General features: G+C 38.3%; 1 protein-coding gene across 1 annotated transcript; it reads right to left on the reverse strand.

The window, feature by feature from the left end:
• Positions 1-54,000: 54,000 nt before the first annotated feature.
• On the reverse strand, positions 54,001-121,353 carry ABCA8 (ATP binding cassette subfamily A member 8). The gene is given in 38 exon segments (XM_087441890.1): positions 54,001-54,099; positions 54,227-54,282; positions 55,599-55,678; positions 57,394-57,534; positions 57,748-57,867; positions 58,815-58,909; positions 58,983-59,072; positions 59,491-59,646; positions 61,576-61,667; positions 62,350-62,468; positions 63,118-63,237; positions 64,376-64,467; positions 64,917-64,982; positions 66,191-66,260; positions 66,262-66,308; positions 67,966-68,079; positions 68,281-68,454; positions 72,432-72,541; positions 74,663-74,798; positions 75,341-75,474; positions 79,344-79,510; positions 80,893-81,091; positions 92,119-92,238; positions 95,613-95,764; positions 98,817-98,895; positions 101,397-101,535; positions 101,773-101,892; positions 102,349-102,524; positions 103,343-103,455; positions 104,216-104,248; positions 107,802-107,953; positions 108,941-109,126; positions 109,438-109,579; positions 111,194-111,420; positions 112,077-112,183; positions 116,603-116,767; positions 119,949-120,153; positions 121,258-121,353. Coding segments are annotated over 38 exon segments (4,689 nt in total).
• Positions 121,354-138,292: the final 16,939 nt, after the last annotated feature.

The raw sequence follows: 138,292 nt of genomic DNA on the forward strand, positions 1-138,292 counted from the left end.
AACACATTGATAAGGCAAAGTAACTACGTCCAAGGAGGGCAGAAATTAAGAAAATCTTCTTGGTTCTTAATGACCACAGATGTCTACTGGAAAGGAGAAATCATTGATGATATATTTGATTATTGCGAGAATTTGTTTCTTTAGCTTCCTTGGGCTGGAGTTGAGGGTTGTACATCAAGAAAGAATGAGACAGAATGAAAGCAGGGGGAGGGTGAGAAAAGACATAAAACTGTGAGAAGTGGAGGGTTTTCACAGTGAGAGTTGGGAATTCAAATTCTCATAAGACCAAGCTACTACCACCATCTCCGTTTCAGGCAAAGTATGGTGCCATTCCATTCCTGGAGGAGCACTCTGTTGCCCTCTATTGGATGCCTGCCCCATACTCAATGCCAACAAAGGGTTAGATTTTAAGTCTGAAGGAGAATACCTTGTTGAAAGGGAACTCTGGTGGTCTCAGGGCCTAGAGCCCAGGAACTGAGATAGAGCCTTCTGGAACTCTTGGATAGTCAAAGCTCTAGAGGAATGAAATGGCAAATTTACTTGGGGGAATCCTGTCCCAGAGCATCCTTTCAGCTTTCTCATGCTGGGGTTTTTTCAGGATCCTAAAGAGAAAAGCAAACAGTGCCTCCAAGTGCTGCAAACGACACAAGTCTAACTTCTCTGAGACTTTTCTCTTCACTTTAATCATAGCTGGATGAAGAAAAGTGACAGTAAGACAGCGAGGGTGTCTTCAGTTAAATGAGCACATTCACCCCTTAGATATTTGTAGTTGCACAAGTCCCTGAACAGGTGGGACTGGATCAGATTGGCAGGAACTTCTTTGGAAAAGTCCAAAAGTATCTTAAAAATATGCAACAGTATAAGACTTACTGAGTTACAGACTCTTCTTTATAAAGTCCAAGATAAGTTCTTTAAATTTTTCATCTTGGCCTTTTTACTTTTCCCCCTCAAATTTCTTACTTTGTCATGCTTCATGGTAGTGGTATTTTGTGATCAGAAATTGCCCGATCGTTTGGTTAGCACAGGCAGAAGTGACCATGGACACCACCTTGATTGCATAAAGATTTTTCCATAGCGGAGTGGAAAAGGATTGGGAAAATCAGGTCCAACATCCTTGGATGAAAATAAAGACCCCGTTTATGAAATAAAAAATGCAACTCCTCTCCAACCTTTATTGAAATGAACACTTCCCATCAGGTAACTCTCCCTCTTGTAGATGACAGTTCAGATTGAGCTTCTTGGTAGAAATGGGATGGGGTCTCTGCTCCCAACAGCCTATGACAAGACTCCACAGGGGTCATCAATGCTTTTAGTGCAATTGTGAGTGTGTAAGAAACTCAGAATGAGGAGAGTAGGTTTTCAGGTCACTGTGCTTAATCCGTTTTTGTTTAAAGTAGCAAAATAAAGGGAACCCAATCCTTGCAGAGGAATTCTTTGTGGTGATGAAGGTCAAGTGGAAGGGGAAGTGTGGCCAGTTTATGATTTACTGCTCTTGAGAGGCAAAGCAAATTGCATTTCTCCAGGGAGATTTGCTTAACCCTCAACAAGTTTCAGCCAGAGAAACCCATCTGCAAATCACCAGACAATGATTATGGTACACACTTCTCCCTCCCCCTCCCCCAAACCAGAAAACATGGTTTTCTGGTTTCATGACAGTTACCAAGAAATAAAAAGCAGTATATTTAGCATTGAAAACATACAAAGAGGTTCCTTATAAATTTAAAATTCTAGGAAAGGTAGCAAAAAGGAGAACATGATGAATTTCTTCTTTACTGTTCATGAGTGTTATGAACTCTTAACGCTGGAAAAGCCTTGAGAAGCCACCCCAGTCCGTGCATTCTCATTTTACAGAGAAGAAATAGAGATCCAATCCTTTTTGGAGGAGTGATATATAGAGCAAGAATTCTACAAGGTTTAGTGGAGACAGAATTTTACAATAGAAACCAGCTCTTCAGACACCACCTGGTTGATTCACCTCCTAAATGGTTTATGCAGAAGCTGATTGTTGTTGTTGTTGTTGTCGTCATAACTACAAGCCGTGCTGTCATTTCCTGGAACTCAGATAGTTATTATGGGCAGAGCTTAAGTGGAATGATATAGATGGGTCCTCAGCAACTCAAGGACTATTGGTTCAGTCTCTCCTCTCTGCTCTCAAGTCACTGAGTTGTTTTCACTGTCACCTAGCAACTGTGCACTGGTCCCTATTTTGAGACCCTCCTCTCCTGGTTCTGGAAAATCATCATCACCAACAACATAAACCTCACATACCTGCTTGTTTTATGAGCAAAGTGTCCTGTGATGTGTTTCCTAGGGCACTGCTTTTGAGATCTTGTTAGATATTCCTCTACATAAGTATTCCTTGGCCGATGAAGTTTGAATATTTTGATATTAAGCGAATTTAAATCTGTTAAAAATTTTCCTTTATTTCCAAATTTGTCAGATCCTTCGTAAGTTCAGGTACATTGTGAATCTCCTGGAAGGCAGATAAAACACAGAGTATTTTACCAACTTTTTGAGTACAGACATCCTTTTTGTCAAGCATCTTGAGGGACTGGTGTCCCAGGAACGTACTTTGAGAAATGCTGTATTACTTCAACCTGTAACTTAAGACCAAGTTCTTCTGGTAGCTGTCTATTCCAGAAGAAAACTACAAACTGAAGTTTTCATATAAAATTTTGTTAAACAGTAAATAGACATAGTCCAAGGATTCACCTTATGACAAATCAGGTACATATTTAAGCCTATGTACGAATATCTCTTCATATCGTGCTCCTTTTAAAAACATCTCTATTGATGTGTTTCACCGAGAATAATTCATTCATACTGCTATTTTCCTGCTATTTTTGGAAATATTTATGCTTTTCTAAAAAAGTCTTAGTCATGTTTGGAAGTGTGTGTTTGTATCAGCTCTCTGTGCTTAGAGCACACCACCAGACGTGATGTTTCAGCTATCTGAGAGACACCACTTTTCAGCATCAGCTGTAAGTGTGAATTACAAGTCCAACCTATTCCAGAGTCCAAAAGGGCTGGTGATTTTGTTCTGGTGAAAGCTGCCGGTCCCACGAGAGAATGGAGAATGTTCAAGCATCCTTCTCTCCTTCATTCACCCTTCTGTCAAGAGGGGCACTGAGCAGAGGCATGCCAGGGTTCCAGAGCTGGACTGAAGCTGCTAATGAGACAAGTCCAGGGACTGGAGCCCTTCACTGGTGCCTCGGGACTCAGAGTCTGGGGCTTGCCTTCTTCAGATTTGGGGCATCCCTGAAGCTTAAGTACTAAGTGGACGTGGGGATGTCTTTCTCTTGGATAAACCTGCCTTCTTTTTTCTCTGTTCCATCCTGGGAAGGCTGGAATGGATGATTCAATCTAGGTTTTTGAAGCTCCAGGAAGAAACTCTGTTATTTTGGGGGCTCTTTAACCTGGGTTCATTTTTCCTTGCCTCCTTCCACCCAGATATTGACTTAGATTAAGATGTGGGTCCAAGGAGGTCACTCAACTTTCTGTCATATGGGCTCAGGGCAAGGCACAAATGGAGTCCTGGTGGCTTATAGGTAGAAAGGGTTGCAAATTGGGGTTGGGCCTATGTCTCCCAAAGTGCATATGGATGGTCCCTTAGAGATCCTCGTGGTGGTAAATGAAGGGGTTTCTCTAGAACAGCTCCTTTGCAGGTGTCCTCTGTCAACCTTCGGTCATATAAATAGATTGGGGATTTCAGATCCTCGTTCTTCCCCCACCCCCAATCTCTCTTTATCAGAGTCACAAAAGTAGCTTTGAGTGTGTTCAGACAACTAAAAAATAAATGGCTTATACATCCCATGATGTTGGCAGCTCAGAGCATTTTAGAAGGGTCCAGATTTGATTTCCCTTTCCAGAGTGAACCTGCATCAGAGCATAATGAGTAACTGCTCTTTGGTAAGAACACGTGCTTCCAAATCAGTAAGCACTGAAATTGAAACTGTCCCATGGTTTAACTGGAATGCAGTTCAAGCTGTCACCTCCCAAGAGGCCGGGCTTAAATTCTGGGGAGACAGACGTTTCCTGTCTGGCTTCTCTGATGGCACAGACTCGGTGCCACACTAAAAGCAAGCAAGGACTCTGCCATGTTGGTTTTCACATTTGACCAGAAGATGGCACAATCTGAGAACCTATTTCTGCATCTCAGTAGAAACAAGGAGTTTCTGTTTTCCACACTGAGGTCAAAGATCCAAAGCAGAACTGGAAGAAGACCAAATCTTGTAAAAGACCATAATTCATATCCTAAAAAGTCTTGCAGTCCTTGGGTGTATTTGTTTGGGAGGGCTTGGGGAAAGAAAAAGCAAAAGAAATCTCCTATGTGTCGTCTGGGAATTTTAGACACAATTTTCCATGTTCTTTTAGAGAAAGGTGCAAAAACAAAGCACTTTTATGTCGCTGTAAATAACAAATTGGGGTCCGGATTGGGAGAAGTACTTTTCATTCTTTTTCTAGAAAGAAACAGCTTCATGATTCCAGTTCCATGACCTTTCTCGCTGTCCTGAGGGAATAGAAACTTCCTGATTTCTATAACTGGACCATTTGACAATTCTTATTCTCGTAGAATTTTAGAATTGGAAAGGATTTTTGAGAACATTTGGTCCATGCTTTAGCCAGCACAGGAATCGTTCTTATTAGTGGCTAGTAGAAACACCATCCATTTGCAAACCTCAGGAGGGTCAATAGTATATTCACACATCTTTCAGTTCATCCTCAGACCCCTAAGTGAGGTGGTTGTTTTAGTTGTGTTACTGCCATGACTGCTACTCCTAACACTGCTAATCTAGTACTTTATTCATTCACAAGCCACTCGTTTAATGAATATTCATTTATTTAATAGGTATTTACCCTTGGCTTCACATGCCAGGCACTGAGCAAAACAGGTTACATGCCTTACCTTACTGAACCCTACAACCAGCACCCGAGACAGGTACTGTTATCATCTCCCATTGCGTGAAGAAACTGACACTCAGAAAGATTCAGTAACTTGTCCGAAGAAACACAGCTAACAAGTGGTGGTGGTTGGGGCAGGGGGTTGCTTTGAATCAAGTGTGCCTAATCCAGCGTGCATACCCTGAACTACAGTGTTCTTGTGTCTCCCAAAGGGCTTATGGTGGCCCCTTAGGGATCTTGTCTTCTCACTCTGCCACCTGAGCATTTTCATTTGACCTTGATAGACACCTGTGCCTTACAGGGCACCTGGATCCCTCTTATGCTCTTCGGCTCCTCAGTCTAAGGTCTACTCCTTCTACATGATAACCCTTCAAATACTTGAATGCAATGAGCATCTCCTGGCAGTCATTCTGTTATTTTTTTTAAGTTAAACAGACCCAGTTTTCTAACTGTTCCTTAAAAGACATGGCTGGTGACCTCTCATTATGCTGTATGCTCTCTCTGTAAGCTACACATTTGTCATTGTTCCTCCTTAAAAATGGTGCCCAAAATGGTGTGACCAGGCTAGAAACAGTGGATGTGATTGTTTTGCTTGATCTGCAGGGTGTTCTGTCCAGAGTGAGAGGATATGGGGTCTGATCGTATTTCTACAACCAAACCAGCTCTCACTCGACCCTGTATAAACCACTTAACCCCGTTGAGATTCCGTTTCCTGATTTGTAGGCCTCTCCCTGTTGTAACCTTCTGAGACTGCTATAACTCATTCGTTGGACATCTGCCTTCCCCACTGGGCTATGTTCTGTGAGGACAGAGGCCAGGGTTGTTCTGTTCATCACTGAACCCTGAGAGCCTTGTGCAGTTCCTGGCAAATTGGTAAAATAATGAATCTACCACATGGGAATAATTATACCTCCTCTTCCTCCTTCACAAGATTGCTGTGCGAGGCAAATGAGGAAATCCGTGTGAAAGACTCTGACATGCTAAAATAATGTTGCTACCATTGCCAACAGACTTTGTTGCATATGTTTTTTTTCAAAGTCATACTGTTGATTTGCATGGAATACGAAACTCTCTAGGTATTTATTCATTAACTTATTCAGTTCTTCATTCGTTCTTTATTTTTTAAGAGTCTACTAGGTGCTCAGATAGCGTGCTTTAAAGTACTATTTATAAGCTCAGCAAATTCTTCTTATCTACTCAAGTTGCACTATTTTCCTTGTTCCTAATCCTGGCACTTTTTCTATTGTTCCGTCTACTTATATCACTTACATGTGTACAGTCTAAACCTATTACTTTTACTACAGCATGCAGTGAATTAGTTGGGTTTCTACTTGCGTTGGTTAGACATAAAATCCATGTGTATGTTTTTTGTTTGTTTGCTGGAAAAATCATATGGGTAGAATAGGCTATAGGGCCTGTTTCAAATACAGAAAAATGCTGACATGTTTTAATCTGTTTCTACTGATGGAAGAAGAAAAAGAAAGTACAGCTTAAAGTGATTTAATTACACCAGGGACAGTTTTATTGTGATTGAAAATAATCAGTCCCTGGAGTAGTTTGCCCATTTAAGGCTGAAAGGAGCCTAAAAAGCAAGGGCCTTAAGAAAAATTGATACTGGTGATGATGGTGTATTTTTCTTTTCCATTAGAAGTCTTTTAAAGTAGCTGAAATTCCTTTTTACTTTCTAATGTTTCCTACAAATCTGTTCCATGGAACTTTATCTAATTAGATTCTTCACAAAAGATTTGTCTATTATATGCCTTTCTGGGAGATTTATAATGTTGGCTCAAGGAGCCAATACAACTTTGTTTAACCCATTGTTTTCCAATCTTGACTTTAAAATTCTTTGATTATAGGACACCTGTTTATCATTTTGGGAAATGCAGGTGTGGAATGATTTTGGATAGTTCCAGCTCTAGAAGCCACTCAAACTCTAGTGGGTCTCTTCTTTCCAGATGTTCTTCTTCATTCTTAGACATATGCCATTTGCAAAACTCTCCAGCAAATATGAAAGAAGCTAAAAAAAAGTCTTTATACTTCCTGTAATTTGAGACGCAAATATTAGACGAGGCCTCAGAATTCTCTATTACAACAATAATTCATAAAGGTCAGTGTAAGCCCTGACCACACTCCAAAGTTTTTTAGTGCCTCAGACATCCAAAGCACATTTCATGGAGTTGTCTCCCAGCCATGGGGGTTCTGCCTTTTAAGTTTGGCCAGCATAGTCAAGGAAGTTACCTCTTTGGGGAAAGCCAGCTGAGCTGAGGGAAGCGTTCCTTCCATCCCAGACATTCTGTTTCAGCCCCTCTGCAGAAAGTGGGGCTAGGTGCTGTGACCACCTAAGCCCAAACCCTGGAGATCCCATCCTACCCAACCCTTGTGACATTTTTAACTAATGCACAGAGTCATCCCAAAGGAAAAGTGGTTTCCGTTCCAGTCTGCACCATCTTTGCTATGGAGAACTCCATTGTCCTACCTGCTTCCCCCTTGAAGGATCCCACCAGGCAAGATCTTGTGTTCCTTTGATCTGTCTTACAGGAAGAAGAGACTGCGGGAACAGTATGCCTTTGAAGCCTAAGTCCATTTTGGGGAATCTCTTAGTTTCCCTGGTCTTAACCTCTGCCCATGGTGTCATAGTCTCAGGGCCACAGACTCACTCCCTGACCCCTCCAAGACCAGAGCCCTGTTCTACCCGTCAGCTGTTAGGAAAGGTTTCCTTCTTCTTCAGCATTCACACATTGTTGGACTCAGGTCTCCCTGCTCCTAAGCCGTGGTCGAGGGCTCTATGCCAGCACCCCTCCTGGGCTAAGTATGACCTCACACTTCATGTTCTGCCTAAAAGAGAGGTATTTACTGTTGCTCTTTAATACTGAGTCCTTCAATAGCGAGCAGCCTGGTCCCTGAGTCCTCCCTAATCAACATCAGTTGTTTGATCGTGGTCTTGCCTTATCTTTTACTGTGGAGGATAGGGACATGCAATTGGAACCATGGAATAGGCTCGGGATTTGATGAGATAAAACATGGAGGGTGTTTTTTTTTGTGTGTGTGTGTGTGTGAGGAAGATCAGCCCTGAGCTAACATCCATGCTAATCCTCCTCTTTTTGCTGAGGAAGACCGGCTCTGAGCTAACATCTATTGCCAATCCTCCTCCTTTTTTTCCCCCCACATCCTTCTAGTTGCTGTGTGTGGGACGTGGCCTCAGCATGGCCGGAGATGCAGTGCGTCAGTGCGCACCCGGGATCCGAACCCGGGCCACCAGCAGCGGAGCGCGCGCACTTAACCGCTAAGCCACGGGGCCGGCCCAAACATGGAGGTTTTTACACAGACTCTGACATCAGACTGTTTGGTCCTGGTCCCACCTCTGAAGCTCAATGCTTAGTGACCTGTGGTAAGTTACCTAGGCTTTCCAAACTTTGGTGTCCTCATTATGAATAAAAAACAGCATTATGAGTAAAAAACCTATACAATAGGGTGATATATAGAAAAGGGTAATTGTGAAGAATAAATTAAATTCTACACTTAAAGGGTTTCGCACAATGCCTGGCACAAAATATATTCTCGATAAATAATAATAACAGAAAGGATGCATTGAAGAAAGATCATTTAGCACCTTAAACTCCAATGCCTTGGGTCTGAGCTCATGGCTCCCTGGAAACAAGTTTGTTATCAAGAGCATCAAGTGCCATCCTTCCATTAGGCCCGAGTTTCTCAACAGCGGCATATTGATATTTTGAGCTGGAGGATTCTTTGGCATGGGAGGCCATTCTGTTTGTGGTGTCACTGGCCTCTGTACACTAGATGCTAGCAGCCCATCTCTTACTCAAGTTGTGATAATCAAAAGTCTTTCCAGACATTGCCAAATGTCCCCCAGGGGACAAAAATTCTTTCCAGTTGGGAACTACTTCGTTAGACCAGGAACAGATTGTTGCAACACAGGCAGCTTGAACACATTATGGCATATTCTGCCGGTCATTTGCTTCTAGAGCAACACTGGTTTTTCATCCACTTTTTGTTTGTCCCTTAACTTCCACAATACTGAAAAACACTCCATCACATATCCACACAGGAACTGCATTATTAAGAAAACTAAATGTTTATTTAATAATAACAATAAAAGTAAATATGGAACGAGAAGTTTAAAAATATATGATATTGTGCGTTGATCCTAGAATTATAAAATATATGCAGTCATTTATAGAATACTGTATTTTTTAGAATTTTTGTTGTTTTGTTATTTATGTTGAAATCTTTTATATAATTTATCTTGGTATAAGGTATAAGGTGTGGACTAGCCTTACTTTTTTTCCAGATGGCTAAACTTTGCCCCAACACCATTTATTGAATAATCTATATTTTCTTCACTGATCTGAAATGGGTTCATATCCCATAAAAATTCGCCTGTTTTCCTGGTCTAGTTCTGGACTTTTTGGTCCATTCTGCTGATATCTATTTATAGACCATTTCAGTGGTAACCCCTGATTTGGAGATTTATTGAGCACTTACTGTTCTGTGTTTATTTTTTTGCAGTTAAAAAAAATTAAGATATAATTCATATAACATAAAATTCACCATTTTAAAGTAAACAGTTCAGTGGTTTTTGGTAAATTCACAATGTTGTGTAATCATCATCACTATCTAATTCTGAAACATTTCCATCACCCCCAAAGGAAACCCAGTACCTGTTAGCAGTCACTCTCATTTCTCCCCTCACCTCTTCTCCTACCAGCCCTGGCAATTACTAATCTACTTTCTGCCTCTATGGATTTGTCTGTTCTGAACATTTCATGTAAATGGAATCATATAATATGTAGCCTATGTGTTTGGAGTCTTTCACTTAACGTAATGTGTTCAAGAATCATCCATGTTATAGCATTTATCATAACTTCATTCCTTTTTATGACTGAATAATATTCCATTGTAGGGATATGCTACACTTGTTTATCCATTCATGGTTGATGGACATTTGGTTTGTTTGTACTTTGGGGCTATTATGAATAATGTTGTTATGAACATTCGTATACAGTTTTTGTTTGAAAATACGCTTCCAATTTTCTACTCCTAGAAGTGGAATTGCTGGGTCATTTGGTAGCTCTATGCCTAACATTTTGAGGAAAGACCAAATTGTTTTCCACAGCACTGAACCATTTTACATTCTGACTGGGAATGTATGAGGGTTCCAATGTCTCCACGTTGTCACCAACACTTGTTATTTTCTGTTTGCTTGTTTTTTCTGTTTTCTTTTTGATTGTAGACATTCTAGTAGGTGTAAGGTGATATCTCCTGTGGCTTTGATTTGCATTTCCCTAATGCCTAATAATGTTGAGCATCTGTTTATGTGCTTATTGGCCATTTGTATGTCTTGTTTAGAGAAATGTCTATTCAAATCTTTGCCTATTTTTAAATTGGGTTATTTATCTTTTTATTATTGAGTTGCAAGATTTTTTAAATATATATTTTGGGTACTAGACCCTTGCCATGTTTGATTTGCAAAGATTTTCTCCCATTCTGTGAATTATCCTTTTACTTTCTTGGTAGTGTCCTTGACACACAAAATTTTTGAATTTTGAAGTCCAACTTATTAATTTTTCCTTGTTTGCTGTGCTTTTGGTGTAATATCTAGGAAACCATTGCCTAATCCAAGGTCACTAAGATTTACACCTATGTTCCTTTTAAAGAGTTTATAGCTTTAGCTCTTACATTCAGGTTTTTGATCCATTTTGAGTTAATTTTTGTATATGGTGTGAAGAAGGGGTCCAATTTCATTCTTTTGCATGTGAATATCCTGGAATGTACACTTGCCTTGTACTTTTGTGTTGGGAAAAGGCCTAGTAAAATCTCTGCAATTACGCAATTTCCAAATCAGGAAACTGACTACTTAATTCCAGCTGCGAGTATGTGTAGCTAGAGCCATGATTTTGATGCCAACTGTGAGGGAACAGAGTCTCATTCTAATAAGCCCCGTGGGACTCTGAAATTATCATAATGGCTTTTCTATATAGAATTCTGAGGCTTCAGGTTATGTTCCAGTGAGGGGGCCATTGACCAAGATGGCGACATCTTTTAGACAGACAGAGATTTTGGCTGTCATGGCATTTGGTTAATGGAATTTGGCGTGCAGGGATCTTGCAACATTGAGTCCTGGGACTGAAGATGGACAATATGATGACAGGATCAGTTCATGGCCCAATTTCGGGGAGGACAGCAGGCCTTCTTCTAGACAGTGTCTCTCTCTTTTCCTGTTCTCCATAGGCTCTTAAAAGTATGAGACATACCAGACTCAGAAAAATGCTAAAAATTCCACCCTTTCCACAAAGGGGATTCAGAGATTAAAATGAGTGGCATTGAAAGTTTTTATTCCTACTTTGCAATGGATAAGCTGGTTTTTTCCACCCTTAATGAAAAGTCAGGCTTCGTAGAGCTTTCATGGGAATCCTTCATTTTTTGACCTATCTCGCCAATCTTAGATTCAATTAATATTAAGTATCCAAAGATTTAATTAGGATCAATATTTGTGACAACCTCCCCCCACTCTCCTGATAAAAAAATTGTGACTGGAGAACGGTTAAAATGGGAGGCTGTCTTGTCCCTGGGGTTCAGGCCAAAAGGTCCCACACAGATAGATCCTTTGAATAGGTTAGGGGGTTATTCTTGCTCTGAGTTGCTGCCTTTTGTATGAAATAAGCGTGAATTGTCCTGGCCCATGTGAGAGCCTGGAACGGAATTTTGGGTGACCCCTCAGGGTGATAGGAGTTGGGTTTCCATGTAATGAAGACTGTGCATCTGTGACCAAATGCCAGTCCTAAGGATGTAGCCTTCCTAGAGAAGGGACTGGTTGTTCCCTTGGCATGAATAAAGCACACGCTATGTCTGTGTGGCCTCATGTGCCAGTTTCCAGAGCACTGAGGGGACTTGAGCATACCACCGGAGGAGTCTCCAAGACGCCAATGGCCAGCGTTGTGTGACCATTCTGTGAGCACAATGGCTTTAAACACTGGGTGGAAAGGGTACAGCAGAGTAAGGAGCCAGGGATTTTTTTCACGTAAAGCAAAGGAAGCTTTGCTAAGACTTGTCCCTTTGGCACAGAAACTTTTTTGCACTCTATGTACCCTGATCACTTATTTGCCCATTGCAAGTAGTTTAAGGACAATAAACATCTGAGTGGAATTTATTCTGGTTACAGTTTTGAATTCGTGGTAGAAAACACAGAATTATAGCTTCAATAAACTCCTGCTGTGGAATAAGTATTCATTATCTTTATTCAAGGTACCATAAGACACCAGGTCCTGGTGTGCACACACAAATGCAGGAGGTCGCCCCTGCCATTTGACACCGAAAGCAGCAGGAATAACAGTTCTGTTCTTCTCCAACTGAGTATAAACATAATAGCAATTTGCGCTAAAATGTACATTTACATTTGTACATTTGTACCCCCACCCCTCCCCCAGCAGGTGAGGTTAGTAAAGAAACAAACGTGCTCTGAACGCTCTGAACGTGTAGCAGGTTATTTTAGAAATAGGACATTCATAGATGAAAATGCAAACACAGACCGATACTGTAGCTGAGATGAAGCGAATCTTCATTGTACCCATCAGCATCTTTCCCCTGGGGATACATGCAGTACCAAATCTCCTTTCCAACCTGTGTGAAAAACACAGCCCAAGATCTGTTCTTTGCTGATCAAATTAAATCTTGAATCCTGACTACCATTAATTTTTAATGCACAACTCAGAGGTAGTCGGGTTATCCTCATATAAGTTTTTTTTCTATGCTTTAGAATTTTATATTCTAGGCTAGAATTCACTGCTCTAAAGCCACATGGAGCTAGGTTTACAATCTGTCTGCCTTATTACATACAGCTTGAAATGCTTTCCCCTCTTGTTTTGTTCTATTTTTCTCCATCTAACTCAAATAGGTGTATTAAATTAAAGCAAAGCAAATTAAAAGCACCTGACAATTAAAAAAATGTATTTGAGGAAGTTGGCAAGCAGTAATGTCTGTGATGGTATGAACAATGATGTTTCCATAGTAAAAACTTTGTGTCCACGGATTGCCATGAATTGTTCTTCAAATTTTGGGCGATAATGATTATGGTGATGTTTTTGCTGACATTTATTGAGCACCAGCCAGGAGGCAAATACATGCTAATAGTAAGCTTTCTGGTTGTTGTCTCACTTAACCATTGTGATTCAATTATATGGGAAGTACTCTTATAGCCATATATTACACATGAGGAGACCAAGGCTGGACAGCTACAGGAACTTGACCCAAATTGTCCAGGGAGTAAATGACTGGGTTGGGTAGCCGGACATCAGGGCCTGACCTCTTAACCACTAATTCCTTAGGTGTTTCTCTTACTCTGTAGTTTATAAAATGCTCTCTTCTCTTATTATGCACTTTACGAAGGATGATGTTTGGCATTTTGTAAGCAAATATTGCTTACAGATATTGTAAGATTTATTGTAGAAACCACTTAAGTATTTACCATTCAAACAATTACAGAAAGGGAATCATTCCAATAAGCATTAACTGCCTTCTAGATGAGCTTCTGAAGGACTGTGGATAATGGCACAAGCCCATGCCAGCGTCCTCTGCGGCACATGGGTAAAGTACGTAGGTCCATGCCAACATTCAGTAGCTGCCTTTGCCCAGATGGCGGGATATCAAAGCTGGAGAATGTGAAAGCAGCGTTGGCTTGTTAATGTTTTCTGGAACTTAAAAGTCATCCAGTGGTGATCACCTTTGAGGGCATGTGTGGGCAGATGACACTAGGTTAAGCTTCGGCTCCATGTTCGGAAGTCTGTCTAGTATGTCTTCCTTCCTTCCCTCTATTTTTTTTAAAACCCATAGTGGAAAGATCCTAGACTTTGGAACCAGACAGCCCTCTATTCATCTCAAACTCAGACACTTGTGAGCTATCAACTTTCCTTCTTTGAGCCTTAGTTTTCTTATTTGCAAAACTTGGAATTACTCAACCACTTTACTAAGCCATCAAAGAATAGAATGGGACAGTTCCTGGTGCATTAATTGTATTTCTTACTTCTGCTTTTCCTAAAAAAGACTTTACTGATGAGAAATCTAAATATCAAACCCATTTAGTTCAAAAGAGGACCATTTAGTTAAACATTTACTGAGTGTCCACTGAGTGTCAGACAGTGGAGTTACAGAGAACCCAAGAGTCAATGAGAGGGACACAGAGACACAGAGTAGCTCAGACCATGTCCTCAGCATGTGAAGTGCAGTGGGAGCCCAGAGGACGGGGCAGAACCTGCCTGAGGGGTCAGGGATGCCTCTTCCAGTGTGAATCACGGAGAATGAGCTGGTGTTGGCAGGAGAATGGGAAGAGGATGAGGATAAGAGAGAAAAGGCAGCCAGGTGAAGGGGAACAGCATGAACAAACCCCAGAGGTGTGAAGCAGCATGTTGTATGTGGAAACTGTGGTGGCTGGAGATGAACATCATATTCACACTCCTACAGCACCGTGACAATGCTATCCCCCTAGCAAATCCGCCAGAAGATGATCATACAATACAGACAAATGAGTAGGCAGCACCCAAAGGTGGATCTTCAGCCAGAAGGGAGGGTGTGGAGAATGAAGACAGGCTTCATCAGAGAGAAATAAGCAGAATATATATGAAGTTGAATATTAGGTTTGACACATACAAGTTGCCGGCAGTGGGAACTGACACCAGGCCAAAGAGCACCCTCTTATGGTAGCCACGATGGTGCCCAGTAAATCAAGTTTCATCATCTCAAGTTGCATGTCTAGTCTTTAACGTAACGTTCCAACATGAGGATTAGCTCTTCTTGGAGCTAAAGTGTCAGCTGTTGAGGCCTGGAACTTGGCACAAGCAAATAGGTTTAAAGTGGACCCATAAAGATCCTAACTCCTGCCCCAAGGAGTCCAAAGACGTAGCAGAGCCAGCCCTACTACCTAGCCTCGTACTCCTAACGAGAGGGGGAAGGATCCTGTCATTGGCTTCTCCTTTTTCCCTCCCCTCATTAAAGCCAAGAATGGGAGAGGGTCGCCAAGAGAATCTTTAGTAAAGATGAGGGGTGGAGGGATGTCTGCGAGAAGGGAGTACTCGCATTCCATTCCCTAATTGGATTTCTGCTTAGACACTGTATTTGCTAATGTGTTCCCAGGGGAGACAAGAAATGGAGAGAGCTGGCAGGGTGAGGACATGGTTGAGAGAGGAGCAGCTGCACTCCCATCCGTTTTGTGTCAAATATGCACAGAGTTTCTGTGGGTCATGTGGTAGGCCACCAAGGAATTACGTGGATTTGCACCATCTTGACTCCTCAACGGGTTGTCCTCACGGTGAAGAGTCACCAGCAGCATGAGGCTGTGGGATGCACTGCTCAAGACAGAAATTGGGTTGGAAGTTATATCTCCTATGTTAGGGAACTGGCAATGGGGAAAGTCCTTCATGGAACTCACATAGGTTTCAAAAGAGATTCAGCTTTTGAAAACTTGCCTCTCAGACAGCAGTGAGGGCCAGTGTGGGCAAGAGATGGGTCCACAGTCAACCGAATGAGGTCTACAGCAGCAGTTGGTTAAGTAGAAACACTTAACCCCATCTATCTCAGTCTTTCCCTTCCCAAGGAATTAGGCTCGTAGGGGAGGATAAAGGAAGCACTTTAGAGCAGACCCCCACTTTGAGTAGTCAAAATCCTAGTTCAGTTCTGCTTTTGGGTTTAAGGATTTTCAAAACTTATGAAAAAAAGGATAAATGACTGGAGGAGTTCATATTCAAAGATGGGAATAAGTTTCACAAGGATGACAGGCTGGAAATGGGACTGTCGTGTCAGACCCCGTGCAGCACCATGTGGTACAGACTGGGACACGCACTGTGGAGTGAGTCAGGACAGGTTCGTCCTGGTGTGCCTGGAACTTTCCCATTTTTAAATCTTAAAGTCCTGTGTCCTGGGAGCACCCCCAGTCTTGGGCAATCCTGGACGTTTGATCACCCAATCTGTCAGCAATCCCAGAGTGACCCCTGGGAAAGATAGCTTTACCACTCCGAGTCTGACATCTTCTACGGCTCGAAATGGGCCAGAGACATCAGTTTACATAAGAATAGCATGTGGGCCACTGGACTCTACACTGCAAAATGGGTAATTAAGAAATGAGAGGAAGCACCTTTTGGCTATTTATCTCTAAAGTTTAAAAATGTATCAACAGCTGCAGGAAATCAGTAACTAATACCAAACACCCACATCTACGTAAAATGTCCAGGCTAGAAGAAGTGTCTAAAGTACTAAATTCTAAGCTCATCATAGAGATCCTAGTGACCAGATACAAAGAAAATGGGCTCATTTGTAGTTGCTGGGCAGTTTTTTGAACTAGTCCTCACATGATAAGTAAGGCATTTCATTTGTTGTCTGTGATTAATATTTTGAGACTCTCATGAGGCATTGAACAATACTAGATGTTCTATGAAGCAAGAGGAAGGCCAACAGCTTCTGACTTTTTCCTCTCCTTTCTCTCTCATTTCAAAACAAGTATGTTAATTTCTCTCCAAGATTCATAGCAGATGACAGAGTAATGTGAGAGTGGAGAAAAATAAAATGACATGAGGAAAAAAGGAATGAGTAATTGTCACGCAATGAGGGGCAAAGGAGGTGAGAGAACAAACAATGAAGACTAGCTCTGCAGGGTGTTTGGTAATTTACAAACGTTGTTTGTATTTTTCACACACAGAGTTAGAAGGAGAAAGGGTGGGAAAGTGGGTGAAGAAAAGGTAAAAGCAGAGAGAAAGAGGCTCAATAAAATATCTAGTGCCTCATCTCTCTGGAATTTAAATATATGACAATTGCAACAATCAGAATCCAGATAAGAATAAGAAGCAAGCAAAAATGCTTTTCCACATGCCCCCGTATTGTTATCAATAATAGTAAGTGGCTAATTTTGTATTGTTATTTCCATAAACACTGTAAACAGAAGGCTTTCGTTTGTAAATAGAAGATTTTAAGAATTGTGTATTTCCCTCTTGTTTTGTGGTTGAAAGGTCACTGGACAAATTTATCGGCCTGATAAATCTTGAAGGAAAACAAAAATTTTAGCTATACTCTTTGCCATCTTCTTTCCTCTCATAAACCAGACTTGAAAAAAAAATGACAATATACATGTTGTTATTTTTTTGCAGACTGATTCTTGGGCTGGGAGCATATTCTGTAGTGACACCTTGGGTTGTCCATTCTATTTCACCTTTCTGCCTCCCCAGACTTTACTTAAGCCAGTCACACCAAGAAAAACACAATAAAGCCAAGTTACAAAGGGCAGCTGTTCCATAGATCTAGTCCCATTGCTGGTCAGATCATGTTTGCTGGGAAAACCGTGTGTCGGCATCTTTACCACTATTCCCCAAAACCATAAACATCAGGTAACACCCTTAGGTCCCAAGGGCTGTGACCTTATTATGGGTTCTATTGCAGGTAGTGTTAGCCACATTCTGCCTTCCTACAACTGAGTATTCTATTGTTCTATGCTACATTAACTGATTAATGCTAGATTCCAAGATGAATTCAAAGTCAACCTTCAAATTCCGTGCCAAAGGAAGAAATACTTAATTCTGGTTGTTTCTGGAAATAAAGCTTCCTTTTGGTAATCTTCATGTATCTCAGGGTTTCTGACAGTGATGATTGGAGTAAAAAGGACATCAAAATAGTATTACTACATTTAAGAATAAGTGATTGGATTAAAAGTTTATTTTTTATCTAAAATTTTTTTAAAAAGGAAGGTAAATGAGTAATTTCCACAACGGCCTTTCCACAGTAAGATATGTTATAATATTGAGTGCTTTTAAAAAAATAAAACCTCTTTGCCCCTTTGAACGTAAAATTTAAGCACATGCACTATTGATTTATTTTTAGAAGACAGCATATGTCCATGCCCCAGAGCTTCTTTCTTCCTCGGATGGAAATTCCTTCTTCTGAGTAGTTCTTGAGTGCAGTGTGGGTCATTACGGATTCTGGCTGCAAAATAGAACGAGCATCCCAGTAAGAATATGTTAAAAAATGTACCAACCAGGGGCCGGCCTGATGGGGTAGCGGTTAAGTTCTTGTGCTTGGCTATGGCAGCCCAGGGTTCACCGGTTTGGATCCTGGGCACAGACCTACGCACTGCTCTTCAAGCCATGCTGAGGCGGCATCCCACATAGAGCAACTAGAAGGATGTACAACTATGACATACAACTATCTACTGGGGCTTTGGGGAGAAAAAAGAAAAAAGCAGGAAGATGGGCAACAGATGTTAGCTCAGGGCCAATCTTCCTCAAAAAAAGAAAACTTGCTTGCAAAAAAAAAAAGTACCAACCAACATAATGGTTCTCTGTCCTTTGTTTCCAAGTCACTTAGATTGACCAGAAGGCTGGAGCCTGGTCCTCCACCTGACACGTTATCTGATTCATAGATGAGATCCTAACGTTCAAAGTTCGCAGTGCTTAGCTCAAAAATGCAGACTCCAATGACGTGCTTGGAAAAGTCTTAGAAGTAAAAATCCTCCTTGGCATTTTAAAAAAAAGATTCAGGTGAAAAATGCAACAAAACGCAGAAATGTGAATAATCCCATTCTAAGCCACGTGTCTTTGGGTGGATTTGGGTCAGGGTCAGGAGCCTGTGAGCCGGCACTGGGTTGTTTGAATGAGAAGTTTCAGGGCATTGCGAACAAGTCAGCATTGAGCTATGACTCAATGCACAGTGAATTATTTGAAATTTTTAGAATCAGAGACTAACTACCAGGAAACTGGCCCATATTTGCAACAAAGTGGCCAGACCATCCAAACAGCACAGAACCACGGCTTCCACCACCAATGTGGGACATTCCATTTAATATAGGGGGATCATTACCCTGAGAATGTCCCTGTATCTTTTCCTAGGGCTTGCATAATTCAAACTTCCATGGGGGAAGAACTTTATTCTGCATCATTATTTTATGTAAGTCAAGGACTTTTTTCTTGGATGTGCAGAGTGGCCAAAGAGAGCACAAATGCTTAAGGTTGACAGAAGAGGGAGCACTTGAAACTTTGTCATAACAAAAACCGTGGTTTTCCCTTTATATAATAAGGCTTTGTCTGCTTTTAAAAACCAGCTCTTTCTACAGCTGCATGTAGCACCAGATGTTCTTGTTGTGAGGTTTGGGCATAGAAAGCCCTTTGAGGCCCCAAGTTCACGTTGTTTCCAGAACGCCCACCTACTCTCTCCCTTTCCATATTATTTACACAGAACAATCCATCATTCTTACCACCATGCAACGTGGAAGTCTGTGTAGTTCCTTCAGGGTAGAAAAATAAACATGAGCAAGCTAGAAAGAAGATGATGGAAGTAGGTAAAGAGCTGGTAAACCCAAAAGCAAGAAAAGAAGCAACCTGGGAAGAAGCTGGAAAACAAGGTGGAGGAAGTATTTATGCTTTGTGAAGATAATTGGCTGAAAAGTTAAAAAACAATATACAACCCCCAAACCCTAACTATTATGTATTTTATTTCCATTATGCACAACATTAGATGTGGTGGGCTTTATTTGTCCATCAAGGCAACTTATTTTCATCTTATAGCTGCAAACGGAAAGGGAAAATAAGACAATGAGGGATTCAGGCCTCAGGTTGTGTGTCTTTACTATTAAGTTGAGCCACACGAAATTGCCAATGTTCAAATAATTTTGACCTACAGAAACGGCAATTTCATATGGATCAACCAAATATACTCGTGAGGGAGACAAGATTGGGTATAGTGTGCACAGAGTGGTCACATATGTCACAAACTGATCTTAACCAGTTTGGCTATTACAATGATTAACTTCTTTCTGGTAAATATAATAATGAAGGTGGTGTTTTGGCCTCTGGGCCAAATCTGGCCTATTTTGTATGGCCCATGAGCTGAGTGATTTTTATATTTTTAAAGGGTTGTAGAAAAAAAAAGAGCCATGCAACTGGGGCCACATATGGCTTGAAAAGCCTAAAATATTTATGATCTGACCCTTTACAGAAAGCTTGTGACCAGTAGAGTCCCCAGGAGCACCCAGCACCCACACAACTTTATCTTGTTTTGTCATGTCTTATTTTTTGCTCTTATTATGGTAATCACAACCTGGTATCTATTGAGAACTAACCATGTTTCAGGCACCATTATAAAAACTTAGATACTAATCTATTCAATCCTAATAAAACACTGTAAGTAGGGGTCTGACTGCTAGCCCAGCTGTGCGAGCTGCAATGGGAAGGTGCCGGAGAGACCGAAGAAAAGACCTGGAGATGATGTGCGAGACATAAGCGTTTATTGGGAACTTACATACAGGGAGTCCAGGAGTGGCCAGCTGGATGGAGTTGTGTACCGCTACCAAGAACTGGGAGGGAGTTGCTTAAGAAGGCCCAGGAACAAAGGCTATGTGCTTGCCAAAGGGTCCCTGCATGACCAGCATTCCAAAGACCAGTAGCTCACATGGAAGGGCTCCGTGTTCCTTCAAATCGTGATGTTCTTTGAGATAAGCAGATCTGGGTTGGCCAGGTCCTGGATCGTTACAATCCCAGATGGTTGGTCTTCTGCCTTGAAGGAGGGCCTGAAGGACACCTGGTTCTTATAGCGCATGTAGACCAGTGCTGGGAAAGCGAGGCCCTACAGCCCTACAGTAAGTACTATTATTATCCCCATTTTACACAACTGGGAAGAGCTGGAATGGGGATTTGAACCCAACGACCCAACTCTGCCAATGTAAAATGTAATACAATTTCCTCCTCCTGGTGTAATTTCAGACTTTCGTCACCTATCATTCTGGCAAACTACATACTGGTGGTTTGTAATGTGGGAGCTACAGAAGGGAGAGAAATTAGTTTTCTTAGCAAATTCAGTATTTTTATTCATTTGAATTTCAGTTGCTATGCCAAAATATTTTATTTAATGTTTAATTCACCAGTTGAACAAATATTTATTAGGTGATTATTTTGTCTCAGGTATTTGGGAGCTTTAAGTTGTTCCAATCCTTAAAAAAAAAATTAAAAACAAAAAATGAAAAATCAAGAGCCCTGCAAAGCAGTTGTCTTAGATAAGTCCTTACTCCCAGAGTATGGTTAGGTGTCCTCTCATAAGGTATTCTGGTAATTAATGGTCCATTTAATGCATTTAGGTAGCATTAACCTACATCTAGTCTACTTCTGTGCACGGTTTCCAAAAAGGATGAAAGAGTAGGCACATGACCCATCCAAAGAGCTACTGGATGAAATCAGAATGAATTGAGCAATTGATAATTAGGAGGCCTCTTACACACCTTTTGCTGGAGCCATAGTCAACCTGGACTTGGCCAGTGGGAGATTTTGGGTGGAAAGAGTGGCTGAACTATGTTTGGAACATGATCAAAATGTTATATTTTCCTCTAATATTTTTATAATTTGTGTTTTTTTGTGTGTATAGCTTTGTAAGAAATCTTGGGTTTTTACTTCTGAAAAAATGGGAGGTAGAGGTCTATATTTACTTTCCCAACAATTTTTGAAGTGCAGCTCTTCCAGACAATTTTTCCAGCACCATTTATTAACCATTCTGTCTTTTCCCCACAAACAAAATACTCATATTTGTGTAGAAATATGTAAGAGAATGTTCATAACAGTTGCATTTATAATAATAAAATATAGAACTTAATTTAAATGTCTATCACTACTTAGATGTGTTTTCATTGTATTTATGCTGCTTTGGCTTCACTGAGGGTCTTGAATCTGTAGCTTGATACTTAAATCAGTCTGGGAGAATTCTCTGCTTTTCTTTCTTCAAATACTGCTACTGCCCCATTCTGTCACTCTTTGCCTCCTGGGATGCCAATTATATGTACGTTAGACTATCTGACTACATCACATGTATTTCTTGTGCTCTGTTCCATCTTTCCTTTCTTTTTTCTTTTTGTGCTTAGTTTGGATATTTTCTGATGAATTGTCTGTGAGTTCACTAATTCTGTGTTCTGCTGTTTCTAATCTGTTGTTAAGTTCATGCAATAAGTTATTAATTTCAGATATTATATTTTTTACTTATAAAATACTTATTTGATTTTAAAAACAAATCCCAATTCTTTGTATAATTGTCTATTTTGCTTATCTATTCTTTATTTTCTTTTTCAATTCAGGATGGATATTAAGGTGCTTGTCTGCTAACTTCAGTATCTGAATCTCCTGAAGTTCCAGTGTTTCTTGTCTGCTATTTCTCTTAGTTTATAGTCAACTGATTCTCTTTTTATCATTGACTCGATGATAAATTATAGGGGTCCTGGAAGATGTTTTCCTTCCAAGAGGGTTAGATTTTCTTTAGTCAGTAGATAGAGAACCAGCAGTTCGCCTTGATCATGAGCTTTGGAAGGGCTTATCTACTTAAGTTTTGCCTTTCTGGGTTTCAACAGAAAGTCCAAGGTGTTTACAAACCCCTCTAACGTGGCAGACCTTGCAAGTTAGGGTAGCTGCTGAAACCTCTGTCAGCAATTTAGTCCCCCTCTCTTAGGGGGACTTTCCATTAGATTTATTGGAGTTTCAGTCTACACATAGGCAGTTAGGTATACATCAACTATTTCAGGGGTATTTGTGTGCAGCATTTGGGGCTCCCACTTGGTGGTTCCCTCCTCTCCAGGATTAATTTCCAGCCACTATTGAAGCCACGAACTCTAGCTCTGTCTTCTAAATTCAGTACGACAGCTACTTTCTGCTTAGGCTCTATTCCCAGAATTGGAAAGTATTGGAAATTTCCCTTAGGAGAGAAGCTGCATAAATATGGAGCTTGCCTAGTGTGTGTCCCTTCTTTCAAGGGTCATATCCTATTCCATTTTTATATACTTTGGTTGTTCTCCACTGTCTTTGAATATTTTCCCCCAAGTTTTGTAATTGTTATCATCAGGAGGGTTACTCTAACACAAAGCTATTTTGTTATGATTGGAACTGGCACATGCTTACATGGATTTAAGTTGTACATTGCACTCAGAAGAGTAAGACAGGATTTTAAAATTTGACATGATAAATTATGAAATGATTAAAATAAATAAGGAAAATTACAGTATTTTGTGTTGGAATAAGCTCTGGATTCCAGGGTTGATGCCATTCTGCATATGTATGAAAGGCTGAAAAGCACATGGCATGTGGACCTTCACTTCCTTTGGCAGGAAAGAGCATTACGTGGTAGCAACCTGTCCCTAGTGCAGAGACTATGTGTATTTGTAAGACATAATGTTGATACTTAAAAGCTGCCTTCAAAACTGCAGGCATAACACATTTGCAATCCTCATCCTGTTGGAATGCATTTCCAGCCAGCGCTTGCCAAGAAGCTTGAGTCAGATTCTCAGAAGACTGAGACATTTGATGCCACCCAGGTGGCTGGCAGTAGAAAGCAAGTATTTCTCTGTTAGTGCAGGGCCACTGAACAGTAAACTTCCAGAAGGATTCTGGAATTGGAAGTCCACGGATATTTTTAAAATCAGACCAAAAGATGGCATACTTTGAAAATTTAGCTTGGCAAATGAAAGGAAAAAATATACAAAGGTGTTCTTTATGTCAATTCCAGAAATGTAATGCAGAGCTGGGAAAAGAACAGCATTTTATTAATGACCTTAAATGACATCTTCATGGTTTGAGGGATTTTTGTTGTTGTTGTTGAATTGTTTTCAGATTTGAAAACAAAGAAATCTTGAAAACAAAGAAATTGGCAAAGAAATCTTAGGTACTTTCTGGGAAAGTTGGAGACATTTTACAATGTTCTAAAGAAAGTTGCAAACAAAGCTTTTTGTGTTCATGTAAATAACAGGATGGAGTCGGAGGCTCTTTTTTTCATTCTTTCTTTACTAGGTAAGAATAGCTACTTGCTAAAGAGGCAGGAAGTAAAATAAGGCTCTCAGCCCTGAGACTTCCTGCACGGATGTTATATGTAGGTGTAACTGACCTTCTAATGCCAGCTTTAAGGCTAATTAGTTCTTCCCATCATGAACCAAGAGTGCTTAGCATAAGAATTTAATTAAAATCCTGCTATGTTTAGAAGTTGTAACGTGGGAATATCTTTTACTCTAACCCAGATGGTATTCATATTCTGGATCCATATCTTGAAAGTATGATAGGTCTAAAACACAGGAACACAAAGTTTAACATTTACTTGGGTTGCTATTATAGAAAATTGGAAAATTCCTTTCTGTCTTCCACATTTTGATATTCCTAGCCTTAAGGATGCTCTTAGTTGACTTGAGATGATTTCTGATGAAGGAGTCTCATCTATTAGGGCACTCCTGCCTCACCAATCATTTTTCTGGGGCCCAAGATAAAGTAAAAAATTTAACATGCTGCTCCCAAATTTTGGGAACCCACCATCTCAGCTTATAGTCTTCAGAACTCCTTCTCTGCTCTAGGAATCCCTCTGACTTTGCTTGGAATATTATCAGCATATTAGGAAAGAGAATCTTAGTTTCACTATTATTCCTTCTCCAAATTAATTCCTGTCCCTTCCGCACAGGCAGGAAGTTCTCAAGGGCTCCTGTCTGGCTCCAGATGGGAAGGTTAGAGTGTGGTGACAAGGTCAGTTCATGACCATATTTTACCTCAGGATTATTATAAAGACAGGATTTGCTGGGTAGTGGAGTGAGGAATACATTTTTTTCTTTCCCATGAGTATCAGGCGATTTTCTGAGTCTCTGGTTACTGCCTAACCATTTCAAACTATTTTTGCTCAGATATCAAAAGAATTCAGTTGTCCATCCTTGAGACTTACAGTTTCTCGTTCACTCCCCAGTGAGAATACCCCTTTCAAGATATATGCCAGCATGACCCTTCAGAGACTCTCCTCCCCACTCCGAGTACAAGTCAAAGTGCTTACAAGGGCATGCTCTTTCTGTGATTTCCCTGACCTTATCTCCTACGTCTTTCTCCATGGCTTCCTCCATTTCAATCCCACTGGCTGTCTTTTTGTTCCTTGCACATGCCAGGCATGCGCCCATGACAGCAGCCTTGCCTTGCCCTTGTTTCTTCTGCCTGGAAGATTTTTCCATATGGTTAATTTCCTCACCTTCTTCAAGTCTTGGCCCAGAGGCACTTGATGAGGTCTACTCTAAGCGCTCGATTTAAAGGAGCCATTTACCCTCTCTTTGCCCTTCATTCTCAATCCCCCTTACTCTGCTTCACGTTTTCCCTTCATACATTATCACCATGAAAGATGACATGAGTGGAGCCATAATAAAGTAGAGCTGGAGCAGCCATTTCAGAGGAATTGCCTTGCATGTCCTGTTTTCTTTAGCTTCCAAATTGGACCAAACCACCAAAATTACAAGAAATCAGTAAGGAGAAGAATATCCTGTTTGTAAGGACTGATAAAACTGGACTTTACTGATGACTGAATCTCAAGCCCATCAATGAAGTACAAACCTAGCCTTACTTCATCTAGCACCAATGAACTCTTCGTTACTACTACTCACATCATCCTCCTTTTTATCCCAAAAAACTCTGAACCCCTCTCTTGTAATCAGAACATATTTTGGGTTTCTACACAAATATGTCTCCCAAATTGCAATTATAATTGCCCAAATAAATATCTGCTGTTTAAGTTGTAGTGATTGTTTCCTCAGTCAACATCACCATCTAAGTTATCCTTTACCTATTATACTTATTATTAATTGACTGAAATAATTCAAAAATGGTAGCAATGATTATTGTTTGTTCCATTGGAAGGAATCGTTTTAGGTGATGAGATAACTTACTCTGAAGTTTGTCTTTTTGACTATTTACAAGAGGGTACGGGGTCTGAATTGTTTTATGCAACAGATAAACAGGAAAGATGGTTTCTGAATGGCCACAGTCTGCTTATAGTGAAAAACAGAACATTACTGTGGGAGCTGGAGAGAACAGTGGCTCTCAAACTTAAGCAAGTGAGTGTATTTTGGCCCAAGATACAAAATCATCATCTAGTTTTGAACTGAAATTGAGCTTAGAGATAATACTGTGATATCTTAATTTTAAAAATCAAGAGATCAGCATGTTCTGTCCTCTGCAGTCACATGAAGCAATATGTGTGTTTGTTCAAACAGCAGGTGCCTCTGGGACCAATCTCCTGGGCTGGAATCCTGGCTCTGCTTTTACAAACTGTGTGTAATGGATGCTGTTGGTACCCACCTTAATCTCTCCTTCTCTGAGCTAGTCCACTCATCACCCAGCCACTGTGAGTTTTGTTTGCTCCTGGCTCACAGCCTCACAGCCACTCTCTTCTCCCAAGAATTGTCTTTGGCCAAGTGGGAGCCACTTTTCCACCGCTCGTGACAGCCAGCAACCACTGACTGCCTGACATGGGGTATAAAAGACCAGCACGCTTGTCTTGAATGGCACCAAGTCCGTGTGCAATTCATCCTCTCTGAAGAAGATAAATCTATTCTCCAGCCTAGACCACTCTCTGCTTAGTTTTCTCCCTTTCTCTATCCTTGCTCCCTGTAGAGAGTTTAGCTAAGTTGCTCCATGCTGTGACTGCCTTGGCATCCATTTTGTTTTGTTTGGCCAAGAAGCTGACAGTAGCCCCCACATGCAAATGTATGCCCTAGACAGAGTCAACAACCCACAGAGTCACAAGCAAATGTGACTTTCTGAAATTACTTCCTCACCTGCTCTTTTTATGCTTTTTGTTTTTGCTGGGAAAGATTCACCCTGAGCTGACATCTGTTGCCAATCTTCCTCTTTTTTTTTTCCCCTCCTCGAAGCCCCAGTACATAGTTGTATATTCTAGTTGTAAGTCCTTCTAGTTCTTTTATGTGAGCAGCTGCCACAGCATGGCTACTGACAGATGAGTGGTGTGGTTCTGCGCTGGGGATCGCTGGAGCAGAGTGTGCTGAACTTTGACTGCTAACTTTAACCCACCAGCTCTTATGGTCAACAGTCTCCCCTGCCTCCCAGGGCCTTCCCCTTGTGGCCCCTTAGATAAGACCCTTGTGGAGCTTAGTGAAACCTCTCTTACTTTGTTTGAATTCACCAATCTGGCCTTAGCCTGGGAACCCCAAAGACTCCACCCATGGACCCTAATAAAAGCATGTGCCCCAGGTCCTGTCACTCTCTGTCTGCTCTCTGCCTTGACTTCCCTGTGTGGCCCCTCCAGGCATGCAGTATACTTCTTCTAGGACATGTGAGTCATAAACTTCTCTATTTCAGTTTCTCCTGTAGCCTGTTATTTAATTGCAATTCACTATCTGGCATCCTGAGCTCCACTTAACAAATGTTAATTTAACAAAGTCATAAGAATCGGTGTCACGAACAGGATCGTAGAGTTGTGCTTGCAACTGACGGTGGAGAATGCCTTTTAGCTGTGAATGGCTGACTAGCTGGCTCTCCCAGGTGGGTAGTTCTATCTGTGAGGGATCCACTACTTGCTGGCGTGGATTTACACTGCTGTGCACTGCAGCGTACTGCCTATTATGAAGAATGCTGCTGCAGCTTCCCATCCCAAAGTGCAAGCTCTGAATGCAACAACCAGAATCCTCCCAAACCTCGGAGCATTGTTCATCAGAGCTGGTTTGATGTGCCGCGTGTATGTGTCTTCCGCCTGTTAACGCTACACGGAGGGTGAACCCCCGCAGCGGCTTAGACTTCACGTGTATTTCCAGACTCTAAGCACTGACCCTGCTGTTAAGATTTTCTCCAGGTCCCATTGCATTAGTTAATGGCGGGGACATGTGAGTGACAACCCCTGCCCAAGCGTGGGCTACTGGATAAAGGTGCCGGGCAATGCCCTTGTAAGGAAGAGAGGGAGACTTCCCTTTCCTGACCACTGTGTTTGCGGGGGCACCGGGACTCCAAGTCCTAACCAGCATGCTAGGGGCACCCTCGCTCCCTGCGCTAGCGGAGCCCTGTGCTCCCTCTGTTGCTGCATAGCTTGCTGCTGTCGCCCGTCCTCCCTTGACCCTATGAGAGATTGTAGGTCCCATCCCTGGCGCGTGGTGGCCCGATGTATACAGCCTGAGCACCTGGTGCCAGTGCCACCTAAAACACCCGAGGAAGTTAGCAAGCTCCTCACTAAATGAAAAACGCCCCTGGAAGCGGCCTGGGCACTGCTCAGAGCTGCGGAGTACCAGCAGGCCAGAGTGCTGTTTGCACGCTCTGGGGTCCAGCGGCCAGCCTCAACCCTCCTGCCGCCGTTGCGCTGGGGGAGGCCGGCCCCAGTGCTAGTGAGGTCCACTGGGACACCTGCAGAGGGAAGTGACTGCTTAGGATCCGGCCACCGGGGACACCCACCACAGATCTTTCTGGTAACAATTCCTAAGGTCAGATCAGTGGGAGAAAGAGAATTAGGAACCGACCCTCGAAACTTTATGCTTTCGAGATTCAACATATTTTAAAAGACTTTTTATGGCAGGAAGGAGACAAAGGGGCCAACTGGCTGTTGAGAGTGTTTAATATTGGCTCCGAGCTACCACTCACCACCACAGAAATGAGGCAACTACCGGCTGTATTTCCAAAGACCCCCAAATGCATAACCTTTTAAAAGACCCCCCAGAACCTGAAGGCCAAATTCTTGAGAAACACAGGTGACCCGACCCTCCACCCACGAGGAGCCGCCCCAGGACCCAGACCACCAAATCAACCAGAATCAAAGCAAAAGCGACTGCTGAGGATGTTCCCAACGCCAGAGTGCAGGCTTCCAGTGACGAGGGACAGTCCAAACCCAAAGGTGCGCATGCACACAAACACACACACACATACACACACATGCACACATCACCCATGGAGGGCAGGGTGTCTTAGTTATACATTCAGACCAAGACCATCTGGGTCTTCTAAACTTTCTACTCTATCTTTGAGGCAGACATTTTGTATCACATCAAAAAGGCTCCCTTTTCACCAAACCACTGGCTCTGGTCCATTCTTCAAGCTGTTTATCCTCCTCTTCTCCAGTCTTCCAGCTTCTGACTTTTCTACTCTTTCTTCTATTTGCTTCTTTGGACTCTGAAGCCCATCTCTCTTTTCCTAGCAACAAACCATAATTTAGACTTATATATATATATGTATATATAAAATTATACTTATATAATTATATTATTTATAATATATTGTATATATAATTGTATATAAATATATACTATAATTATATATAATTGCAGTTATATAAAATATAATAAATATATAAATATAATTATAATATAAAATATTTATATATTGTTATATATTTGCAATTTATTATATAACATTGTGTATAATTATATATAATATATAAAATATATAAATTATAAATATATAATTATTAGTAAATATATAATTATATCTAACTTATCAATTATATAGAATATATGTTACCTTTATGTATTATTATATATTATACATATAATTCTAAATTATAGTTTGTCACTAGGAAAAGAGAGATAGGTATCTAAGTCCAAAGAATGAAATATCACTTATATATATTATATATAAATATATATTTATAAAATCTTAACATGATGTGGATAAAACAAGGACAACCTTTACCTACTTCTCATAAATTTGATAGAATTTATCCCTAAAACTATGTGAACCTGGGGCTTTTTGGATAATAAAGGATTCAGTTATTATTTGAACAGCATTAATATTACTGTTCTATCCAATTTGTTGTATTATTTGTTGTGTGTGTAAAGTTTGGTATTTTAGAAATTTTAAAAAACATTTATTTATTTAATCTAGGGTTTCATTCTGTTGTTTGCTTTGTTAATTAGGGTTAACTCAATATGACTCATACATATATTACTTTTTTACTAGTGATTAAGCTTATCATTTGTATGTTGTCTCCTAAAAGAGATAAGCATCTTCATCTACTCCTACCTGTATCTGGTCTCTCCTCCTCCCCCTTGTGGGCACCCTGAATTTAGTTCTGCAATATTATGAATAAACTTGTTGGGGTGAAGAGTCTTAACTGCTTATTTAAACCAAAATAGATCACACTAATTACTGGCTTTTTCTTACTTCTGCTATCTTTTTGCTTCCTCCAGCATTATTTTTCTCTTCTAATCTAATGCTTCCTCCAAGAATGTTTCAAGAAAGTGTTTATTTGGTAGACTTGGAAAGGTCTTGGATGCCTGAGAATATCTTTATTTCAGTGTCACATTTAAATGACAGGTTAGCTGGTATAAAATTCTAGCTTCAGAGTTCTTTTTGTTTAACACAACGAAAATATCACCCATTCTTATTTCATGTCCAGTATTCCTATTGCAAAGATCCTTAATAATGTGATCTTTATACTCTTGTGGTGATCTGCTTTTCCTCTTTCCATGCTTTAAAATTTTCTTTTTGTATTTGATGTTCTGAAATTTCATGACACTTTTGTGTTTAACTATGTGTTCATTTTTCATATCTGTCCCATTTACTGCTTTATGCACTTTAATTTTGAATCTTACATCTTTCCTTAATTCTAGAAAATGTCAGTTAATATTTCTTCAAATATTTTCTTCCCTTCATTTATTTTTTCCTTCTTATGAGGACCCAATTACATTATTTTGACACTTTTCATCTTACAAATGTCCCAAGTTTCATTTTATTTATTTTTATCTGTTATTCTTTCCTGGGGCTTTGGGAGGGAGTTCCCTGACTTGACTCACCATTTTTCAGCTGAATCCACTCTGGAGTTCTGGAAGCTGGAAGTCTGAGGTCAGGGTACCAGCATGGTGGGATTCTGGTGAGGGCCCTCTTCCTGGCTTTCAGAAAGCTGCCTTCTCTCTGTGTGGTCACATCGCCTCTCCTTGGTGCCTGTTTTGGGGGGGCGGGGACGAGAAAGAAAGAAAGATCTTTTTCTCTTCTTATCAGGCCACCAGTTCTATCTCATTAGGACACCACCCTTATGACTTCATTTAACCTTAATTACCTCCTAAAAGCCCCATCTCCAAACACAGTCACATTAGGGGTTAGAGCTTCCTCATATGAGTTTGGGGGGACACAATTCAGCCTATAGCACTGTCTTTTATAACACATGCAACTGGAGATAATATAGACAGTAAATATCTTTAAAAATCACACTATATTAACTCTACTTTTAACAGTGCTATAAATCTGCCAAGGGTCATTATTTTGAAATTCGACGTATTTTGTATTGGGCTGGTTTTTTTTCTTAAAAGATTACAACTTCAGTTGTTTTGCAGTTACTTCTGATTTGTAACAGTAAAACTAGGTCATTGGCAGAGAGAATAATGCTTATCTTTGTATTTGCTAGGGCAGAGTTCATGCTTTGCAAATTGCAACATCCGTGCAACATCTGTGAATCTCAGGAAACGTGAAGGGATTTGAATTTCAACTATATACAAGTGTGGCTCTGTCACTTCGCGTTTGATCAGAGGAAAAACTTTAGTAAAACTTATTGAGCTGAGCCTTAGTTTACTCATCTTTAAAGGAGAAATACTACTCTTGCTTATTGGGTGATGTTGGTAATCAAGTAATATATGGACACTCTTAATAAAACAAAAAATATTTTACATATCAATTGATAGAAATCTTATTCCCTGTATCAAGAAAAACTAAAGAAAGTGTTCTAATTCTGTTTGATTCCTTCACCCTTTATAAGATTTTTGTCCCTCTCCAAATTCAAACACAGAGACTACACTACTTTTTGCTAAAGTTTTGCCATTTAGAAGGTTTAATGAGCTAGATTCTGGGAATCAAGCTAATAGCCTGTTACAGCCTGTTGCATTGGTTTAGCTTTTTCAGTGTTCTCTCAAAGTTTTAGAAGTGAAGAAAAATATATTTTTAGGTAGAGAATTTAAGTCTGATTTTTCATAAAATGAACTGATGCTTCACTCAAGTTGGGTCTCACAGAATCTCAGCTCTACAGTAACTTCAGAAGAATGAGTATCAAAATGAGGGAAAACGGGTAGCAAATAGCTATCATAGATTGAGCACATACTACGTGTATTCCGTGCACATTTAAAAATTTTTTAAATTGTGGTAAAATACACATAACGTAAAATTTGCCATCTCAACCATTTTTAAGTGTACAGTTCAGTGATATTAGGTTCATTCATATTATTGTGCAACCATCACCACCATGCATCTCCAAAACTCTTTTCATCTTGTGAAACTGAAACTCTATACCTGTTAAATGCTAACTCCCCATTCCCTGTCTGCCATTTTGAAGTCGAAGAGATTTGGGATCTCAGGCAGTCTGAGACTAGCTGCTTTCTAGCTTTGTGATCCTGAGTAAATCCCATAACCTTGCCAAATCTTGGTTTCCTCTTAAATCCTGTTCACCTACTGGGTTACTGTGGGTCTCAAATAAAAAGCTGCAACAGGAGCTCTTGTGAATCCTAATATTCTTTTTTTTTAAATTTTTTGTTTATTGCAGTAACATTGGTTTATAACATTGTATAAATTTCAGGTGTACATCATTATACTTCTATTTCTGCATAGATTACATCATGTTCACCACCCAAATACTGATTACAACCCATCACCACACACCTGTGCCAAATTGTCCCTTTCGCCCTCCTCCCTCCCCCCTTCCCCTCTGGTAACCACCAATCCAATCTCTGTCTCCATGTGTTTGTTTATTGTTGTTATTATCTACTACTTAATTTGACCTTCTCCTTTTGACTTATTTCACTTTGCATAATACCCTCAATGTCCATCCATGTTGTCACAAATGGCTGGATTTCATCGTTTCTTATGGCTGAGTAGTATTCCATTGTGTATATATACCACATCTTCTTTATCCATTCGTCCCTTGATGGGCACTTAGGTTGCTTCCAAGTCTTGGCTATTGTGAATAACGCTGCAATGAACACAGGGGTGCATGTACCTTTACACACTGGTGTTTTCAAGTTCTTTGGATAAATACCCAGCAGTGGAATAGCTGGATCATATGGTAGTTCTATCGTTGATTTTTTGAGGAATCTCCATACTGTTTTCCATAGTGGCTGCACCAGTTTGCACTCCCACCAGCAGTGTATGCGAGTTCCCTTCTCTCCACATCCTCTCCAACACATGTTGTTTCCTGTCTTGTTAATTATAGCCGTTCTGACAGGCGTGAGGCGATATCTCATTGTAGTTTTGATTTGCATTTCCCTGATAGTTAATGGTTAATCCTAATATTCTTTACACACAGTGTCTGTAGAAGCAGACAGCCACATGTAGCTGTGTGCAATGCTTGCAATGGACTAAACACGGGGCTTGTCAAGTAGAGTCTAAACTTCACTGTCCAACAGGTCACAGCTCTCTAAGTGTCTGTTCTATTCCTACTGGTGCAGAGATTTAAGATACTGATTGATTGGTCGATTGATTAATTTTTCCAGAATAGTAAATGAGCGTTCAGAGAAGATGAGTAACTTAATCAATATCAAACATGTCAACAAATAAGATACATAAACTGCAAGAGAAGCCAAAAGTTTATTTGAGGGGTCTCAGGAATTGCAATTCAGGGAGCACAGATTCAAGTAGAAACCCAAATAGTGTTCTGCTAGGGAATAAAAGTTACAGGTTTTTAAAGGCAAAAAAGGGAGGTTGTATTACAAAGAATTGTAATTGGAGTTGGAGGCAGAGAGCTGGCTTTGGCTAAATATTGATTGACTATTGATTCTATCTTCAGAAAGTTCACAATCCTTGGTCTTTGTGATCAGCATGTCCATTCTCTTGCTGACTTCTCAAACAAGTGCTTGTTAAACAGTTGCCATTTTGGCTCAGTCCAAAGGTTTGGCCCGGTCGAAGGTTCAAGACAGCAAAGCAGTTTCTCTAGAAAGGCAGCTCTGACTTCATTTAAAATGACTCCATTATTGTCAGTTTTGACATACAACTAGTAGTTAGCCCAGCTGGGATCAAAACCCAGGTTGGCCTAACATCAAGCCCATGGCAAACCCACTATCCCCAGCTGTGTGAGCACTCACCAAACACTGGTAAGGGGACAGTGGACCTAGAAAACCCAGTCCTTCTCTTTAATTTCCTCACGATTTTATCAAGAAGAAAACTTATAGATATTTAGTGCAAACCATGGAAGAGAATAGAACAACACACTCTCAAATGTTTCACTGCCTAGTAACAACAAGTGTGCTGTCAATGAGAACTTAAGGAAGAAAAATCCATCATGAGCCAGGCAGAGCTGACAAAAGGGTTTTATAGGTAGTTAGATATTTGAAGAAAATGTACAACTTGGGTGGGCAAAAGAAAAAGATAATCTAGTTAAGGAGAAGCCAAAGAGTGTAAGAGCTGATAACAACTCTGCAGTAATATTAAGGAGTGCTTTCTTTTTTTTTTTTTTTTGTGAGGAAGATCAGCCCTGAGCTAACATCCATGCTAATCCTCCTCTTTTTGCTGAGGAAGACCGGCTCTGAGCTAGCATCTATTGCCAATCCTCCTCCTTTTTTCCCCCAAAGCCCCAGGAGATAGTTGTATGTCATAGTTGCACATCCTTCTAGTTGCTGTATGTGGGACGCAGCCTCAGCATGGCCGGAGAAGCAGTGCATCGGTGCGCGCCCGGGATCCGAACCCGGGCCGCCAGTAGCAGAGCGTGCACACTTAACCGCTAAGCCACGGGGCCGGCGCCTAAGGAGTGCTTTCTTTGAGTCTACCACAAAGCTAAAGCAGAAAATATGATTCTTATGCTAATGAGGTTTTAATCCAGGTAAGGAAAGAAAAAACGGTCTTTAAGAAACAATTCAGGATCCCATTACATCACTGAATATATTTCTTGGATGAGTGAAGTCCATTTCTTTGTTGCATCTCTATGAAAAAAGACGGTTCTGGTCCTAGAACAACCTTCTAAAAATAGCTACTATAATAACTACAGTGACAATATGGTCTCAAAATCCTCCTTCAGATAGGTGCCACATAGCCCCTTCTTTCCTACCTCCATTCTTCAACCACAGCCACTTGGGAGACACTTTTTGAGCCTTTAATAAAGAAGGACTTTGAAAATGTCTCTTTGGTTTGCTGAACTAAGTAGCCCAAGGAGGCTTGTTCTGGATAAGAAAAGGGCAGTCAGAGCTTAAGTGTGATTTGGGGTGAGAACTTGAGGGCTGAGAGTGGGAGCGAGAGAGCTGGGATGGCTGTGGCAACAATATGGTTGAATGAGAATTGTTCCTGTGTAAGACCATTTTCAGTGCCCCTATTAATCAGTTTTTTGCATTTCTTCTTTTACCTGCATGTTTTCACAGTGTCCATCCTTCAAGAGAGTTATGACTCTGTTGTCTGCTCAATCAAGTGTCTTCTCCACCAGTATTTAATATTCGTGAATATTTGCTTAAGACACAAAGACAAACAAGCCACATCTGGGACCTCAGTTGGGTTAAATTTGAGTTTCACAAGTTAAAAGGAGTCAGTGAATGAGGATTATTGCTGGAACAATTCATGAGTGCCACCTTTAGGAAAACATTCAACTGTCAGGGATAGGTAGGTGGCAGTAAATGCAGAGGATGCTGATACCAGAAATGTTGCTTATGTAGGAGAGGAAGAAATTTTCCTCTACCCTTCTAGGTTCTTCTGGCTGCTCTAAGAGTTAAATTGACATGAGACAGAATAACAGGAGAAAATCAAAGTTTAATAACATTTATACATGGGAGAAACCCAGGAAAACTGAGTAACTTGCCAAAATGGCTGAAACCAACACGTTAAATACCATCTTCAGCTAAGACAAAGGAGGATGTTGGGGATAGTGGCTTGGGACTTCAAAGGGGAGGAAGGCAATTCACATATGGAAAAGCAAATGTTTAGTAAACAAATGTTTGCCATGCCTTACAGAGGCAATGAGACATGGAGAGGACTATGATCAAATGGGCCTTGCTAGGTTCCTCCCTGTCTACCACACCTAATTCATATTCTACTATAGTTCTCTATGGTGATAGCTCCTTCCTGGAACAGGCCTTCTATCTTAAATTCTTTTAGGCAGTTAGAGGGAAGGTCAAAGTTTCTTCCTGAGTCATTTGTTCTTAAAAATAATCAAGCCAAAGAGACACATTTTGGGGTATCAAATTCTGCTCCCCGACAGTCCCCTACAGAGTAACAGCAAATGATAAACGCTTTTCCTTATGGGATGCTCCAACAAAATGGGACAATCGTTTTGTTCAACTGCTCTGTTTAATCAGAGTGACATAAATTTGGATTTGGAAACTTAGGAATGGCCAAAGCTGCTGTAGATGTAGGTTTACTTCTCACTTCTGTAGAGCGCTGAGAAGCAAAATAGTAACAGGAGGACCAGACCTCTGATGTTTCTAGCAAACGTTATTTAGAGATTTTCAACAGCTGCAGGAAGTCAACAACTTGATAAGAAACATCATAAATATTTAATCTGTCCAGTGTGACCACAACTAAGTTCTCACATCAACAGAGAGATGAACAAAATGTTTTCTGATTTAAGTAACAGGAATCAAAGCAGATGCTAGCCTTTTCCTTTCAAAGCGATTCAGAAATTTAGGGCTCAGTGCCAAGATGAGGCTACTCTTGGTTGCATATCAATTTAGTCAGATGTCAGAGGCCAAGTAGTTCATTTATTTCTTGCAAGATGGAGGCAATTTTAACCATAATTGATTTCCAAATCCAATAAGACAGTCACAGAATCGTATGCTCTCCATGTTCCTCCTTCTCCTAAGCAAGTACTTAATCATATTTGAAATCTCAAATGTAACTGGATTTAAATCTTAACAGAGAATATTAATTGTGGACAGAGTGAGTGGTAAGTGTTTTCTGTGCAACAAAGTATCAGGTGGTATTAGCTTAGAGACGCAAAGGAAAAAGAATAAGTTAATGAAAAAAATTAATAAAATTGCCATGATTATCTTATAATAGTTGAAATAACTGTGTTTTATGGGAGCTGGTAGGTAACTTAGGCAAAAACTAGAGAAAAAACTTAAGAATGATCATATCTGTTAGTAAAATTATTTTACTTATTTTCCCTGAATGCTTTGATGATTTTTTTTTAATCCTAGGCTATTAGTCCTCGAAACTATTTGCATAAGTATAACTTTTAAATTCATTTTTTCTTTTAAGTTAGGTTGAGAATTACACAGTTTTACTTAGTAAGACAGCGTATAATAAGATCCATACTCTCCTTTGATATTATGGCCAGTTAGGGGAGGGAGGTGGTGGCGGGTGTAGGGAGGAAAGGCTCCCAAGAAGAATTATTAGCCTCTTCTTTTTTGCTTCCACAACACACTAGACACACAGTAATTATAGTATCTATTATATTTTATTTGAGTCACCTAATTTGTTTCCATCTCTCCCATTCAGCTGAGTTTCTTGAGGGTAGAGAGCGTGTCTTATTCATTTTTGTATCCCCAGAATTTAGCGTATGCTAGTGGCCCAACAAAAATTAATTGAATAAATGAAGTAAGTGGTTGAAACATTGAAGAAGTAGAAATAATGGTATATGTACATATAAGCATAAATAGAAAAGCCAAGATTTCATGGAATAAGAAACTCGTAAAAATTCCTTGATATGTTATAGATAAAGGCTTTTAAAATTGTGTTGTAATTTTTTCAAAAATAGGAATAGTTCATATTTATATATCGTATAAAGACCAAGATTACTTTATATGATGTAGTTTCCCACTCCCAGATTTAAAAATCTCCTGAAATTTAAGGCTTTTTGTGAGAACTCGGCATTTATCCCAGTGCATGGCAAAGGCTACCCAATGATTGTTAATTCTTTGGCTTTCTGGGCCTCCATTTTTTATTTGGGTACTGAAATAAAATCATTAAATATACAACTGGACTATTAAAATTCATAAATATTTTCATATGACTATAATTATTTGGTAAAGTAATTAAAAATTAAATGAATATTTTAAATAGCTAAGCACCAACTTTTAAAAGAGGTTTATCTTCTTCTGATGATGTTTGCACTTATTTATCTGCATTTAAATACTACTTAACTTTAAACTTACTACTAATGATCATATAAATCTCTGCCAGGTAAATTTTGGTATTTAAGGAAATTTTAAAAAATAAAGGACCTCAACAAAAAATGCTACTGAGAACAAAAGAGTGTGTGAATTTCTCGATTGGTTAAAATTTATTTTTTGGAATTCTGTCTAATTGTAAACAATAGATTCCTTTCATAAAAAATATTCAAAAGAAAGGCAATAGTCAATCATTTTCACTTTATTTTATAGTTATTCAAGAATTGCTAGAAAGCAATTCTTGCTGTCTATGTTCATCACAAATGATGAAAGAAAAATATTCAACTTACAATTTTCCTATTTTCATTTCATAAACTCACAACAGAATTGACACATGGCTGAAGACTATTATGTGTGTATGTGTGTGTGTGTGTGTGTGTGTGTATAATTTTTTGTGTGTGTGAGGAAGATCAGCCCTGAGCTTACATCCGATGCCAATCCTCCTCTTTTTTGCTGAGGAAGCTTGGCCCTGGGCTAACATCTGTGCCCATCTTCCCCTACTTTATATGGGGCACCGCCACAGCATGGCTTGATAAGCGGTGTGTCGGTGCACCCCCGGGATCCGAACCTGCAAACCCGCGAACCCCGGGCCACGGAAGCGGAACATGCACATTTAACTGCTGTGCCACCGGACTGGCTCCTGTGTGTGTGTAATTTTTGTCTCCTCTATATTAATTACCTGGTTGGGTCACATTCTTTATTGAAACATTAGACTGTTTCTTTTTCTTGTCATATATCTGAGTTCCTCACACTTTACTTAGATCCAGCCAGAGAAAAATAAGTGCAGATAAACACTATTAGGAGGATATTGCTTTATTCCACACATGCTGGGTATGCCTGCAAGTTACATCATGCCATCTCTAGAGATCTTTCTCATGATTATATTAAAAACCTAAAATATCTGTTATCCCAATTGTCCAGGCAATGTGTATAAATGGAACACATATAGCCTTAATTAATTACACGTTATGTTTTAAGTACTTCTCATTTTGGAGGACATTTGATTAGTTTAATTGGTCTTTGTTAGTGGTGCCTTTTAATATTCTTTGGAGGGATGTGTTGTTGGAGGGAGGTGTTAAAATTAATAAAGGAAACCTTGACTAGAATTGGAATTGGGAGGTCCTGTAGAGGGAGCTCTCACATCCTATCACTCCTCATCAATTACCCCAAACGCGAAGACGTTAATTACAGACTCCAACAGGAAGATGTCAGTTATTGACCCCAACAGGAAGAGACCTACCTTGCACTCCCAAGCAGGAAGTACAACTACTTTAGTACTCCAGCAGGAGGAAGGAAGACTTCGTTCTTGCCCAGCAACAAGCCCAGTCAATGGAAAATGTCACAGCTCAGCTAATGAGAAGCCATTGTCAGCCACTGTCACCTGAACTTTTACTTTCCTCCAATGAACTTTCGTTTTTTCCTGGCTGATGACTTCCTTTCCTTGTCCTGACCTCCTTAGTATAAAAGACTTCCATATTGTGTAATCCCTCCAAGTCTCTCTCTGCCTGCCAGAGGAGATGCTGCCCAATACATGAATAGATTAATAAAGCCAACTAGACATTCAAATTTACTCAATTGAATTTTGTTTTTTAACAAAATTCATTTTGTTAAAGGAGGGAGTAAACTCGTTGACAAAGTATGAAATTGCTCTTTAACTTTTCTTCTCTTTTCCTTTCCTCTGTTCACATGTTGTTCTCACTACAAAAATTAGTGAAGATTTTATACATATATACACACATTTATATGTGTACACATTTGTATATATACATACACACACATGTAATACATAGGTGTAACTTATATGAACCAAGTGTCAACTTTCACTCAATGCTCTTTGCTTTTATGGGTCACATTTTTCTAGATTATTTTGGAAAGGAGGATTTATCAGGAAAGAGACATTTTGCTACAGTCTACCCCTTGGTTGCCCCTTCTCACATGCTTTCTCCTTCCCTTAATGCAACTCTTAAAATGTTCTCACCTAATGTAATTCAGTATCTCACGTACAACCGAAGATGCAGCAAGTAGCCCTTGATCTCTGATCTCCGCATGTCTCAAACTGCATTTCTCTCTGAGTTGGGAACCATGTCTGTGGGCAGCTCCAAGCTTTCCTCTCCTTAGCTTAACCATCAGAAGGCAAATAGAATCCTAAGTTTCACTTCTAGACACCAGAGTGATGAATTTAAGTGATCTCTCTTGGGTCGTAAGCTCACTGCTTTGGACTAACTGCTGGAGAGAGAGGGGTGAAGTACATGTTTGGCCTGGCTTGCCAGAGTACAATACAACTCCTCAGTTGCCATGGGGGAGATGGAATTCCTTTGAGAAAAAGGGTGTGGGTAAAGAATAAAAGGGAAAAAGATGCTGAGAAAATAAAACTAACAGCTGTCTGCTGTCATTTGTATTTGTCTCACTTAAGTTTCAAATATTATGATGATAAAACTCTTTTTGCCATGGTAAAGAAAAAAACTTTTAAATATTCATAATCTAAAAGACAAAATGATAATTCTCTTTTGGGGGGGCACCCAGAAACTTTTGATGGATTTTAAATACTTAAAAAAAATAGCATTTGAAATTTTAAAATATTATTTATATTTTACTAAAAATAAAGTTCCTCTATAAACCAGCACTAATACAGCCTAGAACAAATCATTAAAACCTAAAGAACTAGTCTAGCATTTGGTCATGCTAATGTGGTCACTTAATATTCCAGAACCCAAATTATTTCAAAATAAATGAAGAGCCTGTATTCTCTCTCTCTTTTTTTTTTTTTTTTGTGAGGAAGATCAGCCCTAAGCTAACATCTGCCAATCCTCCTCTTTTTGCTGAGGAAGACTGGCCCTGGGCTAACATCCGTGCCCATCTTCCTCCACTTTATATGGGACGCCGCCACAGCATGGTTTGACAAGCAGTGCACGCCCGGGATCCGAACCCGGGCCGCCGCAGCGGAGCGTGCACTTAACTGCTACGCCACTGGGCCAGCCCCGAGCCCGAATTCTTGATAAAGCTAATACAATGCTTAGATCATATCTGTGTGGACACAGATTAATTTAAAAAAGTACTCACAATTTACCTGTAGCAGCTCTAATCTCAGAAATCAATTCCCCTTTGATCAGGAACCATGCTCATGTCCTCAGGAAAACTAGCTATTGAAATTATTCTTTGTCTAGTTACATAGTAGTAAAGATTCTGTTTATTATGAACTCTAGACTGCTTTAATTTTAATCTATTTTTAAAATTTCATTATTGACATACTAACCAAATAGGCTGTATTTGATCAAAATACTATAAGGGATCTGATATAAGGGATTTTTTTTTTTTTTTTTTAGTACAAACAGCATTCAAATCATATCCATTGCCACAACTGAAAGGAAATACCACACTACGAGGTCTTCCTAGCTCATTTCTTTCCTATCTGTATATCCCAATAGACACCATGCTTAAATCTCTGCCCTTACTTGAGTCCTTTAGGCATGAAGAATTCCAATGAAAGGGAATTCCCTGAGAGTTTGCACTTGGGGAGTAGAAGACAGGGGCAGACACATGGCAGAGAGTGTGAGCCATTGGGGATGCCAGAGCCAGAGATGCTAGCAGGCAAGGATTGGTAACATGCCAGGTCAACATGCCCAGGTCAGAACGTGATTATCATGAGCTGCTTCTTCAGAGAAAGCGAGGCTGGAACATCCCTGATGAACCAAACAACCCTCGATAAATCAGACCCAACTTAGCTAAAAGGAAAGAGAATTAGGCTGGGAAGAGAAGAATTAGGGACAAAGCTTAATGACTTTAATGGTGAAGAATTTATCACTAATGTAGTGTAAACAACCCACTAATGTGGAGAACAGATGTGGCTTCATTTAAGTACCAGATGAGGTGGAAAGCTTGCAGGAAGGTGTATTCAGGACTAGTCTATTGGAAATGCGGTTTTAGTCCCAGTGCATCCCTCCACCTCAGTCTTGTTTTATCACCCATTGCCCTCTTTTCTCTAATATTCCCCAGCCATGTTTCAGGAACACTGCTGGCCTAAATGGAGGGTGTTGTGCAGGGTCAACCTTTCTAAAAAATCCCCTGTTATTTGGCCCTGGGCCCCTCTTACTCCTGGTACCCCCGCTGTTAAGTGTGGAGCTCCCTATCACTCCTACTCTTTCTACAGTCCTTTCTGATCTGCATTTTGGGGTGAGTTTCCTTTTCCAATGTGCTCTTGGCAGCTTTCATTTTTTTCAGGAATTCTTCACAGTTTCTGGTCCACCAAGTGTCTCTCTCTTTTTTTTCCTACTCATTATACATTTATTTTCTCATCTTTTTCATAGTCTCTGAGGATTTGGAGCGGGAGGGAAGGATGTACTTATCTTGAAACAGAAATCTTCTATTTAAGTTTGAGATAGCAAATAACAAGGAAACCAAGTATCACTCTCCTTGCATTCTCCCCTCCCCACTTACACAAGACTCACCGCTTTCTAGTATATTTGAGAAAGAACGGGCATGTTTCTCTACATGAGGACTTCACTGAACAGTTAGGGTAACCAAGAAAAGTAGCGTGAGGCTCCATTATCCTCTTGTTTCAGCAAAACATTGAGTGTGTGTGGAGGAGCTCTTCAAGTCATCACAGGACGGGGTGGTAAAAACTGGATTTACCCTGCACCAAAGTCTCAAGAGCAAGCAAAAGGATAAAATGCACTTTATTTTAATTGGTTTTTTAAAAGATAGTTATGTAAGAACCCAAGTGACTTTTCTTCCAGCATTTATCAAAGATAAATAGGTTCAGATCTGAGCCTATTTTTCTGACTTGTAAAAGACACAAAATGAATCATATCAGTTCTTAATGACATGGCTACTGAGTTTCCCAGTTGGTTAGTTTAAAGTAAACAGTATTGTGAAGACTTTCTTTGGTTGGTCTCTAATATTTAATCTGAAGTTTGTGAAATTTCAGATTCCCCTCTTGACCTTGAATAGGTTCACTTGGCCAACTACCCAAATTGTAGAATATCCCTTGTTGAAGAAAGTGCTCAATGTTTCGCTCAAAAATGTGGAGACACTGCAAGTTTGGACTTGGGGAAAAAAGAAGGAAAAGCCCCAGAGTACAGCTTAAATAGAAAGCTGGAGTCCAATAAAATTTTTGGTGATTCTGGAGAGTCTCAACTATGTTATCACTGTGTCATTTAAGAGTGGCTCAGGACTAGAACAAAGTGGTCATCAACCTTGTTAACATACAGGAAGTTATTTGAAATCTTTGTGATGCTTCAAAAGCAACCAGCAAAGTGGTTTACAACTACAGTCAACTACTCAGTGAGGTCCTTTGGTCCTCATGTTGAGAACTATCAGTTAGCCTAAGAAATCAACCACCAATATGATTTTGTTATTCTTTTCTCCATCATAAAAAATAAATAAATAAAGATATCAAACTAGAAAGGTTTCTGAGATTAAGAGCCCATGTTTAGTGAATTTGTTTTGGTCCAGGATATTTTTATTTGGATATAGAAGAAAATCTCATATGGAATTGGATTATTTAAAATATTTAAATTTAAGATAGATGATAATTGATGAGAATAAAGAAGAGTATTGAGATCCTGGAGTAGTGACAAAAACAAAAACAAAAACAAAACACAACCCACAACAAAGAATAGAACAAGAAATTCTTGTAATAAATCTGATTTTTTCTGTGTGTCATTGAGTGATCTTTCTCCTCTCATACTTTCACAGCTGCTGATCTTCCAGATGTTGTCTCCTGTGAAGATTCGTCTTTTCAAGAGTACATGTTCCTTCCATGATGAGTCAGTCTTTTCCATTCCCTGAAGCATTACTTGCTCAAGCAAGCCATTTTTCTAATCCTCATGCAACCTTTCTTAAATTTAGTACAATTCTTTCAAACGCTAAATTGAGCAATTGATAAAGTTTAAGTCTTAGTGGAAGACAGAATTTGGCTGCCCGCTATGGAAGCCAAATGAATCACTCTTTCCTCTCATCCCATCCAAGATGATGCTCCAGCTGGAGTCTTTGAACCCAGGGGAGGAGAGGTAAAGATGAAGGGATAGTAGAGGAGGTCTTCATGGTGGCAGTGCTGGGAGTCCAGCAGCAATGTCAGCATTGAGAATCAGTGGCTGTGACCATTGCTGTTGGTGTCAATAGTCTTGCAGTAGTGGTGCTGGTACTGTGACCCTGAACTAGATTGTCCCTGAGGTGTGATGTTAGCTGTATTTTCCTACTGCCTAGCTTCTTCGGGCTCCTGAACACTTTCTGAGATGAGGTCTTTAGCTTTTCCAAAGTTTCTGTGAGTTCCCCAATATCTTTACAATAAAGCCTTTTACAGCTGCCAGGTTTGACTTCCATTATTTAAACCAAGACTGTTACACTATCTACAAAACAGTTCTTTGAGGCTTTGGTTTGTGAGTGGGATCCTTCTTGAGCCTCTGGTGGTGGCACAAAGCTATGTATGTACTTATCCATGGGTCATTCTATAGATTGGTTGGTTTATCTCTGCAGAAAGATGATAGAGAGAAAAGGAGATCAAATATGTCAGTGTCATTCGGTGTCTGGATCCAGGTCCTTTTTCTGTGAACTACAATATTTTGGTTAAAGGGCATTCAGGAAGGTAGAGGGGTATGTGTCCACTGATTCTTGCTGGCTCCAACCAGGAACTCTTCAGATTTAAACACTCCTCTGCCTTTTTCCTCCCAATGAGAACATTTCCATGTCGTACACTGTTACAAATTCCTCTCGGAAGGGTGAGAACCATGTCTTGTCTTGTTCTGTGTGTCTCTATTGAATATGTTTTTTATGGTGCAGGCCCATCATGACCCTACCTACAGCTTCTGCTGCTTAGGTAGCCATGATTTATAATAAATGATTCTGTTCCTCATCCCCAAGTGCCCCAAAGTTAACTGAAAACCAGTGTTGTGCTACTGCAGAGGGAGCAGTGGGTCACAGGACAGGGGAAAGCAGATATGTAGACTATTCCTAGCTTCTTAGTGTTCCTCCTAGCATCTTTGCACTTTGGAGGCCAGATAATGATTTGGGCAGAGATTATGCTCCAGGCATTTTGAGCCTGTAAGGTTTCTGCCTTCTGCTGCCTGAGCTGTGTGTGGGTTAAAGAAATCCTAACAAGCTGTCAAGTCTCCCTTAGCTTTCATGATTTTGCCAGGCTCTCATGGCATTCCTTGATTTGTAGACAGTCATGCACATGTGGTGAGTTTATTTTCTCGATTTTTCTATGGCTTGCTGACTTCTAGGATCATTCCATTACATTTCTAGCTGCCCTGAATTGAGTTTCCTGCTTCCAGCAGTAGACTTGTGGGTCTTGGCTGCCAGCTGTAAACTGAGTTCTGCACCTCCTTTCACAGGTGATGCTGCAGGTTCTGCTGCCCACGTGTGAAAGGATGAGAGCACTTCCGGGCACAGACGCCACATGCTCACCACTGTTTATCAGATACAGTGGCACTTTTTCAAGAGGGGAATCTTCACAAATTTGTTGCCTACTTTTGGTCATTTTTCAGTACCTTAAAAAGGTTGTTTTCAAAAATTTTGTCCAGTTTTATACTTGTTTTCTATGAAGGGGAGTTATCTGACCACTTCATGCTGCCTTCACTGGAAGTACATAGTCCTACAATTGCTCTGCGGAGTGTGACACAAGACAAATGAATTTTTACATCAGTTCAAGTGCTCATATACCAGCGTTTATATTTTTTACAGAAAAACTAAAGCTTTTCTTAATAGAATGTCACCGTTATGGAGTTTATTTTCTTACCTACCTACAAGGACTATTTTTTATTTCTCCTTTGTTTTCTGGAATGTTCTAGACTGATACATCTCTCTCCCCCAGAGGTCTTTTGCAGCTGCAGTATTTTTAAGTTTCATTTATTGTGAAATCTGGCTGGCCAGATTAGATTAATTCCTTTGAGATGCAGCTGCAGCCATTTTTAATGATGAAAAATTATTCAGTTCTCTTTTAAAACCATTTACAGAAATGGTTATTATTTTATATGTGCCTACATTTTTATCCATCCTTTTCCTCTTCTCACTGTGTGTTTTCTTGGTATTGTTGTTTTAGTTTTTCTGGTTTTTTTACTCTTTTCCTAGTAGCCTCATTGTGTTTTGTTTTTATTGTAAGCTATCTCAACTGCTTTGATCACTGTGAGATGGTATGAATAATAAATGAGAAGATTATGTTCAAATAATTCAATCATTTTCTTTTAAAATGCTTGCACATTAAGCTAAGACGCACATTCATTATAACGGCAACTAAAATCCGTTGAATAACCCACATTATGCTTTCTGCATCTGATGCTTAGAAAAATCTCAAGAGAACAAGCAACTGAGAAGGAACAAATAAACCTTTCAACTCTTGTTTCTCTGTCTTTTAAAATCCAAGTTCCCTTTAAATGAGCAAAACACTCTCACTGTGTTATTGATGTTCAGTGAAGTGTTAAACAAACAAAATATAATAATCTTGTTTAATTTGAGGATATCTCAAACTATCAGTTAAATATCTTTGAACCCCAATGGAAGAGGAAGCCAGAGTTCTAATATCCTCCCTTAGAACACTCCTCAACTTCTATTTTAATTCACAAATGTAATTAGATGCTCCGAGAAAAAAATTTAGCTAAGTTGACTTTGTAGCGTCCAAGTCCTACATGCAACATGGGTACATTGGGATGGACAGAGACCCAGATCCCTACCTGCTCAAGTGTCCTGTGATGCTGCTACTAACTCTATAGTCACCTGTTATTGCAACCAAAAGGTAAGGAAACATTATCAGACTAAGTCCTTATACATTCCTTGCCGAGGAGCTTTTGGAGTTACAATTAAACGGTATGGTTTAACAAAACTGAAAACAAAAGCAGTATTATTTTTGAAGCCCTCGTAATCAGAAGTCACTTGCATGGTGATTTTGAGTGAAAGAGAAATACTGCTATCGTGGTTTTACCTTAAATTGGGCTATTTGTGGTAATTGCTCTTTATTAGTCTTAAAGGCTCCAGTAGCTTAATAGACCGTCCCAGCTTCCTTTTATTCAAACTTCTCAAACATTTGTCCTTCTGGAGCTCCAGCACGTTTTTATTACTGCACAAAATGGCAGCAGATCAGCTCCCTCTTCTCCAGCCCAGGGAGAAGAGGCACCGTCCCTCTCATTCCCGAACTCATTTCCTTTTTTTCTGTGTTCTTTGCCCACATCTTCTTTCTGCCCTGCTGGGATTTCTTAAAGGAGCCAAGCTCTTCAAGTTTCAGAACACAGAACATGGTTTCTTCATAACTTCCCATTTTTTGAGTAGTGGGTATACAGCATAGAGTTTCAGAAATCACACAGAAATAGCAATCTCCCTGTATTTGTTTTTAAGCATCTCTGCTATTCAAAACCCCTCTTCAGAGAGAACAAAGGAAATGACCGTTCATAAAGGAACCCACAGAGATTACAACAAGCACAGACTGGATGTGACATTCTTTAGACAGCTGCAACTAAATGCCCAGCAGCTGTGGTTTGCATTTTGCAACAAATCCAATAAAATATTGAATGGCCACAAACCATGGCCATGGTCATTATATAAAAAATGGCCAGATGTCCTTGGTTTCAGGACACAGATCTGAAAATTAGTGGCTCTGGGAACTTTTTTGGTCTCCCCTTTCCAGTCCTCCCCCTCCAATTCTCTAGGCAGTTAAAATGCTCTTATTGTTTGTTGGTCTTGGCCCTCTCCAAATTGGAATGGAACTGGATTAGGTGGTTTCATGACTCTCCACAACTCCACCTGCTTTTCATTCTTCCCCTCATGACTTGACATATTCTTACTTATCCTGTGGGATCTAAGTTCAAGGAAACCTACCCTTGAAGTTTTCTCTGCTTCCAAATTTATACTCACCACCAGGAAGAGACAAGAGTTGATTACTCTACTCTGCTACCACTTTGGTTTTATGTAATTATGTTTGCATTGCATTTATCATATTCTGTTTTCATTCTAGATACACTGGAATGATCATGGGGCTTTGAAACCACACAGACTTGGGTTCAAATACAGCTCTGTATGATCACAGGTGAGTTATTCAAACTCTGCAACTCAGTTTCCTCACCTGTAAACTGGTAATAATCATCCTTTTAAGATTGTAATCTGAATGCCTGGTATACAGAAGATTCTTAATTAATAACATTAATTAGATGCTTAATTAATGGCATTGATATAGATGCTTAATTAAGAGGGGTCCTCTTCTCTCCCCTTCCTGTTAGTGTCTTATTTATTTTGATATTCCTGTAACTGTGTCAGTGTTTGGCACCTAAGGGGTTCAGGAGTATATAGTTAGTGAGAAAATGAATAAGACCTCTATGAGGGTAAATTATACATCATGTGTTTTTCATCTTGAAAATAACAAACCACCCATCTCAAGTTTAATCTATTTTCCTAGTCATTGATTTTGTATTTTCCATCTGTAGTTCAATTTACCAGATTTCTTTGGATCTCAGAAACTCACAGATTATAACTAGAAAAATTAGTCACTATTGCTCAAATATCCATAGCTCTTTGGTCAATGTGCAGGTTATTTTCAGCCACGTCTTATTTTGAAGTAAGAGCAATTTGTCTCAAATAATCTTTCCCTTACTCTTTCAGTTATTCTCCATTACTTGGAGTATTTATTTGACATTTTTTGAGCATCTACTATGTATTGGGAACTGGGAACACAAAGACACATTGTTATTGAACCAAAGTGGATGGTGGTGAGTTGAAATCAGAGCCTACACCAGAAGTAGTTGTCACACAAAGTAAAATTTACTTGCAGCAAATAGGACACCACACGGAATCATTTTGAAAGTCATAGCACAGGACAGCAGGAGCCTTTTATTTCAGATGAGGAATGAATATTCAAAAGGGAGAGGCAGGTATTTGCTTGTGCAGGCTCAGCTGGAAAACATGCTTCCACAAACACTGCAGGTTATGGTAATGAGGCCTAAGCTCCTCCTGGGGGTGGAGATCTTAGCATGAAAATGAAGTCAAGGGCGATTTTAGATCATCTCTCGGCTCATCTGTGCAGGTGCTGCTCTTGCAGTGGGGCTCGGTCTGGTTCAGGGTGGTTGGTGATTATATGTCTTAACAATAACAAAAAAACACAATTCGGAGAAACAGTTAAAGGCTTCTGAAATCTCCTTTGAGTTCCTCGAGGCAATTAGTTGGTGACAAAATGAGACATGAGCCTTCCGCTCTGAAGGGGAGCAAAACATACCACTCCAAAACATGTCTTTTTGGCATAAAGATTATTCTGAGCTGGTTATTTATTTATTTTTTTGTGAGGAGATAGCCCTGTGCTAACATCTGCCAATCCTCCTCTTTTTTTGCTGAGGAAGAGTGGCCCTGGGCTAACATCCGTGCCCATCTTCCTCTACTTTATATGGGACGCTGCCACAACATGGCTTGCCAGGTGGTGCGCCAGTGCATGCCCAGGATCTGAACCAGCGAACCCCGGGCTGGCGCAGCGGAACACGCACACCTAACCACTTGCGCCACCTGGCCAGCCCCCTGAGCTGGTTATTTTTAAGAAACAGTAGACAGGAGAAGTTCTGAAAACCAAGTAGAAGTTCTGCTTTTGTAAGGGAAATTTACATTTATAAGGGAAATCTCCATTTGTAAGGGTGTCTCCCTCTCTGTACCAGGAAGAGGAAGATGACTAAATCTCTAGAAACTCTTATCAGTGGAGAAGGCATGGACTTAAATCTGTATAACAACCATACCCTTATTTACTGTGCTTTTCCTGAAAACCTCCCATAACTGGTTCTCCCCACCCCCACCCCCCAACTCCCCAACATCTTCTTTTGTCTTTAGCTGGATGTAATATTTAAGGTGATGACTTGGGCCATTTTGGGGGGGGGGCCATGGTGGTGGTGGTTATTCAGAGTTACTCAGTTTTCCTGGGTCTCTCCCATATATACAGGAGGCATACATGTTATCAAACTTTTGTTTGTTTTTCTCCTGTTAATCTGTCTTTTTATTACAGGGGGATCTCAGCCAGAAAGCTAGAAAGATAGAGGGAAATTTTTCTCCCCTACACCGCAAAAAGTGATAATCTAATGGAGAAAAATTTTAGTGATAGATATTACATTCCACAATAATAAGTGCTAGAACAGAGAGAAGCAGAGGTTGTATTTAGTTAATTAATTCAATAATTGTTTAGTGCTTACCTATTATGGGACAAGCACTGTTCTAGTCCATGGGAAAACAATGGTTAACAAGACAGATGAGACCCCTCACTCATGACGGTTGCCTTTAATTGGGGAGAGGCAGGTCATCCACCTGTCTCTTATGTATTTATGTAAATAAATACATAAACAAGATAATTTCAGAAGAATAAAGCAGATCAAATAGTGAGAGTAACTGGGAGCTACTTTAGATTGGGTGGGCAGGGTGACATTTTTGAAGTGGACACATCTGAGCTGAGACCTGAAGGACAATCAGGAGTCAAGCATGTGAAGGTCTGGGGGAAAGAGGTTTTAGGCAGAGGGAAAAGCAGATGCAAAGGTCCTATGTGGAAGTACTCTTGGTGCGTTTAAGGAATAGAAAGAAGGTCCATGTGGCTGGAGGCTCAGAGAGGTGGGCAGAGGCCACATCATATAAGGACCTGTAAGCCTGAGTAGAGAGTTTGAATTTTATTTCAGTGCTGTGGTGGATTTTAAAAGATGGGTGACGATGTGATTTGTGGCCGCTGTGTGGAAAATGAAATCCAGGGTGCAAATTGGATGCAGGAAGAACAGTGTGGAGGCTAACGTAGAAATCTGGGTAAGAGACAATGGCAGCTTGGACTATGGTGGTAGCAGTACATGCAAAGAAGTGGAGGGATTTGGGGTTCGATTTGGAGTAAAGTCAATAGTACCATCGGATCAGCTGAAGAGGAGGGAAGAGAGAAATCAAGGATGGCCCCTAGGTTGGCACCCAGGGTGTTGCTATTTATTGAGATGGAGCAGGTCAAGGGAAATATTAAGAGTTCTATTTTGGACACATTTTGTTTGCAATGCTAACTAGACATTCAACTGGAAAAATTAAGCAAGTGGTTGGATATGTGAGTGGAGCTTAAGGGAAAAGCCAGGGCTGGAGATATTTGAAAGTTTTGTTGCATTTGAAAGATTGGATTCCAACATTTATTCCACGCTCCTTCGTGCGTGCTTTCCAGTATTACAGAGGCTGGAAATCTAAACTGCTACAGTCTCCTCTCCTTCATTTCAGGACCACCCCAACCAGTCCAGGGAGTCAGATTTCAAATAACCAAGATAATAAGAATTCCTAGCACATTTTATGCTTTGCCCTCATCAGTTCTCTGACTAGTGGCAGCAGAGCAGCGTCAGCCTACTTAGAACCTGGATACAAGCTACCTCTCAGTCTCCAAATCAAGACTTAAATCTCTTTGGCTCCCAAAGGTTAAGATCTCAATTCTAGAGTCTCTATTTAGTTTAAGTTTCATGTATTTTTTTCTTGGATGTGAAGAGAAGGATGAAGACACAATTTTAAATTACCAGAAAAAAATAGGGAAATTCTGGAATTTATAAAAAGAATATGAAACCTTCCCTTCTTTCAAAATGTTATTTCCACCGTATTATGTGATGGTAATTGTCTAGTCTCTCCCCTCCATCCTTTCACAGCTGTAGATGTCTTCCTTGTGTGAAATAGACAAAGGATGTCTCTTGAGACATTCGGCTCACACCATCTTCAAGACATTGCATATTTGCCCTCTTCCCTTCAGCATCTCTTGCTCAACATATTATTTGGCCTCTCTGAGATCTTGGAAGACTGTATATTTTCTATTATTGTGGGAAAAATCCTCCCCCATAGTTTTAACTCAACAAAGTCTCGGAAAAGTTTTGAAAGTAGCATTGGCTTGGCTAGAAGGAGAGGAAATAAATGTGTGAGCAAAAAAGGAATCAAAAGCATACAAACTGGAACAAGAGAGAGCCTGGGACAGGGGGACAGAAGCCAAGGTTCCTTGACGTTGTATACCTGGTTGAAAATAAAGATGTTGGTCCATTAGCAAGGCGTATTATTTCTACCATGCCAATCAATTTACTTTAATTGAACGTTTCCTTTGAATACAATTTTATATAGTCTCTACACAACCAGAGAAAAGGCAAAACAAAGGAGGTTAAAAGAATATTATAGAATATAAGTGAGATGAGGAGAAAAAGAAGAAAGGATAGAATAAGACTGAACATAGGGAGCAAAAAGAATTATCTTTTGCACAGCAATATGTTTTCTATCTTGTGTGGCCTATAAATATAAATGGCTGTGACATGATGGGGGTAAAATCTCAGAGCCAATCTGTGCTTTTAGTTCCAGGTTTTCTCATTGACCTCAGAAATGTCAACATCTGCCACCTGGTCATCAAATATTTCATAGTTCACTGTGCTCTGTGTAGTAGCAGATAACGAATTTCCTTTGCTGATAATATCAGGCGAAGCCAACACCAGACTTTGGTCCCACATGAAACCACATGAAGAGCTGGGCAGGCTTTTCCTAGCAAAAGAGCAGGTACAAAACTTCCGCTCAAGTTTGATGCAGTTGTCAGTTTCATTTTTTCCAAAAACCTGGTTGTCTGTGATATGGAGACTGGCTCAATCCATAGGCTGAGTGAAAAGCTACTTGGGTGCTAAAATTATGCTTTGCCCAGGATATTTCTCCCGCTAACCTGCCGAATTGCTTCAAATAAAGAAATGGAGCTAGTTTGTATTATTTCTTTGGGTTACAATGTGAAGTCCTTCAACAAAATAAGTCTGTTCGGTGAATTATTTACAGATGCCTCAGCTGGCCCTTGAGAAATGAGATGAAAACAGGTACGTTTTGATGTGTCCTTGAGAAGCGAGGGGATGTGAATAAGAAGGGAGCTCTCCAGGGTACAGGAGAGCTTTTGGTTGTCATGATAACCCTCCGAAGTGGGTTCTGATAACTCCATTTTATGGATGAGGAAACAAGGTCTGCACAGATAGTAAATGGTGGATCCAAGGCTGAATTTAGGCCAAGCTCTAAATCACTGTGCTATAGAGCAGCATTTGCAGAAGGTAGGAACTGAGTTTTATTCATCTTTTTGTTCCCATCACAAGATGAATAAATAGACCTCACAAGATCCTGGGCTTGGGAAGGGAGTTGGAGGAGGCATACTCTCCAGAACAGAATTTTCTAGAATGCTAAGAATTTTCTGAGGCTGGAAGGGTCAGGGATTCTGAAAGGGAAGAAAGGATATGTGAAGAACTGGCAGGAAAGCCCAGAGAATCATCTGCATAACTCAGAAAATCTTATTTAACTACATATTATGCACGGTAATCAGAACTGGTATTTTTAGAAGACTGTTCTAGGAAATATCTCTGCTTGCCACCACTTTTTACTTCCTAAATCATGGTGTGATGCTTTCTTTCTTTACGTTTTGGTAGCACATTGATTAAAGCAGCAAACTAGCTCTTACATTAGAAATTATTCTGAATTAGATTCAATGAATTTGTAAATAGGAGGACACTGAGTCAAGAAAAAGACACACAAAATGGAAAAGATATTTTAAAACTACACATATGATCTTTATTTTGTATGTTTCACCAACTTGGCCATTTGACCTTTTACCACATTTATCAACTTTCTGAAACCAAATATCCACAAAAGATCAGTTACAATACAGGCATCTCTAAAGCCTAAATTTAAAAATACAATGAAAATGGGACTCTGTTGGTTTACAAAAATTAAAAAAGTACAATAAATTTCTAATAGCAAGTTTTTAGTTTTCCAGACTATGTCTATATTATTGATAGTGTTACCAGTGGATATGTTATCAAGTACATTGATATCAGATAGCATGGCCAATGATGTTTTAATGTTTTTAGCCGTAAGAAAATACTATTTCAAAGAGTATGATATTTTTTGACGTGGTCACTTAAATTCTTGCTAAAATACTAGCTTTGCAAAGGATCAAATTTGCAGAAGAGTAAATATATGGACTTCTCGGTCTGGCTTAGAAAAACCGTTTTAAGGTTTTGTTAAAAAAAATTAAACAAAATTTGTTTATCATACTCAGAAACTGAAACAATCTTATAGATTTATCTATTCCCCATTTTACGGAAAAATGGAATCAGGGTGACGTGCAGAGATACGGAAGCTGTGACCGGGAGGTGGCTCAGTCGAGTGTCTCTGAACATGCTGTCACTGCATTTGCCCAGGACCAGCTCCTCCTCTCCACCACACGAAGGACCATGTCAGTGTTTACTGACAGTTTCTAAAAATATGGCAGTGATGCTATAAAAATAAATGTCTTAAAAAACAACCACAGGCTTGATTGGAAACACAGGGTATCTGGGGCTTCAAGGTTCTTCCTGCGGGAGGAGCTTCTGCTTCACTGAGGGGGGAAGTTCCTCGTCACAGTGCTCCAGCTCCTGCTCCTTGGAGAGCTCCAGGAAAACCTGAAAGAGGGGCAAAAAATGGAGAGGAGGTCACACTGCCTCCTGGAGCTCCAAGTGCGTGCAAAGCGTATGCACATTTATACATTTGTATCCCGTGGACGACATAAAATCACTAAAACTGACCCACCTGCTCCAGGGTGGACTGTGAGAGGCTGTACTCCTCCAGGTCGAAGCTCTGTTTAACTGCATAAAGATGGACATGCATTAGGAGTTCATATATTTTTATATCCAGATGGTCTTAGAAGTCAGCAAATAGTACAAATAACAGTTTTTAAAAAATCTTAAATGAATAGGTTAAGAGAATAATCGTTCATGGTTTGAGTACAGCATTCAGTTAAAACACACTGATGCATTCACTTAGGTTTGGGGAGAAAGGTGTTTGTGTTTTGCTCAGATGTTGTGCAGGTTTTGAGATCTCTATTTAAGGGAGGAAACGGTGCTGAGAAGACTTCCTTCCCTGCAGGTGAGCCAGTGTTTTTGCACACTCAGCACAGGAAGAGGTGGCAGGAAGACACATTTTGGAAAGGGTTGCATCAGAATCAGAAGATTATAGGGAAAGACGTCTGTGGTTTTCTAGGGAGCAGATAGTCTCATGGGGCTCTTTCCAGAAACCATTGCAGCTTGCCTCAAATCGGGTTGAAAACCCTTCTCCTTGACCAAAATAGACTGTGAAGGGTAGTTAGAGCCCTGATAGGAGCCAAGTGGACTGGAAATATGCCACCAACAGTTCCAGGCCAGGAATGGCCGCAGTGCCAATCCGGGTGCTTGAGTGACCACACGGCCCAGAATGCTGGGGTGCTCAGCTCAGAGAATGGAAAGAAAAGGCGTCACTGTCACCAGGGATGCTATCAACAGGAGTAACAAGAGTCTTCTGGAAACTATGGGACTCGAATCTCTTCCTCAGCAAAGGTGGCAAATCAAGTGAAGATAACCCTGAGCAGTGACAATAAGAGAGTACAGAGAGGGAGTCCTGGCTGGCACAGTACAGAGTAGCAGAGTTAATGGCCTCTGACGACAGGGAAAACATGAGCCCGGTGATAACAGAGGCAGGGTGGTAGGTTTTAAAGCGCAGCAGACACAAGAAGACTGTTTTAATGACCAGACAAGAGGTCAATTTCTTAATCTAAAGCCTAAGGCAATAAAACTATATGCAAGTCCACGTGAAATCTAATTTTAAATATGTATGTATCAAAGTTCCAAAAGAAAGTATTCTCCTTAAATGCATATATAACTGAGTTTTGACTTAGGTTGTACCTATATATATACACACACAAAAATACATGGAACAACCCCACAAAGAAAGAGTGAAAAATCACTCCCATCGCCCCCCCCAGAATCCCTCCACCTCCTTGATTTTGTGCTTCTAAAATCCAATTTGAGATTTAACGTTTAAATGTAACACACTGTGTCACATTCCATTTTCATCATGCTGACGGATTGTTTGATGCTTTGGAATTATCTGCTTCCCAGGATGTTATTTCAAAGCTTATGGCACTTACCCCCCTCTAATTTGAGGAAAGCTTGGGCCAAAGGTCGTACATCTTTCACTGGCAATTTATAGACCATCAGAGATGAGTACCTGGGAGGAGAGCAGGGGAGAGTGAGGCAGATGCCACCTGTGGCCGATGTAAACTGACTGCAAACATCTCTCTGGTCCTTATTTCTGTAAATAAGAGTCGGCTTGGTGTAAGTGAACTACCTAGGCTGAATCCATAGTAATGAAAAAGAGGCTGTTGACGAGGAGACTGGGGGACGGGAGAGTAAGACTCAGACAGTTTAGCATCTTCGGCTCCTTGGATGGAGATGAGCAGGTGCAGTGCAAAGGAAATTTCGAGATTTGCCAAAATCACCTTCCACCTTATTCTCTAAGCTGAACAGCTGCTCCTCGACTTCATCCTCCAGCCAGGCATGGACACCATATAGTTTCTTAAAGTTTCCCAACTCAGGTGGAAATCTACATCTATTCTCCAGAGAATCTTACCTCTCCCACCTTTCCCCATTCTACTCAAACTGCTTTCTAATATAGGGTAATATAATTAAGTCTCTCATTAGGATCGACTAGAAACCTCCAGGAATTCAGCACCAGATAACGTTCAGGAACAATGTTTTTTTGTTTACTTAAAAAAATTTTTTTATTGATGTTTTAATAGTGTATAACATTGTGAAATTTTTGGTTGTAACAATAATTTTTAAAAATAATTTGTTTCTCAAATGGTTGTCTTTTCATCATTTGAAAATCAGGGAGATTTATATTTCATTTCATAAAATATTATGTCATATATTTATGGGGCAATCATTCTCATCCATTTTGCTCATTTCCTCTGCTTTTATGACACATTTCTATTCAGTCATGGGCTACACACTGAGTTACAGGGTTGCTTTGAAGTTTATACTCCACTGTAGAAATATATTTCCCACCTTATCATTATGACTTATTTCTCTTTACTATCTGTTTCTCCTCTGACTCATAAATCATCTGTCTTCTGCAGTAAATTCTAGGTATTAAAATGACCCTAAAGTGAATCTTTGATATTTACTGTGTTACTTTCATGAGAACTCTACTATTACCAGACTCTATGTAAAATTGGAAATATTAATAGATTCGAAGTAAAATAATAATATTTACAGCCTAGTTCTGCCACATGTTAGCTCCATCATGTGATCTAATCTATCAATTTCCTATTCTTTTTTTTTTTTTTAATTTTTATTTTTCCCCCAAAGCCCCAGTAGATAGTTGTATGTCATAGTTGCACATCCTTCTAGCTGCTGTATGTGGGACACGGCCTCAGCATGGCCTGAGAAGCGGTGCATCAGTACACACCAGGGATCCGAACCCGGGATCCGAACGCCGGCCGCCAGCATCGGAGTGCACACACTTAACCACTAAGCCACGGGGCCGGCCCTATCAATTTCCTATTCTTAAAGATAAAAATCAATTATTTTAGGACCTCATTTATTAAGGTCCTCGTAAAAGCCAGACTCTCAAATGCTTTTCAGAAATCACCTCATTTTCCTGGAATAACAGCATCTATTTTGGAAGATCTTTGTGAGGATAAAATAGGGTAACACAAGACCAGGACAGTACCTGGCACACAGTAGGACCACAACACGTGCTACATCAGCTTTTACATCAGCTCTCTCCTCTCTAGTTTACTTCCCGCAGTATCCAATAGTCATTTCTTTCTTTTAGGTTTCCTTTTGTGCTACATGCAGACTCAAATGACTACAAATCAATGAAACCGACAGGGAAAAGCCGACATGTGTTATCAGATCAAAACCAGCAACCCTCTTTACCCTTCCTGCTGAGCAGCCTGGGGGAAAAGCTGTAGAATTTCTCTATGGAGGGTCTCCCCTTGTTCCAGGGTCTTCACCTTCATCTCCAGCAGGTAATCCTTCCCAAATTTGCTTTTCAATTGTTGGATGGAACCGATACATCTGGAGGTAGGAGGCGGATGAGGTCATAACACAAGAGAGGAAAAGACGTAGAATGCAGTTTGAGACTGGATTTGCAACTGGCCTCGTCTCAAGCGTCTCACTGTGAGACCCAGCGGCAGTGGTTCCAACTGGTCACAGTAATCTCTCCGTCCACAGACCAACTCTTCCAGCCGTGCCCCTGGGGGTCAAGTGTGAGCTTGGACAGGCACCCACCTCAGCCTTCTGGACACCGTGATGGCCACCCGGTCACACACGGCCTCAGCCTCTGCCATGTAATGAGTGGTCAGGAGGGCGCCCCTCTCCGTGTTTCTAAAGGTGGCCAGGATTGCCTGCCTAAATTGTCAAGAGAATATTTTCAATTTAGGAAGTCTTCTAATTCATCAGAAATGGATAGAGAAAAGAATTTTTAACTAGCATAAATGTGAATATTAGCCAAAAGAGATTAAGCAAGGGAAGACTCAAGAGGGCAGATGGATAAGGAAGGGCAAGCCAGGTGAGAGCTGTTAAACAGAAGTCAGGCATTGGAAGAGGGGAGTTTACAGAGTACAATACAGTCATGCATCACTTAATGCTGGGGATATGTTCTGAGAAGCAATTTCATTGTTGTGCAAACATCATAGAGTGTACTTACACAAACCTAGGTGGTATAGCCTACTACACACCTAGGCTATATGGTACTAATCTTATTGGATCACCATTGTATACGTGGTCCATAACTGACCAAAACGTCATTGTGTGGTGCGTGACTGTGTTTATTACAAGGATGTATTGAAAGAGAAATGCTGAGCAAGAGACTGCTTATAAAAGACTGTGCAAAGGGGAAAAGAATGACACAGAATTCAACAACAGAGTTGTCATAACCTAGTAGGAAGAAAATAAACAATAAACATACATGACAACATCCGGAACCCTCCCTCTTCCCCCACTTTTACAACCAGATGAGAATTACCATTCTCGCCCGAAGTATTGGACGCTAGGTAATTGTGGTCCAGAGATGCACCCTAGCTACCTAAAGGATCAGTCAAGCAATTACAATACTCAGAGTGAGTACATTTTGGGCCTTGACAATGATTATTTTTCCTTTAATGAGAAATGGTTAGGCAGTATTACCAGGGAAATACTTTTTCTTTTTTTCCAAAGTATTCGTTTTACTAATGATACTGAGATTTTTTTTCCCCACATGAAGAAACAGTGTATGGGACAATTTTTACAAGAGTAAAACAATTCACAGATTTCTCTCAAGGTGTCCATGCTGGCCCTGACCGGGTAGCGCCCCTCACCACACTTGCTTCTGCCCCTCAAGGGCCATCCCCGTGGACGGCTCGTCCAGAAGGACCACCGACGGGTTTCCCAGGATGCTCAGCGCGAAGCACAGCTGGAAGGAGAGGAACAGCGCGTCTGGCTGGGATCTGCGGGGTGCGCAGAGTGACACTGAGCCCCGCGCCTGCCTTCCTCTTCATTCCCTCTGATGAGGCCTTCACCCGGAGCGTCAGCTGGTCCTGCAGCGCGAGCGCATCCACCAACCTGACAAACCCACGCTGCGTTACAGGCTTCTTGACGACGAGGAAAGTTGACGGGAGCAGAGTCCCCGCAGGACAAGCGTGGGGATTAGAGCTCAGAAGTGCAGTTCAGAACACAGACGCCGGGCCGCCTAAAAACTAGCTGCTCTGACCATCCCCCGCCCCCCAAGATATCCAAATAGCTGTCTCATGATACTTCGTACTGAAATTTCTGTATTTTTGATAAATTTTACCAATGAATATTTTTTCTTTCCATATTTAATATGAGGAAAAAACCCCAACACTTTGAAACCGGGGAAATCGGTTTCTAGTTGCAAATCTACCCAGCGTGATTGGGGTCAGCGCTCAGAGCCTCCCGTCCTGAGTTTCCCGTGAAGTCGTCACCCCATTGGTCCCCCGGCCCCTCAGGTAGAGAACAGGGTGGCTCCCCGCGCACCTGTGATCCGCGGCGTCCCCCCTTGCTCAGCCCTTTCACGGCGGCGAACACCTCCAGGTGCTCCTTCACCGTCAGGTTGGGCCACAGCGCGTTCTCCTGAGGACAGTACCCCAGGAACCCCAGGGCGTCCCCTCCGCTGCTCCCTTTGAGTGGCACCTGCAGGGAAAGGTCACTCTCAGGGCCTATGCTCTCCCTGCCCTCCTGCATATTTTGATGACATCTTTCTCTTTATAAACCTAGAAAAACTAGAGAATCTCTAGGCCCTAATTGAGTTTAATAATCTGTAATCATTTTGCAGAAATGTTGTCAGAGAGGAAATACCTGAAAACAAGTGTGTGCACAACCTAATCTAACCTGAAAAATCAACTCTCTCACAAATGCAGCGTCTTGCCATCATGGCCAACAGTTTATACCCAATTTTGTCGTCACTGTCAGAAAGAAGTATATCAATTTAATTACTCACTATTTAACTTCACTCACTGATCAAACGTTTTTTGAGAACCGCCTATGTGACAAATGCTGTGCTGCCTGCTGAGGATACAACGAAGAACCGGAGAGCCAGCGCCCCTATTACTTCGAGTTTTCATTCCACTAAGAGAATCAGGCAATAAACACAGAGAGAAATGAGTAAATAGAACGCAGACCGATCATAAATTGTGCTGTAATGGAAGTATTCAGGAGGCTGGGGTGCAGAGTAACAGAGGAAGTGACTTTAGGTGGGGTGAAAGCCTGTCTGGGAGGGGCGACTTCCGCAGGAGAGCCAGTGAGAAGGCGCCTGCCATGGAAAAGCCCGGAGGAAAGGAATTTGGGGCAGACTAAAGAACAAAGAGCCAGAGCAAAGCCCTGCGGAGGGGTGAAGCGTGATGTATTCTTAGACCTGAGGCCAAGGTAGGGGGCCTGGAGGAGAGCAAGGGAGAAGGACAGACATGCGACAGAAGGGACGTGGAAATCAGTCAGGTTTCCTTCCAGCCATAGTGCAGTGAGAGGTTGTTGAAGATGTTTAAGCCAGATGATGACATTGTTTATAAAGATCACACTGGCTCATCTGAGTAAAGCTGATTTCATGACACCCAACTAGTTGGCTTTATAATTCAGATCTTACTTACCTTTTGAAATATTTCACTCTAATATCTCAATAAACAGTTACTTCCTTTTTGCCCAGGCTCAATGAGAAATAAAATATTGATTAAGGGTTCAGATGGTGACTGAGTTGGAGAGTGGTCTCAGCTGAACCGAGGGGTCCAGTTAGGGTCAGCTGAGCCACCAACGTCACCTGAGAGGCCCCCTTTAGGACCACCTGCTCTCACTGTGAATACCTGTTTTCTCCTCTCTCGTTGAGTCTTTTCCCTTCTAGGCTTGACCACCAACCCCTTTCCCATGGTGTAGTTCCACAGACCTCTGCCTTGTATTCTGTTCTCCGCTTCCCCTGGACATACTTTCCAAAGGAATTCTTAAGGTTTTCTATTTTCTGCCATAGAATTTGGAAAAATAATGTTTCCTCTCTACCTCATGTGGTCTCTCTCTTTGATAAATCTGAGCTCTTTTACTCTTTGCGTGACTTCCTTATATAGTTGAATTGCATGGACAATTCAAATTGATTTCATATCCCTGTTGCTCGATTTCGAGCGATCCCTTGAAAATATTCCCAAGAAATAGTGTATTTGTACAAAAATATATGTTCCAGTAACTAAGCACTTTGTAAAGGACAATGAATATAATTGCTTAATAAAGTTTTTCTTCAACATTTTTATTCAAGATTAAAGCATTACATACTGGGAAGACAATGCTCATTGAAAGTGCAAATCCATGTGTTTTATGGTACTATAAACAGGATTTGTATGATTGAGTTCTGATCTGATATCGGACATTTCCTCTAAATGCCTTTGAAGGCATGAATAATTATCCCTTTCAGTGATTAATTTTTGTGTGTATTAATGTGATAATTTGTGAATGGATTATTCTATTGTATTAATCACTTCAATCATCTAATGATTAAATGGCATTTTGCTGTTCACAAAGTTTTACCGTCTTATAAATTTATTTTGAGTGCTACTAGACAACATATTTTCCTCATAATTTACCTACCTGTCCAGCAGTTGGTTTTGTGTCTCCAGTTATCACTTTAATGGATGTACTTTTACCAGCTCCATTGTGTCCTAATAATCCTAAAACCTCACCTGAAAAAGAAATGGTTACACTTAATATTAATTGATTTTAATAGTAAAATTAAGAATAAAATGTAGTCTGAAGTGTCCCTATGTGACAAGTGTTATGCTATGTGCCATATATATAATATCTCATTTAATTGTCACTGCCCCCATGAGAGGTTGTTATCATAAGCCCTTCCTGCATATCTGGGGACAGAAGCTCTCAGGGATGAGGTTAGTCACCAAAGGTCACACATGGGAAGTGGCAAATCCACTCTTGGAAGCCAAGTGTGTCAGACTCTGTCTCCTGTGATCCTAAGCACTATGCGATAATGACACAAAGTGAGGTCATCTAACATCTACCGGTCAAGCCTCAAGAATGTGCTGGCACGTCCCCAGTTCATTCTTTTGTGAAAAATAATGCACATTAGGAAATCAATCGTGTTCATTAAGTAGAAATGTCATGGTTTCAATGGTTCATTTAATAGAGCGCTTATGATTTCCATGTAGATGTGACTATGCTGCTAATCATGGGGTGATTTAATTAATTTCATTTAGAAATGAGACATGTAAAAGGAGCTGTCAAGGTCACCCTGCTGATGGGTCTGTGTGTGAACCAAGAGGTGAGGTACAGAACCATATGGTTCTCGTCAAGACCCATAAAGCTGTAAGGAGGCCCTGCGCCAACAGTGGAAAAGCCACGGTGTCCAACCTTTTCTAACACAGAAAGAGACATTTCTTGTGGCTATTTTCCTCTTCCTCTTGGAAAAGCAGCGTTTCCTTTTCCGGGCGTACTCCTTACGTAGACAGCTGGCAATAATGACTGGTTTCAGTAAATGACAAGTCAATCACGTCGGACCTTAATTCTCTCCCTTAATTTTGAAAAAACTGTATCCTCCCAATGGGTTGGCCCCTCACTCCAGAAGTCATGCATCAAAGAAGACCTTCTACCAGGTAACATACTCATTGGCCATTTTCCCATCCTAGCACTTATTTTGGGACAGAAGAGACTGTCATTTTCCTCCCCTACAAAGGCAGTGACTCAGAAGCACATTATTTTATGCAGCTGCCTGTCTCTCAGAACAGGAGCAAAAAGACTCAGAGAAGCACTGAATCATCCTCAAAGGACACACACACAAAAAAACCGTGGCCTGGATTTTGCCCTGAATTTTATACAGTGCACTTTCTCCAAGAAGCAGTGATATGCATCGCTTTGCTCAGTTTCTAAAACTCACAAATTCTTTCCTGGATTTCAACTGCACTTTTTTTTTTTGCTAAGAAAGACAAAGTGAGTTAACATGACTTTTCATCTGCTCATTTAGATGTAAAACATGATGGCTACCTACTGAAATAAAGTAGTAATCCTCATTTGTAGGGATTAGAGAAGCTCAAAATCATTTGAGAATTAGACTTGTAGACTGGCCACTTTAACTGACAAACATTTGTGTTATTTGATGAAATAACTGCTTTGTGTTTTACCTGGTCCAAGTTTGTGGAATTCAAGGCATTTGCTGTTCTCACTCTTTCCATCTGAACATCTTCATTCTCCCCGTCTGGCTCTTCTGGATTTTGACACACATCGCTACTTCTTGGAGAAATTCTAGAGTCAATACCATCCATTAGTAATTAGTTTTGTGTTTTCGTCCTTGTATCAAGAATTTTGCATTCTTTAAATTTTATACTTGAGTAGATTGGGTAATTAATGAACTATCGTCATTTCCCTTCAGTGCAGTGAACTCTCCTCCCTTCCCGACCTTCTTGCTCCTGTCAAGGCTACTACTATATTTAATGATCATTGCTTCTTAGATATCTTTCATTCTACTTATCTATAGAAACATTATTTTTGTCAATATCAAAGGGTAACTTAGTACCTATTATCTGACAAAGAATTTTTATATTATAGCTTAGCAAAGTAATTTTCTGGGAAACCTAGCTTTGACACCAACAAGTTGGCATTATTATATTTTCATGGAGAGAATAGGCCAGAATATTTGAAATCAGGATGGTTTCAGAAAATACAAGTTAGAAGCTTGATCTATTATTAAGCCTGGTCATTTCTTTGGAGTATGTGTCAGATTCACTCTTTCTTCTCCATTCTAAGCCTGGTCCCTCATACCCAGAATATATCTCATTCTATTCTCTCTTCTCTCAACCTAATCCCCAATACTGACCTTAAAAGATTTTTTAAAGGTCTGCTTTCATCTTGGAAGTCTCCCATCCAGCTATTTGTAATAGGGAAAGATGAAACTGATGTAGCGTGAGAGACGCAGAGGGAATAAGATGCTTATGGCTGTGTCCTTGCATGGTGCAAAACAAGTCTCAGCTTTTAAGTCCCATTAATAACTGAACAGTCTATGATCCATCAGTTGGGCTTCTCACTACCACAGGGAAGGAGCACAGTTACTGCTGTCTTTGGCCCATTGATCATTCTATTCTCCTGTCCTGGGTCAGCAGCATTCTTTCAACTGCCAATCTATTCAAATTGCTATTTAAACTGAACCAGCCATTTCTCCACTGCAGGGTGTCAGATAGAGCTCTTAATATTCAATATTTCATATCTGTTTCCTCCACTAGAATACAATCTTCTTTGATTTAGGTATCTAGATCTCTATTTATTGGCACATTGTTCCTACCCCTAGCATGTGGCACCTCTTCATCAATGGATTAGTTTATGCATGAAAAAATATTTTAAAATATTGTTCACTGAAATAAAAGAATCCAATTTGACTTCTCCTAACCTAAAGAAGGGATCCTTTCTCATTGATTTCTTTCCAAACTTCCATTCCAGGCCTCGAAGAATAAAAAGAAAGATGATAAAATGAAGGAAAGGCTAGGAATAAAGAAAGAGATGCACAATTAGAAACAGTAAAAGAAAACTGTTTTAACATCAGAAGTAAATTAGGAATAATTGGACTTCTACAAAAGATACATTTGGCAAAATCATTACAAATTTCTAATAATCTATTTGTGAAATTATGAAACTATCAAATTCATTTTAAATCTTATTTACAGCAACATTGGAAACAAATATGATTATGTGATACCATTACTTTTTGGCATTTCCTCTAATATTTGACAATGTTCTTAAAGTTTAGGAAGTATGGTTAGTAGATGGTCAGTAGATCTTTATATAAAGATTTGTTCCATATTTTACAAATATTTTATCTCCATGGGCTACAGGTATCTCTATATCCACCTTAATAAAAAGTTTCACCATGTGTAGGAATTAAAATGGTTTAGTATAGTAAAAGACATAATTTTTAAAGAGGATATTCTTACAATTAGGAATACCAGAAAGAGCTCTACGCCTCTTGGTTCTTCATTAAAGAAATAAAGCATAAAATACTGCAAAAGGAAAGACAATGGTTAAATAGGAAGTTATTTTGTTTTGTGAATTTCATCCATATAAATGCGAATTGGGCCATCCAACAGCCCTACTAACATGTCCCCGATTTCACCGGTTTCATGAGTATCAGTTAAGTAGCCAGCCCTGGTGGTCCAGTGGTTAAGATTCGGTGCTCTCCTCGCTGTGGCCTGGGTTTGATTCCCGGGAGGGGAACCACACCACCTGTTTCTCTCTTGGCAGCTGCGTGTTGCTGTGATGCTGAAAGCTATGCCACCAGTATTTCAAATGCCAGCAGGGTCACCCATGGTGGACAGGTTTCAGCAGAGCTTTCAGACTAAGATAGACTAGGAAGAAGGACCTGGCCACCCATTTCTGAAAAAAGTGGCCATGAAAACCCCATGAAGAGCAGTGGAGCATTGTCTGATATAGTGCCAGAAGGTGAGAGGATGGCACAAAAAGACCAAGCAGAGCTCAGCTCTGCTGTACACAGGGAACTCAAGGGCACTAACGAATCAGGTAAGTGTCTGTACCAAAATGTATAGTGAGGAGCTGCCTTCCTCCCAAAGTCTATGAATTACTGTGCTTTTATTTGAAGCAATAGAATTTAGCAATTATTCCTCACCTGGTGAGAGAATCTGGGGGATCTGTGCTAGTCTCCCCAAATAATGAAAGAGGGACAGGGTTTATCCTTATCACACAGAGCTTCACACACCTTCCTGTGCCCATTGGTCCTTTCATAAGGCCCCTTCCCATTTTTCCCTTCCCATGGATACCTCTTCACTCATGTTCTGTACCTTCCTTCCTTTTGTGGAAGTATAGGTATCAGTCAGCAAGAAAAAAAGGGATTTTATTCATATTGAGTACTTCTCTAGAATCTTGAAATCCCATAGATTAGGGACATTTCATTTGCCTCCTCCTAAAGTTGAGCATGCCCAGGACTGTCTAAGGCTTAGAATGAGTATAAAGGCTGCTCTATTTCCCACAACCCATGACCTTTCCTCCCCACACATTAACCAGGGCCAAGTTCTCTATTACAGTTCAGCCAGAACACACTGTCCTATCTGGGGGAAATTCAACTGGAATCCATGAAGTAGAAATCGTCAAATGTCATGCATATTCAACATGTCGTAGAGCCCCAAACCTAGGCAAAACTTTCACAATTGGTCATGAGGTCCAGGACACTGGGACGGATGGCGGCATCACTTACGTGAAAAGATAAGAACACACAGCCAATTAATGTGGCTTGTGATATTAAAAAGGTAATGCCATACAATGCCATGTCCATAGCTATCCAACAGAAATCCAACCACAGAGAAGATGGTGATCTGAAGAAAATACAAATATGTATGTTAGCCACTCTTCATTTCAATATATGCTCCAAATCGAGAAGCCTCATCTTGGAGATATTCCTAATTTCAATTCCAATCTCAAAACTAAGTTGAAATCAGCATATCTCCATTGACGTATTCTTTTAGTGACTTAGCCAAATTCCTTTGACCTGGAGTATCATGAATGAGACATCACTGGATAAATATAGGATCTGATATATAGAATATTTTAATTATAGGAAAGGAAAAAAGGTGGTGTGTATTGTTTTTGGAGGTAAAATTCAGAATAATAGATAAGCAATAATCATAGGGAAAAGTGGAAACTGATATCTAGTAGGAATAAAATAACAACAACAATGAAAGTATATTTTTGTTAACTGTATCAATGGAGAAATATAAGCATTTAACAATCTGGAGTGGCTTAAGGAGAAGGACTAAAACACAAAATTCCGGGATAAGAGAAAGCTATCAGTACACCTGAAACTCTCAGACTTTTCTTCTAAACCATTGCAATGACTTCCTAAAAGTTTTTGTACTTCTGGTTTCTCTGTATTACAAACCATCACTTTTATAGCTTTCAGAATATTTTTCCTAAAGGTATATCTCGGATCATGTCTCTTTTCTGACCTATGAGCGCCCATGGCTTCCCACAGCCTGGAGAATAAATTCTTGAGCACATCACTGAAGGCTAGCCATGATTCCAACCATTATTTTCACCATAACTAGGACCAAGTCCAGGCTGTACCTTGTTTTTGATCAATATCCACACCAGATTATTACCAGTTCCTAAGATAAGTCTGGACTTTCTTCCCTCTGGGTTTCTGTTTACTCATTATTTTCTGTTTGCATCATTATTCTTTAGCTGTTGAAATCTTACTCTTCTTCAGGTGTCAATTCCTAAAGAAAATCTCTGTTCTCATTTTCATGAACTAATCTCTCCCCTCTCTGGTTTTCATAGACCTCTTTATTACTCAGTTGTACAACAGACTTTTAAAGATGGATGATACGTCCATAATCTTTTCCTTATCACTCTGTTTTAATAAGCGTCTGCTTACTCATTCGTTTACCCTCTGAGAGCTCTTTCAAGGTTGGAACTGTCTATTTTTAATCCATTATCAGTCTTAGTTGGTGACACATTGTTGGAAGCCAACAAATGTTTGATGAATTAATTATTTTTTGGCATCCTGAAATGACAGGAAATTAGAATAGATACTCATAAATCATACGTATTTACCCTCCTAATTTAGATAAAATAAGTGTTGCTTTATGGAATTAATTCTCAGGAGAGAGTTTGAGGAAGTAGTTTCTAGTTTTAACTATGCTAGTGACAGTATTTATAACCTTGTATAACTTTGTGGAATTCTTTGGGCTTATTTCTTTTTCAGTAAAAAGAAGATACAGATGGTTTCCAGGTTTTCTTCTACTAAATATTTTATACTTTTAGAAACAATTTGGCTACATTTAAAGAAAGACAAGGGTAGAAATAGGAAGAGAAAAAGATGCAGATTTTGAAAAGGATCTGTACATAAGGAAAACTTAAAATATTTTAGACGGTAATATTAATTTATCAGTCTACCAAGGGCAAATTTTAAAGTATTAGGTCAGAATTGTATATCAAATATACAAAATAAATGGTCACAAGAAACACACTTACAATACAGAAGCAAAAAGACCAAATGCCACTATTTTTTCTCCCCTTGCGGAAAATGAACGAAATCATGTATGTCAAGAAGACAAGTGATGTGGCATAACCAACAGCACATGGGACCTGAAATCAACAGGAATGCTAAGTTTAATTAAAGACAGATGCAATCTAGGATAACATTTAGGATCCAAAACATAGTCATAGCACAGGGTTTTATAGTTATTTAATTTATGGCAGTGTGAATATCAATGAAAACAATTTGCATCTTCAAATTTTCTAATTAAATCATACAATGATGTTTGTTCTATGAATATTGTCACTTACTTGTATAATCTGATTTACAATTTTAAATACAGTGTCTTGGAGGTTTAAAGCGTAGTCCATTAGATACATAAAAAGGAAGATCAAGGAGTACATTGGAACATCCACCAGCGCCTGCCCAAACCAGTAAGCAGAAGAGAAGAGCCCCGAAATCCGTAGCTGGGACCAAGCTTTGCTCTGATTAGGAGACAGCAAAGATACAAAGTGGTATTTCAATTTGAGGTTTAAGAAAATGAGAATTATATAAGAAAATATTCAAACAATCTTCATTTCTGATAATTCTGCATCATGGCTACAAATGTTAATCTAGACCAAGGGATATGGATAGTTACAATTGTAAATGATCACTTTGCTGATTTAATTAATTACATTGCTGTTCATCACACACCTGGTAGAAATATGTGAAAGAAGACTTCAGAATAATCAAGGTAACAATACTGCAGTGACAAAACAGTGATTAATGAGTTATGGGGCGTGTGGTGGGAGAAGTTATCTATTGTGGAAATTAATAAACAGAAACCTTATTAAAATGGAGTTGGGAGGCCAGAAAGGGGCTCTTTCATCCCTACCTTGCTGGCAGAGCCCAACAGGAAGGAAAAAGACTTCCTCTTCTTGACCAGCTAGAAGCTCAGCCAATGAGAGGCTGTCACAACGCAACCAATGAGAAGCCACTACACATTGAACTTCCAGTCTCCTCCAATGGACTCTTTGTTTGCAATAACCCTCCCAACTTCCTCTTCCCCTCTATAAAAGAGTGTGTCCTCCCCCTGCTGCTAGAGACTTGCCATGGTTGCAGAGCCTGAATTGCAATTCTTTGCTGATCCCAAATAAACCCATTTTTGCTGGAGAAATAACTGGCCGTCTATTTGTTAATGGTCAACACTTATCTAAGCAGCTAACTTCCCATCAGAGTGATTGTACTTCGACTCAACATGAAGGTCTCTCTCTCCCTCTCTCTTTCTCTCTCTCTGTATATGTATCAAATAGCTTTATCCTTTTAATCTAAACAAATGATGTGTTAGGGTAGTTTTGCCATAGTATGTATTCAAATATTTATTACCCATCCAAATATTTATGTATATGTACATACAGATAAATACATCCATAAATATAAATATATTTTGTATTGCTTGCCATTCTCTGTATAAACATACTAAATTATATATTTTAAAACGACTTATCAAATGATGCAATTTTTGGCACAAATTACACATTAAACCATCCTAATAATTCTGAATGTATTTTTTCTTTTAAAACAGACTTAAATTCATTTGTTGATGGTCTCTGATTAGCTAAATGATGCTCATGTCTGAGACATAATTTGACCTAGGGATTCATATCAAAATATTCGAACACAGGTCCATTCAGATCAACTGACAAGGATTTGGTAATTGACTCGATATGTGAGTGAAGCTATGAGAGGATTACAGGATGGTTTTAGGTGACTGACGGGATAATTGAGTACACAGTACTGCCACTTATGGAGACAAAAAATATGAAAGGGGGAACACATTTAAGAATATTATACACACTTCAGTTTTGGAAACATGCACTTTGAGAATCTGTGATGCCACCAGTAGAAATACTGAGAAGGGAGTTTGGATCAGCATGGGAGGTGAAACTAGAAATTAGAGACCTGGGGTACAGTCAAATCCATGAGTGACCAGTAGGTAGAGGGGATTATGAAGTCCTAGTGTTAGATGAGCTTGCCTAGGAGAGAATGACATCTCACATGAAAAGATAGCCAAGGGTTGAGACCTGAGAATTTCTCAAAATTTAGAGATGATATCGAGGAGTAAGAAACTCCAAAGGAGATAGACAGAGAGACAGTGTTAGGCCAAAGTGTTAGGAGAGATGTGGTGAAATTGTGGCATCCCACAGGCCAAAGAAAGGACGTGTTCATGTCTCCTAGGGGAGAAGTTTTCAAGTTTGGACTATGCTACTGCCAGAGTGACTGACAGTTACATCAGGCCAGTAAACAGCATTTCCCAAGATTCCTGGAGGTTCTACACTAGAAAGGGAAGGTTACATGGATGGGACTCTCTTCCCTTGGGCAACAGAATTACTTTGGAAAGGAAAGAAGTGACACAGATGAAGATGGTACTGAGTAAACAGAAATGCCTAAGCAAGGTTTCATGGATTTTGTGTAATAAAGTTACAAAAATGGAGCCGTTGACAGATATTCTATTGAAATTTGTAAGTAAAGCTAATGCAAGTTGGCCTGCATTGATTAGTCATATAAATTCAGCACCCTATGATTACCACTCAAAATTTCTCTACTCCAGAACTACTGAATCAGAATCTTCATTTTAACAAGATGCTCCAATAATTTGTAGACACATTAAAGATTCATTTAGATTAATGAAAGAGTGTCTGTGAATGAAAATTTATAAACAGATTGTCAGTTAAACACTGAAATTTTCTTTTTATCTCTCCAAGTTTTCACATTTTCAAAATTTCCTTTTATTTCAACAACCTTTTTTTAAGTAACTTTTTTGAAATATAATTTTCAAACAATAAGAAGTGACCATATTAAGTATACAGTTGCATGAAGTTCAACGAATGTGTATATTCCTGTATCACAATCATAATCAAGGTATAGAACATTTCCATCACCCCCCAAAATTTCCCATGCTTCTTTGCAGTCAACAGCCTTTATTGCTGGTTACAAGAAACTACAGGTCTGTTTTCTGTCACTATGGATTAGTTTTACCTTTCTGAGAATTTCACATAAATGAAGTCATTCAGTATTTACTCTTTTGTGTCTGTCTTCATTCTCACAGTGTAACGGTTGTGAGTCTCATCCATGTGGATGCATTTATTAGTTGTTCCTTCTTTTGTATTGCTGAGTAGTATTCTACTGTATGGCTATAGTAGAATTTATCAATTCACAGCTTGTTGGACATTTGACTTGTTTCAGGTTTGGCTATTATGAATAGAGCTGCTAAGAACATTAATGTACAAGTCGGTATGTGAAAAGATGTTTTCTCTTGGATAAATACTTAGGAGTATCTATTGCTGAGGAATTGCTGAGTTATACAATAAATGTAATTTTAACTTGATAAGAAAGAGCCAAATTGTTTCGCAAAGTGATTGTACAATTTACATTCCCACCAGCAATGCATGACAATTCCAGTTTTTCCACATCCTCACAAACTCTTGATATTGTCAGTCATTTTAACATTATTCATTTTATTTGGTGGTATCTCATTGGGGTTATTTTCTGGATTATTCATGATATTAGCCATCTTTCCATCTGTATAATTTCTTTGGCGAAGTATCTGTTCAAATATTTTGCCCATCTTTAAAATTAGACTATCTTATATTACTGAGGTGTAGGAATTATTTATACTCTTGATACAAATCTTTTGTTAAATATATATGTATTGTGAATGTTTTTCTCCCAGCTTGTATCTCTTTATTTTCTTATTGTTGTGTTTTCTTATTGGTGTTTTACAAAGAGCAAAAGGTTTTAACTTCGATGAACTTTGTTATCATTTTCTTTTATAATATATGCTTCTTCTGTCCCATCTAAGAAATATTTGCCTACCACAAGATCTATGATTCATTTCAAAGTAATTTTGTGTATGGTGTGAAGTGAGTGTTGAGAACATTTTTTTTCATAGCAATATCAAGTTGTTTTAGTACAATTTGCTGAAAAGATTAACCTTACCCCTTGAATTCCCTGGTAGTTTACTTGAAAATCAATTGATGATGTATGTGTGGATTTATATCTGAAATGTCTATTCCATTTCATATATCTGTATATGAATATTTATATATTTCGTACATCTCTATGATTATCATTAATTAATATAACACATTCTTAGTTACTATAACTTTGTAGTAAGCTTTGAAGTCAGAAGCATGTCTTCTAATTTTGTTTTTCTTTTTCAAAGTTATTTTGTTTATTCTAGGTTCTTTACATATCCATATAAATTTTGGAATCATTCTCTATCAGTAATCTATTTATTTACCTATACATTTAGATCTCCACTTATAAAACTTCCTTTTATTCTTATAACTTAGGATGTATGTCTGAATTGGCTGCTCGATTAAACATGTATAAATAGCCTCATGAAAAATCCTGTAACTATATTATCTTCAGCTTCTAATTATCCAAGGTAACAAAAGTTTCAGCTGCTCATTATTACCTTATAATCGTCAATGCTGCTCATGGCAATACAAGGAGCACAACAGGATGACAAAACCAACCGGAACATAGAATGTCATAGGAATTCAAATGGGTTGCCCTGGTCCTCCTGAAAATGCAAAGAGCAGAATGAGCTGAATGAACAAATTCAAAATTCATTTTCTGGAACACATTTTTTAAAATATATGAGCGATTATTTATAATCCTGCCTTTGGTCCCTTTTGAGGTTCCCAAACTCTTTCATTATCCAACCAGTTTTGAAGCTTGGCTCTTGGGTTTATATTCAAATTTATGGATAAGAAAAATGATTCAAGAAGGTGAATGAATTGCTAATATTACACAGTTGGAAAGTAATAAAAATAAGATTTTCCATTTTCTGACCTTATGATTCCAAAATTTATTCTGATGCTAAATAATAAATAATGACAATTCACAGTTGAAACATTCAATTTCCTAACTGATCTTTAATTATTTCATATGTGATATCTTGACTCAAAAATCATATAAGATGTTTTTTTGGGCACAGTGATAATAAATTTTTTCTTAGGTACACCATGAAACCAGATAAATATTAGATGAGGAGTCAAAAGTGAAGATGAAGTGCTAGAAGGGGAAGTGAAATCTCCAAGGAAAACCTGTGCCCTTAGTTATACTTGTTGCTCCTGTTTGTAACAATCTTTAAGGATAGAAGATTTACAAACTGTCTTGAAAGCAGTCCCCATGTTGCTTTCATGATACACATAGTTGTTATTTCATCAAGCACATTACTGGAAAAAAGTCATAACCAGAGCCAGACTGGCCATCAGAGAGACACTTGCTAACCACAGAAAGGTGAGATTTAAGCTTATTATCAGAATCTTTCCAGAACATCCTGTGTGCTAGGTAGGTTCAGTACTCAGAGGCAAATTCATTGACTTGGGGCAGATCAGAAGCAAGGTCTGAAACTACAGAAATCTCTTACTTGAGCAATGAGTAGGTAAATTAGAATAGAATATAAAATGAGTTGCCGGAGATTAGTTAAAGTTGGATGCTGGGCACATAAATACCAGGTCAACTGAGCTGGTTGGTGTCAGACTCAGCCTAGCTGAAACAGGAAGTTTTCACAGATGGAAGCCCAAGGCAATTTGCTCAATGATTGTATCCTGCCCTCAGAAACCAGAAAATTGAAAAGACATTCACAGTTATACAGGAGGTTAATTAAATGAACCAGAGCACATATTCTGAAATTAATTAATACTTGATAGATGACTAAAACTTTTTGCTTTAATGATTCAGTTTCTTACACACCCTGACTGAAAGGAATTTTTATTTCCTGAGCACACAAAGAGGTATGTAACAAGAAGGTAAGGCAAGCTCCTGCTGGAGCATATGAAAATAATGATGGGTACCTGGTCCATTTTATGTGCCCTGGGGTAAACAGTTATTAGCAATATATATTATCACAAAACCCTAGAGTTGAGTGGGATATAGATAATTTATTGACCTCTGACATTCATTTATGGATTTAACAAATAAGTCATTTAGTGCTTATTATGTGTCAGGCCCTATTCTAGGTACAGGGCACTATGTGGCATTAAAAATACATGGTCTCTGTGCTCAAAGAACTCTCTAAGATGGAGAAATATGCTTAGGAAATAATCAAAAAGGAATAATTACAAACTCTGATAGGTATCCTGGTTTCTAAACTTAAAGTGCTGTACACATTCCAATAACCTGGGCCATTTTTAAGAAATAAGATTTTTTTGCTCCATGTATGGAAAAGCCAGTTTGGTAGGCCTGGAGTAGGCCCAAGGAATTAATATTTTTGACAAGGAACTAGAGTAATTCTAATGTAACCAATCTGCAGTTCCAGCCTGAACTTTGTCCTAAATTTTTTTCTTTTGTAGCATTTCTAAAAGTAATAATAATATGGCTTCTATTTCTTTCTCTCTTTCTTTCTTTTTTTGGTTCTTCCCCTCTTTCTTTCATTATTTTGACACTAGTGATAGCACTGTAGGATTTCACTTTCACTACCTCACATTGTCTTTGAAAAATATTTTGTCAGTTTTATTTTACATTAAAGAAATTGAAACTCTGAAAAGTGGATTGATTTTACAAAACCACAGAGCTAGCATGAATCCAAATGCTAATTTATTACACAGTGGTTTACTAATTAGAATAAGATTTCAACACTTAAAAGATCGCCTGGGAGATTCCTGATGGAGGAGAGTCTACAAGATCCTATACTTAGCCCCAAAAATGTACTTCTGTCAGTTTGGATATGTGCTGATGCATTAACCATTCCAAGTAGCGCATTACTAACAATATCCATAAGAACTGGGAAGGAATTCAGTCTTTTGGTATTGCATGCTAATGAAAAGCTGTAATTCTAAAATACAAAAAGTAAGGTTATAAATTCTCAATGATCTTCAATTTTTTTCTATAGAGGTCAAAATTCGATATTTTAATTAAAAAATCATGTTTTTAAAATGGTGTCAAATAATCAAAACAAAAACCAAACACTGTGTAAGTAAAACAAAATATGTATATAGCTTGTATCTAATTTTCAGGATACCAGATGCCTGGCTTTAGGCTAGAATCAAGTATTATTATTGTTTAAGAATAAAATAGAAGTTTTAGAATATATGTATTATAAAATCCTTGAGAGGAAATATGAATTCTTTGGACTTAAATATGCACTTGACAGTGGGTATTGTATAGTACTTATTTTGCTAATACACAGCATTTGTTTTGGTAGACAATGGTTGATACATGAATTATTTATCGTAGTAATGTCTACAATTCACTAAGTAATAAATGAAAGCAGTATTTGTTTTTCATTTTGTTTCCTAAATTGGAGACCTGAATATATTGATATTATATTAGCTTTCCACACCTTTGGGAAAAATTATTAAATAGAGACCAGCATACCTTTCCATTACCAGACTCTGTGATAGCTCCATTGTAAGATGGGTCATCAGTGCCATTTCTAGTTCCAAATGCATCCACTTCCAAAGCTATGTTCTGATGCTCCACAGGATGTATAAAGTTATCAATGCCTGCTCCTAATTTGCAGTTAAATATATCAGGTATCACAAAACTAAGAAAATCAATGTCAAGTTGGGCAGTGAAATTATAATTATTGTCATTATGTGATACTGTAATATGGACTGTCAGGATATTTTTCCACCTGATAACCTGTTTGCCACTGTGAATTAAAAATCTCTTCACTTCTCATGGAGTTTACTTTGTAATATGTTTATTTGCTTATGATTACTGCTAATGTGAAAGTCGTTTTTAGCACCATATGGCATTTGGAATCGATTTTTTTCCCTTGGATCTTGCAATGAATGGCCATAACCAATAAGGTTTTAATGACACAGATAATTTCTACTAATTAACCATCAAATTTGCTAAATCTCATTTCACCACTGCTAGATTATTAATTGATTTTCAAAATGCTTCTTGATACAGAAAGACAACTTGTTGAACGGCTTTGTGAAGTGCTCTGTGGACCTTCTTCCCAGAAAAACAATCACAACTTGTGAAAATTACTAAAAAACCAACAAGTTAAAATCTCTTGATTTTCTTAAGGGCATAAAGAACATGAAAAAACCCCCCATTTATTTAAGAAAATCTATTAAATCTGGGTAAGAAGACTTAGAAACTGTGGCATTTGAGCCAAAAACCTATACTTTCACTCCCCCTCCTCAATTAGCATGACAGAAGCTCCACTCTGAATGGGTGTAGCCAGGAGCTCAGGCATCCTTCCCCCTCAAGCCCAGTCTAGGACTAGAATATCTTCTTGGGAGGAACTGGGGCAAGGATGATTGGCCCACACTATTTTTGGCCTCTTGTTCCTAGGATACAGCTTCCACCTTATGAGTAGGGGATAGATGGAAGAAGAGAATGCCAGACCTCTCAACCACTCTTGTCTGGTATTGAGTTTCTGCAACATGGAGCTGGGGATAATAAGAAAGGTTGGTGGCCTGCCCCTCCCAGGAAGATAACTGAATTTCCATTGAAGTTGGATCCCTTCCTCATACCATACACAAAAATTAACTCAAAATGGATCATAGACCTAAATGTGAGAACTAAAAGTATAAAAGCCTTAGAAGAAAATACAGGAGTAAATCTTTGTGATCTTGGGTTAGGCAAAGCCTAATCTAATTACGACACCAAAAGCACAAGCAAGGAAAAAAAATATGTCAGACTTCATAAAAATTAAAACATTATGTTTCAAAGGACGCCAATGAGAAAGTAAAAAGACAATCTACAGGATGAGATAAAATATGTGCAAAACATTTACAGTTGATTCTTATTATTCATGGTAGTGATGTTCTATAAAGTCACCACAAACACTGAATTACTGAATGTTGTGCCATTGCTCTTTGGGGAAACCGAGGGTTACGTTCCTCTGAGCCTCTGGTTACAACGGTTTCTTTGACCAATCAATACATTGCCTTATTTTACGTATGTTTATATACATATATAGTTGACTCATTAACATTGATCTCACAGCCAACAGCACTATAACTCATGCCTGAACGAAGCTTATCTAACACACATATTTTCTCTATAAGGTACGTCACAGCCTTCTTGACTCAGAAACACTGGATAGCACTTCAGAACTATAGTTGGGGGCCATTTTTTTTTTATTGATGCTTTAATAGTTTTTAACATTGTGAAATTTTGGGTTGTACATTTTTGTTTGTCCATCACCACATATATGTCTCCCTTCACCCCTTGTGCCCAACCCCCACCCCCAATGCCCCTGGTAACCACAATACAGTTTTCTCTGTCCATGTGTTGGTTCATATTCCACATATGAGTGAGATCATACAGTGTCTGTCTTTCTCTTTCTGACTTACTTCACTTAACATAATACCCTCCAGGCCCATCCATGTTGTTGCAAATGGGACGATTTTGTCTTTTTTTATGGCTGAGTAGTATTCCATTGTATATATATAGCACATTTTCTTGATCCAATCATCAGTCGAGGGACACTTAGGTTGCTTCCACTTCTTGGCTATACTGAATAATGCTGCAATGAACATAGGGGTGCATAAGCCTCTTTGGATTGTTGATTTCAGGTTCGTTGGATAGATTCCCAGTAGTGGGATGGCTGGATCATAGGGCATCTCTATTTTTAATTCTTTGAGGAATCTCCATACCATTTTCCATAGAGGCTGCACCAGTTTGCATTCCTACCAGCTGTGTATGAGGGTTCCTGTTTCTCCACATCCTCTCCAACATTTGTTGTTTGTTGTCTTGGTGATTATAGCCATTCTAACGGGCATGAGGTGATATCTTAGTGTTGTTTTGATTTGCATGATGATTAATGATGTTGAACATCTTTTCTTGTGCCTATTGGCCATCTGTATATCTTCTTTGGAGAAGTGTCTATTCATTTCCTCTGCCCATTTTTTGATCGAGTTGTTTGTTTTTTTGTTGTTCAGTTGTGTGAGTTCTTGATATATTATGGAGATCAACCTAGTTGGGGGCCATTTTAAACAGCAAAATCACCAATAAAAAGCAGAAAAATGTGGCACTAAATAGACTACAGAAAGGATATTTGTTTACAGTGTGAGTGATGAAACAAGAAGGCAGAGTATCGCCTTGTTCTACCTCAGCTGGAAATGTGTGCATCAGGTGGCAAAATTTTCACTTTTCTGAACATGTCTATGAATGAGCATGAAAATGCCATGAGTATTGGTTTTGGGGTTACAAATATATTTTACTGAGTAGACAAGTTTGCAGATACATAATCTGTGAATAATGAGAATCTATTGTATCTGATAAGAGACATGTATCCAGAATGTATAAAGAACACTTAGAACTCAATAAAAAACACATACAACACACTTTTTAAATGGGGGGGGAAAAAGGACGCTTCTTCAAAGAAGATAGATATACAACTGGTCAGCAAGCATATGAAAAGATGCTCAACATCATTAGCCATTAGCAAAATGCAAATTAAACCACAAGATACTACCTGACACACACTAGGATGGGTATGATAAAAGAGACAGAAAAATAACGTGTTGGTAAAGAGTGTAGGAATTAGAACCCTCACAAATTCCTTGTGTAAAAGTAAATTGGTGCAATCACTTTAAAAAAGAGTTTGTCAGTTCCTCACACGGTTAGTCACCATATGACCCAACAATTCTACTCCTAGGTTTATAACCCAAAGAAATGAAAAACACATGTTCACACAAAAACTTGCACATGGACATTTATAGCAGCATTATTCATAACAGCCAATTATTGGGAAAAAACAAAATATCTATCTTCTGATGAATAATAAATAAAATGTGGTATATCCATACAGTAGAATATTCGACAATTAAAAAAATGAAATATTGATACATGCTACACCATAGATGAACCTTAAAAACATCATGCTAAGTGAAAGAAGTCAGTCACAAAGATCAAATATTGTATGATTCTACTTATGCGAATGTCCAGAGTAGCAAATCCATAGACAGACAGTAAATTTATGTTTGCCCAGAGCTGGGGGCAGATTGAGTGGAAGTGACTACTAATGAGTATGGGGTTTCTTGTTGAGATAAAAATATTATAAATTGAATTGTGGTGAGGGTTACACAATTCTGTGAATATACTAAAAACCATTGAATTATACACTTTAAATGAATAAATTGTGTGACAAGTGAATTATGTCTCAAGCTGTAAAAATGTTTTTTGATACAAACTCATTTTGCAAACTGCCGCCAGATCATTTCTTTCTCCTTGGCAAATTCTTTCCTAACTCCTGCTCTGTTTGGGGGTTATATTCATTGTCTCCAAACCTCATAAATTGTTTTTAACACACACTGAAGTCAAAAGCTCATTTTTCTCTCTCATGATTATGTTTTTTAAGTAATGCTCCGAATAGGGAATGTATTTGGAAATGGAGTATTCACCACATTATTACCTGTTTTATTGATGATTAATAATTGAGAGAGAGGATCACGTCGTTGTTGTCCAGGAGCAAGGAAGTATAAATGAGGAGAAAGTTCCCACATGTAACTGTTTTGATTTATTTTCACCATGGTATACTCCAAAAGAAGAGGGCAAAATCCAACTCCTAGAATCAATAGCCTACACAGAAGAAAATTGCTAATATGAATGCAAGCCAATGTAAATGCACAGTCATTTCCTAACCTTCTAAAACTGTCTGAGCAGATTATCATTTACCGAGATCAAGAAATGATGAAAATTAAACATATAGCTCTCTGGCTCATTTCTTGAGTATTTTGTCCTCTTCCACAGAGATGACACAATGTAGATTTATCCTTTGTTCATTTCTCTTGCTGCTCTCTGGCCATTGGATATCCCACACAATTTCATGGGATACATGTCCTTTAACTCTCTGTTCAGATTCTGCCTCTCTCCTGGGATTCCGGTGGGATGCTCTCCCTTTCTGCTGGTTAATTCATCAACACTTTATACTCAATTTTCTTCACGTCCAGTCATCTTCACACAGTCCCTATTTCTGTTAGTGATTGCATGATTTCTTTAGTCTCCAGGCTCAAATTTTCAATTATATTTTACTGTTGATCTTCCTGTATTCTTAATTTCAAAGTTGGAAATTTTTATTATACTTTCATTATATCTTACTTCAAAACCTTTCTGCATTCCTAATTTCTAATTTTACAAGATTATATCTTGTCTGAATTCTTGCTCAATAACTGGCATCTCTACAGATGCTGTTATACAGAGTTGTTATACAAATAGTTGTTATACAGAGTTGCCAGATTAATATTAAAGATTTTTCTTAAATCATGGTTATCTCCTTATCGATGATTCTCCATGAATTCTCATTACTTATTTATTTAGCAAGTATTTATTGAGATTCTATTATGTGCCAAGCCTCCTATCTCCTTGATGCTTAATCAAAGTATTCATAGACAAAGCATTGATTGATAGCCAATGTACCATGGACATTAGGGTGCTAATGAGAGGAGATATGGTTTTTAGGAGCAAGGATAGTGCCCATCATGCACACAGTAGGTGTGAAGAGTGAGCTACCATCACTTAAGAGACATGGAGGGAGTCATGACATCTAGATAAGAGCAAGTAGGATACATGAGACAGTCAGGACATCCAGGGAAGAGTCAGTAGCATAACTATATAGCATCTAAAACAGGGCATTGGCACATGGATACTGGGCAAAAAGATCCACATCCCAATGTTTCTGTCACCTACCAGAGTGGAAGATTTGAAAGAGAGTGAATATTACAGGAGAACTTACTTTACTTCAACTTTTCCCCTAACATTGGCTCGAAACGTTATAAATTCCACCTGCTAGTCTGCTAATAGATAACCTCTAGGACGATTGACTAGACTGGGTATTATACTTTATTCAGTTTTGTAGATGCAGAAATTTATTTTTATTTTCTGTTTGTTTTCTCTTTTTTTACACCTTGGGTTTGTTTTTTAACGCATTGACTGAAAAATATCTATGGCACTCTGATACTCACAGTGATAAAAGAGCTTTTCTTTCATGCTTTAACTTTAATAAGTGAACCCTTGCAATTGTGCAGATTTGCTGTCTCCAGAGAGCCATGCCCCCTATTGTCTTTCTCATCTCATTAAGTGAAGAGAGAACTTGTTCAATCTCAACAAGCCTGTGTGTGTCTCCAGCCCTTTTTACTTGTACTTCTCCCAAAATAGCAATATCTGCAAAATGCAAAATAAGCAATTCATAAAATCCCACTTCAGAGATACTTTATTGAGCTTACTATAGGAGTTTGTTTTACCAACGATATCACAGTCAGATGCTTCTGCATAAATGTAGGCATTATGTGGTATTATCGGCTGCTGCCATGAACTAGAAAAATAGATGAAAGATTCATTTCTTGAAGAAAAAGAGTGGAAAGGTGATCTTAGACAGTTTGGATACAGATAATACATTAAAGAGGTTAAGATAAATATGCAAGATCATTATAGCATCTAGGTATGACTTGGAAACCTGGTAAAGGAAACAATTATCTTAGGCGTTCACCTAGAGACACAAGCTGCAAATTGACATGCTACAATCTGGGTGTTAACTGTACATTGTTGTTACTGGAGGGATTTCAAATCTATTCACACCGTTTGATGCTGCCAGTTTTTGTATATTCTCTGCAGTCTCTGGACACCAGGATGGTGTCCATTGTATGATGCTAAAATAAGCCTGATATCAAATCTCAAAAATCACACACTCATAAACGCACATGCTTCACCACAGTTACAAAACACTCCATTCCAATTATGAATAAAGATGTAAAGATCTTACACAAGACAGTGGTCAACAGTATATTTAAAAAATAATTCAAGGATCTTCTGCTTCCAGTTAGTTGCAAGAGACTGTCATCCCTCTTATCAAAAGAATAAATACCAGCAATTTTTAATCATCAGATAGATGAGGGCATAAAGAAAGCTAAAAAGAATAATAACATTCATAAGGGAGGAGCTATTCTTAGAGGAGATGATACCTGTGGCTGCTCTCATCTTTAGGAGCATTGCAGAAGGAGGAGAGAACAATTTTAGACATGAATAAGGAGAACACCCCAGATTAAACATAATTTTATGGTCACATGTGGGCTGGTATGACAGAGTAGAGTTACATGGTGCCCAACTCACAAAATGAGTTTACACCATCTATCAATTCTTTACCTTGAGAACTTCACCAAGTGCATGGGGACAGTATGCCAAAGGCTGGAGACAGGAAGGAAAAGCTGAGAGAGAGCCACACTAAGGTGCATATGCTCTTTACCTGTATAAGACATCATTAAGGTGCATGGAGCCTTACTGTGTGAAGGAAGCCCACCAAGGGCTGGTTATTGGACAAGTGAGCAGAGAGAGATATGCTGAGGTAGAATGGACCTTGGCTGGGTACAATGCCTTGACATGCTAAAGTCTGGATGTGGGGTGGTAAGATGAAGAGATCTCTCAAGGCACGGTCAGCCAGTCAAGAGCAGAGAGGTAGGTTAATTCCCTAGTAGTAAAAAACACAAAAATCCCCCCAAAACAAAAAAAACAGAAATAGTAGTAGGCTGAAAATCAGGGAGATATCTCCTGTAGTTGATAAATTTGGCAGTGGGGCTGTATAACAGAGAGAGTTCTCTAGAATTTTACCTGTACCAGAATATGAAGTTATGCTGAAGGGAAAGATATGATTCTTCCTTTAAAATGTTTGAAGCTAGGGGTGAACTAAATCTAATACAAGCTGTACAAAATCCCAGATACTTGCCAGTTACAAATTAGATCAATTTATCCATCCATATCAACAGCCCGACAGAGTAAGAGTCATGTCATTTTCTGGGCATTGCTTATTTCAGTGTTTACTGATTTTTTACAACAATTCCCAGCATACAATAAAAACTACAAGACATATGAGGAAGCAGAAAAATGTAACCCATAGGGAAGAGGAAAATATCAGTTACTGATATGAGTCATCAGTCACATGGTCCAAATGTTGGAATTAACACACACAGGTTTTAAAATAACTATGATAAATATGTTATAAGATCTTGTGGGAAATATGGGCAATATGAGTGAGCAGATGGAGAAAATATTGAAAATAGAGAAACTGAAACTATAAAAAAGAACAAATGGTAACGTTAGAATGGAAAAGTACAATATCAGAAATGAGGGGTTTATTTTGTTAGGCTTAAAAACAGTCTGAATACAAGAAAAGAAGGTATCTGAGACCTTGAAGACAGGTAAATAGACATTGTCCAATTTATAACACAAAGAGAAATGAAGAATAAAAAGCCTAAACAGAGTATCTGAGATCTATGGGTCAATACCAAATGTCTAACAAAAGTATAAATGGAGTCCCAGAAAGAGAAGTGAAAGGAAATGAGACAGAGGGAGAAATATTGAGGAAAATTTTCCAAAATTGATATAAAATACTAACCCACAGATCCAAAAATTTCAAGAACCCTAAGCAATATTAAAAACAGCCTCATGAAACTACAAATTCCTATAAACCAATGATAAAGAAAAATATCTGAGTACAGCCAGAAAAAAAGAGACACGTTACATAAAGGAGAACAATGCTATGGATAATGGCTAACTGCACATCAGAGTAAATGGAGTCAGAAAAAAATGGAATGATATACCATACTGAAAGGCCAACAAACACACACTTATCAACTTAGACTCCTACATTCTTTATAGGATTTTATATCAAGCAAAAGTATCCTTCAATTATTAAAGAAAAATACAAAATAAAGACATTTTCACACAGTTAAAAACTGAGATAATTTGTCTCTACCAATCATGGATTACAAGAAATGCTAAAGATGTCCTTTAGGATAAAGGTAAATTATACCATATAAAAGGTGAGATCCAAAAGAAAGAGTTAAAAGTTCCAAAAAGGGATATGAATGGGTAAATATAATAGAACCTTAAAGTCTCTCTCTCCATTTCTCTCTCTGTTTTATATATATTTGAAGCATACATAATTATAAAGTATAAAAAGATATATAATATATGTAGAAATATAATATGTGAAAACAAACTCATAAAAAAGAAAAGGGGAAAATAGAAGTGTATTTATTTGAAGGCATTTACATTTTGTGTGAAGTAGTATAATAAGGTTGGAGTATAGACTATTATAAGTAAAGATTCCTATTGTAGTTTATATATAAAAAAATAATAGAAAAAAGTACAGCTAAAAAGGTAGTATGGAAATAAAATGGTACTACTAATAAACAAGAGGTGGCAAGAAGGAAGAGAGGAGCAAAGCACAGATGGAACCACAATGGCAGATTTAAACATAACTATAGCAATAACCACATTAAAAATAAGTGAACTAAACACACCACTTATAAGAAACACATTGTAAAACGTATTAAAAAGTAAAATTCGATTCCTAGGGGTGACGTCAGCATCATGGCAGAGTGAGCTTTCCCTTGAACTCTTCCCCAACAAGATACAACAAAAGGAACAGTCACAGACCAACAACGGAATCCCAGACAGTGAAAAGGTAGAGCGGAAAGATCCACACTGCTGCACATCTGAGAGCGGAACGTGCTGGGCCCCTGGAGGAAGTGGAGAGAGGTAAGGAGAACTCCTTTCCCTCCCCATCAGATCAGCGATCAGGGTCCGTGAGGTTCCCAGAGAGGGGGGAGGGGCGGCCCTCAGCGGGGAAACCGTAGCTCTTCGGACTCTCTCAGCCAGTGGGAAACACCCGCACAGAGGACTCAGAAGAGCCACAGGGCTACCATCAACATCTGAGCACCCCAGAGAGCAGATAAAGAGGGGCAAACGAGAAGCCTCCCACGTCAGGGACCCAGAGGGCAAAAGAGAGAGCTCCCCCCCTCCCCGCAAACTGGACCCTGCAGCTCAACCGACCAGACCAGACCTAGCGATCCGCAGCAGACCAGACCAAGAGATCTGCGACAGACCAGACCAAGCGATCCGCGGCAGACCTGATCAAACGACCAGACCCATGGATCGCAGGGGGAAAAAAAAAACAAAAAACAAAAAACAAAACTGCGGATCGCAGCAGAAAAACTGGGGCAGAGCGCAAGGGGCTTAGACTACACAGCCCTTTACCACCAGACAGTGGCGGAAGGTGGAAATTGCAACCAGAGATTTCCAGGATGGGAAAAACAAAACCAACACAGGAACCACAATGCAAAAATATATGAAATCACCAGACCAGAAACAAAATGACAAGCACCCAGAAATCAACCCCGAAGACACAGAAATCCATAATCTAAATGACCGAGATTTCAAAATAGCTATCATAAAAACACTCAACGAAATATGAGACAACACAAACAATTCAATGAGATTAGGAGTTTCTTCACAAAAGAGATTGCAATCATAAAGAAAAACCAATCAGTGCTGATGGAGATGAAGAACACAATGGAGGAGATAAAGGAGAATCTGGAATCTTTAAAGAACAGAGCTGACAATATGGAGGAAAGAATTAGCACTTTAGAGGATAGGAATACAGATATACTCCAGATGGAAGAGGAGAGAGAACTAAGACTAAAAAGAAATGAAGAAAGACTCCGAGAAATATCTGACTCTATTAGAAAATGTAACATAAGAATTATAGGTATTCCTGAGGGAGAAGAGAGGGAAAGAGGAACAGAGAGCCTATTCAAGGAAATAATAGCTGAGAATTTCCCAAATCTGGGGAAGGAGCAGGAAATACCAGTAAGCAAAGCCAACAGGTCACCTATATATATTAACAGACAAAGGCCTTCACCACGACACCTAGTGGTAAGGCTAGCCAGGGTCAATGACAAAGAAACAATATTAAGGGCAGCTAGACAAAAACAAAAAATAATGTACAAAGGAACTCCCATCAGGCTCTCGGCGGATTTCTCAACAGAAACTTTACAGGCTAGAAGAGACTGGAATGATATATTCAAAATACTGAAAGACAAAAACTTTCAGCCAAGAATACTTTATCCAGCAAAAATATCCTTCAAATATGATGGAGAAATAGTAACTCTCCCAGATAAACAAAAGCTAAGGGAGTTCATGGCCACGAGACCCCCACTACAAGAAATACTCAAGAAGGCCCTCAGGCCTGAAAAAAAGAAGAGAAAGGGAACACAAAGCTTGGAGCAAGGAGAAAAGTAGGTAGACAAACTCAGAAAAATAGTAGATCTTTACCGGAATAGGTTAGCAACCACTTAAATACTAAATTCAAAGATCAAAGGAAGAAACTCACCAAAAATAAATTTAACCTCATCACTGTAAACACACAGCCACAACACAAGATAGAATAAGGTATAACAAGAACAACTTAGAAGGGGAAGAGGAAAGTGATTGAATTGACTTAGTATAAGGAAATAGGAGGCCATCAGATAATGGACTATCTCATACACAAGATTTTTTGCCCAAACCTCAAGGTAACCACTAAACAAATAATTAAAACAAAACCACATATGATAAACAAAGAGAAAACTAGAAGAGTCATAAGACAGAACGACCAAACTGAATTGGCAGTCCAAAACAAATGGGACAAGAAACAAAGGAAATGCAAAAGAACCAGAAAATAAGTGACTAAACAGCAACAGTAAGCCCTCATATATCAATAATTACCCTAAATGTAAATGGATTGAACTCTCCAATCAAAAGATACAGAGTGGCAGGATGGATTAAAAAGCAAGACCCAACAATATGCTGCCTTCAGGAAACACATCTTAGCACTAAAGACAAGCACAGGCTCAGAGTGAAAGGATGGAAGACAATACTCCAAGCTAATGGCAAACAAAAGAAAGGAGGTGTTGCCATACTCATATCAGACAAAGTAGACTTCAAGATAAAACAGGTTAAGAAAGACAAAGAAGGGAAATATATAATGATAAAAGGGACACTCCATTAAGAAGACATATCACTTATAAATATATATGCACCCAACATAGGAGCGCCAATGTACATAAAGCAACTATTAACAAACCTAAAAGGAGACATCAACAACAACACAATAATAGTAGGGGATCTTAACACCCCACTTACATCAATGGATAGATCATCCAGACAAAAAGTCAATAAAGAAATAGTAGACTTAAATGAAAAACTGGACGAGATGGACCTAGTAGACATATACAGAGCACTCCATCCAAAAACAGCTGACTACACATTCTTCTCAAGCGCGCATGGAACATTCTCTAGGATAGACCATATGTTGGGAAACAAAGCAAGCCTCAATAAATTTAAGAAGATTGAAATCATAACAAGCATCTTTTCAGACCATAAGGCTATGAAACTGGAAATGAACTATGAAAAAAAAACTGGGAAAGTGACAAAAATGTGGAGATTAAACAACATGCTACTGAACAACCAATGGATCATTGATGAAATTAAAGGAGAAATCAAAAACTATCTGGAAAAAAACGAAAATGATAATATGCCATATCAAACCATATGGGATGCAGCAAAAGCAGTCCTGAGAGGGAAACTCATAGCGATACAAGCCCACCTTAACAAACAAGAAAAAGTCCAAATAGGCAACCTTAAATTACACCTAACAGAACTAGAGAAAGAACAAACAAAGCCCAAAGCCAGCAGAAGGAGAGAAATAATAAAAATCAGAGCAGAAATAAATGAAATTGAGACCAAAAAAACAGTAGAAAGGATTAATGAAACAAAGAGTTGGTTCTTCGAGAAGATAAACAAAATTGACAAACACTTAGCCAGGCTTACTAAGAAAAAAAGAGAAAAGCCTCAAGTAAATAAAATTAGAAATGAAAGAGGAGAAATTACAACGGATCCCACGGAAATACAGAGTATTATAAGAGAATACTATGAGAAATTATATGCCAACAAATTGGACAATCTAGAAGAAATGGATAAATTCTTAGACTTATACAACCTCCCAAAATTGAACCAAGAAGAAATGGAGAATCTGAATAGACCAATAACAAGTAAAGAGATTGAAATAGTAATCAAAAACCTCCCAAAAAATAAAAGTCCGGGACCAGATGGCGTCTCCAGTGAATTTTACCAAACATTCAAAGAAGATTTAATACCCATCCTTCTCAAACTGTTCCCAAAAATAGAGGAAGATGGAACACTTCCTAAATCATTCTACGAGGCCAACATCACCCTGATACCAAAACCAGACAAAGACAATACAAGGAAAGAAAATTACAGGCCAATATCGCTGATGAACATTGATTCAAAAATCCTCAACGAAATATTGGCAAACTGAATACAACAATACATTAAAAAGATCATACACCATGATCAAGTGGGATTTATACCAGGGACGCAGGGATGGTTCAACATCCGCAAATCAATCAACGTGATACATCACATCAACAAAACAAAGAATAAAAACCACATGATCATCTCAATAGATGCAGAGAAGGCATTTGACAAGATACAACATCCATTTATGATAAAAACTCTCAATAAAATGGGAATAGAAGGAAAGTACCTCAACATAATAAAGGCCATATATGACAAACCCACAGCCAACATCATACTCAACGGGGAAAGACTGAAAGCCATTCCTCTGAGAACAGGAATGAGGCAGGGCTACCCACTCTCACCACTCCTGTTCAACATAGTACTGGAGGTTTTGGCTAGAGCGATTAGGCAAGAAAAAGGAATAAAAGGAATCCAAATAGGTAACGAAGAAGTGAAGCTCTCACTATTTGCAGATGACATGATTGTATATATAGAAAACCCTAAAGAATCTGTTGGAAAACTATTAGAAACAATCAAGAACTACGGCAAAGTTGCAGGGTACAAAATCAATCTACAAAAATCAGTTGCATTTCTGTATGCTAATAATGAACTAACAGAAAGAGAGCTCAAAAAGATAATACCATTTACAATTGCATCAAAAAGAATAAAATACCTAGGAATAAATCTTACCAAGGAGGTGAAGGACCTATACAATGAGAACTACAAGACATTATTGAAAGAAATCCATGATGACATAAAGAAATGGAAAGATATCCCATGCACGTGGATTGGAAGAATAAACATAGTTAAAATGTCTATATTACCTAAAGCAATCTACAGATTCAATGCAATCCCAATCAGAATCCCAATGACATTCTTCACAGAAATAGAAAAAAGAATACTAAAATGTATATGGGGCAACAAAAGACCCCGAATAGCTAAAGAAATCCTAAGAAAAAAGAACAAAGCAGGAGGCATCACAATCCCTGACTTCAAAACATACTACAAAGCAATAGTAATCAAAACAGCATGGTACTGGTACAAAAACAGACACACAGATCAATGGAACAGAATTGAAAGCCCAGAAATAAAACCACACATATACGGACAGCTAATTTTTGACAAAGGTGCTAAGAACATGCAATGGAGAAAGGAAAGTCTCTTCAATAAATGGTGTTGGGAAAACTGGACAGCCACATGCAAAAGAATGAAAGTGGACCATGTGCTATCGCCATTCACAAAAATTAACTCAAAATGGATCAAAGACCTGAAGGTGAGACCTGAAACTATAAAACTCATAGAAGAAAATATAGGCACACACTATTTGACATTGGTTTTAAAGGAATCTTTTTGGATGACGCGCCTACTCAGACTAGGGAAACTAAAGAAAAAATAAACAAGTGGGACTTTATCAGATTAAAGAACTTTTATAAGACAAATGAAACCAGAATCAAGACAAACAGACAACCAACCAGCTGGGAGAGAATATTTGCAAAACATACATCTGACAAGGGGTTGATCTCCATAATATATAAAGAACTCACACAACTGAACAACAAAAAAACAAACAACCCGATCAAAAAATGGGCAGAGGAAATGGACACTTCTCTAAGGAAGATATACAGATGGCCAATAGGCACATGAAAAGATGTTCAACATCACTAATCATCAGGGAAATGCAAATCAAAACAACACTAAGATACCACCTCATGCCTGTTAGAATGGCTATAATCACCAAGACAAAAAACAACAAATGTTGGAGAGGATGTGGAGAAACAGGAACCCTCATACACAGCTGGTGGGAATGCAAATTGGTGCAGCCTCTATGGAAAACAGTATGGAGATTCCTCAAAGAATTAAAAATAGAGATGCCCTATGATCCAGCCATCCCACTACTGGGAATCTATCCAACGAACCTGAAATCAACAATCCAAAGAGGCTTATGCACCCCTATGTTCATTGCAGCATTATTCACCATAGCCAAGAAGTGGAAGCAACCTAAGTGTCCCTCGACTGACAATTGGATTAAGAAAATGTGGTGTATATATATAATGGAATACTACTCAGCCATAAAAAAAGACAAAATTTTCCCATTTGCAACAACATGGATGGGCCTGGAGCGTATTATGTCAAGTGAAATAAGCCAGAAAGAGAAAGACAAACACTGTATGATCTCACTCATATGTGGAATATAAACCAACACATGGACAGAGAAAACTGGACTGTGGTTACCAGGGGCAGTGGGGGTGGGGGGTGGGCACAAGGGGTGAAGGGAGTTCATATATATGGTGATGGACAAACAAAAATGCACAACCCAAAATTTCACAATGTTAGAAATCATTAAAACATCAAAAAAAAAAAAAAGTAAAATTCAACTATATGCTGTTTATAAGAAATGCATTTTAATTTAAAGGCACAAGCAGAATTGAAAAAAAGTTTAAAAGTGGCAAACACAAATCACATTAAAATTGACGCAGCTGTATTAATTACTAGACAAATTGGGCTTCAGGGTAACTGTCACTACCAGAGTTTAAAAGGGATCTTTCATAAGGCTAGTAAAGGCAATTCATCAAGAAGACATGCTAATCCTAAATGAGTATGTGCTTAATGACACAGACTTAAAGCATATGGAGTAAAAACTTACCTAACTGAAGGGAGAAAGAAACAAAGCTACACACGTCTAGAATTATAGTTGGAAAACTTAATATCCCTCACTTGCAATTGACAGAAAATGTAGGCCAAAAAAAAAAAAAAAAAAATCAGGCCACAGAATATTTGAACAACACTATTGTCTAGCTTGTCCAAATTGACAACCAAATATACAAGTTTCCATATAACAACTGAAGTTCTATAAATATATATTCTGTATGTATATAGTTCTATAAACACATACAAATATGCCTTTATATGTATGTATGTGTATATATATATATATATATATATATAAATGTTTTTAAATGGATAAGAAATATTCACCGAAATAGACCAAATGCTGGTTCAACAAGTCTCAATAAATTTAAAATATTTTAAGTCATAGTTTATGTTTTATGACCACATTAAGAATTTTAATGTCAATAACAATTATATCTTGGCAATTTACGAATATTTTTACATTGAACAACACATTCGTAAATCACCAAGTATGACAATAATATCTCATCAAATAAGGCATATCATTAAAGATGTAAAAATTATTTAAAATAACCAAATGGAAATTTTGGAGTTGAAAAGTACAATAATTGAAAAAATATTCACCAAAAAATAAAAGATCAACAGATTTCAACTTGGGGGAAGAAAGAATCAGTGAACATGACAAAAGATAAATTCTGTTCTAAGCAACAGAAAGAAAAAAAAAAGAAGAAAAATGAAGTCTCAGAGAAATGTGAGACATTATCAAGCATACTAACATACACTAGCACATACAATAATGTGAGCTCCAGAAGGAGAGCATAGAGAGAAAGTGTTAAAAAGTACAGTTGAAGAAATAATGGTTAAAAACTTCCCAAATTTGATGAAAAACACTAAATTACACATATAAGAAGCTCAACAAATCCAAGTAGGATAAATGCAAGGAGCTCAACACCTAAAGACATCATAATCAAACTGTCAAAAGCCAAAGACAAAAAGAGAATGTTGAAAGCAGCAAAAGAAAAACAACTCATACACAGGAGCTCCTTAGTGAGATCTAAAGCTGACTTCTCATTAAAAACCAGAGAGACCCACAGCCAGTGAGATGACATATTCAAAGTACTTAAAGATAGATTTAAAATAAATGTTTTGTCTGAAATTGCTCTTGGAACATGGGATAAGATGAGGGCAGTGAGTCTTGAATAGAAGAAAATGGGCCATCTTTAATAACAAGGCAATATTGGCAGTAGAGGTAACAAATTTGACAGGGATGTATTTCATCTTTATATATGCTTGTCTAAGAATGGCCTTAATCATGGAACCCCACATTTTGTAATCACATCTTTGGAACAGTATCTTACTGAAATACATTCCACACTGGGTGTTGTAAATACCTTTACATGATATTTTTCATGCATTTTATTTACCTGATTCATCAATAGCTGATTTTCCTTCTAGTTTCAGGAACACCTCATTCATTGTTGTAATTGAAACACCATAACTCTCAATTCCCAGGCCAGGGCAACTATCAAGATCCTGATAAAGTTCTAAAGAACACATACACAGTAGCAAGTCAACACAAGAAAAATCACAAGTGAACTGAGGATAACTTTTCAAACTAAAAAGCACAAATATATGAGATCATACTTGTGATGTGTCAGACATTTTAAAAACTAACATTTCATAGTAAGTAAATTTATTCTTCAAAATTTTATATACTATTTATTTTATATTGTGTTACAGCCTAGATATTAACTTCTTTTGATCAAATATTCATTTATATTTCTATTAAAATTTCATTTTAGTTTTTTCCTGGCTTGTTTTTAAAATTTAATTAATGTGGAACTTCAGAGTTTTTCAACTCTAAGCCTAATTAATTAAAGACTCTTTTCCAGAGAACAGATACAAATGGGAGCTATTTATGCTTTAACCAACAAAAGAGAAAGAACCAATTTTTTGAGAATTAATTGGATTGTGCAGAACCTTCTTCAGTTCAGAAAATATTTGTCAAAGGAAGGACATAGGCTATAAATCATTTTTTTATTTCTGCTTTTGACTATGGAAGAAAAAAATCACAAGATCTCACAGACAGAGAATGAAGAATGGACTCAGGGAATTTTCTGGGAATTGTGGTAGTCAATACTCCCTCTAGCAATTCTGTATCTATTCATTCTTTAGTTCATTCATCAAAAATACTTTTGCATCAGTCATTGTTCTTAAAACAATGAACAATGTCCTTGCCTGCATGGATTTGAGTGATAACGGTTAATCAAATGAAACAAATAAAAATTTAATTTTAAATCCTATTATGATTAGAGAAGTCCTGAGGCTTCAACCTGGAGCTTCTCCCTAGGCAAAAGAATAAATTAAAGGCTTTTTGTTTTGATTAGAGTACCGTACACAGAAAAGTAGAAGAGTAAGTTTTAAACTACCAATGAGTATTATGTGTCATTCTTCATTTTACCTAAATTTTACAAACCTCCTCTAAATTATAACTACTATTAAAATGCATTAACTAGGGTTCAATTAACACTTTGCCTGATGACTTTAAGGAATACTTGTGTTGTCACCATAAAGTGTATATCTGAATGACTCTGTGGGGTAATTTGTGTGTCTTTGTTAATCACACATATGGTAGGGTTAATTGTTTCAACCGCTCAATGCAGACTCTCACCCTGCACTATACCCAGGGAGCAGCTTTTCTGAATGACAAATGTAATTAGCAAACTTCTTTTTTAATTAAACTTTTTATTTTGATATAATTTTAGATTCATATGCAGTTGTAAAAAATAACACAGAAAATAACACAGAGATGTCTGTACACTTTACCCAGTTTTCCACAATGGTAATATCTAAAAAAGCCACAGTACAATATCACAACCAGGGTATTGACATTAACACAATCAAGATATAGAACACATCCATGCTATCTATTTATAGTCACATCCACGTCTCTCCTGACCCCATCTTCTCCTAACCCATGGCAACAATTAATCTGTTCTTCATTTCTATAATTTTGTTATTTCAAGAAGGTTATATAAATTGAGTCATACGGTATGTAATCTTTTGGTATTGGCTTTCTCCACTGAACGTAGTTCTCTGAATATTCATCCAGGTTGTTGCAGATACCAGTCAGTAGGCTGTTCCTTTTTGTTGTTGAGTGGTATTGCATGTGATGGATGTACCACAATTTATTTAACCATCCACTTGTTAAAGGGCATCTGGGTGGTTTCAGTTTTTGTCTATTCTAAATAAAGCTGCTATAAACATTCATGTACAGGTTTTTGTGTGAACATATTTTCATATCTCTAGTATAAATTCCCAGGAGTGCAATTACTCAGTTGTATGGTAGTTAAGAAACTGCAAACTCTTTTCCAGAGTGGCTGTGCCGTTTTACACTCCCACCAGCAATGTATGAGTGATTCATTTTCTCCACATCCTAGCCAGGATTTCATATTATCACTATTTAAAGATTTTTTTTCAGCCATTCTAATAAGTATGCAGTGATATCTCATAGTGGTTTTAATTTGCATTTCCTTAGTGACGTATGACATTGAACATCTTTTCATGTACTTGTTTGTCATCTGTATATCTTTTTCAGTAAAATGTCTCCTCATATCTTGCACCCATTTTCTAATCGATTGTTTGTTTTTCACAGTTGAGTTTTCAAAGTTCTTTATATATTCTTGATACTAGTCTTTTGTGAGATACATAGTTTGCAAATACTTCCTGCCAGTCTGTCGCTTGTTTTTTCATCCTCTTAACAAGATCTTTCACAAAGTAAAAGTTTTTAATTTTGAGAAAATACAATTTATAATTTTTTTCCTTTCGTGGACTGTGATTTTGGTGTCAAATCCAACAACTTTTTGCCTAGTCGTAGACCCTAAAGATTTTCTCCTATTTATTTTCAAAAATTTTTATAGTTTTACTTTATATTTAAGTCCATGATTTATATTGAGTTAATTTCTGTATAAGGTATGAGACTTAGGTGAAGGTTCATTTTTATGTCTACGGATCTATTTGCTTCATAACCATTTGTTGAAAAAGCTATCTGTCCTCCATTGAATTGTTTTTCTGCCTTTGTCAAAAATCAGGCATATTTGTGTGGATCTACTTCTGGATTCCTTATTGTGTTTTCTCTATCTATGTGTCTATCACTCTGCCAAATTACATATTCTTCATTATTATAGGTTACACAATGCCATAGCTCACCCTCCTAGCTCACCACAGATGACCTGACAAAAACCACAGCTGCCTGCTTCTCTCTGGGGAGCAAAAGAGTTGATAGAGGCCCCCAGAATCTCTGACAAGGATGACTGGGAGAGTCTTCTCCCCAACAAAGCCAGTCTGTGAAGACTGGGAGAGGTGCCTGCTTTACCTAATGCACAGACATCAACACAGAAAGTCAAGGAAAATGAAAAAAATCATCAAAGATGTTTCAAAAAAAGGAACAAGATAAATCTCCAGAAACTGACGCTAATGAAATGGAGCTATATGATTTACCTGACAGAGAATTCAAAATAGCTATCATAAAGTAAACTTTGATAACCCAAAGTTATCATAAATGTCTTGTCAAGGGAAGAAACAGCTATATCATGAGACTGTTTAACACAATGGTTAAGCCAGAGGTTTTCAACTATTTGTGTTTATGCACGGTTATGAATACTAGAACATTCTGCTATATACTACAAAGGGAATGAAGGACCAAAAAAGCTCCCTAAATTGCCCAGGCATCATAATGCAACTGTTAGAATATAATATTTCCCACTAAAGATAAAATAATCAGTTATTATACTACTCTTTGCATCACATTTCAAACACCTGAACACATTGTAAGCTCTCAATAAATATTACTTACATTAATTATAATTATTATGAGTATTATTTATGTATTTCATTTCATGGTGTTCATGTACTTTACCTAGAAACTTATTTGTTCTTTCTAGGGGCAATGTATAGACAAGTTTTCCTTCACTTTCTGCCGATAATTTGGCATCAGCAATGTGTTGTTTATCAAGTGATGTTATGTTTTCCTGAACACAGATTTCATTCAACTGCAAACTGATGTTAAAAAAAAAAAGATATATGTTATTTGACATAGTCTCCAATAGCATGAGGAATATTACTAGTCTCTATGGGACAAAGGAAAATTAATTCAAATCTACTGCAAGAAATAGGCCATCCAAACATGAAATAAGAGGGGAAAAAAAATCAGATCACGTAAATGTGATGAGGGAAAGGAAAGAATGAACTTATCAGAACTACTGCTCAGGTTACTCAGGGATGATGCCCAGAGAGGGTCAATATTGACTCAGGTTCTTAAGGAGAAAATAGCTACAAAATAGAGATACCAGGGCCACAACACGGCAAAGATCAGGACTATACAAGATAGAAAGCACTGAAGATTTTTCAAAGGGGGTTTAAGTTTGCCAAATAGGATTGTTGTATTGGGCATGAACAAGGGACTTTTGATAGGCATAGGCACAAAACAGGTTCAATTATTCAATTTAGGCATCCAATGCAAATTTATTAAGTTCTTAGTATCTGACAAAAATTACCCTAAGTGCTGAGGGTACAATGATGAATAAAACATTGTCCTGCGCTTATGGAGTTGACTGTCTAGTGGGGGAAACAGGAAGAAAACGAGTAAACAAACAGAAAAATAAAATAATTACCAATAGTAGTAAGTGCTATGAAGGAAATGGGGTTATAGAGAGAAATTAATTATGGATGAATGTGGGTTTGGGTTAATGAGATCACTAACTCTTGCTTTCCTTTTAGTGCTAACCCCAGAAATTTGACTAAGAACAAAGTATCATTGAGAAAATCATCCATGTAGAAAATCATCAATGTAGAAAAACAAAAAAATATATTAATCAAGGTTATAAAGTATATAGTAGATAAAATAGCAGTAGTGACTTGGCTTTGAAATTTGGTTTTGCCATTTTAAATGTGTTATTTAACCTCTCTGAACAATTTCCTCATTAGTAAAATGGAATAATGATTCCAAACATTTCGGGTTGTTCTAAGAACTGAATAATAGTGATGCCTGCACTTAGCAAGTCCTTAAAAATGGCTATTTTATTTGATCAAATGCTTACATCAAAATTATTCTATTTACTCATAAGCTATTATGAACCTACAAGAATACATGCCAATTTTAGAAGCAGTGAAACCCAATGAGCAAATGAAGCAAAAAAGTATCATAATTGTTCTCCGTGATGATGCTGTCCCCTGAAATAAAAATAATTGGAAAAATATTTCTTGGCCACTTACAAGAACTTGTTCTGGGTGCTAGAGAGGTCTGCATGAGCAGTACATGTATTCTTCCTTGAGGAGTTTATAGCTTGGTAGTGGAGGTCAGCTAACTTTTTCTGTAAATGGTTAGATAGTAAATATTTTAGGCTTTGCTGGCCAGTAGATGTCTGTTGCAACTATTCAGCACTGCCATTGCAACATGGAGGCAGCCATAGCCAATACATAAACAAATGTGAATGGCTGCATTCCAATCAAACTTTATTTACGAAAACAGAAAGTGGACTGGCTTTGGCTCACGAGCCATAGCTTGCTGACCCTGATTTAGAAGAAGAAATAAGGCAATTACACATATTACTATCCAGAAGCCCATGAAGAGACTCATGAATTGGGCAGTGATTCTGACTAGCATTTTTTATTTTGAGAGCCTCTTATGTTGCCAGGCAATGTGCTAGGTGCCATGTCATTTTTTTTTCTATAACCTTCACTTTCAAGTAGGAAATATTATTCCCACTTTATAAGTGTGAAAACTGAGTTTTAGAGAGTTTAATTAATTTCCAAGAAGAAATTCAAGATGCCTTAGGAAATCAAAATATTGGGACAATACACAGAGCTGGAAGGTTAATAAAGGTGATATGAGGTAGGCTTCAAATAACTTTTAGGACTTGAACAAGTAGAAATGGGTTCAAGAAAACTGCCAGCCTCAGGAAATAAACTCAAACAATGGGGAATGTAGGCCATGACAGGGCATGTGCAAGGAACAATGGATATTTCATTTCAACTAGAGGGTGTTAAATTGGGTATGGGCAAATGATATGGGGGTCATGATAGTGTGGGCCACATCAGCATTACTTGGCTTTGTAGTTTGGACTCTGGTAGGTAAAATGGAACCATTGGAGTATTTTTGTTTGCTGTGTCTCATTATCATCATATATTTTTTTCTTTTTACAGTGTAGATAGTATAAATCAGAGATTTACTTTAGACAAACTGATTCACATATAAACTGAAAATTTTAAATATGGATTTGGAAACCAGAACATGAGGTTAAAAATATCCAGGTTCAATTCCTGGCTCTACCACTTATGAACTTAGGGAGCCTATAATTTCATCTATAGAGCAAAAATAACAACAGTTGCTGTCTCAAAAAAATAGAATATTTAAATAAAATAATGTTAAGTATCTGAATCACTCAGTAAATAACAGTTCGAATATGCTACTATTCAAAATAATGATGAAGATAAAGCGAAGAGGGTGGAAAGGAGAGGAAGAACAAGAAAGAGGAGGAACCAGGAGAAGAAGTAGAAGCCAGGAAACTACTTAAGAAATTACATGAACACCCTGGATGAGAGGTGATGAGGGAGTGAAATACAAGTGTCAGTTGAGAAAGTTCCCTTAATAATACTTCCCTTAACAAACAGTGCGTTGTGGATATATTTTCTATCATATTTTTTAAAACATTTTTGTTAAGTTATCTTATATTTTCAATCTCTAATAACTACCAATCAGTATCTTTCCTATACACCTACTAACTCCATATATATATATACATGCACACACACATATATATACACATATATGTGTATTACATATATTACATTACATATATGTATAAATATATATACATTACATATATACACACACACATATATACAGACATATATATATGGATGTAAATGAATATATATATCTCTATATACATGTATACATATACACAATATGTGTATATGTACATATAAACATCTATGTATATCAATAAAGGTTTTTCTTGTGTGCTGTAAAGTGTTGCTTCAATCGTCATGTCTTACTCAAGCCCAGTTCCCACTCTCCCAGCCTCCTTGAGTGGCCCTACCTTAAGTGGTATCCAACCCCCCAATCCCCCATTTCTTCTTTAGAAACAGAGAAGAGCCTGCACACTTCAGCTTCCCCTTGGAGAGAAACATTTTCCTATCTGAAAAGGAAGAAGTGGGAGTGATGTCAGCATCATGGCAGAGTGAGCTCTTCCCTTAGACTCTCCCCTCTAAGATACAACGAAAAGGACATTCAGAAACCAATAGAGGACATTCACACAACACAAAAGACGCTTGAGAGACCCAGGTAGCAATATGTCTGAAGGTGAAGGTGCTAGACCCCCTGGGAGGAAGTGGAAGGAGGTAAGGGGATCTCCTCTCTGTCCCCGGCAGTGACCCAGGAAATGGGACCACGCCTAGCTCTGAGAAAAGAGGGAGGAGGGGCAGCTCTCCAGGGGAATGCTTTGCTCTCCAAGTTCCCTCACAGCCTGTGGGAAAGCTCCATGCAGAGGAGGCTAATCTATTGCAGGGGTGTCTTCATCAAGCCAGCACCCCAGAAGAGCAGATAGGGAGGGCAGAGCAAGAACACCGCCGAGATTGCAGATGTGAAAGAAAGTGCCCCTCCTCCCATCTGGCGCTCCAGCTCAGCCAGTCGGCCAGAGCACCAATGCATACATTAGAAAAGCAGCAGCTGTGCGTGAGTGAGCTGGCAATCGCAGATGGGTCCTGTCAGCATAGATTCCAAAGGATAGGCACAGACACCAGAGGTCATGGTGGGCTCAGAATACACAGCTCTTGACTCCCCCCCTCCAGCAGTGGCAGGTAGAAGCTGCAACCACATACTCTCACTATGCGAAGGCACAAATCCACACCATCAAATAGTATGAAGAAATATATTAATACTCTAGACCAGAAGGAAAATGACAAGCACCCAGAAATCAATCCTGAAGGCACAGTAATTTATAATCTAAATGACAGAGAATTCAAAATAGCTATCATAAAAAAAACTCAACAAGTTACAAGAAAATACAGATAGACGGTTCAATGAAACGAGGAACAAAATTAATGAACAGATGGAATTCTTCACAAAAGAGATTGAAACTATAAAGAAAAATCAATCAGAAATGATGGAGATGAAAAACACAATGGATAAAATAAAGAAAAACTAGAGTCCCTGAATAACAGAGCTGACATTATGGAGGACAGAATTAGCAATCTAGAGGACAGAAATATAGAAATGCTTCAGGTGGAGGAGAGAGAGAACTAAGACTAAAAAGAAATGAAGAAATTCTCCAAGAAATATCTGACTCAATTAGGAAATGTGACATAAGGATTATAGGTATTCTAGAGGGAGAAGAGGGGGAGAAAGGAGCAGAGAGCTTGTTCAAGGAAATAATAGCTGAGAACTTCCCAAACCTGGGGAAGGAGCCAGATTTATGAGTAAAAGAACCTAATAGAACTCCTAATTATATCACTGTAAAAAGACTTTCTCCAGGGCATATAGTAGTAAAACTGGCAAAGGTCAATGAGAAAGAAAAAATATTAAGGGCAGCAAGGCAGAAGAAAATAACTTACAAAGGAACCCCTATCAGGCTTTTAGCAGATTTCTCAGCAGAAACCTTACAGGCTAAGAGAGCGTGGAATGATATATTCAAAATTCTGAAAGACAGAAACTTTCAGCCAAGAAAATTCTATCCAGCGAAAATATCCTTCAGATATGATGGAGAAATAAAAACTTTCCCATATAAACAAAAGCTAAGGGAGTTCATCACCCCCTGCAAGAAATGATCAAGAAGGCTTTCATACCTGAAAAAAAAAGAAAGGGTTTACAAAGCCCTGAGCAAGGAGATAAATAGGCAGACAAAATCAGAAAATTGCTGCTGTCTATCACAACAGGTTAGCAAACACTTAATTAGAACATTAAAAATAAAGAGAAGGAAAACATCAAAAATAACGATGATCTCATCATTTTAACCACAATCTCACAAGACAAGATGGAATAAGTTGTGACAACAATATCTTAGAAGGGGAAGAGTAAGGGGATGGAATCAGCTTAGACTAATGAAAAGGAAGAAGCAAAGAAGAAAGTTTATTAAGAAGTTGCCCATTCTTTCCCAAGAAAAGACAAGTAATGATCTATATGATCCAACTCTAATTCAGGAGCTTCTACATTTTCAAATACAGGGCTTAATAAAGACTCATTTAAACAGACACATTTTAATCCTATTTATATACTTTAAGCAATTGTTTTGCCATCCAACCACACAGTGAGGTTATGTTCGTATATCTTCTAATACAGAGAATCATCACATTATAAATGTTAAAGGATCAAACATCAACATTATTTTAATATTTCAAGTGGATTGACCTCAATTTTGAGTAAAAGGATTAGTGTTTTAGAATATAGACTCTTGCTTTGCAATAAGTGAGTTTCCAGGCAGGTTATGCTCCTGTGTAATCAAGAGATACAAAATTCTAGGAGATATACAGAAACGGTTGGGAGTAAGACTCTCTGGGCCCAGTTCCTATCATTACCAGCAGTTCAGATTGCCACATACAACTAGACGACCAGATTACAAAATACAGGTGCTCAGAAAACCAATCCATATTTCTCAAATTTCATAAAGTCCTCAACATGATACTTTAAAAAGCCAGCAATTACCAGCCAAGATGTCAACCTCATCCATGAACTGGATACTGAAGAGGATCACACAGTCTATTTTCTGCTCCTTCAGGAGGCTCCAAACTTGGTGTCTTGAAAAGGGATCCAATCCAGCAGTTGGTTCATCCAATAGGAAAATCTACAGAGGGATGTATATAAAGGGGTTTTCCTGTAAGGTGCAGTTCTTCCAGAAAACACATAGAAACAATATTATTTATAGTTAAAAGGATATTGTGGTTAGGATTTTGTTGTTATATTTAATGTTCGATCGTAAATATTTTATCACAGATATCCTTTGCAAATGAAAGGTTTGAACTACTACCAAAAGCTTCATTTTTAAAAATTTTAATTCATCTATACATTTAGTCTGACTTACGTGAGGATCTCCTAAAATGGCAATTCCAAAGGTTAGTTTTCCTTTCTGTCCACCACTTAAGTTTTGAACAAGGATGTCCTGAATTTTTTGCATTTCCAATTCCAGAAAAACTCTTTGGATCTAATCAAATGACATTTATTTCACAAATCAAGATTTATTTCTTCTCTTATTTTTAAATTTGTAAATACAAAGTTATAAAGTGTAGCGGTTAAAAGCCTGGATACTGAGCCAGACTGCCTGGATTTGAATACTACTCCATGTTAACTAGCTGCATAATCTTGGTCAAGTTACTTGCTGTCTTGAACCTTGGTTTCCATATGTGTGAAGGGGGCATAATAACAGTGCCAACCTCATAGGGTTGTTGTGAGGAAGTGAATTATTACATTTAAAGTTAAGGATAATGCTCGGCACACTGTAAGTTATACATAAATGCTAGATATTATCTAAATTAGATTTTTTTGTCCAACGTTTATACGATTTGCACAAAAATAATGTAATGAAAGCAAAAAAACTCAGTGCAAATAGAATTAACAATCTCATTTTGACCAATATGGTAGTTCTAAAATATTTATTTACCTCTTTATCCATTTCACGTGGCTGAATCCCTTTTATTTTAGCAAACAGCCTGAGATTTCCTCTCATGGTGAGGAAGTCAAAATGCACATTGGATTGTGGACAAACTCCAGTGAGCTTGCTGATATTTTCTAGGTCAGCCGTTTCTGAAAGTTTATTATTATAGATGGTGACTGAACCTATAACAAAGAATAAGAGTTAATATCAGGATAATGCTTAAATTAAGATCTTTCTAAAAGAAAAATCACTATATATTTATTAATTACATTTTAGATATATGATTTTGTCTTCAAGGTTTATACAATTCAGGCATTATGAGCTTCCATTTTAGTTGTGCGGTGTATTAAAAAAGAAATAAAATCCTATCTACAGCTTTCGTATTGAGATGTAGTCTATTTATTTATCCACCCCTCACATTTTGGCTTGGCTATTTAAGATATGAAATCTTAGCAAATGTGATACAAGCAGAGGCCATGAAGTGTCTCCACACTGGAATTTGCCTTCTCTTTGCTTCTGGGATCATGGAGACCACTGGCTGATGAATCACAGACTAGCCTCCTGGAATACCAAAGTCCATGTAGAAAGAGAGGGGCAGCAGTTCTAACTGAAGCCCCATATATGGGAGTGAAGCTATGCTAAAACATCCAGCCCCAGTCCCTGCAGTCCAGACAGAAAAACTGCCAGTCAACCCACAGAATCATGAGAAATAATAAAACATTTTAATTTTAAGCCATTAATTTTAGGGATGCTTGTCATGCAGCCAAAGCTAACAGATACAAGTTGCAATGCCAAATGGTAACTAATGACCATGAAGATAATGATCATGAAATACTCAAATTCCATATATACGAATTAAATATTACATACATCTATAGAATAAAACTATAAATTAACTTCCATTTTTCCCTAGTTATCTGTATTTGTTATTAATGATCAGGAGGACTTTATATTAACAGCTGATTTATTTGTCAACTTGACTTTGGAAAAAATCTCTTACTTTTGGTGGGAACAGATAACCCACTGAGAATGTTTAACAGTGTTGATTTTCCAGCTCCACTGTGACCAAGTATTGCAGTGATTTGGCCTTCATATACATCAAATACCAGATCCAGGAAGAAAAAAGGAAAAAAAGAAAAAAAGAAGAAGAGTGGGAGGAAGGAAAAACGGAAAAGAGGTAGGGAGGTAGGAAGGAAAACAACTAAAACTACAAATAAAATTTTATTATGGAGCTGATGAATTGTCTTTTTTGTTTCCTTGAATGGCCATATTTTCTAAATATGAATATACTGGGTTGTTAAAGTCAAAATAAAAATAATAAAACACCCTTTTATAAATTTATATGTCTATCCTGTTTTGAAATTTTGAAATTACTTGGTTTAAAGGCAAGAAACATGTCTTATTATCCTAGGTTCATTGACATGCCTGGCATATGGTAGGTGGATGTTAATATTCATTGCTTGGAAGGATAGATTAATAGTCTAGTAAATATTATGTGGCTAAAAATCCTTTGAGGTAAAAGACTTTTTTGCACAAAAGAAAAATATACAATATCTACAATAGCTTTGGAACTACAGCAGAAATACTTGAGTTTGTAGGAAAAAAATCCAGAATATCCTTAAGTTACCTCAGTATTACAGAGTATATTTTTCAAATACATATAATTCTAAAATATACTCATTTTTTTCTAATTTTTATGCAGTATAAGTAATGTGTTGGAAGGGAAATTTTATCATGTGGCTCAAATGACTCATTTCAAATTTGAAATACCATCAGTAATTTCTCATCAAGAGCAAAAAAGTGGAATTAAAATCAGGAAATCTATATCAATATAATGACTAAATGTTCTCTCTCTCTTTTTTTCTTTTTACCTTTCAAAGCTTCTATTTTGGGGCCGGCCCCATGGCTTAGCAGTTGAGTGCGCGTGCTCTGCTACTGGCGGCCCAGGTTCCGATCCCGGGCGCGCACCAACGCACCGCTTCTCCAGCCATGCTGAGGCGGCGTCCCACATACAGCAACTAGAAGGATATGCAACTATGACGTACAACTATCTACTGGGGCTTTGGGGGAAAAAAAGGAGGAGGATTGGCAATAGATGTTAGCTTAGAGCCGGTCTTCCTCAGCAAAAAGAGGAGGATTAGCATGGATGTTAGCTCAGGGCTGATCTTCCTCACACACACACACACACGCACAAAAACCCTAATCATCTATCATCACAGGCATTTTCTCCTTCCTCCCTCAGCCCAAATCTTCAACCCCTCAAACTCCCCGCTGTGGGCTCCTTGCCGGTCTGGTTCTCGGGCAGGCCTCCACACCTCTGCTCATGCTGCTCCCCTCCTGGGATGCCCAGGAGACAATTAAATATTGAGTCAATCACCACTTTAAGGGAGTCACCCTAATGCAGCATAGCAATGCAACCCCTTTGCTGATAAACCCGAACACATGGTTGATACAAGGTAATGCACAAGTTTTGTTTGATATGTGTAGCTTCATAAGGAAAAAAATCACTAAGCTGTCTCTGTTATAATAATTGTTCCTATAGGAAAAATGAAACTGTGATTTAAAAAAGTTCAGGAGGAACTTAAAAAAATGTTAAAACTTTTCTTAACCTTCAGAAAGCCAGATAGTGGAATACAAATGCAAGATGTGCCAGGCATGTTGAATTCTGTCTAGGAGTCCAGGTGCCATTACACTGGCATAGGAAGAAGAAATTGAGAAGTGACTATGGGATATATAAAACAAACATTCCAAGAGAAGATAGAATAGGATTTAACAAAAATAAGTGACACACTATAAGGAAAAGAGAGAATGGGGCAAAAGAATTTATTGAAACTTAACATAGAGTGGAATTTTTAAAAATGCTACTTTGTATTTATGCTTTATCTTATCCCCAAATAATAACTTTCCTCTGAAGCAAATTTCTGATCTGCTTTAAGAACATATTATCCATGAACTTCTTTCTGGAAACTAATCCACAGTGTATTTGCCCTTAACTTTCACTTTCTGTTTTTCTATGTATTAGGAGACATTATGAAATGGAAGAATTATATTCCTCTAATATTCTGCAACTGACCTGCAGAGTAAGATTGATGGGTTTTCAAACCTAAGTGTATTTTTCACATCTTCAGTCAATCATGCAGTAAATATTTACTGAATATCCTCTATACACCTGGCATATGGCTTATTGTTAGCTAGTACTCATGTCTTCCCCTTGATTAGGAAATCTGACAAACAAAAGTCTGCACTATATTGGATACATTTTACCATTAGATTTACTATTACATGATTCTGTCATTTTATCCAGTTAGTTTTCCTTTCTGTCATTCATATTTCTTATCTTTAAAAGAATTTTGAACAAAGTCACCTTGTTCAAATTCAGGCATAAATTCTGGCTTAATGAATGGATGATACAAATAATTCCAATTACATAATAAATATATTAGCCCAAAATTGTAGATCCTGGCATCTATTATTCTGGACTCTTCTAAAAGGCAGAGACAGTTATTGTTCTTAAGGGATTATCCAAAAACAACATGATCAATTACTGCTTCCAGACATTGCTCTGCTTCTTTGCTCTCATTCTTTCCCCTTCTTCCCTTTCTACAAGTGTTTAGTCGCTGACTTTTTATTTTTACCTACTCGATGTGTTTATTTCATTAGTGATTTTCACAATTTTTCCAGCTTTATTGAAGTATGATTGACAAACAAAAATTGTATACATGTAAGGTGTACAATGTGACATTTTGATATATGTATACATTGTGAAATGTTACCACCATCAAGCTAATTAACACATCTGTTACCTTACATAGTTACTGTTTTTCTGTGTGTGTGTATGGTGAGAACACTTGAGATGTACTGCCTTAGCAAATTTCAAGCATATAATACATTAACTATAGTCCCTCTGCTACATTAGGTCTCCAGAACTTATTCATCTTATAACTGAAAGTTTGGGCCCCTTGACTAACATCTGCCATTTCTCCCACCCCACCCCCAGCCCCTGGTAACCAACATTCTACTCTCTGTTACTATGAGTTTGGCTTTTTTAGATTCCACATATAAGTGATGTCAAGCAGTATTTGTCTTTCTGTGTCTAGCTTATTTTACTTAGCACAAGGGCCTCTAGTTTCATCCACGTTGTTGCAAATGGCAAGATTCCTTCTTCTTTATGGCTGAATAATATTCCATTGTCTATATATATATACACACACCACATTTTCTTTACCCATTCATCCATCAACAAACACTTAGATTGTTTCCATATCTTGGCTACTATGAATAATGCTGCAATGAACGTGGGAGTGCAGATACCTGTTCAAGATAGTGACTTTGTATGCTTTGGATATATACCCAGAAGTGGGATTGCTGGATTATATGGTATAATGAAGGGCTCTTGGCATACTGTTTTGAACAGGAAATATAGAGGTGAAAGACACAGACCCTGCCTTTGATTAAAAGGAGGGAGGAAAAAAATGAACTGGTGTTTTGGCCACAGGCATTTACCGAGTCCCTAGTGTGCCTCAGACACTGAGGTGGGTGCCTGGGGTGCATCTGTGAACAAAACAGATCCTTGCTTTTGTGGGACTCATATTCTTTTAAGTTGCAAGGTGATAAAAATGAAAATTTATGATCTATTGACTTTCCTATTGTGAAACTCTGGGGAGATTTTTAAAATTATAGGTGCCCTGGCCCCATGATTGATTAATTGAATCAGCATCTCTAGGGGCTGAGCTGGGCTTGGTATTTCTTTAAAGCTCCCCAGGTTCTGAGGTATTAGCCGGGGCTCGGAATCGCTGAGCTAAATAGCTAGGCTATAAATTTCCATGATTAAGTACCAGGCCAGACCCACTTAGGAAGTAGACTTCTAAGCATTTCTTTAAAAAGAAACAAGCCATACACTTAGAGCAGAGTGAAGTTCAAACAAAGGTCAGTGATTCTATAAACAAAATTCAGGCTTTAGTTCTGACCAGTCAAGTAGCAAGAGACAAACAAAGAACTAATTTGGGGGGCTGGCCCCGTGGCTTGGCGTTTGAGTGGGCATGATCCACTGCTGGTGGCCCGGGTTCGGATCCCGGCACGCACCAATGCACCACTTCTCTGGCCATGCTGAGGTGGCGTCCCACATACAGCAACTAGAAGGATGTGCAACTATGACATACAACTATCTACTGGGGCTTTGGGGAGAAAAAGGGAAAAAAAGGAGGAGGATTGGCAATAGACATTAGCTCAGGGCCAGTCTTCCTCAGCAAAAAGAGGAAGATTAGCGTGGATGTTAGCTAAGAGCTGATCTTCCTCACAAAAAAAAAGAACTAATTTGGCCGGTGGCAACTACCTGGCTTCATTTCCTTCCTGTGGATGCGCAAAGTAGTTCTTAAAATATAAATAGCATGTGTGCTAGGAGATTCATTTTTAGGAAATAAAATTATTAAAATGATATTCGATTTTAATCATATCATTACTCACTTGGCAAAATTTTGTCAAAATAGATCGGCAATGCCAGATACAGGATAATATCAAAAGCCAGCATGAAATTTGTTGCTATTATTAGATTTGAGCAGTCTGATGGATCAGGAAATGCATTAGAATTCAAATCATAGTCCAAGAGTAAAAGCTGAAAATTAAAAAGTAATTAATTAAAGGAAGTTAGGTTTACGATAAATTTTAAACAGATTTAGCATAAAAGTAAAATAGCTACTTTTTGCCTCATACTGAGAATACAAAGTTAAACGAGACTGCCTACTTTACAATTGGAAGGCACAGGCGTGTAACCAAATATAATGCAATTTAGTAACTGCTATGTTTAAAATATGTTCCAAATGAAATTGGAGCATTAGGAGGAGGTAGGGAAGTATGGTAAAAGATGACATTTGAGCTTGACTTTCAATAAATTTTTACAAATGAGGACACAGGAAAAAGATGTGATGCTCCTTGAAAATGGCTGCGTGAGAGAGAATTTATGCTCTTGGAAAAAACACTTGTGTGTTTAAGGAGAACCAGTGGGAAAAAGTGATCTATAATGTTTGAGTTAATGAATACTTTATAATTAATAATCTTTTTGCTAAGCACTACATAATGGGTATGTAGTGATTAACATTACCACTTGATCAGAGGGATGGCAAAGTGAGTTCAATGTGAGAATCAGATAAAGAGAAATGACGTTTTATGGACAGAAATGTAATTTACTAATCAATTAATGTATTTTCAAGGTGTTTTTAACTTTTAATTTTCTTGTCTTTTACTTCGTGTTTTTTACAATCATGTGCTGTCCAGTTACGAAGTCAAAATACAAATTGGAATAGTTATTTAGAATTAGACTTGTGACATCAAGTCCATATTTAATTAATAGCCAAATAGAACACTTTATATTGTCTCTAAAGAATTATATATTGACCTTCCATTTTTAAACTGACCAAGTGGCTTATTTTGCAGGGCTAAATACTTTCAAAGCTTTTAAAAGTTCATCTTTGCAGCTTCATGATGGTCTTCACTAGGGTTTTAAACCTTACAAGTCTGAGCACAGAAATGACTAGACAACTGAATTCCAGAGAGGAAAGATATTTCAAAAATGTCATTAATAAGCAATTGGATTGCTTCTCACCTGGGCCATTCCAAGCGTGAAGGCAAAGGGGCTAAGAAGACTTAAAATCCACTCCAAGGATGCGGGAAGTTGCCTGTACAATGCTGTGAATCCCAGACTCCCCCAAAAGACAGTGAGAAGGAACACGACCAGACCAGTGAGGAAAGATTTCTTTACCAAGACGTTCATTAAAAAAGCCAAAGCCATCTAAAATGACAGAAGATCCAGTTTGTCTATGTTTCTCTAAGAATTATTATCAACATAATAAAATAAGAAATTTAATATACAAAATTAGAGCCATATTATTATTCTGTATTTAAAATACAAAGCTATGTTCTGCAAATTGCACTACAAATTGATATTACAAAACACTACAAATCAAATTGTACCAGTCTACAGACTTTACCATACAAACAGCACAGACAGAGAAGCAAAGGGAAATGTAGAAATATAACCTAATTGGAAAGCAACACTTAGGATAAGAGTTGGGCACAAAGAAATTTAATTCACCAACTTACCAAAGACAATCCATAAAGGAGAAAGAGGGTGAAGACCACCGTGAAGCCAGTCAGGATGACAAATTGGACATATTTTACAGTAAGTGCCAAGAAAAGGGCCATAAAGAAGATGAAACCAGCATAGAGCAAACCCCAGAAAAGCCTAACGTGAAACAAAATGTTAATTTAGTATTTCACGTTCCGTTGAAAAGGAGGACCTAGAATGGATTCTAACGTCATTCATTCAGTAGATATTTATTGAGTGTTTAGGATAAGTAAATATGAAGTAAATGTTTTGGGAAGAATTCTTTAGGAATTAGGAATATTCTTTTTCCCAGAAATACACACACACACACACACACACACACACACACATACATCACTGTGAAAAAGGAAAAAAATAGACTTCCAGTCTGTTATATTTTGTTTCAAACATTTTCTCTGCTGTATTCTTACTCTGTGACCTCAGGCAAACTCCCGATCCTCTCTAAGTTCTTTCATTGCTCTTTTATTGGATAATAGGAATAATACTACAGAGAGGTCATGTCTGTCCTTGAACATGGTAACCCCTCAGTGAATCTCAAATCCTTTTCTCCTCTCTGGGAGCTCTCTGGGGGCTCAGAGCTTCACAAATTTCCCTGGAGATAAAAAAATTCTTCCTTATGTGTAATTCTGTCACCTCTCTCTTTTTCCAAAAGCTGTTTTCATCTTTCTCTGAATGTGTACACCAAATAGTCTACATACTTGCCTTAACTCCACTCATTTTCTGCTAAGAAAGCATAATTCACTTTCCTTTCTTCAATTCCTTTATCTTGTTTATTAATATTCTTTGAAGGGGATAATGAAACAATGATTTAAAAAAACAGCAGAAAAATCAACAAAATAATAGCTGACACATACAGCAATTACTCTGATGGAGAATGTTTTAAGAACTTAGCAAATATTAAATCATTTTATTCTCACAGTAGCCCTATGCAGAAATACCACTATTTTCCTCATTGTATAGACAAAGAACCTACTGAACAAGGATGTTAAGTAACTATATTTCAAGTCTAGACATTTTTGCTCTAGAGTTTTTAGATTTTACTGCTCCGCTATACTTTCCTCCAATATTAATTCAATAAAAATTCAGTATTGATTTACAGGATTTTCTTCCAGACTCCTAATCAGCTGCCGTATGCATATCCCAACTGGCTCCCCAGCCTCTCTGTTATTGTACTTTCTCCTAGCTATAAACATTACCTCCAGGCTCTTTCAGTCGGTTATTCACCAGTTCTCACCCAGGACCTTGGCCATACTTGGAATTATTCAACCTCTGACATTTTAAATTCAAACTATCCAGCCCCTATTTACAATCCTGTTCTGCAACCTTATTCCCTCAAATATATCCTTCATGCTTGTTCTTCAGTCTCAAAAAAGCTCCTGATCCTTGACCTCTGTTTTTTTCCGTTCAGTCCCATCCTGGCTTGAATTCCACTTCTATTTGTCTTAGACACCAAAGATTACCATTTCTATCACATTCTTACCAGTAGACTCAGTGGCCATTCTCCATTATCCCTGCTTTACAATCAACCAGCAAACTCAAACCTGATGTTTTTAATTCAGTCCCAGAAGCATAATAACACTCAGCCTTAGCCTGGCAAGCATTTCACCAAAGACAATGTATTCCGTTCATAGGAAAAAGTTAGGAAATCATTAAGTTTGAATAACGATGCTTTGAAGAAGCCCACTTTTCCTGAATTCCTACATTTATTTATTTGTGCTACACTTTACTCACCAGAATGCTGAATCTTGAAGACCCATCATTGTCATCATGCCCTTCATCCTTTTTCTCTCTCTTGTAACGTTAACAGATGCATAGTAAGTGAATGGGGAAAAGGAAATAATGCAGAAGAAAATGAAGAAATCAGTCCTGACTCCTCCTTGACGAATGAAGGGATATATCTTCATATTTTTTCCAGTAACTGACATCAGTTTCTCCATCACTGAGTGATTTGTTGTGATCTGAAGGAAGATAATATAAACAAAATTTGTATATTAATGGATGGCATGCTCTGTTTTCTTTCAGTCATCTCTTTCCCTGTGAAGGCATAATGGGCCTGCCTGGATCTGATGCTAGCCTAACTTTTCACTTCTGTATTCTGCCACTGGTCTACTTGGAGCCTCGACTCCAGGCATTCTGAGATACTCACAGTTCTCAAAATTTACTATGTGTTTTATTACCCCCGTCTAAGATTACCTTATAATTTGCTTGAAATGCCTTTATGACCTTATGTACTTGACAAATCCCTTATCTCAAGCTTCAATTTTAAATGTTATTACAATTCTTCCGTGGCCTTCTAGGCTGAGAAGCTTTTTCTTGTTTACTTATAAGGACTTTATTTATACCTCCGTGGTAGCCTACTTCTCCTATTCTAATAATTTTCTTATTATATGCCTCGCTTCTTACAAAGGCTGAGTTCTTGGAGGAGAAAATTTCTCTTCTATTTATGTCTATATCCCCCATGGCATATAGCAACTTAAGTAAACTTTGTTGTAAAGAAACCAGTGAGTAAATGAAAGAACAATGCTATCTGTTTATCTTTTCTTCCACGAAACTTTGGATGCCTCTAATACCATTCATCTGCATTGAACATCAGTTTGCATTGAACACTTTGTACTCACTCTATAATAGCAGCATTAATGGCAGCTTGAAGAGCCACAAAACCTTTCTTCCAGAATTCTGAGATTCCACAGTCAATGTCTTCATTCATTTCATAACAATGAGCTTTAAGAAAAGAAGAAAATGGTGACTATCACTATGGATTATTTCAGTCCTGATTAGAGGAAACAGTGGACTTTACAATGGCCCCAAATTCCAAACATTCTTATTTTGACTCAAAGCCTATGAAAACATAAATTATAGTAATGATTCTCAAAGTAGGGTGGGCAGAGCGTTCCTAGGGAACATTCTGTGTTAATTTATAACACACACTCTAAGCTTTCTCACATTATCTTCTGTGCTCCCTCGCCAATTAAGAATTCTGTTAAGCTCTTCTCTTTTCGGATTTTGTACTGTGAGAACAATATCTTTTTATGTTTTTCGAAAGTTAGTAGAATCTAATATGGATTGAGAAACACTAAACTAAAGCTTTGTCTAACATTAGATATAACACAGGCATAGGGGCAAATGTAAGTTTGGATGAAATAACTCACTATGTTTAAATCACGTCAATCAGAACATCTTTTGAAGAAAAAAGTTTACTTATAAAACAAGACCTACCAGTCCATTGAGTATTAAACTACATTAAAGAGATATCATTTAATAAGCAAATTAAAATTGAGGAATTAAATATGTTTCACTAAAATTTTAAATATTTTAAAAATCATTTTGAAATATTTTAAATAGACAAAGGATATGACAATATAATAAACACACATGTACTTACAATCAAATTATAAAAATAAGTAAATCATTACAAAGACAGTTGGAATCTCCCGTGTCTGTCTGTGATCTTATGCTTTCTGTAGCCCCAATCCCTAACAGCTAACTGCTTTCCTGGATGTTGTGTTTAAACTTTTACTATGTATCCTTAAACTACACACATAACTTAAAAATTTTTCACGCTTTATTTAAATCTGATTACTCATGGGGCCGGCCTGGAGGTGCAGGCAGATAAGTGTGTGTGCTCCGCTGCGGCCACCTGGGGTTCACCGGTTCGGATCCCGGGAGCGCACCAACACACCGCTTGGCAGGCCATGCTGTGGTGGCGTCCCATATAAAGTGGAGGAAGATGGGCACAGATGTTAGCCCAGGGCCAATCTTCCTCAGCAAAAAAAGAGGAGGATTGGCAGATGTTAGCATAGGGCTGATCTTCCTCACAATAAATAAATAAATAAATAAATAAATAAATAAATAAATAAATAAATCAATAAATCAATAAATCTGATAACTCATTATATTTGTCATTCTGTACTTTGCTTCTTTTGTTCTATATTATGATTTTGAAAATTATATAAATGACCCTTTTTTCTTCTTATGATTGTATAGAATCCCATTGCAGGAATGTGATTCAATGTGCTTATCCATTCTCCTGTTGATAATTTGGTTAGATCCTTTTTTCTTTTTACTATTACAAAAAACAAAGTTGCTGCTATGAAAATCTTTATATATGTCTTCTCATGAATATGTGTGCATCAGTCAGGATAGTCTAGGATATGCTACAGTAACAAACAACCCTCAAATCTCAATGGCTTATCACAGAAAAAGTCCATTTCTCACTCAGGCTACAAATTCAGCTTAGGTCTTTGGAAGGAGGGGTTGAGGGGAGTCGTCTATTGCACACCAAACTAAGAGTCCCGAGATGATGGAGTTTCCTCCCATAGGTAGCTGCACTATCTGTCAGGCATAACTACCTAGCTTGAAGAAGCAAGTGAGGAAAGGTGGTAGAGAACTCACATCTGCTTTTCAATGCCTTGAGTCTAGATATCTGATTAGAGCTACAAAACTTAACTACTCTATGCCCTTAGGAAGGAGAAGAGAATAGGCTGCGTGCAGGTCTTTAACACAGGCATGATAACTTTCCCCAATAAGATTCCTATGATGCTGGGTTGTAGGTTACAACCTATCTTCAATTTAAAAACAAAATTTCTCAATTTTTGTGGAATTGAAAGCATTTTGTAATGTTGGATTCTCTTTGCTACATATCCTCCTCAATACTTTGTATTGTTCTGTTTACTATCTTTTGCCAATTTGGTAAACGTGGTATCACATGTGGTTTCAAAATATATTATATATTAAAGGTCTATAAGATCTATGTCTATAAGATATATGTCTTCATTAGTCTATCTCTCTATCAGTATGGCAATAGCATACTTTCTTCATTACTTATAACTGTATTCTTTTTAAAGAGCATCTTGAGTATTCTGTGCCCCTTATAAAGGTCAATTTTAGAATGACTATGTCAATTTATATGAAAAGATCTATTATGATTTTGATTGAAAGTACAATAGATCCCTGAAGAAATCTGGGCAGAATTCACACCTGCAGTAGGCAGAATTCTAATAGAATTCTTGACTCTTGCCCTTGTATAATACCTAGTCTCCTGTGCGTGTCGGTGGAACCTGTGAATATGGTGATATATCACTCCCACGATTCTGCTATGTTATAAGGCACAATTGGCTTTAGATAGGGGGATTATCTAAGTGGGCTAATCTAAGCACACAAGCTCTTTAAAAGCAGTTTTCCCAGGGGCCGGCCCGGTGGCGCAAGCGGTTAAGTGCGCGCGCTCCGCTGCGGCGGCCCGGGGTTCGCTGGTTCGGATCCCGGGCGTGCACCGACGCACTGCTTGTCAAGCCATGCTGTGGTGGCGTCCCATATAAAGTGGAGGAAGATGGGCACAGATGTTAGCCCAGGGCCGTCTTCCTCAGCAAAAAAGAGGAGGATTGGCGGATGTTAGCACAGGGCTGATCTCCTCACACACACACAAAAAAAGCAGTTTTCCCAGCTGGGAGCAGAAGGGGAAGTCAGAGACATTTAGAGGAAGAAAGAGATCCACTTAGCTATTTCTGACTTTGAAGATGGAGCCGTTCACATGCAAAAACCAGACAGTGGTTTCTAATTACTGAGAGTGACTCCCACTGACAGTCAGGAAAGAAATGAAGATCTCAGTCCTACAGCTGCAAGGAACTGAATTCTGTCAACAACATGAATGAGCTTGGAAGTGGATTCTTCCAAAGAGCCTCAAGGTATAGCTCAGCCTGGTCAATCCTTTATTTCAGCCTGTGAGACCCTAAGCAGAGACACAGTCAAGCCTGTCCACACTTCTCATCTACAGGCTAACCACTGAGTATTGTTTTAAGGCACTAAGTTTGTGATAATTTGTTACGCAGCCATAGAAAACTAATAAAAAGTCTATAAGATATATGTCTCTAGGTATGTGGTCTATCTTACCATTTATTTGGGTCTTTTTAAATTGTTTTATACTTTTTTTATAATAGTGATCTTATCTTTCTTAGAAGCTTTTTCCTCCCAGATAAATGTTTAGTTGCTATTATCTATTTATCATTTAGTCAGTTAGTGGATTGCATCTTTTAACAATTATATTTTCCAACTAATTATTACTAGCACTTCCTGTTTTTTTATGGTATCTTTTCCCTTCCTTGTATTTTGGATTCTTTTATTCTTTCACATTTTAGACATGCTTATTTTATATTCTCAGTTTTATAATTCCGCTGGGAAAGATGTATCCTGCTTTGTTGGTTCGCCTGACTATGATTTATGGTGCCTTGTCTTCTCACATTGGACTGTAAATTTATATTCAGAGATGTTTTTATCTTTGTGGGCTGAGTTGAGGTTGCATTTTTCTATAGAAGATTTATAATGTCTTCCGCTAGGCACCACAGTGCCTGACCGACCTGTGATCACTTTATTTATACTTATGGGGTTTCCCAGATAAATCACTGGGGTTTCTCATGGGGCAGGGGAGGTGAATAAGAATCCCAAACTCAAGGGAAGTGGGGCCAAGAGCTACAGACTCTCAAAGGGGAATTCTCTTTCTGTCATCCAGAGCTCACGGTAAGACAAACAATCTTCCTTTTGTTTTTCCTCTGCCAACAGGTGATTTTTTCCCTCTACTTTCACTAAGTACACAGCCTCTCTGGGTTCCAAATTGATACAGGAACCTTCACTGTAAACCCAAGATCTTCTGACCTGTCCTCATATAGCTGCTAAAACCCAAACTTCTGGTTACTGAGATTGGCAAAATCAAATAGCATTAATGATAATTCATCACTCTGGATTTGGTGCCCTTCTCATTTTGGGCCGTTGGGGATTTTCCTTACTTTCATGTAAGCTTACTCAAACATTAAAGGAAAGTTTGTTCTATTTTATCCATCAACAATTTTATTTTCCTTTAACAATAATATATGACATATAATATATATGTATATGTATACATGCATGCGTATATATATAAATGTATATATAACCATATATAACAACAATATAATACAGTATGTTAATATACCCAAAAATCAACGTACATTTTTTAAATGTGTCGATGGGCCTGTTGACATCACCATAGCAGAGAGGGGTTTTAAAATTTGCTGTACTAACCTCTGTTCTCACGTAAGGCTGAAATAGAGAGTAGTGGAATAGAGAGTGACAGAAATAGAGAGTAGTGGAATTGTATAGCTGGAAAGTTACCTGTATGGTCCCTGTGTTCCTTCCTTGTTGGGATTCTGTGTCCCAGCAAGAATTTCAAATGATATGAGAATGTGTTAGTAAAAATGACTCTTACTATCTCCTTAGGATAATCTGCTGTTAAGTCTTTAATAGTTTCTTCATCAGACAGTCCCAAGACTTCTCTGTCTGCCATTACAGGAAGGGAATATTATTGTTAGTAAATTACTAGGAGACTAACGTCAGGTTTCATGTTCAATTGTTTGTACTAGAGTTCTTTATGGAAGTAAAACAAAATCAAGTATTAACTACAAGTAAGTCATGTAGTAAAGGTTGGAGAGAGACATTTCTAAAGTTCCATCTAGATACAATCAGACAGAATACATGAAAATTAGTTATTTTATTTTCATATGTTGTAATTATTGAACTGATTTCAATCACATATAATATCATACCATACCAATTAAATTATTCACAGAAGAATTAGCATTACAATAAATCTAAAATGGTAGTAAAAAATATATATATATATTTAAATCACAATTAGTCACTGGTTTGTATCAGGTGGAAATAACTATATAACTTCATTTTCCTTTAACAACCCTGACAGTATGGTTAATATGCTGGGGAAAAAATGAAAATTTTAAAAATATGTTGAGTAATTATGTTGATATCACTAAAATAATCCTTTTTCGCAGATATTGAGTTTGATATTAAAACGCCATATAAATGTTTTATTAAGACTGAAAAAATGAGAAGGAATAGAAGAAACATTCTGGATTGGGGTGGGAATATTGAAGATAAAAGTGAAGGGAGCAAGCAGCATGTATTTTGATAGAATCAAATTTTTTTCTGGAATCTAATCCTTAAATCTGTGTGATCATGAGTAAGTCACTTAACCTTCATGACTCGGTTTTCATATTTGTAAAATAAACTTAATAATATCTATTATTAGTAGTACCAAATATTAATACAGAGTACAGAAAAATATAATACAAAATAATATTATTATTACAGAATAATATTCAATTGCTATAGAATAAAGTTTGTAGAAATTTAGCACATGGTAGCATTTAATGAATATTTATTGTTATAATTGCAATTACCTTATTTTTAAAATAAAGATAATAACAGGTTCATTGTGAAGATAAACTCTATGTAAAGATCTTGCACACAGTAGACATTTAATGAGTATTAATTATCACAATTTCATGTGGCTTTTAATGAGGATGTTGTTGAGAAGCACAAGTTCGTGACATGCGGACCTTCAGGAGGACATCTGTGAAACAGAGGGTGACAGCAAACATGTCTCAGGATAGCCTGGGATCCTGGACCTTAGGTGGACAGTTCAGATCAGATTACGATCTTGAATCAGAAATGGATTCAGTGTTTGCAGGCAAGACGCACAGAGCAGACATTCAGATTCAGGTGGAGGTAATGGTGTGATGGTTGGGGAGGTCCCAGGGAGAGCAAGTTTGAAATGGTTTACATCCACCTGGCCTAACAGTGTGCAGTGAAGCATGGAGAGGAAGGAGAAGTCTAACATAGTGTGGGAACTGCTACCGTAGAGACTCCTAAAAGCAAATGCCTGAATATAGACTACAGAGAAGGGCAGACTTCTGGATACTGAATCCAGTTAAGGGGTCAGAAGCCAAGCACAAAATTAGTGGCTACCTAGGCTGGAGTGGAATTACGAACAGGGGTTGACAAAAAAGAAGAGACATTCTGTAGACTTCCAGTGACTGGGTGGAGCAAGATCCACAGGTTCCCCTTATAATAATATTCTTGGTCGGGAACTATGGTGCTTAAAATTAATACTGAGTACCTTCTAAGTGGTATTTTTATATTCTTTTTTTAAATTTAGATATAATTTACATACCATAAAATTCATCCTTTTTAACTGTACAACTTCATGGTTTTCAGTATATTCACAAAGTTGTTCAAGCTCTAATCTTCTTTTATAAGCTTTTTTATTAATTATAACTCAACTCACATTTATGGGGCAATCACCATAGATTCCATTTTGAGGTATGCATTTATATTCGTAAAGAATGATTGTTGTTTTTACTTGCCTGACGTCCAGTCCTTCTTCTAGTAGACACCCTAAAATTAATGCAGAATGCAGAATGCAAACCACGTGGTTTGAATGTGGTTCACAGAGTGACCTAGGAACCCAACTAATGGGCAATAACAACACTGCATACCCCTACCCAGTGAGATTAGTTCTTGGTGGACCCAAGACCAAGACTAATCCAAAGTAGACCATTTGTTCCAATGGATGTAATCTCTGAAATTATTTTGAACTCTTGGGAAGGATCTGTACTCCTTTTGCTGGTGTTGCTTATGTGGTAAAGCTTAAATCTGGAGATTCTGCAGACCAACTTTGCCTCTGTTTGGGGAGAGTCCATGTGTGAACGAAGCCAGTATACAATACTATAGACCTGAGAAGTGGAGACATTTCTTCCTCCATTGTCAACACACCTCCATCCAGTCGTGCATTAATACTTTTTTCCATTAAGCTAGACAAAAGATGCTCTTTTTCCTCAAAACAAGTTGCATTGGGATTCTCTCACTCTCAATTGATATATTCATGAAAAATATAGTATTGTTAATCTTATTTTGAATATGATGATAATGAGGCTCAGAGAAGTTGATGATTTGCAAAATGTACACCACCAACACAGTTGCAGAACTACTTCTAGTCAAATGTTCTCTGACTCTAAGTTAGTGCTCTTGCCTCTTGCCTTCTTCTCCTCTAATTTCAGAAAATTGTCACAGAAGTGATCTTGACGATAATAATGCTCTGCTTATTTTTCATTGATAAGTAACTTCACACTGAAGGGTGAAAATTTGAAGCACAGAACACTCGTCAATACAATCTTCAAATATAGTAAGACAACCATTTGGTAGTAAAGGTGGGGATAAAATGCCTCTAATCAAATTCATTAAAAGACTAGCTGTTTTTGTCTATAAAAACAAGCAAATACCACAGCAACAATCTCATTGTAGTAACAATGCCTCCATAGCTACAAGTCAACAAATCACTAAACACTTCTGCTTTTCCAAGTCTGTCAATCTGTGTATTCCATGCTTCCCCAAACCCTTTGCAAGATCAGCAGATTTCTTTGTTGAGAGACTGTGCACTGCAAGTGATAATCCCTTGCATGGCACGAAATGTGTTCAGTTTGACTAGATATTAAGTGATAGCCTCTTACTTCCAACAAAGGGAAAGTATATTCACATTTCACATAATCTACAAATTTTGACAGTTGACATGGCTTATCAACTGAAATGCAAATTAAATGCATCTGCAGTCAAATGAGCCAAATAGTGACATCAGAAATTCCTCTTAGGTTGCTAGAAAACTCACCTTTCATGAAGGAGGCTGAAGCTACTTTATTCATTATCTGTTGGGTTGTATTGGTGACAGGTGTGTATGCAATAGCAAATTTAGGTTCACTAAATGAATCTACCTGTCCCAGGTCCATGGTAGGCAGTGAAGAAAAGTCATTAACTTGATGATTATTAGGGTACAGGTACAAACAGAGTAGTAGGAACAATGAGTTTAACAATTCCTACAGAAGCCAAGAGAAAGAATAAATAAAATTATGATTTAGAATTAGTCATCCATAATCATTTGGTCATACAGTTTGTCTTGTTCACTTTTCTAATTTCAATATATCCCACATTATGAACTATTTAAAATATGTACAGCACAAAATTCAGCAGTCTAATTCCAATGAGCGATTAAAATGAATTCAAATTTATTGATCCACAGAACCAGTATAAAGCATGCACTGATCATAAAAATATGAGAGGCAACAGTGGCAAGCTGTTATAAATTATTATCCTCTGGTATCACCATGGTGAACTACTTATGCTGTATTTAATTCTGCTGAAAGCCTGTGTGTCACAAGAGACAGTTCCGAGGAATTGCTCGCTTAGTAATGTATTGGTTACATGCCAAGATTCTGTTATCAGAAACTCAACAGAATGCAGGCAACCTGAAAAACATTGTCTTGGTTAGTTATCAACACTGGTCACTTGAAAAATTCCAATAAGAAATCACTCTATTTCCTAAATGTGTGATTATAGAAAACAGCTCACAACATATATACAGGAAAATTCCAATTTGGTTAAAAACACTACTTCGCTATATTTATCTGATTTTAAAAAGATACCAAAGTTTAACCAGGATTTTTGTTATATGGTCAGATTATGAGAGCTAGTGCTCATTTTCTTCTTGGCACTAATTACATTTCCAAATTTTCTACTATCTTTGAAGAGAATGATTGATTTTAAAAAAGAGAAAGAGATCTAGAAAAGAAAATGCCAGTTACCTATATCTGTGGGTTGATATGTTTACTATATCTTCAGAATGCCAATATCTTAACCTGAGCATCTGTAAGTGGGAACACTGGTAAAAAGTGTGACCATTGACTTTTAAAACATTTATTGGATTCTCTATTGCTGACCAGTTCATTGCTTTTAGATCTCAATTTATGAGCCAGTGTCGGTGCAAATGTCTTCAGAGAGATTTCTGGTTTGAGGAACAGCTTCTTTTGTTGCATAAAAGTGTTTTATTTTTTTGGAAAGGAGATAAACAAAGTGTAGATACTTTCCAAGGAATATACGTTTTCCCTTCATAAATACAAAGTGACATAGATATTGACTCATACCAGTAGGGGGTCCCTTTTCATTCTCCATTTTTAAATACAGTTCTTGCATAATAAGGCCCAAGTTTGTTGACACACACTTCTCTCTCTCTTACTCATTTTTTCTCTGTTTAATAAGAAAGAAAGAGAGAAGATGCAGTAAATACGAAGGTCTTAATGAGAAGAAATACCTTGTAAACAAAAAAGAGTAGCCTGATAACTCCAGTATTCCAAATGAATGCTTAGAATCTGAATGTTCCAAAGTTAGCATTTTATTACTCCCCTGCCTCCCTTTTCCCCCCACTTCCAAACTCTTTACTCTATCACTTTTTTGTTATGCACTGTGCCAGTTATTAATTTATTGTTTCTCAGCTCCAAATTCACCCTTCGCGGCCTGCTCTATGAAAATGGATCTGAGCCCTTTAAATATTTTTCTTTGCCAGCTGGCATGATGTAAAAGTTTGTCGGTAGAGAAGACTGGAGAGACATTGCAGGAAGAAGAGGCTCTTCTTCCTGGTGTCAGAGAGGCTCATTTGCCTGGTTCCCAGAAAATGTATGTTTTTCCGACTGCTCAGACTAAATAGTTTTGTCCGGTGCAAAGTGCCTGGATAGTGCATGTTTCATTGTGTGTTTTCTGTAGCTCTTGGCTCAGGGAGCAGTAGTGTATTCGGGAGCCCCAGAGAGCTAGAGCTTTTTTCCCAGAGCTTTGTTTCCTTCAGCTCTCCTATTGCAAAGACAGTACACTCTAGTCCTTGTGCCCATAGATTACCATTCAGGATTCTCTTCATTCAGTGGGCTGCAACCACATCTTATGCAACCACACATTATTCAGCACCTGATATCCTCATCTGAGTTTGTTCTTCCTTCAGCCTAGGATACCCTTTTGAGTTCTCAGTTTATCTTTATACTTATTCTCCTATCATTGTTTAATAATTCTCTATATTAAATTCCCTTTGTTTAAGTTACTCTGTGGTTTCTGTCTCCTGATTGCACCCAGACCAATACATACACATACCCCTCTTAGCTTCAACAAGTAAATACATCCTTGTACACCTAACTTAACATCTCTATTATATTTAGCTTATTAAAGAACCTGAATAAACGGTTAGTTTTAGGAATTAACCTATCTAAGACAATTCAATGGGATATTTGTTATTTCCAGAAGTCACTGCACTCTACACTGATTTGTGTGGGAAAACTATAAAATTTTTTTCCCAGTGACAAAAAAAACTTAATTTTTACTTTCTGTGAAAAATTAGAATGTTAAGATAGAAAACTCACCAGAGTTTAGAATCTGGCAGATTGTAAAGAGGATTATATTTTTAAATGATATTTATTTCTTGGTCCCGTCTTGGAGAATGTACTTATGTTTACCAAAAAGAGGCATGGGAGAGTCACCAGGAACATGCATGTATATGCTCCAAAATCATTGCAGCAATTTGTATTACTATAAAAAGTATGTGAAAAGTCATCTTCCCTATATCTTCACCAATGTCTGATATTGCCATTTTCTATAAGATTTCCTATAGTCCCCTTTCACTTATGATGCATAAAGTCTCAAGACAACATTACTACTCTCCTAACAATGAGAGAAAGCCAGACAACCTATAACTTTTCTTGAGCCCACGAAAGAGCTGAGATCATAAGGCAATCAGGTGAACTGAATTTCAAATGGTAAAAGTCTCCTTCAAGGATAGATGGGATCCAATAACACTTTCACTTTTGGTAAGTATGGGAGTAAGACAAAGTCACTAAAAAAGCAGGTCAGAAGAAAACAGATGAAATGTGAATGAATCTTTGAAGGCTCAGTGTGGACTAGCATGGTTGTTTACAATTCCTGGGAGTCCTGGCACAAGGGGAGTCCACACTTATTTGCCAACTCTCTCGCATAAGCCACACTTGGTACTCATAAAAAAGATGGGGGCAAAACAAGAGACCTGAGAGACTCCTCAGTGGCTCGTAGGTCACAAAACCTGCTCACTTCTCAGAATATTTTCTCCTAAGAGCAAAATCTGCAGACCCCTTGAGGAGGGAAAGGAGTCCCTGTCAGCTCCACACAAAGACCTGCTGTTGCATCTTGGGGAGCGGTTGAAGCAACAGGCAATGACTGCTGGTGGGGGAAACCTGTAAATCCTCCCACCCCCACCTCTACTCCTGCTCCAGACACACTTTTACTGGTGCTAAGGGATGGGTAGAAGTAAACAGCCATCTTCCCCTGGGGGAGTGGAAAGAAACCACCTTGCCCTGGACACAATCCTTGCACCATGTAAAAAGCAACAGCCATCTACCACTGAGGATGGGGTGGGAAAGCTTCCTGCCCCCATTCCTAAGCAAAGATAAGTTGCTGCTGAGGTTTACTGAAGGGACCCAGCATGGACACAAAGCAGATAACCTATCACTGAAGGAGGAGAGAGGAAAATCTCACATATTCAAGACGTCCCAACATGTACAAGGATAGATCATATAATAGGCCATAAAACAAGTCTTAGCAAATTTAAGATGATTGCAATCATACCAAGTATCTTTTCTCATCACGATAGTATGAAACTAGAAATCAACAACAAGAGAAAAGCTGGAAAATTTACAAATATTTTTTACATAAAATTTAGAACACACTCCTGAACAACCAATGGGTCAAAGAAGAACTCAAAAGGAAAATCAAAAAATATCTCAAGACAAATGAAAATGGAAGCACAACACATCGAAATCTATAGGATGCTGCAAAAGCAGTTCTAAAAGGGAATTGTATAGTGATAAATGAATATTTTAAGAAAAAAATAGAAAAGAAAAAGGAAAGGTTTCAAACAAATAACGTAACTTTACACCTCAAGAAGCTAGAAAAATAAGAACAAACTAAGCCCAAGGTTAGCAGAAGAAAGAAAATAACAAAGATAAGAGCTAAAATAAATGAAATAGAGACCAGAAAACCAAAAGAAAAGATCAACAAAACTAAGAGCTGGTTTTTTGAAAAGATAAATCAAATTGACAAAACTTTAGCTAGACTAAGAAAAAAAGAGAGAAGACTCAAATAAATAAAATAAGAAATGAAAGGGAAGACATTACAACTGATACCACAAAAATACAAAGTATCATAAGAAACTACTGTGAACCATTATATGCCAAAAATTGGATAACCTAGAAGAAACGGATATATTCCTAGAAACATACAATCTACCAAGGCTGAATCATGAAAGAATAGAAAATCTGAACAGACCAATAACAACTAAGGATATTCAAACAGTAATCAAAAATATCCCAACAAGAGGCCGGCCCCACGGCATAGTGGTTAAGTTCAGGGTGCTCCACTTCAGTGGCCCAGGTTTGATGGTTTGGATTCTGGGCACGGACCTATACCACTCATCAGCCATGCTGAGGTGGCAATCCACATACAAGATAGAGGAAGACTGGCACAGATGTTAGCTCAGGGCTAATTTTCCTCACCGAAAAAAAAAAGGGGGGGGGGCCCGCCCAGTAGTGTAGCAGTTAAGTTTGTGCACTCTGCTTCAGCAGCCCAGAGTTTGCAGATTTGGATCCTGGGTGTGGACCAGCGCACTGCTTGTCAAGCCACGCTGTGGCGGCATCCCATATAAAGTAGAGGAAGATGGGCATGGATGTTAGCCCAGGGCCAATCTTCCTTACCAAAAGAGGTGGATTGGCCACAGATGTTAGCTCAGAGCTAATCTTCCTCACACACACACACACAAAAAACCTCCCAACAAAAAAAGCCCAGGACCATATTATTTCACTGGTGAATTCTACCAAATATTTAAAGAAGAATTAACACAAGGTCTTCTCAAACTCTTCCAAAAAATTAAAGAGGAGAGAACACTTCCAACCTCTTCTATGAGGCCAGCGTTACCCTGATGCCCAAGCCAGACAAGGACACTACAAGAAAACTACAGACCAATATCTTTGATGAACATAGATGCAAAAATCCTCAACAAAATATTAGCGAACTGAATTCAACCACACATTAAAAGTATCATACATCATGATCAAGTGGGATTTATCCCTGAGATGCAAGGATGGTTCAACATACACAAATCAATAAATGTGCTACACCACGTGAATAGAATGAAAGATAAAAATCACATGATCATCTCAACAGATGCAGAAAAAGCATTTGACAAAATATATCTTTTCATAATAAAAACCCTCAACAGATTAGATATAGAAGGAACACACTTCAACGCAATAAAGACCATATATGACAAGCCCACAGCTAACATCGTACTCAAAGGCGCTTTTCCTCTAAGATCAGGAGCAAGACAAGGGTGCCCACTCTCACCAGTCTTATTCAACACAGTGGCCCCAATTCTTCACCTCAACTTGTGTCCATGCCCTTTGTCTGGTAACTTTGGAGTTCCTTCCATAAAGGCAGACTATAACTTTGACCAGTAGAAGGAGGTGCGAGTAATGATGTGCCTCATCTGAACCTAGACCTTATGAGGCCTTGAGTGTATCTGCTTGCTCCTGTGGCTCTGCCATTGTTGTAAGAGCATACCGGGGCTAGCCTCTGGAGGATGAAAGGCACATGAAACAGAACTGAGTCATCCTAGGCATCCCAGTTTAGAGTATCCTACATCAGACAATAGCCAGCCAGGCCCCAGAGATGTGAGCAAGCCTGTCTAGGATCAGCAGAGCCTCTTAAGAACCACTCCAGGCATCCCAGCTATAAATTATTATTGTGGTATGTTATTTGTTGCCTTTTTTTTTTTCTGCTATGCAATGTAAATTCAGCAATAGACCACAGATATGTTACTTAGGATTGCTTGTTTATCTTCTACGATATTGTTTCTTTGGTTTTAGTGACTTTTTATTTTTGATTTCTAACTTAATCATGTTATGGTCAGAGGAACTACTAGTCTGTAAGATAGTGCTTCTTTAAAATTCCCTGAGACTTCCTTGGTGGTGCAGCATACTTTAATATTTGGAAATATTCCATGTATACTTGCAATAAACATATATCATGTTTTAGGTTGTTTTGTACATATATTTTTAATTTTTTAAATTGTGTTCTTTGAATCTTCAGAATCCTTTATAATGTTATATTTACAAGATCAATAATTTCATATAGAATTCTATTGAAATTTTACATGAAATTTTATGATAACTTTGCCAATTTCTTATATTTCTGTTAGTTTTTAGTATGGGAATTTAAAGGGTAAGTGGTTAGGTGCATAAAACACTGCACTATTGATTATGATTTAATGGTAGGTTGCTTCTATTTCTGATAATAGCATAGATACATGAGGTTTCTTTAGCTTAATATTTGCCTAATGTAGCATTATCCATCCCTTTATTTTTAACTTTTTACTAAATTTTTGAATGTTTGATTAATGTATGGAAAATTCATAGTTGCTTTATTTTTAGAAAACCAAACTGATGGATACTATATTTTGAAGAGATGAATTTAACCATGTATAAATTTTTGTTTGGAATGATCTTTCATTGTGTTTTACTCTCATGTTAAACCTGCTTTTTCTTTGCTTCTAGTTATACGTATTCTTATATTCTATTGAACTTTATCATTTTCTTTTTTCCCCCATGGTTTCTTTCCTATCCCAAAGACACCGAATATATTTAGGTTCCTTTAATGGTTACCCTTAAATTTTGGATTTTCCTGGGGAACTTTTTTTAATGAAAACTTAACACCATTTATTTTCCCTATCGTCTTCATACAACCAAAAACTTTCTAGATACTTTACTTCTCTGCTGAATTCCAACCCTGATCATCCTGGTTATTATTATATAGAAATTTGGCTCAATCTTTAATTTAAATCATACATAAAGTAGATTTATTTTTACCACTTATGGTTAAACTTGCCAATGGATTGTATAGGTTACTGTGATATATTTGAGCTTGTGCTTGAGATGGAGGGTAGAAACTCCACCTGAACCAGGCTTGGAGAAGCTTTAGCTAGATTAAGATCTCAAGACCATTTGACTTGTGTGTAGGCTAGTTCACCGTGAAAACATTCCACGAACTTTACCTAACATTGCCCGCAGAGAGCAGCATTATTCTTCCATAGATATGGCACCAGCACACAGAGAGCAGGAGTAGAGCAGTAGACCACACCCTTCCCCTGGTAGAAGCTGCAAATCCCAGTTTTAGCGTATTGAACCTTGAGCAAGGAGCATATATATGAGTGTGTATGCGTGTGTGTGGTGGTGGTGGTGACGATTTAGTAAGGGAATTTATACATAGATTTTATTGTCACGGAGACCCTTCTGAAATACCTCCCAGAAGGAGATGCCTCAGTGCATAATAATAACAACACATCCTTCCCTAGCCCTAATCAACCGGTACTACACAAATATGATGTGCTGAGCTTCTCCTGAGAATTGTGAGACTTGAGTTCTCTCAAAAGGTCTTCACTGCAGGAGGAAATAGTGTATCTAAGCTGAGTTATGGAAAGTAAAGGGATTCTGGAGCAATCATCAGTTTTCTGGGAAGCATGCCAGGGATGTGACTTGGAAGAATGGGTCAAGACTTTTGAGCACAGAGCCAGCAGCTCTGCCCTGAATTTGGCTCTTAAGTCCTGAATTTGGAGCAACTGGTCCCCTCCCTCTGTGTGTATGTCATGTTGGCCAGGGATAAAAACCACATGGTTGCATGAGCTCCTCCTCCGTAGTGATAAGCAGTGGTGTGTTCCTGCCTGAAGCTCTCATTCCATTCACAGAACAGGATGATGCTCAGGGCTGGGCTATTTCCTGGAGACAAAGCTCAAGTAAGGTGTCCAGAAGCCAGTTCCAATGGGAGGCATATTAGCCAAGACAGCCTCAGAGGGCATTGCCAGAGGAAGAGCCTACACATGGCTGCTCAGTGAGGCTGAGAGGCAAGTCTAGGCAGAAGCAGACTGAGTAAAGAGGTCAGAAAGTCTATGGAGTGACAATTGGAGGGAAGAAGACAGTTCCAAGAAAAAAAGCATCAGGTCAGGGTGTCCAGTGAGAGGGGCTGAGGATCCCCAAAGGTTGTTCCCAGTGCAGAGAATTCAGCATAGGCACTTTTAGAGGGACTGTTCGGGGCTGCACAGGAGGGTAAGCTGGCCAAGAAGGTGATCTCCTCACTGTGGAATCAGCCACACACCAATGTAGGCATGGAAACTTCAGTCTGGCTCCAACCCCTTAGATTTTCCATCATAAATTAGTATTGCCTACTTTATTTTTCCTTAATTCATGTAGGTTCTATAGTTTATCAAAAGACTAACGACCACATGAATTCCTTTTTATACATATAGTAAATAGTTTCAAACTGCAACGACTCTGATTTTTCTCCTCTCATATGGCTGTTAAATTCAGAACAAATGCTAAAACTATAGGAACATGCAAGTTCTGTTTACTGCGAAGAATATGCATTTGAAATAATATTGTGATAAAGAAAAGCTACATATTTCACGTTCTGATTCAATACATGGTGTGCACAGAGTAAAAGATCCTGGAAAGCATCTTACATTTCCAAAATTCCTATAGCCGGAGAGTGAGAGATAGGGGGAGTAAAAATATTTCTGTAAATGCTTTTGGTCAACAGTCTCAAAGCCAGAAAAGAAAGGCCCCAAATTATTGTGCAATAAAAGTAAATAACTATAACTTCAAAAACAACCCAGATTTACAAAGCAATTCTTAAGACTCTTAGTTCTTCACAACCAATTTATTAGCAAATTTCAGCTATTCCCACACTCAGTTTCTGGCTTAAAACTAGTTGCATAATTTTTTAAAACTTGTGTTTTAACTCAATGATTTCATCTTTATAATATTAGACACCAGATATCCAAAAACATCATAATAGCCCATCAATTTTCAAAATAATTTCTCCACAGATGGTTGGCATTCAATTCCTATTCTTCTCTATAATTTTGTGATTGAAAAAAGAAAACCCTCAAAACAAAACACACAAAACAGAAAACATACAATGAACTTACTTTTGAGAAATTTGAAGCAAGGAGTCTAGAAGCACAGTTTGTCCACTGGTCTGCTCATTTAGCAGAAAATAATTCACATTATTTCCTGGTCCATATCTCTAGAATTCGCTTTAACTCTTTGACTTCTGTGAAACGTTCCTGTGAAGACTGCTTTCAGAAGAGAAGTTATGATCTCAATTCTGGTGGCCCTGCCAAACATCACATTCACATGATCACCCTTGGACTGCCTGTCTGCTCATTGACATTCAGCCAGCTCTTGCCGAGCAGTGGCATTTACACTTGGTTGCCTGGCCACATCATCTTATAGAAAGCAACCTTAGAGAGAAAATCTAGTATTCGTAAGCTTTTCTCTATTATGCCCAAGATGAGTGTGGCTAATATCAAAATTTAAAGCACTGTCTTTAAACCATGAGAAAGTAAACGGTTTAAAAAGAGAAAAGCTCTTCTCTCTACACAGAGCTCTAGTCTGCCTGATTGACACCATCACTTGGATAATCGGGATTTTCATTCCTCTGTTTCTCACTTTCATTAAGTTCAGAATATTTTCTAATCTCCCTTGAAACTTACTCTTTGGCCCATGAATTATTTGGAAGTGTGATGCTTAATTTCCAAGTGTCTGGAGATTTTCCTGTTACCTTTTGGTTAGTGATTTCTAGTTTAATTCTATTGTGGTCAGAAAATTTATTTTATATATCAAATTTATTTTATGACCCAGGATATGATCTATCTTGGTGAATATTCCATATGCACTTGAAAAGAGGTATATTCTGCCATTGAGTGAATGGAATGTTGTATAAATATCTATTACATCTAGTTGGTTAATGGTGTTGTCCCATTGTTCTATATTTTTGCTGATTTTCTGTCTGCTAGTTCTGTTGATTACTGAGAGAGGAGTATTGAAGATTTTAACAAAAATTAGAGATTTTCCTATTTTTCCCTTCAGATCTAACAGGTTTTGCCTCACGTAATTTGAAGCTGTGGTATTAGGTGCATACACATATAGGATTGTCATGTCTTCCTGGTGAATTAGCCCTTTTATCGTTAAGTAATGTCTATCTTTATCCCTGGTAGATTTCTGTGCTTTGAAGACTGCTTTTTCTGATATTAACACAGTCATTCTGACTTTCTTTTGATTAGTGTCTTCATGGTATATTTTTTCCAACCTTATATTGTCAACTACCTATATCATTATATTTGAATTGAACTTCTCTTAGAACACCTATTGTGGAGTAATTTTTTTGTTGTTATTGTTTTGTTTAAATCCAATCTGACAATATACGTCTTTTAATTGATGTGTTTAGACCAGTTACATTTAATGTAACTGTTGATATTTTTGGACTCAGGTCTGTCATTTTGTTATTTGTTTTCTGTTTTTTCTCTCTGGTTTTCATTATTCTGCTTCACATTTCCTGCCTTCTTTTGGGTTATTTGAACATTTTTTAATATTCTACTTTAATTTACCCATTGTGTTTTTAAACTATACGTGTTTGTATAGTTACTTTAGTGATTGCTCCAGGGATTACAAAAACACACTTAACTTTACATAGTCTACTTGGAAGCAATATTTCACCACTTTAAGGGGAATGTAGAAACCTTACCATCATATAGGGGCAAAATAGGTAGGCAGCCAACTGGATGCTGCTTAGTAGCTACAACCAGAAAAAGTCAGGAATGTAGAGTAAGAGGCTAAGGTCAGTCACCATCACCCCAATAAAAAGTTATTATCCCTTGCTTAGTTCTCAGTCTGGAGCTAATGTTTAGAACCAGAATCTACTGTCTGAAGAAGTAGCCAGAAGGAAGGATCCTGAAACATCTTGACAAGTATATACTATGACGGTTCCCCCGGTCCTTACTCAAAGGGACCTACAGCCATTTACTTGGATGACTGTGTACCGGAGAAAGAGAAATTTTCAGACAAAGGCTATTTGGCATAGGGTCTAAGTGGACATTGATACCTGGAAAACCAATATGTTACTGTGGCCCCACTGTGTTAGAATGGGAGTATGGTGCCAAGGTAGTAAGTGCAGTTCTAGTTAAAGTCTAGCTTCATGCAGTCCCACTGGGTCTATGAACATACCCAGTGGTCATTTCTCTATCACCAAGTATATCATTAGGATTGATTGGGAGCTGGAATAACCCCCACATTGGGTCCTTGACCTGTGGGGTAAGAACTCTCATAATGGGGAAGGGAAAGTGGACATCTCTGACAATTCCCACAACCCAAGCCTCAGCCAAGACATTTAATCAAGAACAATACTATATCTTGAGGAGGGGGAAAGTAGAGACCATTAAGGCCATAAAGAATACAAAAGGAGTGGTACTTATCACATCTTCATTTAATTTGCCAATCTCATTCCTCCAGAAACCAGATGGATTCTGGAGAATGAGCAGGCTATTGTAAGCTCAGCCAGGTAGTGATCCCAACCACAGCTGCTTTGTTAGACACGCTATCTCTTCCTAGAGCAGGTCCGTGATATTCAGCCAGTGACTAGCCAGATGCCTTCTTTTCTATTCTGATTAGAAAAGAATATCAAAAAGAGTTCACATTCAGGTAAGTGACACAATAATATTCTTTTACAGTTTTGCCTCAGGGCTATGTTAACACTCCTGCCTCTGTCATAGTTTTAAGAGATCTGGACTACCTGGACATCCCACAGAACATCCTATTGATACATCAATAACATCATGCTGATCAGTCAGGACTAGCAAGAGATGACTAGAATACTGGTGACCTTGGGAGGCACACATGCTCCTGAGAGTAGGAGATAAATCCTGCAAAGATTCTGGAACCCATCACTTCAGTGAAGATTTTATGGGTCCAGTGGTCAGGAGTGCTCTGCATTTCTCCTCCAAAGCAAAAGACAAATTGCCACATCCTGCATCCCGTACCAATAAGAAGAAAGAACAGTACCTGGTATGTCTCTTTGGGTTCCGGAGGCAACACATTCAACATGTAGTAACATTGCTCCAGCCCACATATTGCCTGACAGCAAAGGATACCATCACTGAGTGTGGCCTGGAGCAAGAAGGGACTTCACAGCAGGTCCAGAGTGTACTGTGGTCTTGCCACTTTAGCCATATGACCTACAGACCTTATGGCATTGGAGGTGTCAAGGGTGGGTAAATTCTGTTAAAATGAGAATAGTTTACTGTGTGGGATTCTCGTCCTTGAGGAATAGATCAGAGACTTACTGGGTTGTGACCTCTTTACCAGCGAAGATTTTAGGAATTATTAGAAAGTCACTTTGTTTAGCCAACTTTCACACATTCTGCAGTGTTACTCATGGCATTCTGCTTCAACAGATAATTTGTGTAAACTTTACAGTTACAAAAGCTGCCACCTGCAGTTTCTCATTTGAGTCCCGTATAACCCAAAGAGTAAGTAGGATTAAGAGGACACTAGACTCAGTACGGTTATGGAATTTACTCTCAACGACATAGCTAGAAAGAAGCCAGTCCAGTCTCAGATGACCTGGGCTTCCAAATTCCAACCTCTTTCCCGAAAAACACAAAGATTTAACCTTCTGCGCTACCAAATAGATAGTTGAGGATTATACTCTAAATTGATCACCTGTTTTATGTTTTTTGGTTTCGGTTTTATTTTTATCATAAACCTGAAAGGGGTCCGGGAAATAATTGGAATTAATATTTAACTTTTACATTTGGCAGATAGCATAATAATCAGGCCAACATCCAACATTGACCTAAATGAGAGTTGTGATGCTTTTAGAGTCCAGTACCTGTACACTCACCAGTTTGATCTGTTATCAAAGATAACTATTTATCTATCAGCTATCTTTTTATCTATCATCTATCTATGTATTATCTATCTAGCTATCTATTCATTATTTATTATCTATATATTATTTATCTATTATCTATCAGCTATCTATCCATTATTTATCTATTATCTATCTAGCTATGATTTATCTATTATCTACTTGTGTATCTACCTATCATCTATCTATCTATCTATCTATCTATCTATCATCTATCTATCTGTCTGTTTATCTATCTATCTACCTATCCATCCATCCACTTATATATATCTCTCCATCCATCTGCCTCTCTGTCTTGGCTATGGCCAGGTGATCTTCTCAGTCAACGCCGTCCCTGACTCTACCCCAGCACTTGCTCTTCTTTTGGCATGAAGACTCATTTCAGCATTTCTGTGTGAAATTATAGCATGAGTTCCATGATAACTTATACCAAATAATTGGTATTATTATTAAATATTAAGGCATAATATTAAAGCTACAAGACAGCAGAGGCTTAAACAGAATCATAGGGTATTTGGACTTTAAGGCTCTTCTTGTAGGAGCTTCCACTTCACAGAAGGATCAAGTTCCCCATCAAGATCATTAAGTTCCTGCCCCTTGAAGAACTCCAGGAAAACCTGAAAGGAGGGAAAGAAATAAGGAGAGAAGGATGTCATACCACCTACTATAGTTCCAAGTGAGTGGGAAGAAGATGCTTTATTAATCTGTTGCTTTTACATGCTGATGTCTTATCTAAAACATGACCTGCCTGCTCCAGGGTGGACTATGAGAGGCTATCCTCCCCCAGGTCAAAGCTCTAACTGTACAAGGATGAAATTATTTTAAGGGTTCATATATTTTCATATCCAGATGGTCTGAAAAATTGACATAAAGTACTAGTAACAAATTCAAAAGTATCTTAAATGAACAAGATAAGGTAATAAACATTCATGGACTGAGTTTGCCATAGAGTTAAAATATACAAGTGCATTTGCTTATGTTTGAGAAAATAAAAAATGCTTCCACATTGCATAGCTCATGACATCCGAACTCAAAGGGTCGGAAACAATGCTTAAAAGCCCCCTTCTGTGTCCATGAGCCAGTGTTTTTGCACATTCAACAGTAGCTGGAAGCTGTGGGAGGAAGAGACATTTGAAAAGGAAGCATCAGAAGATTATAGAGATAGACATCTGTAGTTTTCTGGGGAGCAGATATCCTTGTGGGTATCTTTCCAGAAACCATTGCTGTTTTCCCCTAATTGGGTTGAATACCCCTCTTGTTGACCAAAATAGACTGGGAAGGGCAGTTAGAGCCCAAAGAGGAGACCAGCAGACTGAAAATACACCGTCAACAGTATCAGGTCAGTACTGGCCACAGTGTCAATCTGGGGAGAGTGACAAATGACCACGTGACACAGATAGTTGGGGTGCTCAGCTCAATCAAAGAATGGAAAGAAGATGTGTCACTGTGACCACGGATGCTATCAACAGGAGTTAGAAGAGTCTTCTAGAAGTAGGAGACCTGAATCTTTTCCTTACGGCAGATGACAAGCAAGGAAAGACATCACTGAGCACTGAGGAGGAAAATAGCACAAGGAGAGAGTTCCGACTAGCAAAGTTCATGGGCTAGAACAAAAAGAAAAACAAACACAAGATCTCACTGGAAGGAGTGATGCAGGATGCTTAGTTGTAAAGTGCAACCGACCAAAGGAGAATGTGTTCTTCATGTTTAGATGAGTAGCCTGTTTCTTGATCTAAGGTATAAACCAATAAACTAATATCAAGTACCAAAGGACGTATCTTATATTTTGTGCTTGATGTGGACGTCTCTAAGCTCTAAAAGAATATAATCTCCTTTGATGGATATGTATAACTGCGTATGTAACTGAGTTTTGTCGTATCTTGTACCAACATATATGCAAAACAAATGAAAAAAAGTACTACAAAGCAAGAAACAAAACCACCCCAGCAACAACATACACATATATAGACAGACTACCTCACCACCTTGGTTTCATGCTCTTGAATTTCGTTTTGAGGTTTTAACACTTATCATATGATGTCCCAATTCAATGGATCATATGCATGGATTACTTTAATGCTTGAAATTATCTGTTTCCCAGAGTGTCGTTTCAAAATTATATTTCTTACCTATCTTTAATTTGAAAAAATCTTGGGCTAAATGTTGCATATTTCCCACCAGCAATTTATGGACCATGGGAAGAACACCTGAGAGGTGAAAGTGAGGCTGGTCTCTGGGTTGTCAGGCTACAACCTATGACTGATGCAAATCTGCAGAAAATATCTCCATAATCTTTATTTGGTAAATACAAATCTGTTTGGTATAGTCGAAAAGTTTAGAGGGAATTCACAGTAAGTAAAGGGATCTGGATCACCAAAAGGATTGGGGGACAGAGGGTAAAACCAGTCAGTTTAGTATCTTAGGGTCCTTGGAAGGAAGTGGATAGGGCTGTCCAAATGGCATTTTGAGTCTTAATTTTGGCAGCTCTTAACTTATTCTCTAAGCTGTATACTTGGCCCCGGGCATCACTACCCCAACCAAGACTCAGTGTCCTGATGACACCCTACAGTTTCCTAAAAGTTCCCAAATATGATGGAAATCTAGGTCCATTCTCCCTTCACTCCATTTATGAAGTCAAACTATATTCCCAAGCAGAGGATAATATGAATGATTCTCTGATTAGGAGACTGGAAATATTTAGGAATTTGGCACCAAATTCTCTCCAGGAATGTTCAATATTCGTATTTGTTACTTAGATAAATATTTGTCCATGCCTCGTTTGAAAATCAGAAAACATTAGATTGAATTTCATGTGTTTATGAGGCAGTAATGCTCATTCACAGTGCTTGTCTGTTGTGTTTTTGTAATGTTCTTATAGTAAGTAATGAGCTGTACACTGATTGCTATGATGTTGCTCTCATATTATTGTGGTAGACATGGAGCTGTTTCATCTGATTCTCCTTTCAAGGAAGGAGTTGCTGCCTAGCTCTGGGGAATGTGATCTGTAGACAGGCTCCAGCTGTCAATTCCTTCTGGATCCACCCTAGCTGCAGAAACCCATCTGGCACAAGGTCACATGCTTCCTTGGGGCTGCTTGCATCCAGTGACTGAATGAGGCAGGAGTATGAAGCCCAGCTGTTTCCACCTGATGTGGAGCAACTCTGATAGGCATGACTTGCTCCAGAGCTCCCAGCCAGGTTGCCTGAGGCTTTCTTGCTCCTGCACCACAATTCCATTTCTCTTTCCTTCTCATCCTCTTTCCTCTTCTTTCTTTTAACAGATGTTATCCCTATTGATTATCTTGCACTCAAAATTCCAATTTAGTGTCTTATGCTAGAGAATCAAACATTTAGTACCAGAAATGGTCCAAGAAAGCAGGTGATGAGATTGGATTTTGAAACTGGATCACTCATTTCCTGGCTGGAAATGAGAACTTACCTTGTTTGGGTAGTATGGTGGTAGTGGAACATGAACCTATGCACAAGGTGGTGGTGGTCCAGGTGTTAAAACTTTGGAGAATTAGTAAATGTACCAATGGAAGGAATGCACCAGCAGGCACAAACCTATAAGTCCTTTGAGACTTATGGTCTCATTAAGTAAAAAGTAAACATAAGAATGAAGAGATTTGATGGCTATTACTAAACACCATTAACGTACTATAGCTGAGGTCCAGTAATAGACAATTGGAAACCAGGTGTGAAAGCCACAAGGACTCTTCAAGTGCCCATGTCTGTGTCATGTAGAGGAAGCAGAAAACCAAGTTCACAGCATAATAGTCCGCATGACTGAATTTATAAGACAGTTAACTGCCCACCATGCCAGGTTTGTCATGCCATTGCAGCCCTGGTTGGGAAAATCCAGGATCCTGATACATATGATGGGGACATTTGGGTGCGAGCTTCCAAATATTTTGACTCTCCACATCCTGTAAACCTTCTGAGCTTGCAGAAGTGGCCCACCCTACCTTAGTAAGTTTAGCACTTCCCCACAGTGGAAAACAATCTAGAAGCCTCTCCTATGGAAGGCAACAGGTGACCCCTCAGGATCTGCCCTCCTCTGCCCTCCTGGCCATTAGACTATAACAGGTAAAGTTGCAGGGTAACATAGCCAGAGACATGCTGGGTGTATCAGCCAGAGTTTTCCAGAAAAAGAACAGAACCAATAGGATATAGATATAAACACAGGCATAGGTATAGATATATAGATGATTTATTACAGGCATTGGCTCACCTGGTTATGGAAGCTGAGAAATCCCACAATCTGCTGTCTGCAAGCTGGAGAACCAGGAAAGCTGGTGGTATAATTCAGTACAAGTCCAAAGACCTGAGAACCAGGGGAGCTGATCGTGCAGCTTCCATTCTGAGGCTAAAGGCCTGAGAATCATGGGCTCTGATATCTGAGGGCAGGAGAAGATAGACGTCCCAGCTCAAGAAGAGAGAATAAGAGTTCACCCTTCCTTCACTTTTTTGTTCTATTCAGACCCTCAATGGATTGGATGATGCCCACTCACATTAATGAGAGCAGATCTTCTTTACCCAGTCTGCTGATTCAAATGCTAATCACTTCTGGATACACTATCACAGACATACCCAGAAATAATGCTTTACCAGGAAACTGGGCATCCCTTGGCCCAATCAAGTTGACACATCAACTTAGCCATCACATTGGGCCTGATTAGGGAAGAAAAGGGCTACACCCCAAAGGTAGGACCTAGCCAACATGTACCAGTAAGAGCTGGAGAAGAACATGTGAGACTAGACTCTGAGGGGGCAGAATATAAACTAGGAATAGGGAAGAGTTTATTAACTTAGGAGATCTCTCTCAAGGTGCCAAATTTAACACCCTTACAAGGACTCCTGCAAATGCTGCAAACTCACTAACAGAAAAACCAATGGTCCATGCTGAGCTAAGTTGAAATGACAAAACTGCCAGGGTGGTGGTAGAGGAAGGAACAAGAAGATTATGGAAATGGGCCCGCTAGAACACAACGCATGATAGATGTGGTGTGAAATTACTGTGGGTTAATGTGGACATCATAGGAGAGCATGATGAGTACAGATGACTGTTTTAAGAAGTCTGGACAATCTGAAAGACTGTGGAGTCTAAAAGACAGCAATGTCAAGAGGATGTTTTTGAGACAAAAGAGAAAAGAATGCTCATGTTTGGAGTGGAGTGTTTTAATCATATAGCAAAGACTGAAGACATAAGAGAGAGGGGGAAATGATGGAGAGTGGTCCTAGAGGAATGAAGAGGAGACAAGACCAAGAGTACAGGGTGAAGGTTTAGCTTTGATCAGAATATAAAGCACATGGTATTCTGAGGTTCAAAAGAACACACACAAAATCTATTTGCAACTCT

Source organism: Ceratotherium simum, chromosome 16 (genome assembly GCF_057802395.1).
Source record: "Ceratotherium simum simum isolate JZ-2026a chromosome 16, ASM5780239v1, whole genome shotgun sequence".
Classification (NCBI taxonomy): Eukaryota; Metazoa; Chordata; class Mammalia; order Perissodactyla; family Rhinocerotidae; genus Ceratotherium; species Ceratotherium simum.